At 38.6% G+C, this 144179-nt stretch overlaps 3 protein-coding genes across 7 annotated transcripts; all 3 read right to left on the reverse strand.

Moving 5' to 3' along the window:
- Positions 1 to 4167: 4167 nt before the first annotated feature.
- dpysl3 (dihydropyrimidinase like 3) lies at positions 4168 to 42554 on the reverse strand. 4 transcript variants are annotated; one of them, XM_088933247.1, is made up of 14 exons: positions 42170 to 42554; positions 26690 to 26778; positions 25865 to 26049; positions 23926 to 24090; positions 20861 to 20922; positions 20334 to 20414; positions 19925 to 19993; positions 19238 to 19358; positions 16937 to 17093; positions 14439 to 14580; positions 13919 to 14089; positions 10623 to 10802; positions 8146 to 8308; positions 4168 to 6490 (listed from the first exon to the last, which is right to left on the reverse strand). In XM_088933247.1, the coding sequence occupies exons 1-14, from the start codon at positions 42524 to 42526 to the stop codon at positions 6399 to 6401; spliced, it is 2034 nt and encodes a 677-aa protein (XP_088789373.1). In that variant the 5' UTR covers positions 42527 to 42554; the 3' UTR covers positions 4168 to 6398. The 4 variants fall into 4 exon arrangements, with proteins under 4 accessions (XP_088789373.1, XP_088789372.1, XP_088789375.1 ...); XM_088933246.1 differs by having other exon boundaries at positions 8128 to 8308; XM_088933249.1 differs by lacking the exon at positions 42170 to 42554 and adding an exon at positions 35562 to 35825.
- Positions 42555 to 52109: 9555 nt separating this feature from the next.
- Positions 52110 to 89836, reverse strand: jakmip2 (janus kinase and microtubule interacting protein 2). The gene is made up of 22 exons (XM_088931780.1): positions 89696 to 89836; positions 72036 to 72292; positions 70931 to 71428; positions 69272 to 69481; positions 67970 to 68068; positions 67366 to 67512; positions 66990 to 67130; positions 65475 to 65531; positions 64517 to 64639; positions 63784 to 63912; positions 61737 to 61820; positions 61050 to 61112; positions 60863 to 60961; positions 59826 to 59927; positions 58593 to 58646; positions 58044 to 58109; positions 57709 to 57777; positions 56955 to 57032; positions 56265 to 56468; positions 55199 to 55264; positions 54446 to 54520; positions 52110 to 53999 (listed from the first exon to the last, which is right to left on the reverse strand). The coding sequence occupies exons 2-21, from the start codon at positions 72162 to 72164 to the stop codon at positions 54470 to 54472; spliced, it is 2469 nt and encodes an 822-aa protein (XP_088787906.1). The 5' UTR covers positions 72165 to 72292; positions 89696 to 89836; the 3' UTR covers positions 52110 to 53999; positions 54446 to 54469.
- A 9911-nt stretch (positions 89837 to 99747) lies between these two features.
- sfxn1 (sideroflexin 1) lies at positions 99748 to 114042 on the reverse strand. 2 transcript variants are annotated; one of them, XM_088932267.1, is made up of 12 exons: positions 113941 to 114020; positions 110569 to 110684; positions 108735 to 108904; positions 108293 to 108463; positions 107551 to 107649; positions 107347 to 107422; positions 106314 to 106399; positions 105622 to 105749; positions 104732 to 104781; positions 104325 to 104374; positions 103440 to 103487; positions 99748 to 102621 (listed from the first exon to the last, which is right to left on the reverse strand). In XM_088932267.1, the coding sequence occupies exons 2-12, from the start codon at positions 110569 to 110571 to the stop codon at positions 102525 to 102527; spliced, it is 978 nt and encodes a 325-aa protein (XP_088788393.1). In that variant the 5' UTR covers positions 110572 to 110684; positions 113941 to 114020; the 3' UTR covers positions 99748 to 102524. The 2 variants fall into 2 exon arrangements, with proteins under 2 accessions (XP_088788393.1, XP_088788394.1); XM_088932268.1 differs by lacking the exon at positions 110569 to 110684 and having other exon boundaries at positions 113941 to 114042.
- Between the last annotated feature and the right edge of the window lie 30137 nt (positions 114043 to 144179).

Below are 144179 nucleotides of genomic sequence, written 5' to 3' on the forward strand. Positions count from 1 at the left end.
TCCATTTCCTCGGTTACAGTATCTCTCCTCTGGGTGTGGCAATGGACTCATCTAAGGTAGCAGCCATTAATGACTGGCCAGTCCCGCGCAATCTAAAGCAGATCCAGCGTTTTCTGGGTTTTGCTAACTTTTATAGGCGGTTCATTAGGAATTTTAGTTCAGTTGTTGCACCCATCTCTGCTCTAACTCGCAACCGACCTGGCCGAGGTAAGTGGAACCCAGAGGCGGACAAGGCATTTCTACGCTTAAAAAACCTCTTCAGCTCTGCTCCTCTTCTCCGTCACCCGGATCCCTCCCGGCCCTTTGTAGTGGAAGTGGATGCCTCTGCCTATGGGGTTGGGGCAGTCCTCTCCCAGCGTCAGGAAGAAGGACAGGTTCTACATCCATGTGCCTTCTTCTCCAAGAAGCTCTCTCCTGCCGAAGTGAATTATGACGTGGGTAATCGCGAGCTCCTTGCAATCAAGCTGGCCCTTGAGGAATGGAGGCACTGGCTGGAGGGGGCTCAGCATCCTTTCGTTATAATCACGGACCACAAGAACTTGGCCTACATTCAATCGGCTAAACGCCTCAATTCTTGTCAAGCTCGCTGGTCTTTGTTCTTCTCGCGCTTCAACTTCATGATCACCTATACCCCTGGATCTAAGAATGGTAGGGCGGATGCACTTTCCCGGCTTCACGACCCCCCGGATCTGGATTATGCACCCGAACCAATAATTTCAACTGACCGTGTCGTGGCAGCAGTTCGTTGCTCAATTGAGGATCAAGTCAGGCGGGCCCTGGACAAGACTACCATCCCTCTCCGTTGCCCCGTGGACAAATTATTTGTGGTGGATAATTTACGTTCGGCGGTTTTACAGTGGAGTCATGACTCACGGTTCGCAGGCCACCCTGGGGTCAAACGTACTTTGGATCTCCTGAGTAAGGACTTCTGGTGGCCTACCATGAGGGCGGATGTAGCAGAATATATTCGAGCATGTCCTACCTGTGCCAGAACCAAGACCCCGCGTGCCAGGAAGATGGGTCTCTTGCACCCCCTCCTGGTCCCCTACCGCCCTTGGTCTCACATAGGGGTGGATTTCATCACGGATCTCCCCAGCAGTCAAGGTAATACGGTTATCATGGTGGTCTCTGATCGATTTTCCAAATCAGCCCATTTTGTTCCGCTTCCAGCCTTACCCACAGCCCAGGAGATGGCAATGTTGTTCGTCCAGCACATATTTCGTCTACATGGTTTGCCCAAGGATGTGGTCTCAGACAGAGGTCCCCAGTTTGTCTCGGCCTTTTGGAAAGCTTTTTGTCAAGCCCTGGGCACTCATGTGTCCTTAACGTCGGGATATCACCCTGAAGCCAACGGGCAGGTGGAGAGAACTAATCAAACGCTCCTGGCTTTCCTTAGAGCCTTCACTTCATCTTCCCAAGATGATTGGTCATCTTTACTTCCTTGGGCAGAGTACGCTCATAACTCCCTTACGTCCTCCTCCACAGGGCTCTCTCCCTTCCTTTGCTCCTTAGGCTACCAACCTTCCCTCATCTCTGACGCCCCTCTGGTTACGACAATTCCTTCTCTGAGACAGTACTTCTCGAAGTTAAGGAGGCTCTGGAAGGTGGCTAGAACATCTCTTCTCAAGTCAACTCAGCGCCAGGCCGCTTTTGCCAACAGACGTCGTAGACCTGCCCCTCGGTTCAGGAAGGGTCAGTTCGTCTGGCTGGCCACCAAGAATTTACCCTTGCGCCTATCCTCCAAGAAGCTAGGTCCCAAGTATATAGGTCCTTTCCGGATCCTCTCTCGAATTACACCGGTCACCTACCGACTAGCGCTCCCCCCCACTTTCAGAATCCATTCTGCCTTCCACGTCTCTCTGTTGAAACCATTTCACCGTTCACCCCTGGTGGCCCCTCCTGCTCGTCCACCACCTCCTCGTACTATTCAGGGGCGTCCAGCGTATACAGTTAATAAGATCCTGGATTCAAGATGGCACCGTAATACCATGCAGTATCTTGTGGATTGGGAAGGGTATGGACCGGAGGACCGATCTTGGGTTCCGGAGGGGGATATTCTCGACCCAGCTCTCATCACCAACTTTCATCGCAATTTTCCCCAGCGACCATCTCGGGCGTTGGGAGCCGCCCGTGAAGGGGGGGGTACTGTCATGACCACTAACCGGCCCAGACCAACTCCGAAGAGGTCTAATCAGTCCCAGCAGCTGGGGGATTATTACAAACGCCGCCGCACGTGTTAATTCTCTTCAGACGTCTTACCGTGCGGCAGGCTGCATTATTTAAGCCGCCCTTACCCGCAATACACTGCTCGGTATTGAGTTCTCCACCTGTGGCTCTACCTAGCGTTACTTTCCCTTTGCTTTATCGGATTTTCTGACCTCTTCGTTTTGCCTTCGGACTTTGCTTCTCGTCTCGCCCCGTGGATTGTTTACTACCCGTAACTATTTTCTGGTATCGACCCTGTTGCTCTTGTTCCGACCTCGTACCTGTCTCTCGTTTTGGATTGTTCGCCACCAGTGCCTTTTACGGATCTCGACCTACCTTTCGCCTTCAGATAACGACCCAGCTCCTGGATAGCTCCGTCCGCCTACTCACCGCCCCAGGAATCCGGCATCTGCATCGGATCCTTTTTTCATCGCAACCTAGTCTCGTTACAATTACATTTTCAGAAAATCCATACTTCACCTACAGTATATGGGGCTTCAATAGCTGGCTTAGGCAGCAGCACTTTCCTTCACACAGAGCTAATTGGAAATGGCTCTGGTGTTAGAATAGATGCTTTATGCTGGAAACGGCAAGAATCAGTCAAACTAGAGCATCACATTAAAAGATTAACGGGCTATTTTAGTGAAACAAATATAGCTGCAACTATATTTTATTCTTATATTTTACTTTTACTTTTTTCCTTAGTGTCCTGAGTGGTTCTGTCCGAAACTGCATCATAGAAACTTGTACTGTAGGTTTCAGAGCACAAATATTTGCACTATTGAATTAACATGTCTCAGTTGCTGATCTTCCTCACAAATATCAATTAAAAATAAAATTGTCAAAAGCTAAGATAGGTTAGAACACACTGCAAATAATCCATCCATCCATTTTCTAACTTCTTTACCCAGTACAGGGTCACAGGGGAGCCAGAGTCTATCCCAGCATGCAACAAGAGCAAGGCAGGATACACCCCGGACAATAATATACTAATAATATCCTTACACTTAAATAGTGCTTTTCTGGACACTCAAAGTGCTTTACAGGCAGTGGGGACTCCAATCCATGATTGTGTAGCCCCATCTGGATGATGGGATGGACACCCTGGATAGGATGCAAATACTATACATAATATGCAGCACAATACAAACAATGGTATCCTTACTCTTATATAGTACTTTTGTGGATACTTCACTCAAAGACCTTTACAGGTAATGGGGATTCCCTTCCACCACCACCTGTGTAGCACTCACCTGGATGATGTGATGGCAGCCAAAGTGTAAGAATGCTCAGCACACAACAGCTATCAGCAGGGAGGAAAGCAGATTAATGAGGCCAGTTAAAAGATGGGGATTATCAGGATTGGTAAACGCCAGTGAGAAATTTGGACAGACATCAGGGTAACACCCCTATGTTTTTTTAGAAATGTCCCGGGATTTTAATGACCACAGAGAGTCAGGACCTTGGTTTTATGTCTCATGTGAAGGACAGCACATTTTTTACAGTGTCCCCATCACTATACTGGGACACTGGGACCATACAGACCGCAGAGTAAGTAGCACAAACACCTCTTCCAGCAGCAACCTTAGCTTTCCCAGGAGGTACCTATTCAAGTACTGGCCAAAGTCACACCTGCTTAGCTTCAGTGGGTTGCCAGTTGTGTGTTGCAGGGTGATATAGCTGCTGATACATATGTTACTCCAAAAGAAAAACTGCAAAGTTTGACACCAGAAGACTAGGTCACTTGGTACACTTGGATATTGACCAGGATAACTAACAATTATGGTTCACAAGAATGTACACCATTTTCTTTACCAATTCAGTTATGCACTGCACACTTTTACCACATAACCTACACCCCACACCTTATTTTCTGCATTGTCACACTGCCTAAATGCTTCTAACGTTCAGCCGTTTCACAAGTAACACCAGTACATTCCAGAAATAAAGAAGACTAACATACAGATTGCAACTGATGTTTATTCGGGAAAAATTCATACAACCACAGAACATTTCAGTGATTTAGTACCTGCTTGTTTTAGGAACTTGACACAAAAGAAAAAGAAAAATAATACCAAAATCAATGAAGTTGTGATGAACATAAATATAACAAACACGTTCATGGTCCATTGTCTTTTTTCATGTTACTCATTAAATTGACTTAACTTTTGTGGGCTTCCAATATGGGTAAGACAAATGCAATCCATGCCAATCTTTTAGCAGCCATTTTGTTTTCTTTCTATTGGCTGAACAATACTGAATACAAGATGTTTGCTAAGTTTTCTGCAACAGTTAATATAATTGATATCCTTTGTCACATAACTTATGAGTTCTGCAGTTAATTGTGTGCTTTGTTTAGTTTCTATGAAATGTTAGACCGTCAGTTCAGGTAACTCTTTCCCTGCTTCAGGACTCCTTGTCTTCTTGTCTTTAGTTTGTCACTTAAGCACATTTCAGTTGATTGTGTGCCATTAAAGGGTTCTAAGCTAAAGCAGGTGAAAAGCCGTGGTGTGATTCAAAGGCTCATACGAGATACTGTACTACCTACCCACATAAACTCAGTTTTTGCACTACACTCTTTTTAAAAATGTTTTTTTAAGCCTTAAGATAAACAAGGAAACAAGGAGAGATCAAATACAAAGGTGATGATCACAAACAATGATGAATTACCTGTAATTAAAAAGCAGGTTACCAATTTAATTTCTGTTGCATACTTAAAGTTCCTAAAAAGACTCATGCAGGAAACCATCTGACTTATGGTAAGTAAAGCAATATAATAGTTTTGAAATGATGATTTTCACTTTCTGGATTATCTGACAAGGCATTAAAGTGAATAGTGAGTAATAAGTAATTGCAGAAGACCAATGCCTAGAGTAAAGAACAACAAATTAGCAAGTAATAAGCATTTGAAAAAAGAAACCCCTTTTTAGAGATGCATTCTTGCATGTTTACAAAATTTTATACCACATACATTGTTTTATTTTTTAAATTTATTAAGCTATCAAATATTCCTGGTTCATTAACCCAAGGATATAGCAACCACAGGATTTACAAAGCTACATTACATCTATCAGACTCACAGTGCCACCTATCTAGTGTTGATGATAAAGCATGTTAAAAATGCTACAGTATAATCTATTGCAAACTAGGGAATTAAAAATGTGACATCGAAAGCTTAATATAGAAAAAAGGATACAAAGCAACATTCTTAAATATGCAGCATTCCTTTTAATAGAAAGCAACTGTTCAGACAACATGAAAACACTGCAGTTACTACTGAATGTTATTTGTTATTAGATTACCCTATCACAGTGAGTAGCAAATGACTATAATGAATCATTTTGCTTCAAAGCACCAGTGAAAATATCATCTAATCCTGGATTTCACTAGAGTTTTAAGCCAACAAACACAGGGGAAATACAGTTTTCCACAACTGGGCAATTTTGTATTCATTATGATGTAAAAGACAAAGCCAGCTCTTAAAAAGGACTAAAATAATTATAAATTTGGTTGCAATTTTGGGTCGATTTTTTTCCCTTTTTAAGGTATGCCCCACCCCTCTCTCTTTCCTTCTCTGTTCCTTTATATTAGTAAACATCCACCTATTTGCATGAAACTATTAAACAATAAATAAAGAATATGCAGGATAATGAGAAAATAATTCAGCAAATGAAAACTGAATTCAGGAAATGCAAGCACACTTGCATAAGGTAAAACTTTAAAGTCTAGTCTGTACCACAAAACACATTTGCACAACAGAAAATGTAAGGTTAAGGTGACCCATATTTTTGAGAAAGGGCAGTTGCAGTACATCTTCAAATCTGCCATCTACTGGTCTGATTTTGTAATAATTGCCTATGCCTCTTGTCATAACTTTTTCAATCCTAAATATGTCCTACCTACAGTACCCATATCATTGCAGTTGAATAATTTTCTTGCGAGACTTACAACAGATGATTTCCATAGTCAAAAAAGGCTACAACTTTAGCTTTAAATGCAATCATATGTGTCACTGTAAATGTTTACAGTTTCCACAAGTATTTCCATCATCAGGCTGGGCTTTCTAAAAAAAAGGAATACTGCACTCTTAAAGCTATAGCAGGTAGCATTCGTGATTGGTAAGGCATGAGGCTTCTGTGTCTTGTTCAACTTAAACCAATCATGTTTCCTTCCCAAACAGCTGTTTTAATGCTTTAGCTCAGAGATGTAATATTGGAGCGTCCGCCAGGTGGCACTACAATACGCCGGCCTGCAGGTCGGATTGGCGTTTCTTCTGCTGGGATACCTGTAGAAAAGGCACACTGGGTAAGAAAGACTGCTACAAAATAAAAACTGACCTTATGGTATAATGGAATTCATTGCTCTTTGCATGTACAGTACTGTACCAGTTCAGTAGATTTGTTTCAGCTCTTTTTAAAAGGCTTTTTCTGCCTTAAGTTCCATAAAACAAGGAAATAGAGCCAATACAAAGATGATCATCACAAACAATGATGGATACCTTAAAATGCAGGTTAGTAATTACATTTCTGTTGCATAAATTCTGTTCTGTTGCTGTTCAAATTAAATTATTTAGGGATCTAAAAGCTAAACAACTCAGACTAGAATGCAGCCTGAAACTTCACAAGTCAGAGATAGTCATCTTATATTTGCAAAACTTTCATGCATATTGTTACACTGGCAAATTGCTAACAGAACATTCATGGTGCTACCACACCACAAGAATGTTAAATGTAACAGGATTATTACATTTCAAATTATGTTTTATGTGGATACTCAGAAATGTTGGAACTATTTTATTTTCAAATAGGTCAGGTTGACTCATAATCCTACATATTGCATCAAAAAAGCAACGCTTTTTTTTAATAATGGAAATTTATAGGTTTTAACAGGGGTCCACCAAAACAACAAATAACTTATATATAAATTAGTGTATGTGAGATAAAGCACTCTTTATGTTTTTGCTTCAGGATAAATAAAGCAGTTTTATTCCAAAGACATTCTAGGTAATACTACTGTATTTTAAATGCAGTTGCCATACTTGCACACTATACTGCACTTAACAGCACTGTTTTAGCTACAGTAAGATACTGTATGCCCAATAGCTAAAAAAAGAGTATCTCTGCACTAATATAATACAGGATCTCAGACTTTAGATGAAGAGCACAATTGCTTTGCTATTCTTGTCTTCTTGTTCTGTAAAACCACTACAAACCCTACACCTACTGTAGCTACAGTATAATAATACCAATTACTTTAAAGCTCTGAAGATCAAAGGTTTGGCCTAACTACAAAACATTGTATTATTCTGCTGGTTTGGTCAAATTGATCTGGCAGAAGCATCTAGGTCTTGTGTTTTATACAGTACTTAAGAATATCGAGATGACAAAGATGACAAAACCGCTATACAATTCTACGTTGACAGCCTTGAATTATTAGAATTGTCTGTGGTCTGGCACAAACATTCACAGTATTAATACCATGTTCTTAGAATATCTGAGGTTCTCTGTAAAAAAAAAGAACCCTGATGATGTTTCAGGGCCATTGTGTACCAGACTTTTTTCACTTCAAACATCCAATACCTTAACAGACTGAAATAGAACTGCCTGTATAATGAATCAAAGCATTAAACAGGAAAAATTAATCATTGTAAAAAGCTGTCAGGGTGTTTCAGGACTAGATCCCATTGAAAAACACTGTCAGTTAACTATACTTTACTAGAAGTGAAAGGACAATTCTTACAACCTAAAACATTCTTACATAAAGCTAAAAATATTTTTAAAAGATACTCAGTTTAGATGAGGACTACATAGACGTCAAATAAACAAGTTTATTTATCAGACCTATTTTTAATGGGGAGTCATTGTGTCCTGAAAGTATTTCGATCAGTGGCTTCTTGCCAGAGCCAGGCTGAGGGAAGCTCACCCTGGGCTGCAGGGATACCTGCTAGACTGAATCCAGACTGATGGAGGTTCCTGATAGGGGGTGCTTGCTTGGTGGGGGAGGTCCTGGCAGATGCAGCCGGGGTGCCCCCTCGGGACATAGGGGAGAAGTCCGACACCGGCCCATCATACATGCCCCTGGGCACTGCCTTTAACACTGCCAGCTGCAAGACACAGGAAAAATACATCATTTTCTGGAACACTTGACGAGGTAACCCACACATCCTAGGCAGATTAATAAGATTCTGAAAGCCTGAAACAATAAAGAACTACTCCTCACACTCACATTTATTTTCTCATTTTTCTCATTTATCTCATTTATCTCCCTGCTGCAAAATATGCACGTCTGAGCATTTTCATCATCCAATAGTACACATTATATTTACAAAACATGTTTATTTTTCCCACTATGTTCTTAGGAAAGCATTTGGTAAGGTTTGCCTAAGGACATGCTGTGAGTGCCCCTTCAACACAGGGCTTAAAATCAACGTGTTACTACATTCTAGGGCCCTGCTTTTCTCCTTATCTGTGGTCATATGAAACAGGAATCTTTGTGAGCCTGATGAGTGTCAGCAAGACAGAACTCCAATTAAAATAAACACAGGAACATCATGGGCTATTTTTTCTCCAAAGAAAATACGCCTTAAGCTGATTTGCATTGTTTATTTCTCTGGTTTATTCTCCCTCTGAATCTGAGAGGCCTATCTAAACCTAATCCAGGCTTTGCCCTTTGAGCAGAAATACAGTATGACCAGTCTGAGGTGGATAACTGATTACTGATAACTGATAACTGATAACTCTTTGATTTTAATCCCCTTCAAACAAGTCAAGGTTGTCTACTCAAATAAACTTTTTGGCCTAAATTAGCTCCAGGATTAAAGTAAAAAATTGATAAAATAATCACAAGCTAAAAGCCCAAAACTTACTGTACTTAATAATAGCCTTTTTTTTCTTTATGAATTTTTGTTTCTACTCAAGTCGTCAACATCAAGTAATGGGACAGTTATTTGTAGTGGAAGGTGAGTTGAAGATTTATTTTAATCTGGGCATCAGCCTTACTATATACACTGTGTACCCTTACTATATACACTGTACACTCTAAGGGAAAGTCTTTCAATGACATTCCAAATAAATTCCACTCTACTAAAACAGAGCTAACCTTGAGTGTGTGTCATCTCCTATCAGATATTCATTAGACTGTCTTGAGATTACCAAGGATTAAACTAGGTGTTCATGATATCAGAGGGAGGAAAACTGTGGAGCAACGAATATACTGTGCATACAGTGCAATACTGCAGACAGATTTTGAGCAGTGATTCATTTCCCAGATGCAGAGGAGTGTCTAACAAAAGAGATTCACATCTGCACAACAGTGAAGAGAAATATTATCGTTCAAACTCTCGTGACATAAATCAGTTTTAGGAAGAGTTATTTTAAACCCAAGTAGATCTTTTGGCAATGTCTAAAGCTGTGTTAGTCGGTCACAGTGCTGTGTATAACTCTGGCTAGCCAAATTCAAAACGTCACAGAGTCAGCCACAGTTAAGTTAACTCCCTTTTCCTATGATTTTAAAAAATTCTAATAAAAAGATCTTCTATCAAACCAGATAAAAATTACCCACAAATTAACAAATGAATTAAAAACAGTCATATGTAATCAACATAATTTACCGTATAATCAGTGCAGGAAGTCCTGGATTTAATTATCCCACAGTATATCTTTGCTTAATGGCATGTTTGGCTTTGTGTAGGAACACAAATAAATTACTGTAGTTTATAGTGGTTTCCATCCAGGCTATTTGAGGTTGAGTCTATACCAAATGACACCAACATAAATCTGTTGTGCGGGGAGGGTACCATGGCTATACAAGCTCAATGCAATCCCGGCTTTTACTGCCTAACCACCATTAATTGCCTCCAAGAATGATGAGTTCCATCTGAATGTACCCTCACTGAACCAATCATGGACACTGTGCTCTAAAAAGCCTCTCCTTAACCATCAACAGACATTCATTTCTTCAGTGATGGTTTCTTTCCCAAGTTTAACTCTACAGATGAACTTGAGCATATTTGCCCTCAGCAAGCACCACTTCCAGTAACAGGTACCATGCTGTGAAAGCCATTATCAAAATTTTAAAAACAAGGTTGTTGTTATTTTCCCATTGTGTAGGCCTTCAATCCATTTTGGGAATTTCCTCAAATGAGCAGAGTACATATGTGCTCTACGGTATCAATTTTTCCTTCTTAAATATTTCAAGGGTCTTCTGGAAAAAGAAACAAAGGTAATTGTTTAAAATGAAATGGAACGGCTGTCACACTGTCTTCACACAACTATGTGAATCAAATGAATTCACCTCAAGAGAATGGGCCCAACGACTACAAAACCTTCATTGTATCAGAGGCTTTGCTGTGACCAAACTGCTCTGTGCAGTTGTAAGGACCCTGTTCCACCCAGACCTGTGGTCTTGTCCATTCTCACCTGTTTCCTGGCTTTCACTCGCTTGTAAGTGAAGTCGGGGAAGGGAGAGCAAGGAATAAAGTGCCCACTTCCTGCGGTGGCATGCAAATTCCCATCTTCCAGCACAATCTTCCCCTGGCAAATCACCACCAGCGGAGCTCCACGTAGCTCCATCCCCTCAAACACATTGTATTCGGCTGCCTGCGATGGAAACAGATAAGAGCAGCCTTACAGCACCAGATATACCAACACTATCACCCTGAATGATGTCTTAACAGTGTAGTCTCTATCAAACAGCAAGGGTAATCCTTTCAGGACACTGGCCGTATTAGTAAATAAGCGTGATGACTGAAAAAAGAAACAAAGAAACCATACGCTTCTTTGGATTTCTAACTTGTTCTGGTCAGCAGGATTTTAGCTGAAGTTCAACAGTTCTAAATCAAACAACTTTAGGGAAGGAGCACTTCAAGTACAAAAAAATACAGATGTTCTGTATTGGCTGCCAGTGCCCACAGCTGACATGAACCTAAAGCTGCATACAAAGAAACAAAGATTTATTTAAAATAAAATGGACTTCTGTCACATTGTCTTCACACAACTACAGTATGTGAATCACATGCAAGAATCTGAAAGGACTGGGCCCAACGACTACAAAGCCTTCACTGTATTGCTGTAAGTGAAGGCACGTCTGTCCAGCCATAAGGACCATTTTCCATCCTGACCTGTGGTCCTGTCAGTTCTCACCTGTTTTTTTTGCTTTCACAAAGTATCACAGATATACTGCATAGGAACAAGTGGAGACCAATTCCACTAGAAAGCAAAAACCAAGTGCCATCTTCAGGTGTGTTATTAATCTGCTCGTGTCTTTAGTTCCCCATTTAAGCCACTCACACCTGAAGAAGATACCACAACTAATATAATGTGTTTTTCTTTTCAGAAAGGAATTAACTCTACTTGTTCTTTTGCAGCTTCTCATTCAAACACCATGGCAGAGATATAGAGATGGTACATAACACAGATGGCAAAACCACAAACTTTTTTACCTTAAAAGTTTGGAATCACCAGTCATTTTTTCCCACAATCTGCAAAATCAGTCATCAATAAGCTCAATTCATTGAGAATATAATGCTTGTACCAGCTAGGGAGGGATGGAGATAACGTCCACAGCTTCCTCCAGAACATTGCTACAAACTCTGAAATGACCGGAGAACTGATGCAGCTCTCGCTGCTGAATGCTACAACCTCACGAGGGTTGCTGAACATTGCTGAAGCATGCTGAAGATATGACAACTAACTCAAACCCACTTGACTGGCTATGAACTGTGCATAGCTCCGACAATGGCTCAATGTACACCTCCAGAGCCCCCAGATGTGTTCCTTAAAACAACAGGGAGGGTGCTTTAGGAAAGACAAAATAAAGGTTTTATGTTGCTCAATTTGGTCATATGATAATGTCTGGATAGGGTAAAGCTGTTAACAATTATAATTTTTAAAATGATTTTGTGCAAAAAAAAATCCAAAATAACTGAATCATAATGATTATTACAATGGAATTTACTGCTTACAGTTTTCAGTTGATAATAATGTATGGATTAATTAAAATAATGGAAATCATCAGTCTTTAGAACCATGGGATTACATGGTGGAAAACAAGAGTAGGAGAACAAGAGGCAGCCTGTAGCTCGGGATAGCAGTTAAGGATTAAGACTGGAATGGAGGATCTGCTGTATTGCTTCAGTAAACGACTAACCGCTGTTCTGTATAATGGGTCTCCAGGTCATCGCTACAAATGAGAAGTTCTTCTCAACTGAATTACATGTTTAAATAAAGGAATAAAAAAGAAAGTGAGTGAAAAGATAAATGAACTCTGCACATTTTAAATGGATCTGTCCCCTCTGGCTTGGATTTCATGTTCATCTGTTTGGCAATTCAAAGACAAACAGCTGCAGTCTCACAGCTGGAGCACATCTCTAAGGAATATGCACACTTTTGAGATAGCCAACAGCAAGCAATTATATCCCACTACTGCTTTACTATCTAGGTCGTTGCAATAAATTACATTGCTCAAAACCAAGTCCAGAAAATATCATGAGACTTCTGCCAAACATGATACCACTGTCAAAGCACTTGGTTACAATGCATGTACATGCATGCATATGTGGTATATAAGGTAACATGCACTTTCACATTGGGAAACATTTGCTTTCTCTAAAAGCTTTTTTTAAAGCAGATTTCTGGAAGTGGAGGAATAATGCCTTGAATGGCCCTAATGATTGATCTTGACCCTAAAATACTGTACAATCACACAGCACATACACACAGTTGTTGTACTTTCTCTTGAAGACTGCAATGGCATCTGTAGGGGGTCAGACGTTTTAGTGAGAGGAAATGAAAAGGTGACATCATTAAGTAAAAGCCCTCACATTTTTAGATTTCCACATAAGGAAAAGCCATTGAAACCCTCCCTCCCTTCTTTAGAGATATTCAGGAAATACAGTGAGCCACACAAGCCTCGGTTTCCTGTGCTAATGTGTCCCAAGTTTTTCCCTGTGTACTCAGATCCCCCGTGTAAGTTATGAGTAGCTTCCTCTAAGTCAAACAGAATTGAAGCTAATTCCTCTCTGTGGCCACAGCACTGATTTTCAAATCTCAGTGTGCGTGCCTTTCCAAAACCACTTTAGAGGTACAGTTTAAAAGGCTGGCTAAGTGAATCTGGGGTAAAATTAGTCAATGTCAGTCACAAAGTAACAAATGCTTTTGTGCTTTTTTATAAAAATATATAATTGGACTTCTTATTGGATTTTAATGCATTTTTTATAGAAAACACTTATTGTTTGTAATTCGTTTACTTCAAAATAACACTGATATAGCTTACCATTTGCCAAGTTTTGAAATATGGATTTTATCAATCTACTCTCCAGAATTAAACAAGTTCAGATTTTAAGGCTGTATCAGACTGAATGTTCCTGAAATGTAGCCTCCTGGTTAAAAATAACACTGTAGAAAAAAGAATGTCCAATTGAATTGCATCCCGTTTGTGGTCACACAGAGTGAAGTCATTCCATTTTGCACCAAAAAAAAAAACATTGTGCTATTTAATGCAAATACCTAAAGGGAATTCATTCCACTTGAGAACGTAGAGTTCATTTGCTCATATCTGAGTTGTTCACTGTCACTATAGAAGTGCTCTGTGCTGCAAGCTGAAAGATTTGTTTAAGTGTGGGAATGGAACAATGGGAACTGTGGGATTTCAAAACACTCACAACATTATTATTGTGCCGCCACCTGCAGTGATTTCTCCAACCTCAGACTCTTACCGAGTTGTGTGTTTTCGCTGTAACGGTCCTTACAGCATCGGAATCCCAGATAACCAGGTCGCTGTCTGAGCCCACTGCTATTTTTCCTTTTCTAGGGTACAGGTTAAGGATCTTGGCAGCATTGGTGCTTGTTACAGCAACAAACATGTTTTCATCCATTTTGCCAGTGACCTGAGAAAGGAACAAGCACATTACTTTGACAAATGGGAATTTCATAATCTGACGTTTTTCTTTCATGTTGAATAGTGCACTGTGTCACAGAACATTTTAGTGTTTAAGTGTTCATGTATGAAGTCGCACATTGAAGTGTTTAGTCACATCCAAAGCACAGGCCATCATTACAAAAAAAAATACACGTAAATATTCCGATTTACAGTATTTTAGTTATGAATCAGTCCTTAACAGTCCTATATGCAAACTCTTTCTGTTATAATTTGATCAACAGAATCACTGGCTTTTCCTTTAGTCAGCTGAAATGGAAGGAAAAATAGAGGGTTCATTTTTGGAAGCTTTCACTTACCACAGCCTTATCCCAGATGATTGCCATTCTTTCCTCAACACCATTGACACCTTCAGGTATCTGCGTGAAATCGTCCTTTCCAATCGCCTTCTGAGCTGTGCTGAAGGTGCAGTGGGCACTTCCTGTCACGTTTAGGTCTCCACTGAATGAACAAAAAGGAGGGCTTTAGAAATGCCATGGCAACAATAAATGCTTTTGCGATTTGTTTCAGCAGAAATGAACCGTATACATATCTAAACTCAGATGAGGCACATTAAAAACCATGCAAGAATAGTTTCATAACTGGCAAGTCAGCAGCCAAACAAACATACTTCTTTTCAGCCTTTTCACACGTCAGTATGACCACTGGGTCTGGGCCTGGTAGGTTTATCGCCTGTTACATTTCCAGCCACAGTAGGTTTTATGCAGCATGTTCATCTTAATGTCTCCCTGTGCCTTTCAGACTTTAGGTCACAGTCTCTAAGACATCCACAAACACAATGTGCATGACTGGTAGAGGTTAGGAACATTGTCAGAGTAATCATTACTGGTTTTCCCTTATTTAGATAGTTAATTGCAGGATTATTTTGTGAAAGAAAACCGGAAGAACTATAGTAAAGCTACAACTACAAAGGGTTTTATAAACTAGATAAATGAGGGTGAACCAACTTCTAAGCTCTGCAAAATCTTTTGTCATTCAAGGTTTTCCATCTATTACCATCTTCATTTTTCTCCCTCCTCCAAAAAACCCCCACTGTGCACTGAAGAACTAAGCAGCCAAGTAAGTTTGCATCATTATTTATTCAGCATAAGAAAATCAATATGGTACAACAGACTGGACGTAAAAAAAAAACTAAAAGTAGGTTTAAAGATCAAATGTATCTGAATGTCTGAATGTGTCATGCTTGCCCTTGCTGATGAACGGATGGGCAAGCTAGAAATGACACAGCAGCTGATTACATCATCATCCAACCCGTCTCCCAGCGCCAGTTGCCATGAAAACTAATTGACAGGAAACCTAGACCAAGATTTATGACCATGCCTATTTCAGGTGGTTGAGAAAATAAAAACCTGTCTCTCAGCCCTTTGAGTCTTGTTGCAGTGCTTCTTCAGGTTTGATATAATCCTGACTTCTGCTTGTATTGTACCTCGTCTCTCAGATGAACACCTGCGCTGTGTTTTCTTGGCTTCAGGCCGTGCTTTTTATTACCACTACATCTTCTAGTTTTCCCCTTTGCTTTGAACTGCGTTTCATCGTGTTCTATGAATTTGATGATCACTTTGCTCTGACCATACCTCCATGGTTCCCTTTTTTGCTTTGGACTGTTTTGTTTCACTTTTACCAGCTTTGACTCGCAGTCTGCTTGACCTCGATATCAGACTGTGTTTACCCCCTAGTCTGCTTCTGCACCCCATCTGCCTGCATGCCCTGCACCAGCAATTTTCTGAGCTGGCTGGCTACAGCACAACGCTGCCTATGTGCTCTGCACAGGTGGTGTGCAGTTCCCCTCTGTGCGCACAACCTGCACAGGTTTTCCTTGTACACACAGCACTGTGCAGTTTTCCCTGACTGCACATTGTACACTACATTACAGTGAGATCACAGAACACATTAGGATTATATTATCATCAAGACCAGGGCTGATCAAATCCTATTCTTCAATGATAGAAACCAGCAGATCTCTTTCAACAGGATTCCTAATTAATCAAAAGTTAAGTTACAAAAAATGTCATAGTTTTGACCAAATAATAAAATTATATGATGTATTTAGTATCTTGTGGAATTCGTTTTCATCTGATTGCCAGCACAGTGTGGTTGTGGTGGTGAGTGCTACTGCTTCATAGCTCCAGGATTTCAGCCTCAGGCTTCTGTGCATATGGAGCTTCCGTATTCTTCTCCAGTTGTTGAGGTTTATTTTAGGGTTGTATAGCTGGCTTCCTTCACCCAGAGATACATTATCTGTTATCTAGGTTTAACTGGATATTCAAAATGGAAACTGGCCCATTCTCTTTTGACCAGTGATGGACCGATGTCCTTTACAGAGGAAGAACAAATGTGGTATAAGCTTTCAATTTCCACTTTGCACCCTATGCTTCTGAGGCAGATTCCAACTTGCCATAACCTTCACCAGGAATAGAGGGGTACAGAGATGACGAACAATTTATTTCTGAGTGGTTTTCAAGCACACATATACAACCGCACACCTAATAACTGTATGTAAAAAGAATTATGCAATAAAAACAATACAGGCTTAAAAAGAAAGAAATACCCTCACCAAAAGTGAGGCTAAACTACATATTTAACACCTAGATGCAGAGTCTCACAGATTTAGATAGTGAGTCCCACGGGTGGTGCTGCACATATACATTACCTTATACATGAGCAGGAGAACCTCAAATAAGTCTCAAATAATAAAAAAGATGGATGAATAGGAAGCTTAAAAGGCACTGTGAACTTTCAGAATTGATTATGCCCAGCTCTGATGCAAAGCACATGAGAAGAGAACAAAAGGCCTCACCTGGCCAGTAAGGAGTTCAGGTAGTCTGGGGTGGTGGGGTCTGGACTGAGAGGAGGCGATACTACAAAGGAAGCTGCCTTGGCCCAGTTTTTACTCCAGTAATGTGTCCCATCCGTGCCCAGACTCGCTGAGATGGGTTCCCCAAACACTACGTTACCTAGGCAGAAAAAAAAGGGTAAGAAACATTTAAAGGTTCCTTCAGCAATAATATTCTCTATCATGAAAACACATTGTCATGGAATAAGGAGGGTAGATCTAAATAATCAAAAGTTTAGTGTCCTTAGAAATTTCCAGCACACGCAAAACAACAGAACAATTTTCCCGATAATACAAGCATTTCATACCTTGATACTGTAAATGAACACTTGTCAATGTTTGCAATTGAAGCCCTGTTTAATTTGCTCTTATTTACAGTTAACATTCAAAAGGCTTTTGCCAGACTTCACTGACTAAATGTTAACAACAAGTTTATGCTATTGCTTCTCCTCTTCTCAAAATAGATGCACAAAACACTTCTTTCCTGCAGAGACAGGGCAGCAGGAGGTCTTCAGCAATCATTACATGATGAATGGAATGACAGGAAAAAGTACAGCAAAGGAAGATGAAGCCTAATGCTCTCATGAAGAACTGTCCTTGGAACTGTTCCATGTTTTCTTAAACATGCAATCAGTTCCTGTCCATTTTTTTTTGGTGAAAATGTGAGAAGGTTGATAACAAATCTAAACAGACTTTGAAGCAGCAGGGAGAATCATTATTTTAAGAATTTTACTCTTCTAAGGTTTCTTCTTTCACAGTGATTATTCTTCAGAGAAGTATATTTATGACTATCATGCTGTAATAATTTCTTAATTTGTTAAAACGCAAGTTCTATTTTAGGTAAGAAAGCCAGACTTGTGTACACTTTCTCACAATATATCCAGATGAGCTATGGGTTGCGGCTTTGCTTGTAAAGTACAGTGTAAAGCTATGAATTTTGATTTTTGAAAAGCTTGATTTTGTGGCATGGAAAGACAATAATCAATTTAAATCCGTTTTAGACGCCAACATCAGATTACTGTTATCTAACTGGTAAATACTGTACATGTATGCTCATTAGCCCTCTGTAATCCAATTTCCCCTCGGTGCACTTCATACAACTGATTCTTTTGTGAAGGCAGGTCAATGAGTAAATGCATATGCGAATTCTCTACCAAATGATCCATCACAGAAGCGAAAAGACTTCTCCAACACAGCCCCCTTGTACATCCATATACAGTACTGTACATCTGCCACACAACTTCACAGAGTTTTGGATGCCTTCATTATTACATGTTCATTGTTTATCGAGCTACTTGGTCTACTGGTTTTGCTGGGTGGGTGCCAATAATGCTCACTGATTAATATGGACGTCTGCAGATATGTCTTCTCCATCACTACGAAGCAAAATGTGATGTATTTTTATTACTTGTTTTCACCACAGATAAGACACTTATTCATTATTACTAACCTGAGGGTGAACAGACATCCACATGTCCATATGTCAGAAACCAGTCATGTCCAGGTGTCAGGAAAGCAATTGTGAAATACACACAGGGCTCTACAGGGGACTAAGCACCACTGCTGAAATTTTACAATGTGGCAATGTGTACAGTATCTACCATTATGGTACAGCATAGAGCACTGAGAAGCATGGGATTATCTCAATCCCCATTTCCCTCCAACCTAGTCTTGGATCATAGGATTTATGTCTCTTGGGTTTCATAAAGGAAGTTCTCCCAAACTTCTGTGATGTCAATAAGATCCAAGTGCAGGATTGCCTCAGGGACCAACCAACATAATTTGAATATGTAAGTATCCATAGCCTTTTGAAGCAGTAGGAAAATTGTGTTAACTTACAGGAAGACTGTGCCGAGTGACTGTCGTCCCATTTCGTTAAGTGGGTTTTGTGCATAATTCACAAAGTCCCTTGACATATTGACTTACCCTTACGCTTTGGCTTAGGTAATTAACTCACAGGGAATACAAGAATAACGGCCTTCAAAAACCACACTCTTTGCACTGCTCTTTCAATGACTTACACACACAAATAGAGTCATCAGGGACACCTCTCTGCTAGATTCCTCCTAAAAGGAGTTTATTTTCTTTTTAATACTTTGGCCAAAACTCTTCAGTCTTCAGGGTTGGCAAAAAATCTACAGTCCAAAAAGGCAAACACCTCAGTAACGTAAATGTGCATCTTACCACTACAAGTAGCACTGTGGGAGGCAATGCAGCTTCAGATATAGAGTGGACAGCACATTTCTACAAAAGCTTGGTACAAACCTTTTTTTCTGGCCTGTGAAATGATGTCAGCTGCACTTTTGCTCATGACTTTGGTCACATAAAGGGGACAGTTGGTTTGGCTCGCAATGGTGATGGCTCGGAACACAGCCTCTGCTTCAAGCTGTGAGGGCAGGCACACATTTAAATCACAAATCCATTCAAAACACAGTCTTGGTCAGTAGAAATGCAAACCCTTTATTGCGCATTTAAATTTCTGAAATTACTGTTTTCTTGGAATAGCTTATTTCTCAGTAAACTAAAGAGCTAATCTAGAGGATGACTCCCTACATCACATAGCATTCTGTTCTCTGCTCTTTGCTGAATATATTCCCCCTCATATGTTCCCATATTCTGGATAAAAAGTATTTCTGTATAAAACACACTTAATCCCAGCTACTCTGTCTTCTTTTCTGTATTCTTCTTACTCTGTATTGTTGTATAATGTGTAAAGTTGTTTCTTGGATTTTGCAAATTCAACAGTGCTACTTTTACTTTTACCAACAGACATACCCAGAATAATTCATATAGTAATGTATTTTGTCCTCCTTGTCTTTCTAAGCTTGGCGTTTTACCTCAATGACACACAAATATGCAGCCTTTTAGGTCTAGGAGCTGTTGTGAATGAAGCTCTGTTCAGACACGTCCTCAGCTGCCCACAGATTTAAAGTAAACAGAGATCATATTCACCTCCTCTGGTCTGCTAAGCACATGACCCTCTGGACCAGTGATTCCCATTTCCAGCATGCGAGCTTGTTCCTGGAAGACAAATTACAGTCTCTTTCACAGACCACATCACTGACTACAGGCAGCAGGGCAATAAAAGCTGAGAGTCACAATAATTTAGTTTCAGTAGTTGAAAGAAACTGAAACATAATGCAATTTCAACATCAAAACTGTTTGGCAATACCTATACTAACAGACCTTTATTTGTTGTCGATGTGTACATTTTTCAATGAAATAAGAAGCAAATAAAAATATCTCTCAGATAACTTCTTAACTTAGAAAACTAGAAAGACTTTTTTCATTTTTCAGATTTTTTCCAAAATTTCATTGCTACAGTGAATCTGTCTCACTGTAAAAGAAGAGCAGCCAGTACCTGTGCAATGATTTCTCCATTCTCAGCATGGACTTGCACAATGGCCCCAAGTTCTCCCAGGAAAGTGAAAATTTCATACAGCTGAAACATAAAGAGTTACTCATATTCACCACCAGAGAAGTAAGAAAACTGTTAAAAAGGCACCATTAAAATTAAATATTATGTCAACTAAATGCTGGTGACATTTCTTTAAAAAGTAAAAATTACTTATACGGTGCTAGTTAAAGGAACCCGTTGTCTGCACCTGAAATTAAAAGTCGTTCAGGATACAAGTGGAAATGGACAAAGCAGTCTTGCTTTTAATACTAGTAGAAAATCAACATGACAGTGATGACTTGTCATCAGCATTAAGAAGTGAGATCAGACTATATGTTTCCTCCCCAGACTGAGGGTTCATGAGGGCTTAACCAAATTAAAAAGGCTGCCAGAAAATTCTGTCCTTGCTCCTTGGAATATTTCAGTATCTAATACCGCTTGAGTGATCCCCCATCACAGTTGACATTTAGCAATAACAAATGTGTGCATACCTCACTGTTCGTCATCTGATATAAATCCTTATATGCCATGTACACCAGGAACGAGTTCACTCCTGCAGAAAGCACATAAGCACACATGAAGGACACAAGAATTAGAGCACTCCAAAGAGCATGTGATAATCACAACTGGTTAGGCCTGAAGTCGTACAGCTGCTAAAGTGGTGTCATAGCAATAACCTAGACTTGAATGTTAGTAAAACAAAAGAACTAATAGTGGATTTTCGGAGACACACTCACAGCCCACTCAGTATTGATGGAACAGAAGTGGAAACAGTCACCAGCTTTATGTTTTTTGGAATTCATATTTCTAATAAGACAAGATTACTTTATTAGCCATGTATAGTTTCTTGCATTAAGAATTCATCTTTTTGCATACCCCAGCTTGCTCTCCATGAGACACAGACACACAGACCCCTGGAGCAGTCGGGGTTAAGGGCCTTGCTCAGGGGCCCAACAGAGTAGGATTCCTCTGCCAGCCACAGGATTTGAACCAGCAACCTTCCAGCCACAGGCCCAGATCCTTAGCCACAGTGCCACCACTTCACCCCCCAAAAAATGACCTAAACTGGACTGTGAACACGGACATTATCTTGAAGAAGGCTCAGCAGCGCCTCTATTTCCTGAGGTGCTTCAAGCGATGGGTGATGCCAGTACCTGTGTTGGTGAACATCTACCACTGCACCATCAAGGGCTTCTTCACCAACGGGATCACTATGTGGTACGGCAACACCTCTTCTCGAGAGAGAAAGGCACTGCAGAGAATGGTGAATGTGGCGCAGGAGATCATCGGCTGTGGTCTCACAGAGATTAAACAGCTCTGTGTGGACCGCTGCCATGGTAGAATTCTGGCCATCACAGAGGACAGTCACCACCCTGGGCATGAGCTCTTCACCCCACTGCCCTCAGGCACGAGACATTAGAGCATATGGACACTTACCATCAGATTCTTCAATAGCTTCCACCCACAAGTAGTGAGACTGGAGAACACATTTGGCCATGCCTCTCGGACCACACCTATACCATCTACTGTACCTCATTAAAATTGTATTTATCAATTACTTCATCTGCAGTCATTATTTACATGTTTGGATTGTTTACATTCAAACTGTTTACTTGTACACTGTCTGTTTGTTTGTATATTGTCTTGATGCACTGTCTGCACTTTGTGTTTTACACTTTTTTTAACAATCGAGAGACTTTCTGTAAGTAAGAATTCCATCGTACCAGTATATGTACCAGTTACCTATGGCAATAAAGTTCAAGTTCAAGTTAATGGAATGAGCGTAGATGTTCCTGCAGACGTCTGTTTTCATTCAGGAGTCCATGACTGTGGAACCATACTTGTCGTAAGCTGAACTGAGCTGCATTGTAATTAGAGTGCCGCTGCTACTGGACATTTGTGGCTACACATGATGATCTTTTTTTACATTCTCCTTTTCTCCATAATTTTACAAATTGATCATAAATCCTCCAAACAGCCAAGGGCACCACACCCTCCTGCACATGTGTCATTGTGTTTTGGTTAATACCACAAATGGACCGCATGTCTAGTATTGTTGAACCATGTTCAATGCTTTTAACTAAAAAGCAGACAGTCTCAAATTACTTTTAATATCTTTAATAGTAACAACTTTCAGTTCAATGCTTTTGGACGTTAGCCAAACTTATATCTGTGCCATAAACACAAGACTTGAGACTGATTTACTGAGCTATGCTCTAAGACCAGAAACTGGTCTTATTTTTGAATTACAGATGAATCAGAACCTTCTGTTTTTTCAAAATTAGGTACAGGCAGCATTTTTGCATTTAGATCATTTACACTGGCCCTTTATTGTTGTTCTTTTATTGACAAAACTAGCCTGTGGGATTAGGATACAACTTTTATTCAAATGCCCCTGCTGTATCACAGGCTGTGTGATAACAATACACGCAATTCCATCTAGGTTAGAGTATTTTTTATTTTCAAATAATGATTTTTAGTCCTGGTAGCTACATATTTTGCACTCCTGGGTCTAACAATAACAGTATGCTATTCAGTTGGTTATGAAAGAAAAAGAAAATGCAGAAAAAATATGACACCAGCTGAAAAATCTACAAAAAAGTATATAAAACCCTCACAGAAGAGAAATTGGTGGTGTGGCATAGCAGTGACTGAAAGTCTTTGTTGTAAACAGCTGCTACTGGCAACACTAAGCCTCTTTCCTCACCGATGTTTGAAAGAAATAAGAGGGCTGCTCAGGTAAAACCTTTGCAAAGACGGAAGCCTGCCAGATTAGCAGTTCCTCCAGCAGGCCTTGAAGTCTGTGACAGTAATTCCCCCTGCAATGCATGACCTTTTCTTATTCCAAACACTTAGTCATGCTCTTTAAAGACTGCCCAGTACGTTTTTTTATTAGTGTGCAAATAACTATATCGCAAAAACTAAACAAAATTACAAAACGATCAAAACTCTTATTTATAGTGCTATGCTTCAGTTACAACCATAAAGGCTGTATGTTTATAAATGCATAATCCTCCATTTAGAGTAAAAATGGCAGCAGCACTATTTCCAAAAACAAATAACTTTAGTTAGTCCATTCATTTTCTAAACGCTTTATCCAAAACATACTGACAAGCAATGGGCACAAGATCTAACTAAAGTTATGGGATGCCAGTCCATTGCAGGACACACACACACACACCAGGGGCAATTTTCCCAGAAGCCCAGATGTATTTGGCTTGTGGGAGGAAACCCAAGAACCTGGAGGAAACTCACATGAACACAGGGAGAACATACAAACTCCATGCAGACAGCACCCCAGGAACTGAACACAGGGCCTCAGCACTGCGAGGCAGAAATGCTAACCACTGTGCCACCCTGCTGCCCGTAGTGTTAGTACTTTAAATGTTTGAATATGTTATACAGATATTAAACATTTTTAAACTTCGCTCTATCATATAAAATAGAACTGTTTTATGAATGATGGCCTCTCACAGCCATTTGGAAAATGGTAATCCTTGACCTCTTCTCACTGCTAACCAACAAGACCCTTTCAAGCTATGTGAGCAACCCCCACCTTTCTCCTTGATGAGAGTTTCCACCTCCTGCTTGACACTGTCGTTCCAGTGAGTGATGTCCACGTGTAGGGAGTAATCGCAGCACGCCTTGTCGTCGGCCCACTCCCTCCAGCGCTCGAAGGCCTCGATGAGGCTGGAGCCAGGCTCCGGGATGACATGGTCCACTGCAGGGAAGTCATGCAGTATGAACGCAGCAGTCGGGAACAAAGGGGAGAGGAATGCTTTCCGGGCCGCAGGCAAGTATGTTGGAGAACGATGAAAACTAAGGAAGTCCTTTTCACCGGAGAGTACGGAATGCTCCCACATCTTACAACTGAGGGAAAAGACTGAACTATTTATCTCACGATGCTGCTGTATCAGTGCAAAATAAAAATCATCATCATCACCAAGATAGGGTAGAACACACTGCAAATAATCCATCTATCCATTTTCTAACTTCTTTAACCACTAAAGGGTCACATGGGAGCCAGAGTCTATCCCAGCATGCAATGGGAGCAAGGCAGGATACACCCTGGACAATACTATAATAATAATATCCTTACACTTAAATAGTGCTTTTCTGGACACTCAAAGTGCTTTACAGGCAGTAGGGACTCCATTCCACCACGAGTGTGTAGCACCACCTGGATAATGTAACAGTACACTCACACTCAACATCAGCTGAGTAAAGCCAACTCATAAATGGGGATTATTAGGAGGCCATGATTCTTAAAGGCCATGGAGAAATTTGGCCAGGGCACCAGGGTAACTTCCCTATTGTATTTGAGATATTCCCAAGGATTTTTAATGACCACAGACAGTCAGGACCTTGGTTTAACGTCCCCGAACGTCTTTTTTACAATATAGTGTCCCCGTCACTCTACTGGGGCATTAGGACCCACTCAGACTGCAGATTGAGCACCCCCTACTGGTCCCACTCACACCTCATCCAGCAGCAGCCTTAGTTTTTCCCAGGTCTCCCACCCAGGTACTGGCTGGGCTCACACCTGCTGAGCCTCAGTGAGTTGCCGGGTGCAAGTTGCAGGTAATGCTACAGTATTGCTCTGTAAGCACTGGTTCAGCATATAGCTCCGTCACTCAACTAAATTCTCCCTCTTTTATCCTCAGAAAGTGTTAAGCCTTGGGGTTTCGATAGAGTTAATAGAAAGCCTGAGGTCTGGACAGACAATCTAGCTGGAACCTCTGCTGACATAAACCCTCGGTAATTTTCAAATGACCATTTTCCTGCTGGCACAGCATCCCTGTTTTAAATTTGTTCACACTTGAGATGAAAAATCATTCATTCCAGCTAAACCACAGGCCAACGGGAGCAGCTCAATCCACTGACCACTTGTCTTTTTTACATAAAAAAATCACATAAAAATGCTTGCCATGTTAAACTGATACAGTAATTAAGACATTTTTCATTTTATTATTGCTTTCACTGCATAATTGCCATGCTTACTTGTTGCTACTTAACATTCTGTGGAGATTAAATTCAGATGAGAAAGTTGCACAACCCTTGCAGTTGTATACTGCCGAAAACTTTAAAAGAGAAATGTGATCCTCTCTCCAGTTTTATTTTACTGTACAAAAATCTGCTCTACCTCGCTTTTCTTATCTCTGGCTTGTATTCCCTGTGGATCAATCCAGTTACTTTTCTAAGAGTTGCCCTTTCTTTTGGTGGATTTCTGGAGAAAGGTTCAAAGTCTAAAGCAGATTCCTCTCATTCTCAGCAACAATTGTGAACTGCGTATGCACACTCATTCACTAGTTTTAATTAGGTATTTTTATTACGACTCTCAGGGTCTCTCACTTTACTGAGCCTGCTGGGAAGGGGGTTAACATCAGTGCTATTGCTATCTTTATAGTGCATAAGGTTGTCTTCTTCTTTGGCACTTGTATGAGAAACTAAAGGGTCCTGTGGTCTGATGGCAGGACAGACTGACTGGTCCTCACCGATCATGGTGGTTCCTCCAGCCAGTGCAGCTTTGGTGCCCTGAGAGAAGTCATCCACTGTGGTGGTGCCCCTGTAGGGCATCTGGAAATGAGTGTGGATGTCGATGCCTCCTGGAATGACCATCTTCCCATTGGCTTCAATGACTTTCACTCCTCCCGGAACAATCAAGTTGTCTCCAATTTGCCTGACAATAGAGATTGTTATTGATATTCTCCATACAGGATGATAAATTGCTACAGTGGTCACATAAGTTCATATTATATATGTTGTTCTTCTGTTACTTGATTGCACATAAAGAAAAATCAGCTATCCCTGAAACAGCTTCCCTTGTCTATAAATGGTTTGTATTCTATTTTTACCAATAGGACATCACAATACAGTAAGAAGAAAGAAGACAACATGTTTTTTTACTTTTCTGCACAGAATTAACTTCCACTTGCTCCTTTGTAGCTTGTACACCAATACAGCTCCCTGCTCTAACCTCTTGCTATGTCTGATAGGGTCTAGACTTTTATCATGCGGAAGCTAATCGGTGGTCTGCTCTATAGTGAACTAAAAGGTCTCTAAAAGCTGGAGTGTAATTTTCCATAGCTATTATTTTTGATTGTCTGTCATGCACTTCCCTGTATACTAAGTGCTCAAAACAATGGAGATAATTGATGATTCTAGTGCAGCAAAACATAATACAGTGACATTCCGGGAACGGTCTGGAATTTCTGATATTATCTCATGCCTAGCACTCAGGCCAAGCACACACAAGCGCTGGTTGTCAGAATTATTCTGACTGACTGAGGAGCCAATAAAGGAGTGCACATAATACATACTTAATGAGCCCATCTTCCATGTAGATATCTGCATAAAATGACTGGTCATCATTCACAATTCTTCCTCCTTTGATCAATAGTCTGTCACTCTGAAAAAAACAACGAGCAAAAAGGCAATATTAAAAAATAAGCCGCACAACAGACTGTAAAACCTGCAGAATACATTTTGGACAGTTTTGTTTATAGGTTATGGTCCTGACAATGACTGAGAACAAGCAATGTAACACAGCAATGATTCATTCAATTTTTGTGAGTTCTATCTTAAACTAAAACATCATAAAATGAAATGTGTTACTGTAGGACACACTCTGTGAGTGTAGGTAGGAATGAAGGAGCTGAAACACCAATCACTAACTCCAGCAGTCAGAAAAATGAAAGTAGGCACAAATGTGGGCCCTCTTAATAGAATAGAATTGAAATCTCATGTATCCACACAGACAGTAATCAAGTTTGCACACACTCAAGTCCACTCCCTGTACATACTCTCAAAGGGCAGCTAGAAGTTTTCAGACTCGCGTCACGTATTTCTAGCAAAAACAACACCTCAAAGGCAATACAATGAGGAACACAAAAGCTATAAATGGAATTCTGGCGCAGCTCATAATGTGCACGCTAAGGGACACTGAGAGCTTGGCAAGATTTTCTAACAGTGTCACAATGCGTCTGCCCTTTGTCTTGCATCAAAAATAAAACGTGTCTTAGGATCGCGAAGCCTTTGCGGTGTGCACAGTGAGACGCTTCTAGAAAAAATGTTCAAATACCATGCTCTCTGAAGGTTCAGCTGCTCGGCCCCTATGGAAACCAACCGTTCAATATTTTCTCATCAGCAGATGCTTGTGTGATTTATTGTTTAGATTTGCTGCCAAGTTCAGCGTTTTGCTGTTTTTTTGCAGAACTAAGTCATATACTATATCCTGGACATGGCATATCCTATGGCCAGCATTTAGTCCGGAAACAAAAATGCAGACACATCCTGATGGGGGTCCAATGTCTGTTAAGAAATCAAGTCTTATTATAACTAACTATATAAGAGACCATTAAAGCAGATACAGTGCACAATTTAAAAAAGAAATGATAGTGAATGCATCCATTTAAAGACTCAATGATACTTTGGGTTAAAAAAACTATTTACTGTATAACTCTGTAACAAATGACAACACACACTTTATAACTAAATATTTTTGTCTAATTATCAGCACAACAACGCCTTAAAAGAAACTGTAACATTGTAGTTACATTAGGTTATACGATACAGAGTCCTATTTTAATTAAATTTCAAATCAGGATCTCATAGATAGTTTGCACCACTTCACAGGTAAAGCCCCAGCACTTGATGGACATTTGGGGGATTACAATGTCCACATATCATTGGAGTGCTAGTTGTCTGCGCCACTTTCATCTCCTGTCTTTAAAAATGCTTCTAACCTCGTCACCCATCCTAATTGAAGGCCCCTGCTCTCTTGCAATGTTAATAAGGATTTTTTTAATGGCCATGGATCTTTGACAAAGGCAATCCAGATACCACAGGAGAACCACTGCTCTCTGTTGATCCTTATTGTGAAAGCCTATTAGAACTGAAACAATTGAATACAGTTCTAAAGCTTTCTGCAGTGCCTCTTCTTATGCTAATTGCAAAGAACAACGGGATCTTCTCATTTAGCTGCTTTGAGCATTCTCAAGGAGAAGAATGCTGAGTTTAAAAGAAAAGTGAGGAACACTTTATTTACACACTATGCTTTCAGAGTGGTATGCAACAGCAGATGTTTAAAATATGAACCACGTTTAATAACTACAATGTAGCTTTCCTTTTCATATGCCATAAACAAAGTTATCTGGTTTGCCAGATCGTTACAAGGAATTCAATTCTTTACCCATTCCTCAGTGCAGGCAAACAATAAGCTGAAATGCTTTTCATACTCTTTGGTAAATGGTACAATGTTGTTACTTAACAATATGCCAATAGCTATAATTTCTGATAAAGAAAGAAGCCGAAGCATCTCTGCTGAGAGAGAATATAACAAAACAACTTCAAGATATGCATTAAGTACAGTAACATCAAAACGGCGCATGTTGGTATTAAGAGTATTTTAAACTGTGTTTTTACTGTGCCATAAGTAGTGATAATTAGCACAAATATTTCAATGGCCTGCTGTGGCCACCTGTATAAAGGCTCAAGGAATCTCCTGGAACCCTGAACTTCAATTCAAATTCAAGTTCAAAGTTTTTCAGCCAGTGAACACTGTCCCCAGTAACCAGACATCAAACATGTAGGCTGCAGAGACATGTTGTCATGTGTCATCCCATAAGAAACTACACAAGAGTTAAAGCATAAGAGGAAGAACAAGCAGAGGCAAAGCATATTCTGTCTATAGGTCATGACAAAAAGATGGAAAATGAGCACTCTAATGACTTTCTACATTCAAACTGCTATCGTTGCTATCAGAACAGCTTAAGACATTCATGAATTCTTGAAGGGTCAAAGGGCTGAAAGAGTTTTTAACCAAGGAGCTAGAATCCAACCTGCATACCTTCCCAGACATCAAAGGGAAATTATGGAGAAAATCAGAGTTTGAAAAAATGATTCAGTTTTTGAAACGGAATGATTGGATCTCATCATCATACATAATAAGGACAATAATAACTCCTTACATTTAAGCAGTGCTTTTCATTCTAAATCTCTTTACATATAGGAGGGCACCTATGTCACCCAGCTTTAATATGCAGCAGACATTAAAGTGCAGCAGACATAAAGCCCCATCCAGCCTTTATACTTTCAGAAGTCTTTCATGTGATCTAGTGGGATGACACTGAAAGGCTTGAAGTAGGACTGAGTGCCAATGGTACTACTCATATAGTCAATAGCATTGATGTACAATGGCAATGAAGTACAATGGAATGGACAAAAAGCAGAGGACAGCATTTTGTTGCATTTTGTCTCACCAGAAGACTTCTTTGAGGTAAATTACAGTAACTTTGAATTAGTCTCTGACTGACGTTTACTAGTTAAAAGAACCACAGGAAGTTTAAAACTTTGCAGCGTGTAGACTACTACATTTTGAATAACATTAAGCGGGTGACATCAGGACTGCAGCATGGCTTCTTGTTAAGTGTGTGGAAATTTTCAATTTGTTGATGTTTACCTTCAGGCTAGGAAAATGCAACGCACACCTGAGGTACAGCACCTGTGCTGTAGCAAGTAACCCCTCTATCTCTCTCTCCTCAAAGCAATGTGTGACAAATCAGGTAACAATGCAAGCACTGTCTGAAGTGCTCTGATCCCATTTGTACGTCAGACTTTGCACAAACATAGTGCCACTACTACTGTCTATCTGCAATATCCCTTCAGAATGGGTTCCTCATGTGTTCCCCAAAAATATTTTTTTTCTTAATGAAACCCTTCTAGGATGTCAGGATGATTCTATCATTGTTATTTTCTTTGTACTGGACCGATAATCCCTCAGATAAATTTGATTGAAATTCAGTAATTCCTCAGAGCCCAATCTTCTGAACAGCTGTTTACTCTCTGGTTACTAGTGTCCAATGCAATCCAAAAAAAACTGCAGGCCTTTTAAAAAAATAAAGGTAAAATTGGTCGAGTCCAGCAGCTCACAAGACAGAGCTCATCCTTCTCTCTGTAGCATGATGCAGACTACAGAGCACACAGCTCCTCTCCCAGATGGGACAATAGTCCATCAAAGGGATTACCTCCAGCAACACTGGTCCCCCACTTATACAGCTAGTTGGACTGGAGCTACTGGAGTAAAGTACCTCACTCAAGGCACTACAGCAGTATCGGCAGCAAGGACTTAAACCCACAGCCTGGCAGCTATGAATCCAAAGATTTACCCACTATACTACCACCTTTTAAAGCCAAACATATAAAGATAGTTGTGATGAAGAATGATTCCTAATCTTCTGTTGTGAAAATCCTGAAATCACAAATTCTACTTACAGAAATAAATTATTTCGCTGATGAAGATGATTGTATTTGTTTTTCTACAGGACCATATCATTTGTGATGCATTAATGACCTGATGTGTACAATATCTGATGTATGATCTGAATATGCAATATGGTGCTTTTTTTATCTACATTACGGCATGTAATTAGCTCATTTTGCCTATGCTGGTCAAAAAAAACCCCAGTAATGAATAGGATTCTAAAATGCACTGGTGTCCGATATGGTGTAGTCCTGCCATGTGCCCTGTGACAAGCAGAATAGGTACTGCCTCAACATGACCATAACGCTCAAAAGAATAAAACTTTCACTCGAAATGGGCAGCTAGAATAATGAAGTAGGTCCCCTCTTACATTTAAAGCACTTTGGTATCCTTCAGGATTCTAAATTCTATATTACTGGAAAGAATTATTACTTTTATTTGATAATAATGCATTTTCAGATAGTAATATTTCTGGTAAAAATTAAGACATACAAATAAAATGAGACGCAGGTTTGGAGAATTTGGAAACTTTAATTCTAAGCTTAAAAACAACACATAATATATATAATCAGAAAGCCTCTTATTCCTAGTAAAGGTCATGGCAATCTGGATTATATTCTGCTTTACAAGATAGAAGGGCCAGATGACCTTTTCTCATTTGCATTTGTAATCTTTCTGATGTGCACAGAGTACAAAGCTATGTCCCGAATGTGATGCCAATCCTGTACTTCTGCTAAGTGCTTGAACTGCATGCAGATGAAAAGGTGTGGCTTCCACACGAGTTGACCTATTTAGAATGAATGTCATGTCTTAGGCATGATGTAATGGACTAACATTGTTTTAATTTGGCATTCTTCTTCCCAGACACACAGGCCACCAGGCCTATATGAAAATGTCCTCAAGGGGTTTGCCAAAGTGATAGGCATGACCAGGAAAAAGAACAAGGGATACTTTTGAGAAAGCAGACCCTACTAATTCAGGCAGCCAAAATGTGCATGGTTCCTTTTAACATCCAACATATTAAAGCCATCAGGACCACAGTTCATGCTATTTAGTACACAAAAACAGATGGGAAACCAAAAAAGGATGAAAGTGCTGAAGAACAAATCCCCAGAACACTGTGCACAGCAGGGATGTAACATCTGTATTTTTTAAAATGATTTTTATAAAGTACTATATACAGTAGTTACTATAACGGTACTTTACCACCTATAAAAAGTACAATACTTTAGAACATGTAATTAAGTCAGTACATTATATAAAACTGCCTGTTACTTTTTTTAACACATATGAAATTTCTGTTGTGGTACCATGTAATGAATATATTATTTGCCAATAAACTTTTATTTCTTCCCCTAATTACAGAAGTACTTTTTATTGAACAGTATAAGTGAACACTAATAGTCTTCAGTGCACTGGACTGTATGCGATGTTTGTTTTAAGTAGGAGCCGCGCAATTCACTGCTTATTTTGGGTTTGAAGCCTGTGTGACCTTGCTCATGTTTCCAGTCAATTTCTTTATTTTATTACACTGTAATAGATATATAATATAATTAAAACATCATTGTGAAAAATAAGCAATGCACAAGTGAAGGCATTTTTAATTAAAATGCTTTTAAAAACAATGATTATGATTCAAATAAATATTTAATTGTTTCTGTTTAGACAACACACATATACTCTTACACTTTTGTATCAATAAATGTTACAAAAAGCATTCTAAATGTTTAAGATTTACGCTTGACTTCTTTAAAATTTTGCCTCAGAAGCTGAAGACCATGAAGCTGTCTCTTTTTTATTTTTTATTTTTTCAAGCAGTTATACTGTGCAACACCATGAGGAAAAATGTAGGCCATGGCGTTTTTTAATAAACCGTGAACGATGAAAACCCGTGCTTCACTGTGCAGTAATCATTTATGGCTTAATTTTTTTTCAGTAAGATCCAAAATAGGCAAAGCCCAATAGGCAACTGTGGTTTTATATGTGGTAACTTTTTACCCCTCACGTTTACATTTTCTTCCCCGGAGTCCTTTAAAATGAATATTGCTATCTTTGAGGAAAAGGGACCGATCATTAAATGCTGACTGATAAAGGGGAAATAAAATATTCAGAATACTGTGTGAATGGTCACATTCAAAGTGTTAGATAATTTACACAGCTGCTTTCTACAAAAACACAAAAGACTGTGCTGACAGAAAACTACCAATGAGAACAGTGGTCTATAATACTGGGAGAGCACTGAGATTCAGATTTTAAACTGTGGCTGTGCAGTATTGCATGTCTAGAATCTGATTTTCCTTTACTTCAGGGAGACCTCTGACCATTATCAAGGGGTTCTAAAGAGTGTGCATAAACTGGATGGACAGTACAATACAGCCCTTTAAGGCCTGCACTGTGGCACAAATGACTGCAGAGCTGTCATTCCTTGTTACAAACAGGGAATGTGAGACAGCCTAAAAAGCCCAGCCAAAAGGATATTACCAAAGAGAACATGGCAGCTCACGGCCTCTATGTGCATGCTGTCTGAAGAAAGATGTCAGTAATGAGAAAATAATTTGGCATGCAGGCCAGCAGTTTGGCTTTCGCCCTGTTGCTTAGCAACAAAAATATTTACTTTTTTTGTTCAAAAAGAACACAAGGCAGTGTTTTTCTGCAATACAGTCAAAACAATAAAAATGATCAATAATGCAGCTAATCACAGTTCAAAGAGGCTGATTAAAACACTGATAGGGAAAAGACCATGTTCCAGGTCTGCTACTGTCTTCATCTGGTTCTGATTCAGTTCTTAGATCAGAACCATTACACAACACTGCTGTCCCTGGTGTTTTAAGTGAAGAAAGGGGTGCATTGTGCTTTCATATTTGTATCTTCCTATTGTCACCAAGGTGAAAGGATGGCAAAAGCCAACTATACAACAGCAAGGAATATAAATTCTGCAACAGCACCCTGGCTTCTCTTTCTACTCTTGCTATTTCTCATACTCTTGTCAGTAATTCCCCGGGTGTACGAGATTATTAATGACATCTACTGCATAACACTGAGCTACTGTGAGGAGATGGAAAAAACGAAGCCACACCTAGAAATCTGTTGATATTCTTTTTGGTGGTGGTAGTGGAGGTGGGGCTGGGGTTTTTCAGTAAAGAAACAACTGTGGAACAGCACAGTCTTGATTATATAAATGGCTAATTTTTTCATATACTGTATTTTCAAGCTCAACATTACAAAAATATCATATGGTCAGTGTGTATTTTTCCTCTTTTCCATAGTTTTTTTAATAATGTTAAAGAATTAATTAAAAATTAGCTTACATTATTATTGTCTTCGTTGTTACTGTATCTGTGATGCATAAACTAGATTTAGACTTGTATCTTTAATGGTATCCTTACTGACGTTATAAACCATAGTAATATACAGTAGCTTCTAAATACTCCAAATTTTGTCAATAAAGACATTACTACTCACTTTCCCGGCATCAGAAATCCGAAATAAAGTGATATACACTACTGAACATCAAGCAACGAGGCGCATCTTAAGTGTACCCTAAGCAGGTGGCATCTTCAAAAGGCTCTAAAAACCTTTAAAAAGCCACCAATCCAACCAAGTAAAATACGTGTTATGTATAAGACGCATATATATTACACAATGTATAATAATTTAACGACTTTTTTTCCCCTTTGTGTGTTCTGCATGTCTGGTGAATGCTTTCTCTAAGCGCCCCCGTGCCTTTCGTCAATTCAGAGGAGACAAAGGGCGGCTCTGCCGGTCCCGAACAACACCCCCAACAAGAAACAATAAATCCACACGACAACTCTGCAGCAACCAGCTCCGGGCACAGCTCACTCGCCACTTTAACGTCGCCGGCTGCCTTCTATATTAAATCCCCGTGTGCACACGGTTTTCCTCCCACACTACGTTTTTGTAATGCAGAAATCAAAATGCCACATTCACTGTAAGAGCGGGCTGTCTACTATAAATGGCCAATGGGCGTGGGGATTTTTTTTTTCTGCAGCAGACTGTGCGGAGCTAGTATCCAAATTTCTGTTGTGTGTCAGGATGACTATTAAAAAATTAACGCCGTTCCGTTGTTTTTATGTAAGCGAATTGATATTAGAGAAATGCAGTAGTCTGTAAAATATTGTAATGTTAATCGCAAAATTCAAATCCTCTACTGTATTTTCGCTAATATCAGATTCGAAGAAAATGCGCATTAGAAAATTACGAATTTTAGACCTTTTCTTTTCAGGACTATTTTATATTCCTGTTCTTTTCTGATATAGGCCTGGAGAAATACCCCTTTATCTGCTCTGAATTAGCACAACAATAACAAGTAAAGTATTGATAAATTACTGTTAGACGCCCATCACCAACCTCTCTGTACTGCCAAACGTTTTGAGAACACATACTGTAAATTAAAAATAGTAGCGTCTCGTGTGTAATATATGCAAATGATTACATATAATCCAGTAAATTAGATTAATATAAAACTATTATAATCATGAAAAAGCTGTTTTTTTCTCTCCAAATACATCCACAGGGAAACTGTCCAAATAACATAGCCTGCACAGGTTTTTTTTGCAGAACACTATCTTGACCATCGCCCACAACAAAGAAGATGCAAGTCACCTTTGAAGAAAACGCCTTGTTCGACTTATGAAAACCATGCAGCATATCTCAATTAACCTAAAATAAGCCTTTACACAGCTCAGATACCATCTCTTTTGTTATAAAAGAATTTATCACAACAGCAAATTGATCCATATTGCACTGCGACAATTTAACCGAATTACGGTTCATGGCATTTTTGAGGAAAGCATCAATTCGAAATGAAGATTCATGCATGCTATTTCCTGTAAGGAATTGCCAGTATTTTACCAACAAATTGAAAACATGTTTTAGATGAAGAATGAAATAGTAAATTACATGAAACTTACAGTGATCCTTGGAATATTCTTTTTGCCTTGGTAAGACATGTTTGATGATGGGTGTTTAGGAAGACCTAGATACAAAGCTGTATATAATTTTCTTTCAGGATGATTTGTTTCTGCTGCTGGTGCGTGGATTGGAAACTAGGGAATGGTCGTCTTCCTTTGCTGTACAATAGTAAATCCCTCTTCGCTGCTGCTGGAGCAGTTCTCCTCAATAACAGCGCTCTGATCATCGGGCTCCTCCCTCACCAGGCTAGACTCAATCGATTCAGTGTCGGTAGCGATTGCAGCAAGTTTATTTTACCACAAGAGGGAGCTACAAGAGCATAAACCAGTCTGTCTTACCAGACAAAAGGCATGCAGCCTCCATTTTTTTTTAGTAGCCTAATGCGTAGTAGCGGGCGTCTTCGCTCCGCTTGCGTTTTGCTTAATTTCACAAAATAACAAAGCGCATAGTGGGAAAGTCATTGGATTTGAAAAGTTTTAGCATATTTTGTTAATGTAAGAATTAATTGAATTTCTAATCTACAATCCCGATCCAAAAATGAACTACATTTTGCTGTTTTATTTCACATTATTTTTTTTTCTGTTACATTTCATTCGATTTATGGCTGTGCCAGGTGCGGTCACATGGAACGTGGACATGGGTGAAAATCGGCTTGCACATTTTACAAAGTGTGGTTGCGCGAAAACCAGTCCAGCACATTTATAGTTTCCAAATCTGAGGAAACCAGATGTCAGGAAATCAACAGGATTTTCTCAGATTCTGTTTCGGGTTCACTTTTTTGATTCATGAAACATTTTGCCCTCCATAACAGTAGCTGTGTTAGAGGGATACACTCTAATTAGAAATCCTTTTAAATTATATGCTAGAGTATCCTAAGGAGAGCCATTAAAACACACCCTTTTCCCGTAGAATGACTGCAGTGAACTCCGTCTGTGGGTTACAGGAAGATAAACAGGTTTGTTGCATCCTGCATATCCTTCAGTAATCACTCCAGTCCTACTCAAGGTCACATAAGATCATTACTAAAGAATTCAGGCATGGTCATGCAATTAAATGATCAAACAAATCAAATCAGCACTAACTGGGAAACAGCAATACATATAAAACACAATAGATAATTTCTTTAAAACCTGTCAGCTGTAATGCATAAAAAATGCAGTCTTCAGATTTATACAGTATGAACAAGAAGAAAACACCTAAAAGCCGTGCATACCTATTACAAACTATAAGGTATCTTCCAAAACAAAGAATGGCAATCTGCTGAGTAACAGATGCTCCATCAGTAATGTTGAGTCCTACCATGTGTTTCTATTGTTTGAGAGGGAACCCTCCCATTTGAGACATCAATTCTTAATAAGACGTTTGGAATGGGGAGCAACAGAGCCCTACACCTTGAGCTATCCAGGGTTGTACTGGGAACTGGGATGCTCCTAGAATAAACGAGGAACACTTCCTGTATGTTATTCCAAAATAACAGGTCATGCTTACTGAGCATGTCAGCAGTAATGAAGACCATAAGCTCTTTATTAGAAATATGGACTGCTGCTGCTAATAAAAAAAAAAATTGTTGTCTTAGAAATAGCAAATAGACATTAATGAACTGGAAAAAAATGGAAAAACATACTTACGTGACCTCTTGAAAGATCTGCAAAAATGACTGCATACTTAAAATACAGTTAGCTAGTTTAATAATTGTGCAGGAATGGGTTTCAACATTTTTCAGTTTTAATCTTTGGGACTAGGATTCAAGAAGTGCAGAAATGTACAGTGCTTTCTATATTGAAAGGTGCATTTCTTCAATTTAATTGGTTTCTGCAGCATTTTTGATGGGAGAAAGAAGAAAGAGAGTTTACAAAAAAATGTGGACATTAGGCTTTTTCTCTTATAAAAGTAATAACGATTTAAAAGGATACCGGGCTCCAAGATTTACATCAACCTCCCATACTGTACAACCTAAACAGTAATTCCTAAAGAAACCCTTTTTTAAAGACACAACATTTGTTTCTTCCTGGCAATGAATTCCTCTGGTGGCTATGCAATAAAAATAAAATATTACTCACTTAATAATATGAGATACCGACTCGCTGCATGTTTATCACTGCAAACAGTAACCAGTTTCACTGCCTCTCCAAGACCGAGAAGAAACAGATGAGCTGAAAATTTCCATTACACAGAAATGTATCAACACTAGTTTAAAATAACTGAGAGAGCTCTAATGCCATGCCTGTGGCATATGCACACAGCAGCAATGTAAGCATGATTTTTTAATTAATTTTAGTTGTAGATTGAACACAATATGAATTTCAATAAAGAATTGTTACTTTAGGATATTTAACAATCTCACATACTGTACAGTAATGTTTTTTTTTTGCCAAATCTGCAGATGTCAGACATTATTTATATAATCCACTTGCAGGCTTGCAGTGTGATTATTTCCCCATTAACATGAGCACTGGACAATCAAATTACAGAGACAAAGGAGGTTATTATTTAGATTCTATCTGCCTGTTTGGGTTAACCCTTCCCTGCTTTTCTTACTGTTGTTATTGAAACTCCAGTAAATCAAGGTACTGTGTTTAAAACAGCAATATTATCATTTTTATTTTATAAGAGTCATAAAATTAAGTCACACAGAGAGAAAAAGAAAAGATTATAAAAGAGAGAGGGCCTCTTAACCCATCATGCTCATTTGGACACAGACAGAGAAAAGGAGAGGGAGACAAAGCTCCAGAAGGTACTGCACGATAGGCTGTGAATTTTCACAAAACACCTTTTTTCCCCCAAGTTGAAGAATGAATACAAAACAGGGGTTTGTTCTGTTAAGTCTCAGGAATTAGCAGGCCGGCTTGCCAGCCATCTTGAAGTTGTTGAAAGGTTGGAAAGTGTGGAGCCGTAACACAAAACGAAGCCTGCCAGCTGGGACTTAGCTTTTTGTCAGGAACGACAAAAACGGAGCTCCTCGAGGTTCCGCCCCCTGCAAAATTGGCCTGCAATGAAAAGCACTTATCTGTCTGCAGGGTGTGCAACTGCTGAATTAGCACTATAGAAAAGTGATGAGTTTCAAAGCTGACTGCATTAACCGTGTTCTCCATTGAGCACTGCAGTTTGTCGGATTAAAACTGTTTTACCAAGAAATTAAGTCACAATTGATACTGTATTTTTATAAAACCAATACTGAAAAGATGACATTTACAATATCGAAATAATCATCAATATAAAAAAATGCCCTGTTTACATTGAAGGTTTATCAACATTCATATCAGAAACCTGTAATCTGTCACTTGTGAAAAATCAATTTGCAGGTTATTTGTGAGAATTACATTATTCCAGAATCAATTGTATGTTTAATATTATTACCCAGAGTAGCATTGCTATTATACCTTTTACCACAGGGTGGCAGTACCTATGGAGTTAACTGGATCTCGCTGTGCTCAGCACTGCACTGAATGTCCTGAAAAGTGTGTGTTAAATTCTATTTACTGTAGCTTTTCTTTAAAAGGGGAAGTATTATTAAGTTCCCAATTTACTTGTGAAGACATTCAGGGAAAATATATTAATATAGGTCTGCATGATCCTACAAGCAGACCTAAACATAAATATATATTTTGATGACCTGCACATGTTGTCTGACACTTTCATCAGATGTTCACATCCTATTGTCATTGGGGCAGTATTTCTATCTATAGAAAGATGTGAGATTATACCTTACGATTCCGATGTATCCTTTGCCCAGAGCATTTCTCCTGATTTATTATAGTGTCTCATTTTACATACAGAAATCTTATACTGTATAATGCAGCTCCCAAAGGAGTACATTGAGGTATTACTAAACATTATAGAGCGGTACTAAACATTATAGAGCTGCTGACATCACCACATGCCATTTGGGAAGTGCAGGAGATTTGTCATATTCTGTACTTATTACATGAAGTACTACTTTAAGGCTTTAAGGAACTTTAACTGTTCTTAAATGACAGACAAATTCCTTGTGGTTGATGTTCCCAGTTTATTCACCCAAATGAGCACGATATGCAGAATACTGAAAGGCATTTGTGACCAGTTTTAAAAATTTTCAAAAACAAGCTAGTACAGTACATGCTAAATAAATTAAGTGACCTGCATTGATACTTAAAAAACGCAAAATCCATAATCAGACTGAAGATGACAGTTGTTTAAAATGATTTAAGTGTTGTTACAAATCGGGTGAAAAATGAAGAATATCAGCTGGGATGGGGTTAGAATGGTTCAGAGGGGACTTTACTGAGAGATAATATCTGGGAGGGCAAGCACATGCTATCACAGTAGTATTTTTTATCTTGGAAAAGTCACACAAAGTCTTCCTGTGAACTTCCAATCTAGCCCAATTAATCACCACACAACACACAACACCACGGGTCTTGCTCAATAATGCCAGTAAGGCAAATTAGCACTCTCAGGATCTGCAGTACAGCAATTGTGAAGGACTTCAGTATATTTTTTGGGTTTTTTTGTATGTTGCCATTTATTTCCTCATAATTTCTTCCTGATTTGTAATATCCAAACCCAGATTCTCAGGACCTTATGACGCTGCTAAGCCACTGCCTCTGTATAGTGTATAAACACACTTGGTAAATTTTATCAAAGTGTTCAAAACAGAAACAGTGGGCTCAGCTCAGCCAGGCTCAGCCTGTTAAAGTAAATGTTATACATGTACTTTAGTGACAATAATTCACACTAGCAGACTTACTCTTCTTTTGTCCACAACAATGTGACACCAGATATGGGTAACATAATCTTTGTACATCTTAATTTTTAAGTCATATTCTGTTCAATTACTGCTAATAAAGCCACAAACACTGGATCCAATTTAAAAATACATTAAGGGGGATATATTGTTTGCCTTTTATAAATGAATAATTTTGGTGTCAAGTGCTTTGAGAAATCTAGCCCAAAAAGTTTTTGAATAAGTGCATGTCTGTTTATACACTGACAGGAAAATAAAATAGAACTTAATGTTAAGATACACAGAATTCTTATTTGGCAGCAGTTCTAAACTTCAGTCAGACATTCCGTCTAAAGCAATTAACAAACAAAACCTAAAATACAAATCTTGTACTGTCATTAAACTCATTATCAAAGCATTGGAACATAGCACTGCTAAAACCATTGGAACAGGTTTGTTCCAAGCCTTCTGATTTTTGTCAAAGGTTCAATCTTCTTATCTTTGTGTCACAGAGGTATTAATGCAAATTAAAAAAAAGCAGACATACAAACATGCACAAACTCATGCACATGTATGTTCTATAATCATATACTGTACTTTAAAAATTGCAGTAACAGGAAAATAACTTGCAATTGTATTTTCCTTTAACTCAGACATTGAGGTTTAGGGCTTGTGCCAAAGAAAATTGCAGGCTAATCCAAACAGATATTATTTTTTAATAAAAGCAATGAATCCACATTCTCTTGTGCATCTCAAAGTATTATGTGAAACACATTTTGTAAATCCATCTACAGGCCTCTTTTTCTAAGTCCAGTACTCACATACATGGCAGAATTAAAGACGGGGCGTGGAGTGGGGGAGGGTATCAAGCATCAAATTAAATTCATTAGATTGTTATGTGCTTTTATTTTGGTCATCTGATAATCTTGCTTCGATCAATTCTCTCTCATTACTTGGGATTATTTCAATTTGTAATAATACAGTATATAACTAATAAATGACCAGAACACCAAAGGAATTAAACCCCTGAAATATCCTTTGATTGTTTCCTGACAAATTAAGACCCCCTAAGGTAACGAGTATTTAATCAATAATCGTGTAAGATATTGTTCCTTAAATTACAAAGGCCTTGTGGAGGATTTGTACTGTAAGTGTTGTTTAACAAAAAGCAGCTACTCGTCTCTTTTTCGTCAAAAATAAATCTGAGTCTATGAACTTTTTTCAAAGATCAGGCTGTACTACAGCTTTGTGCACATCAAATAACGGCATTCAGGAGGAGGGTTAGAGTGCTGTTTGTTTGAGCACTAAATATCAGTACTGCATCTGAACAAGCACGAATATTCAAGGCTCATAGTGTCTAATATTGTAGATCGGCTTTATTGAAGTAATTTGGAGATCACATGATAAAGCAGGTTTGGCAGATGTGTCCCCTGACTGTGACCTGTCCACTTACTTTCTTCAGAAATGAATATCCTGACAACCAGAACCAGACCTGCCACGCCCCTTACACACCCCGCAGCTTTTCAAACTAAATACCAATTACGAACTAATGTATGGTGTGGAACGTGCCTGCATATCTGTGTATGCTAACCGCACTTCTACCTCTTGCTGAAAACAGAACTTGTTTGAAAAGTCATTTATTTTTCTCACATCAAGCAGACTGTTTATTGTCCACTTTGTCTAAATGACCGTTATACATCAAGACATAAAAAGGCTCCTATCGTGTTATCGTGTATTTTTAGATTATTTAGAAGTACTCAGGATGAAATGAAACCTATGAGCACTGCAGCCTCATAACAATGACAACAGACCAAGATCACGAACTGCTTGCGGCATTCAACTTAAATATTCACTGCTACAGTAACAGCGCGGTGGGGAATAATAACGAGCAGGACCGAGCCTTACCTTCAATTCGTCCAGATTCTGCAGTATTTCCTTTCCCCCCGCAGTTTTAATTTCAATGCCCGAGTCCCCTTCTTCGTGTCCCCCGGACCCACTTTCCGTACAAATGCTGCTTTGCTCGCTGTCGGGGCTCTTCCCTTCCTGGGATGCTTCCCCTTTACTCCCACTCTTGGAGCTCCTGGAACTTCTTCTGCCGACGCTCAGGGCATCAAAATCAATGGTTTTGCTTTCGAAAGCTCCTTCCACACTGCAGAACATGCCACCGTATTTTTGCCTGGGAACCTGGTCCGTTGTCCCCGGCCTTGCCAGATAAACAGGCAGGTCGTCTTCCTTATCCCAGGTCCGCTTGCGTTCAGCCATGATTCCGAAACCAAAATGTGCTGGAAGGAGGCGAAAGAAGTCTTAAAAAATGTTCAGAGCTAAGTGTTCTGCCGTAGCACACAGAGCGGCCGCAGGAGAAGAAATTTTAAACCAGAGGTGGCACTAGCCTACTGCTTTGAGTCCCATGACAGGGAAGTGATAGCATCAATGCATTGCACACACACACACTATTTTTTCCCCCAGAGACAACTACTGCCACAAGATTTAATTCTTTTTTTCACACACATTATATAAAATAGAAATGGCACAGTATAAAAATGCATGTTACCAACGTGGTCTAAGTAAAATCCAAACTCAATCCTAATTTTACAAACCATCCCCCTTAAATTTATTAAGGAAACAGCTGATGCAAAATCTTGGTTTTCTTTAACAAACGCCCAAACGACAAAGACGGCAATACTAATGACACTCAGCAAAATTCTGCAAAGTTTGCTTATTGTAAAACGAATTATGTCACACGAACCGTGACATTTTCTTAAGTCAACTATGACTCTTTTACACACAGCACGTACTGACAATAATTTCTTTGTCGAAAATGTCAGGTTGATTTAACGATAATCACATCAGCAGGATCAAAAAAGGCCAGCAATTTAGATGTAACGGAACAATTGGGAGTAACTGGATGAGGGGACTATTAGCATTAATAATTAATTCATTTATAAATTAATTATATTTAAGGTCTTTGCTGCTTAGTTACCATATGGGATATGGAAAATAAAAAAATATGTTTAAATTCATTTAATCCGTACTTACAATTAGTATTTTATATAAAACTAAGTGGCTAAACAAATTTGATCCCCCCCACCACCACCAAAACGGATTACCCATTGAGAGCTGAGAGCACTGACTGTGTGATACATTAAGGGTGACGTCAAAAATATACTGCAAATCACTGGACTGTAGTTGTGTTACATCTCTGGGTTTCCTTGGCAAAAAACATATTCAGTCATCCTAGCTGGACTGTTTCAGATTAAAATTCTATAAGGGAAACGTCAGCACCTTTCATCAGTGAGTCAGTATGCCGTCTCGCCTACTGTCTAAAAAATCTTTTTTAGTGATTCACCAATGCTAATTCTTTTCGTCTGCTCGCACATCTACACTACCGTAGTGTGGCTTGAAAGCAATATTTCCAGAATCGGTGGTTCAATCTTACATCCGCTATTAAATCAAGATTAGTACAGTGAGAAATGTCAACTCCATACGGCTACGTGCAATTATGCCAACAATTGAGGTTTCAGGTCAAGTAAGCGGTACCTTTTCGGAGCATTTCAATCATTCTTCGCCTACTGCCCCACCCGACGCTGTCGCAGTAGCTGTCCTTTCAGCACCACGGGTGGCTCCTGATCTCTCACACCTGGTCTGGAACATTGTTATTAAAATATTGCCCGGAATATTGTGCAAGCGTTCAGCGCAAACTTTAGTGTTTCTTCCAGTTACATTGTTTCATGGCATTGCATAAATTACCTTTAAGCATGAACACTTTAAGCCCTTAGACAATATAGGCTTTATTTGTACAGTTATTCAGAAGGGTGGCATGTCTACTCTGCCCATCTTTTGTCTTTGTCTCGAGCTACCTTTTTTCAAGCTACTCTGATATTAACTTCTTAATTTTCCAATGTTTTTAGTTATTACCATTATCGGTGTCTAATTTTATTATTTTTAAGCATTTTGTGAATTTCAATCCTTCAAGTTCTGTATGACTTATGGGCTTAATTAAAGCTGTTGAAATGAATAATTATTTGCATTTGCTTTAACTAAGGTATTTCTAATACATAGGTAGTTGTTTGAGATAGTAATAACTGTGAAAAATAAAACTCTTTAACACGTTTTTAAAGAACAGCATTTCTTTTTTTTCACCTGGATATTTTTGTTTTATTGTTGTGGCATCAATTTCCCTTCGTGATCAATAAAGTCTCTATCTATCTGTGAATTATTTTTTAATGACAAATAATACAAGTTTGCACTTGGATCTTACCATGTTCAAGCCTGTATGGAAACTGAAACCTGTTGCATTAATCCCTGGTTTGGGGTGCAATCTGGTTGAATAGGACAAACTATCATATGCTGTTAGAATTCAACAGGTCTCAGGGTCTCCAACAGTGCTCAGGAACAAATGCACTTGGCAGAAGCTCAGTCAAATGCTGCTCAATGAACACTTTAGACAAGATAAACAAATGGAGGCAGATTAACTAATTCATCATCACATGTCATAAGTATGGCCATTATGCATAATTGTGTTTTATTCAAGTGCTGGATAAGGTCCCTTTTCAGGCCATAAAGGCCCATAGGGGAATGGAAGGCAAGAGCCACCATTTGTCTTGACCACCCAACACTGGAGGTGATGTGGTCAGCCTATTACCCCAAGTACTCTTTTAGAAAGCAGGCTGAGTGGACCTGGGAGCCATCTAGAAGGAATTAAAGCAAGCTATATCCCTACCTGGGATTGAACCTGAGACCTTCCAGTCAGGAGCTAGACACCCTTGCCATCTGAGCTACCAGGGCTTCTCAGTGTTGGATACTTTGTATAAATAGCCCATTTATGAAATATATTTCTATGTTTTAAGGTGGCTTTGATCTGGTGATGATTTGCCAGTAGTTGTGGATAATACTGTAGGTAAATTTACAAAGGTTTTAGGTGTCAAATGTGGTGTCCTCTCCACTTCTTATAGCCTGAGTTGTGTGCTATCATTTCTTGCCAGCACTGTACTTCAGATTCAAGCTGGAAATCAAAATGACAAGCTAAACACTTCGTTTTAACACCACAAAGTGCTTACTCTGTGCTACATCATTAAGGCTGTAATTGCACAGAGATGCAGCATTGGAGATGTGAGTCACTGCCACTGCAGACAAATAGGAGCTACTAAAAAGTTAGAGATGTGCCTTAGTGTTGTGTGCTTGATAGTTGCAGTCAAACGCATCTGACCTTACTAAGGTCAACAAGAGTTTATCTCAGTGGATTTTAAAGAAAGCCAGACGCTGACTTTTACAGACAAAGTCAGGATCAGTGCTGGTCTATAATCTGATATAAAGTAATCAGCTTTACATCATCTGTATTTATCTCTTTATTCAGAAAGACCTTCACAGTGAGGGCTCAATAGCAAGCAAAATGATTTCTCATGCAGAAACTCCTCAAATAACCTACACATAGATGTACAGCTTGTTATAATTGTCTGGTATACTGTTTTAAACATAACATGTGGTTTTAAATCACCACGTTCACTTAGTGTAGTGAAAACAACATTACATTTTCTTTGTTTTATGACTCTTCAGAAGCTGCATATACTGTACAATACTGTACTTCTGACTTACTTTTACAATGCAGTATACTGTATGTGTTTAAGTAGATTACAATTAATGTAATAATATTAGGTTGTACATTAAACACTGGTGACTTCAGCTTTCTTTACATGTTTGCAGCCATTTAGTTCTATACAATAACCATACATTAACATAAGATTCCTCTACAGAACCATGGATGGCTTTGGATTGTCAATTTTGACTTAAAAATTAAACAACAGAGCTGGATGGAAGTAGTGTATAAATGAGAAATATGTAATGGACACTTAAAAGCTCAGTTTAAGTATGATTATATGATTGAAGCCAACAATACTTGATACTGTTTCTGAGAACCTGTCTGATATATCATACTTTAAATCAGTCCATGGCTGCTATGTGATTTTCAATTAAGTGGTATACTGTAGAAAAGATAAGGTTTAGTGCAAAAAGGGAATGATTAATCATTTACAACACCATAAAGAAATAAAAGCAACTGAACAGAAAACCTTTATTTATAGAGAATAATGGATTTTTAAAAATAGAAATACAAATAGCTGAGTACTGTGTCATCCTTCAAACTTAAGATGAATGGTCTTTAAGATCATAATCAAAATTAAAATATTAAATGTTTATTACAAACTCCTCTTTTTGCCAGTATCTTTGGATGGAATAAGAGCAGGACCACAATCGACAACATGGGGAAAAACGGAACAACAACCACATGAAAATGATCAAAGGCTACTCTGACAGTCAGCTGGGAGAGATGCTCAGGGCATGTTCTTATCATAGTATCTACTATTGACACTGTTAGCACTTGGTTATATACGTGTCTGGGTTTGCACATTTAGTCTTTCACTGTGTCAGAGATACTACCTCAACCTGTCCTTCACATCAAATTGTTATACAATGAGATCATATTCAGGGGGAAGAGGTATTCATTTGGCATGAGGTCACAACAGTGGTTCCATGAGATTTTTGAGGAGCAGTGGCAGCACACCTAATAAAGAAGATGCCTGGCACCTCTAAGAAGATAAGTTATTATAGAATTCAGAAGTGAATTAAATTACACCAGCAAATGAAAAAAGTCTGTGATACAACAGTTCTTATAATGTAACCAGATATTTTGCTACTGCCTTGACACATCTAAATAATACTGTATATATTTTGGGATTTAATGATTTTGCATAGGTATTTTTGGTTTTACAGTTTTGTGACAAATATAATTCAATCTAATCTTCAAATGGAATTAGTTCAGTTTAATCAGAATGCTATGTTGTTGTCAGCAAGCATTACAAGACCATCAATGTAAAGTTCAGTATAGATCTATATAGATGAAACAAAAGCTAAAAATTCATTTCCTAACCAGAAGAATGTACAACTTGAAAAAAAAGGCTAAAAAAGTCTTTTTATAGAGCTCATGTGTTCTTAATGATTTTGTTGCTATAGGGACCAGACACATGGTAAACACAAAGCTCCAACTGCATTACAACGAGTTTGAAGGCCTCGCATTCCAGCAGTGATGTTTCACAGAAACCTGTCTGAAGCATTGCATGAACTAGGCTTTAACATCTCTACTAAGCTCACTGATGATAATCATGAATACACCAGTATAATCTATTTTCTGGACTTGGATGAGATGTACAATATTGGAAATAATTATTTTGGGGGGAAAGTGAATTTCTAATGCAAATTATTTCCACATTTAACTCAAACATTTGTATAATGTATAATTCATGCACAATATAATATTACAGAAAATATGCAAAGATGTTTCAATTGATTGAATTAGTAATGTTTATGGGAGCCATTTGCTTTATGCAGAGTTTGGCATCTTGCTTTTGTGCAGTTAATCATTTAAGCAGAATGGTGATCTTAAATGTAACCAAATTGTTTGGATACCATTTGCAACATCTACTGTATACAGTATACCCTCATGTGGCTGCTGATGTTCATGTCACTACTTTGTGGAGGCCAAACATTAGCTTTTCCTCTTTACAAACCAAATACTTTTTCACTACTGTACATTGCCTGTAGGATTGTTACTGCTGAAGGAGATGAAGGAGATTAATGAGGGAACAGCTGGCCTGTATCAGTCAGCTGTCTGGATAGCCCTGAGTTTGTGTAAAACTCCAAGACCCATAACAGAGATACAGCTCAAATGTACCGATGACACCAGTGATTCATTCTAGCTGGTGTACATCGCCTGGAGAGAGACGTAAAAGCCAATCATATAAAAAATATGCAAAAAATCTATCTTAATGTTCTAGAATTAACATTACACCTGTATTTGGAGACCAACTTAAATAGTTACTACAAGTTTCACACACCATCCTCAAATTTGTACATACTGTACAGCATGAGAACTAAGCATTAAGACTGCCATGTGCTAATAGGTGTAACCTTTATTACAGTATCTAACATTTTGACCTCTAGATGCTTGTCATGTGTTCACATATTTAGCACTTTGCAATGACCAGACAGATCAGATCTTGGGTCCTGTCACTAGATTACTGGGACTCTTATTCCATCAAACTATGGCACACAATTGGTTAGTCAGTGAGGACTCTCTCAGCTCACCGTGATATTGTGATCTCTGTGTTCTCCAGTTGCTTGCAGGTTTGCAGTGCTGTTGGCAAAGGAAGTAGTGTACCTTTCCGCCAATCAGCAACGAACATTCAGCATTGGGCTGCTTAGCCTGTAACATACTAAAAAGCTTGAAAGTGGGCAGGAGTCTGCTAACACTTCATCATGCTGTCCTGTATTTGATTGCAGGGTTCACGGCATGTTTATAGAATGGACTTCCTTGTTTGTTAACTTTTGGACACTGTTATTTTTTCAGTATATTTTTCAGCCCATGTGGTTTAATTTGAAAGCACGGTGGAACAGTGAATAAAAACATAATGAGAACGTGTCAATCGCACATTCCAACAAATAAAAGAATACAAATTTGTGTGGTTTTATCTGACATTCTCAAAGAAGGGTCTAACCTATCCTTCTTGTCCTTATAATACAATTGCTTGACCAAAGTACGAACCAGAATTCTTCCAGAAAAGCCTCCATCACACAACAAGCAATTCCGAGTTCCGTAGCTTGGCCAAACACTAGATAAGGTGGAGAAGAGACATGATTCAAATAAAGCATTTCACTCATTTAACTCACCTGACTGAGGAGAACAACCTGTCCATGAGTAGGGTGTTGTCAGTACTTCCTTCCTTTAATGAAGGTTGAGCCAACTTGTACTGTGTGTGAGTCAGCAAGAAGTGCAATATTAAAACATATGTAGATAGAAATGGGTGAAGTTAGGGTTTGACCTTCTCACAAGTTTGAGTGTTAGAATCCTTTAGAGTCCTTGTGTGTTAGAGTACTTTAAATGCAGAACATAAGATTGGTTACAAACAAGAGGAAGCCATTTGGCCCAACTATCTTGATTTACTGGTAACATACAGTAGATCTGAGGATTTCATCCAGAAATTTCTTGAAAGAAGCCAAAGTACTGTATAGAGCTTCAATTTCATGGCTAGGTAAATTGTTACTGACCTCTAAAATCCTGGTGTCATGTAGGTGTTACTAAAAATGTAAACCTAAAGCACTTCTACTAGACAGACTTAAACAAAATGTATAGGATGGTATTCATAAAAGGCCGCTTTGACTTTGTGTACAGTAAGTTGTATTTGTACAACTTTAAAAACTGATGAGTTCAGATCAGAAAAAAATAAACATGCTGTATAAAAGTTGCTGTTTACATGCCACTTGTACTGTACTTAAGAAATTACCAGTCAGCTGATTTAAAGGGTCCACTTAGTATTTCTGATAGCACTGCGTAATTTATAGCACTACAAAAACATTAGCAAAATACAAGCACCTCTTACGTTTGTTTTTAAATGGATGTTAACATTTAATGTGAAGTAGGATTCTTTTGTTAAATTCTATCGAGAGTGAAGAAAATCAGACACCCAAAGTCAACTCATACTGTACATACTCTAGTACTGTATTTTCTCAATGTTGTACTTTCATAAAATCTGTAATTATAAAATTTAATTTTCAGTGGTGTCTCAGAACATGGAGGAGTTGGTACCAAAACTTGAAAATAGTACAGTTTTATTTCATCATGCTCAGTTTTGCAGCAGCTGCTTTCACTTGTAATGTCGAACTCATTGCATTTTTTACAGAAATCATATTATTCACTTTAATTAAATTAAGCCCTTTTCACAGGCCTGTTCTGGAGAGCATGACATCAGGGCATGACTTATCAATTTGTGCTCAATTAGAGTTAAGACTGCTTTGCTTACTTGAGGAAGAACACTCTCTCCTCTAATGGGCTTCATTTTTACTGCTTAACCTCTGCTTTTATACGAGCCAACTCTACAGCCTATTGCCTGGCCAAACCCGCATACCAGAAGTTGCGATTATGTTTTTGGACAGTTAATGAGGTTTTTTTTTTTAAAATTGCAAAACAAATGTCTGCACATCCCTCTCAGAAAAGCTGTCCAAATTGGAAAAAAGAAGAAAAAAAACTCTGACATTAGTACTGTATGTATAGTTGAAAATTTGTTTAAAATTATATTATTTCATCTTTACAATTATTAAGGAATAAAAATCAACAAAAAGTAAACTCAGACAGACATTTCTGGTGAAGCAGATGCCCGTCTCTATGCTGGAGACACAGTCCTGGCTGTACCCCTGTGAGACCTCAGAGAAGGAAAGTAAACAGATACAGTATGTGAAAGGACAGTGACTATTTACTTATGGGGAAAACTGTTTGCCTTGCTCAGAGACCAAAGAACAGACAAGACTTAGGGCTCATGGGTGTATGGTGAAGACAAAAGGCACAGACTGTGAGGTTCTCATGTTGCACTAAGGGATAGTTTTCATTCTTCTATTAGCAGGAAAGCTTGGGCCCCTGACTTCACAGTAAAAGCATCCATGTGCCAGGAAAATGCGTTTCCTTTAAATTATAGGGCAGTACTGTCAGTCTGGTAAAAAAAAGGTCAGCTGAAACCCACAGTTATACAAATAGAATCCCTTTAAGATAAAATGCAGTTTTTTAATCACCTCATATTAAAACTGAGATCATTCAAAAAAAAGCTTCACTTTGAATGTCAGCACTACAGGAGTTAATGTTTGCTCTGTCTTCACACCTGCAGCTAAACAAGGCATTGAATAAATGGTCATATTGAATTTGGGATTAATTACCCTTGAACACATCCCACACCAGGAATTCAATTCCACTTTAAGGACACATGTGCTCTCATCTAAATATTTTCATATAGCTTCCAGTTAACAATTATATCATCTAGTTAAAGCAATTCCCAATTCTGGTACAAGGAGTTCTGATGCAGGACACACATCCCTCCATACCACATTCAGCTTCAGCAACCAGCAACCTTCACAATCATACAGTGTGCATGCGACACAATACCTTAAGGTTAATATTAAGCAACAAATATTTAGCTGAATGTGCATTTAATTATAAAAGGGCAGGTCTTCTTTTAAATGGTTTTTCAATAAAGGTCTTCTTTTAAGGAATGCTAATGCTGTTGAAATGTTTATATCTATTCTTTAAAATGTAAGGTCTCTCATCAGATGTGTTTTCAAAAACTGGTCCACAAGGTTTGAAAATGAAATCTGCTTCTAAACAATTGTCAGGCATTAGAATAATGGAAACAATTAGTGTATTCGCTTCCGGTATAGGATACAGGATGTTCCACAAAAAACAAATTCATAACGGAAGCCTATTAGAACAGAGAAATGATGTAACCCGCACTAACAATAAAAATAAGTATCAATTCCTACTGATAGTCTTCATGATTCTCTGATTCACCCTCATATCAACTGAAGAAAGCCGTGTGACAAAAATAAATATGTAAGCAATAATGAATAACTACTAAAACATGAAAATCAGATGTTTTCAATGTGCAGGGGGAGACAAGGTAATCAGAGAAGGGAAAGTAATTGCACAGAAAACAAAATGAGAAATTGCTAATGTATAAGAATTAAGCTGCACTATTGAAAATACAAGAGACTGAGGGAGAATTGTATAAATGTCCTTTAGTAAGGCCAGATTAAATAATATTGTCAGCTTCGTCAACAACTGGAGTTTTTCCAGCAAGAAATACAAATGATCTGGGCAGGAAAATATTACAATGTGAACCAGCACATACAAGTCCAAGCTGTGTACAGTACACATGCAAAGAGAGATAGACTGTCACACACACACAATGTAAAACACACCAAAAGCCCAACTATAGTTTCCTTCCAAGAAGTCTAGTAACAAAACAAATGCAGAAAACCAAAGGTCACTGAGTTTATTTTCTTTGATTTCCATGTTTTTCCCCTGTATGTATAACAAAGAACTGAGAGGAGCCATTTTAAATCAAGGTTCTGTTGGAAGACAAAAGGGTTAACAAAATCCAGGTGATTAGGGAAAGTGAATTACATCAGAAGAAGTCAGAAACCAGCACACATGAATGCCACATAAATAAAAAGAAAAAAGAGGGACAGAGCATTTAAGGCCATCATTGTTGTATGTAAATAAGGTTCGGCACAAAGCTAGGTTGGGTGGAATGGATCTTTCCCCTTTAACGCAAGCTAAGAACATGTGTGCAGCAAGAAATATATAGTTCATAGTCCTTTAAAAAAATTGAAAAGCAAGAGCAGCCAAGTGTTTCCAGAACAGGCACAACACTTTCTGTCTCACAGGGTTTTTAATATTGCAAAGCAAATACTGAGCCCAGGGGTAAAATAAGACAATGACATAATATCAATTACACTGACTTCTTCTTGTTTCAGATGGAAGAGATCATTGAATTATTCCAGATGATAATGCTTGCAGTAAACCAAACTCATCAAAATATTTCAGAGAAACATAGAAAAATGTAGCAAACACATTTTTTTACTATAGCAACACTTGCAGCAATTTTATCTATCCTGTTGAATAGACATAATTAACTAGATGTACTGTAGCAAGTCCAGAGTTCATTACGAGCGAAGTGCAGCTTTTAACTGGAGCAGACCTATTAGCAAAGTATAAACCCATTGGTATATTCCTGCTGGTATAGAATATTTACTGTTTACAGTAAAAAAAGAGAAAAAATCTTCCAATTTGATACTGACATTCGAAAAACATTAAGATCTTTTGCAGCTGTCACCACAATAATGGAGCAGTTTATATGTCAAACGCCAAGAAATTCTATTGTTCAAGCTGCAAAAATTCGAAAGTATTCACAAAAGTAAAGGAAAGCCATTACAATTAATAGACACAGTCATATACATATCAACAAAGGTATATTATACAGTAGGTTAGAGAGTGTCATTTCAGGAAAAAAATCTTGAGACACCGTAACAGACAGTAAGTGTTTAAAAAACACTAGACGTGAATGAGCTACTTCAGTTCTTTGAGATTTTAAAAAATAAAGATGTAGCAGGTTCAGGATATTTAATATTATTTTCTGTCTTACTAGTCAACAGGCTATTTAATCAGGTGGTTTGTATTCTGTGAACCTTGGTGGTACAGTGTTCATGCCTTACAGTGATTGTTCTGTGTTCTTGCTATATGTCACTAAGAGATCCATATAGAGTCACTTGCAGGATCTTTTTGTTTTTCCAGTGTTGTAAGTTAAGTTACAGTACAGTGAGTCTCCTTGATCACAGTTCCTGAGTGAGTTCACCTAGACCCTAACTGCTGAAGGGCCATTTTCTAATGCAGACTGTCTTGTTTACCACCTTTCATGTGGCGTGCGGAAGAGAATCCATAATATCCTTATGGGCTGATGGTTTGTATCATCTCCAAATCTTCACAATTCCTGCATTCATCTCCCAGTCAGGAGTTGAGTGAAGTCTTGCAGAATTCCCCTGCATGGCAGAGATAGGATCTTTCCAACTTTGGTTTGATGTCTGAGACTTGTTTTGTTGATGGGTAACAGGCGAGCACTTGTATCTTCTCTCAAGGTAAAAGTTTACTTGACTGGTTAACACAGGATCAGTTCAATGCAGCATATAACACAACCAGATTGGGTCTTCAGAAAATGTCAGGCAACCAATCCATTGAATGGCTTGTTAAAAATAGATATCAGTAGCCTTTGCTACGTAAATATGGTAAATATACAGTAAACAAGGCTTGGCATATTTTAAGAGAAAAAAAGTTGTTCTGTACAATTTTTCCGCACTGCCATCTAGTCTGCAAAAACAAAATCAAACAAAAGACATTGTTACACAGTGGATCAGTAAAAAATTTGAGAAATGCAATATTAATGAGGTGGGTGATAAGTGGTTTTAAAACAATGACATTGTATAATATAGGATTCCCAAGGCTAAACATTCACATAAAATTACTAAAGTAATACAGTACTGAAAAACAAGTTTTAATTAAATTAAAGTCAGATATGAAAAGGCCTATAAAGCTATAAAGGATATAAAGCTTCTGAAATGCATATATTTTAAATCCAATTCCAGCTGCAGTTTTTAAAAAAAGAGCACAGAAGGCAGATTCACTAAGCACCCCCCTCCCCCATTTTAGAAGTATTTAAAAAAAAACAAGACAGAGACACACTGTGTTGATTTTGTTTTCACTTTTCCAGAACAAATACTGTATGTGGCATTAACCCATCCAAGAGAACGACTCACCTTAGCTGGGAGATGTTGTGAGGATCAAGGCCAAAGGATAAAGGCAAGAGAAAAGAATAAGAAGAGAAACAAAAACTGCAGAGAGGAGAAAAAAAAGTGGGAAAGACAAACATCTGTTAGTGGGAGGCTGAAGCAGGAAAGAACAGCTGAAAATTGAATTTACAGAGAGAAACACCGAGCAAGGAGCATGGGACAGCACCTTTAAGAACATAAAAAACATGTAAAACTAAAGATCTTTTGGCCCATCTAGCCTTAATCCAAGGCTGTGATCCAGCCATTTTGTGAAAGAAACCAGGGTATCGGCTTCAACAAAATGTCTGGGAAGCTTGTTCCACACTCCCACAACGCTTTGTGTAAAGACCTGCTTCCTCTTCTTAGTTGTAAATACACTTTTGTGTACTTTCCAGCTAAGCTCTGGTTCGTGTTTCATTGTTCAATTGGAATAAATCCACCGGGGTTTCTTTGCACAGCCATCATCAACAGGCGGAAAGTAAAAAGTACTAGGTTATACAGTTCTATTTTTTCAATGACTATTCTTAATTCAGTAATAAATTTTCACTTTGATGTATGCATTCATTCGATTCAGAACTCCCAAATATGTTGTATTGCTAAAAAGCATATATCTCTTTTAACAGCAAAACACAGCTGGAAGATTTATACAAAATGAAAACCATTTCTGATGCCATCATAAAACTACTAGGCACGATGTACACTGTAAATACATTTTGTGTATTGCGCATGAAAATATCTCACCTTTTCTTCAAGGTCTTTAATTTGTCTCTTCTGGATATCCGTTTTATCCTCTAGATCTCGAATTCTCTGAAAATAGAAATTAATTTTGTTTTGTACAGTATGAATGTGCAAATGTAACATCTTTCAAGAATCAACTGCAATGACATTTTATTACTGGAGGACACTTACTGCAGTTTTTTACAAAAATATTTCTGTGAGACAGCATAAGGGCAAAATAAATATTATTAACTACTAAAAAAGTGAAGCGAGTGACTCTGTAAGGCATTAAGTTACCCCCCATATTTTGAGGATTTGTATTTTATTTATACACAACCCTGCCCTCTGGTGTGCACACTGAGAATAGCAATATCCAGCTACAACTTGCACAAGGCCTAAAACACCCGAAGAAGGGTCCACAGCCGAAACGTATTTTCTTTCTTCTCTTTTCAGCATTGAATAAACCTATTAAGTGTTCCTAAAATAAGCAGCTATTATCTGTAAAAAAAAAGTATTTTTCTTCCTTCATGCACATGTACAGTAGTTCCCACTTATGCCCTCTGGTCAGTGTTTCATTGTTCATTTGACAGAAATCCGCTGGGGTTTCTCTGCACAGAGCCCACACCAGATTTAATGAATTACGGTAAATGAAAAGTTGCCTGGCCTGTATGGAAATTTCAGACTTCTTCAAGGTCTAATATGTATACAACAACATACCCATTTAGAAAAAAAAATAAGAATGTATTTGCTTATCTCTAAGGTATTTTATAATCCACCCATTTTCTAAGTGCTTCGTCCTGTTCAGGGTTATGGGGAAGCTGGAGACCATCCCAGCACGCAATGAGAGCAAGGTAGGATACACCCTGGACAGGACATCAGCCCATCTCAGGGGACACTCACACAAGCACACATTCACACCAGGGCAAATTTTCCCAGAAGCCAATTAACCTAACACTATGCAAGGAAACTGGAGCATCAGGAAAAACCCACATGAACACAGGGAGAACTAAACACAGATAGTAGCTCAGGTCTAGGTAGTGTACAATAACCCAGTTAAAGTAAGGCAGCGAGGGTGCTTTCAGGAGAATACCTGGTGTGCCTGGTGAAGCAGCTCCATCCTCTCCTGCAAGATCTGGCAGTCGTACTCCCGACTTTTCCTCAACATCTGCCGCCGGAGTTTCTCCACAGCAGTGCGCAGCTCGTCCTTCTGCCTCTCTGTCAGAGATTCCCCGTACTTTATCACCGTGTCCTGCTGTAAGGCATTGTACAGGGTGGCTTCCAGCTCCTGGATTTGCTGCAAAACAATTTGGAGCAAGTTTTTCTTTTTTTACTCTTGAGAATGCCAAACACACCCATTGTCACCCTAGGAATGCCACCTAATTCTTTTACTAGTGCTTGCCAATGATCTGGTATGCTTCATGCACACTACATACAGGTAAATCTCCATTCTCATCATCAATAGCTGAAATTGCAGGACTTCCTTCTCAAACAATAAAGCAAATATAACACAAGGAAGGTCACAAACAAGAAGGGGCCACCATCTGCTGTAGCTTGTTTGGTTGCAAACAGCTAATTGCTTCAGGAATCTCATCCAGGAGTTTCCAGCTGAAAAGCAGAAGAAGAGGGCTCTTGATACATGTATAATTCTGAAAGACAACGTCAACCTATTGCATAGGGATAACCATTGTTTCAGTGTGCAGAAAATGACTGCAGACTTCCCACCACGGATCTGAACTCATACCAATTATTATGAAAATCAATAAAATGAGATTGTATTTACCATGTAGGCCTGGTCCAAGGCTTGCTTCCTATAATCAAGCTCCTCCTCCAAGTAGCCTTTCTGCTTACAAAACATCTCCTGCAAAGCAATCAGAAAAATATTCCAAACTGCAGCATAAATGAAAGTGTACAGAAGTCATGGTTTTCACATCTTGAAACCTGTGCTAGAATAGAAAATTAGTATGGTGTGGATTATGTATGAATAACACATTATTCAACCTATCTGCACCAAGGTTGAAACATATTGGTTGTCCATATAAAATAAAGATGTCATGCTACTGCCTCAATACCCCTGATATCTCTTGCTTTCTAATGCAATGATAGCATGTCTCAGCGCATTATTTTTAAATGGTATGGGTGGCTTTAGTCATCATTATACGGTACCGGCAGGGGTACCAGTTTTAAAAACTCCAGGACAGTGGAGTTAATACCCTCTGCTCTTGCAAAATCTGTTACAGTATGTCTACAGTGTGGATGAGATCTCAGACTAGCTTGCCACATTGAAGACAGGACCGATGTTATTACTGCATCCCTATAACTGTACTAGGATGTTGGTGTGGAGTAGTAGTTAGGGTGCTGGACTCACAAGTGGAAGATAGTAGGTTCATATCCCATGCAATCTTATGTGTGGGTTCAAATGCCAGTTATTTGCATAAAAGCATGTGCCCAAAAATATTTGGCATCAAGGGGACAGGCGGAGTTTCTGAGGAACAGGACTTTAATATATAACTGTGATGGTCATCTCACACACTCACCATTTCAAGCTCCAGATCCAACATTTTCTGATGAAGAGCAGCTTCGGTGCCTTCAATCTGCTGTATCCACTATTGGACAGAGCAAGACAAGACAGGGAAAGTCCAAACAGCAAACAAATGCAGCGCAACTTCATAGACATTAAAATCAGACATTGCATTGGTAACCCTATCATTGTTGCAATTCTTTCAGCCAACAAACTGAATGAAAATTAAATAAATATCATACTAGAAACTAGAAGGAATTTCAGTTGAGAAAACATTTGCAGTTTTACTGATGGAGCATTTCTGATGTTTTATGGTTTAAAGGTATAGAGGATTCACTGACACTGAAGTACCTTTTCAGCGAGTGATAACACAGTGCTTGCTTGTATGATGGCCACTTGCTCTTCATTCCTTAAATTCTGTATGAAAGATATGTAAAGAGAAATATAAAATTAACTGTAATTCTGCCCACAAAAGCGAGTTTATTCTGAAGGATAGTGCCTGAAAAAAACCTTCACAACTGATGAATCACTACTCTGTTCTTAAAGCTCAAGCTTTTGTCTTTAAACCTTTGAGTGCTTTTCTTTCTTTTTTTTGCACATTTCACCAGATCAGGCAAATTTCAAGTAGCTCTGTGTAATGAAACAATCAATATACTTAAGGAGCAACTTATTTTATATTGAAAGGCTAACAATCCATATTACTCTGTGGTATCTTAATACTATATTGTTAAGACTTGTGATTTTCTTTTCCACTTCCATTCTTCATCATGCTTTTTTCTCAAACAACTGGACCATGCAGTTTGTCTTTATAAAAAAGTAATGCACGCATTCAAGCAATAGTGCCGCTATAGTACAGAGTATAGTATAGTATGTGTGTAGCACATGCAAAACAGTACTTACCCCATTGTCTCCAAGTATATCCAAGAGCTTTATAAGATCAGGAATACAAACATCCTAAAAAGGAAAACAAATGTGTAAGAGCTGTGTTATTTATAATAAATATTTCAGTTTGGGAAAAGAACCTTTCCTTTTTGGCTAGGGTAATAATGACAAATATTCAGATGAGAGACCTTAGCATAAAACTGTTTTTTGCAGGTCTTGCACCTTACATAAAGGCATTTTCAAGAACACAACCAATGAACCATTAAAAGACGCCAACCAATCTCAGTAATAAACAGAATAAGATTTTATTTCTTCAAAAACTAGAAACATTTGACACATTTTAAGTCTTTAAGACAATGGCTGCCATTAGCACATTTATACGTCTAGAACTAAATCAAATGGAATATCATCTGTAGTGTTAAGAGCCAAGAATAAAATATTTTAATAAGGCTTTTTGATAAAGTCCCCCATAAAAGATTCATTCTCAAATTACATGTGGTCACTATTTAGAGAAATGTAAGTGCTTGTTTCCATTGAGAATGTGTTAATAATTATAAAATATAGACCACAGATATTGTTGGGGTGATGTAATTAGTGGAGCACCACATGGACAACTGTACAGTACATCCAAATTCATATCAGTGGTTGAGATTCTGTTATAGTTAGTAAACTAGTCAGGTTTGCAGATGATACCAAACTAGAAGGACTAGCAAGCATTGCAGAAGCAGCAAAGGAAATTCAAAAATATTTAGATAAAATTCAAAACTAAGCAAATACTGAACTGATGATGTTTAAGGTGGATAAGTACATGGTATTGCATGCATGAATTATAAATACCATAAATTCTAACCAAATATTCATTTAAAAAACATAAATTATAAATACAGATTAGGAAATGCAGAGATAGAAAAGGGTCCTTTTGAAAAAGACAGAGGTGTTAAAGTTGACACGTTATTTGCATTTTCTAGACAATGTGATGAATTTAAAACAAAAAACAGGAGGCACTAATTTACTCAAAGGATTGTGGGAGTATGGAACAAGTTACCCAGCCAAGTTGTTGAAGCTGTGACTCTGGCTTTTTTTCAAGAAATGGCTGGATGAGATTCTTGGATCAATTAGCTATAAAATGGTCTACATGTTCCAATGGCCTCCTCTCAATGACAACATATTGATATGTTCTTATAGTCATTTATTCATGACTGATTTTTTCATGATCTACTGTGTTGTGAGGCCCTGTGGCCTCAGCCATACCTTCACTCCTTCCTTTATGCAGTAGATCTGCAGAGCACTCACTCCATCTGAGAATGGCTGGTGGATCTGCAGATTGAAGGGTGGAGATCTCCTCTCGCGCTCCTGTAGAGAAAGAAAAATCGACACACAGATCTAACTTTGAACTCTGAGAGCCTGCTGTACTGTAAATGCTGTTCTATTATAAGAGTTTCATACAAAAAAAACTTCTATTTTCATTTAATCATTTTGCATGAGCCATTGTAGTTATAAAAACTGTCCCCACACCTTCGGTTAGTTCTATAACATGAAAATACACATATTGTACAGCAGGTGGAGATATAGGTTATATGAGCAAGTCCCCCTTTCAAATCAACATAACATTTCATTCTGGGTATGCCAGACAGCCCATTTCTGAACAGGCAATGTAACCGAGTGGTCAATTAGTGATGCTGCTGGAGCAGTGAACTGTGTGGAGCTGGTGTCTGAATTTCAATTCGTTCCACAGACTAGGCCTACAGGCAGAGAAGAGGAGGGGGGATAGCATCGGGGTGTTATAATAAAGCTGAACAATAAAGCTGAATAGTCTTTGCTTTATTGTTTAAGAATCCAATAGTTCCCCAAAACAACAAAAAATGCTTAAAAGTTCTTTCATTACCACACTCAGCTCAACAGTTCTTATCATGCCATGATCTTTATTTCCATTCCTAATTCGGAATGTAGTTATTGAGATTTTTTTTGAGACATAGGCAATATTCTTTAAGATCCTACATTGGCACATTAAGGATTCATGAACATGGAGATTTTCAATGCAATTCCTAAAGCAATCTTTTTTTTCCCCACCTTATGTGACTCTTATGCAGTATACAGCGGCAGTGAAGATTCAATGCTCAGCTACACTGAAATCGTGAAAAACTAATACAGGCTTGAAAAAGTAGTCATATTTTATACTGACCGATATTAAATACAATAAAAAGATGAACATTAGGAGCAATGGTATTTGTTGCCTTTTTAACATCTCTCACGTCTCTCACGCAGTATAAAGAGGAAAACTGGCACACCTCCAACTCTAAAATCCGAAACTCGAGCAGCTCATTCTGGTCCTTGGAATCTTGTAGCTCTTGTTGAAGTCTATTTATATCTGCTTCCAGTTTTTCCACCTGCAAAAAAAAAAATACAATAACACAATGATTTATTCATTTCAAATTAATGTTTCGAAGGAACATTCAAACCTCAGCAGCTACCTACCTTATCAAGGAGGTCTTGATTTCTTCGGAGGAACAATTGCTTTTCTTCTACCCATTTGGAATCCTAGAGGGAAAATGTCAGGAGGATTATGAAAGAAAAAAAGATAAATGGATTGATAATATTAATTCAAAAGTAAAACAGTAACTAATTAATCTGCCTTGAGCCCCAAATGATAAACGCATTTGATTGATTACCCTTTGCCATCAACAGGGTAATACATGAGGACAGCCCAGTGCATGGTTTTTAATCCTGAACTTTTCACAGTCAGATTTAAAACCTGCTTTATTCCTATTGGCTATAATTGGCCTATAATTACAATGTCAGACTTTATATTAGAGGACAACTACTCTTCTATTTACAGTACTATTTACTATTCTAATTACTATTACTATTTAATTACTAATTACTATTATACTATTTACTCTTCTATTTGCAGTACAGTACTATTTACAGTACAAATATACAGTATGTATATTTTATTAAACAAACTACTCATAGTTTGTGTTCAAGCACTTCGTGATACACAGAGTATTACTGCTTTGTGTTAGGGAAGTTTGTTCCCTGCATGTCTATGTATTATATACACATCCTTCCCAAATAATTCTATAAAGACATTTTCATTACCCTGTGCTTATTTTTTTTATTTTTTAAAGGAATGACTTAAAAGAATAAAATACATTTCTTTACCTGTCCCTTTTGAGAGATTTCTTTTTCAAGGTCTTCAATTTTAGCTTTATACCTGAGAACTTCAGCTTGAAGCTGTTCATGAGCCTGTATAAGAGAACACTGTGGTCAGTACTCCTTTATATCACATGCTGGCTGAAGAAGAGTTTGCAGTTATAGCAACCTGCCACTAGAGACCGATAGACCGGCTGTAATTTGTGTAAATAGCAACACAGTGGGTGTTAATTATTTAACTGATTAGAATAGTAGTAAAGGTTGTTCCTGCACATTCTCACAATGTTTTTCAAACAAAAAATCCATATGTCACATGTCACGTGTTTTTGTGATGTATGACTTGAGACAATAGAGCCTTTGGACTGTAGTTTATGGCCACCTTGTGTTTTTGATGCATACAGACCATTATGTCTGTAAGGCCTATATAAGGGTAGGATCTGTCAGAGCTACTTTCATTGTAAATCACACATTGCTCACAAGACTGAGTTTCTAGACATCTGACTGAATAGTATGATACACACAGTATGTGGTGTAGACAAATGTTTCATAGTGTGATTCTCTTTCATATTCGATATCTTAGCAGCACAGGAAAAGCAGTAAAAACAGGGAAATTTGATTTATCTATAGACTTGTACCTTACATACTAAAACAAACATACTGTATATAGAGATGTTCAAGTGGGTAGCTATGTCAGTGTGTGTAGGCTGCAAAGGAACAAGTAAAGGTTTATTCCTTGTTGAAAAGTGAAGAAAAGAAACACAATGTTTCAGCTGCGGAGCCTTCTTTAGGTGTGGTTAGACCAGTGTTTCCTGGGTGTGGAAATGGTTTTAGGAGCTTGATTGTTGCATTGATTAATGAAGTACTCTACTGACAGAAAACAGCCGGAGAGGGGAGTCCAACAGCTCTGTTGAGGATTAATATTGTTAATGGCATTGATAACCGGGTTGCTGATGAAGAGGAGTCATCAGCAAAATGTGCTCTGAACCGAATCCTGCAGAAAAAGCAGTTTAGATCAACTTGGGTTTGGGGATATCCAGCATCTTGGGGACTGGTACAAAACTGCTGAGAAAAGTCTGAGGGTATGGTTCCCACAAGATTAGAATAAGTGGAGGTAGTGGGAGTGTTTACATTTTTTATCTATAAAAGATGATTGAGTTTTTTATCCTGATCTGCAGTGAGGAAGTTTGGAGTTGAGGGATCTGCTGAGGTTAGTTATAAAGGGAAGATGATGTGGACCTATTAGTCATACAAAAATCCTTAGCTTCTTTGATGTTGTTGTCAGAAAGGGTAAGCTGTTGTTTAAGGAAGAAAATGGCAGAAAGCATTAGTTTCCTTGAAAATTGTTGAAGAAGTGTCCAAGTCAAAGGAAGAGGTGTTAAATTTCAGATGAAATCCTTTAGGAATGGAATGATAACGACAGCATCTGTAAAGGAATAGGAGGTGGTTGGAAAGTCTGGTCTTGGAACATATCGCTGTGAAGAGACGGAATGTTGGTTTGGTGAGAGAAGGTGGCATTTAGCCCAGGGAGGAGGAGAAGGAATGACGAAGAGATCTAGAGAAAGATTTCACAGAAGGCATAGTGGGTTGCAGTAGAAGTAGTTTGAAGAAGTTCAAGTGGGTAGCTGCATCAGCATGTGTAGGCTGCAAAGGAACAAGTAAAGGTTTACTCCATGCTGAAAAGAGAAGAAAAGATACACAACATTTCGGCCTTTGAGCCTTCTTCAGGTGTCAAGAGCCTGAAGAAGGCTCCACGGCTGAAAGTTGTGTTTCTTTTCTTTTCAGCATGGAATGAACCTTTACTTGTTCCATATATAAAGCTGGTCATACTGAATATAGTATAATTAAATATAAATTTTGATAAAAATTTCCAACATAACATAAACATCTTACAGCAGATTTCATCGTGGCTAATGGTATTATGAAGACAGGAATAGAACTAAACTGCTGCCACTGTTGGTGATTTATAAGTGTTCTAGGGGTTAAATGGGCAAAGTCACAGGTCATTTATATGCCTCCTTCTACAAAGGATTTCCTGCCAATGAGTTGAAATTGGTACCTTGGCTTCCTTCTCTGCATCTAGAATGCCCCCTTTCTGCTCCTGTAGGAGGGCATATGCTCGCTGGAGAGCTTGGTATTCCCTGGTCAGCTGACGGAACCGCAGCTCTGACTCCTCTGCCGCCAAGCTCTACAATCATAATATGTTGGAGGTCATTCCACAAAGTAAACCAAGGAATTGTTCAAACAAAACTGGACCCAGCTGGGAGAAGACCCCACACATGCACTCCAAGTCAGGACTGTCACTTGATAACCACTGTTGCTATTGTGGAGTGTCACCCTGCAGCATTTGGACTGTTTACTATTGATATCCATCCATTTTCTAACCACTCTTTCCTGTAGAAAGTTGCAGGGAGCTTATCCCAGCATGCAACAGGAGCAAGGCAGGGTACACCCTGAAAGGGATACCAGTCCATCGCAGAGCAGGCACACAGACACATCACAACAAGGCCTGCTTTCCAAGAAGCCAAATAACCTGCCAGTAGGTCTTTAAACTGTGGGAGGAACTGAACCTAGGGCCCCAGTCCTGCGAGGTAACAATGCTAATAACTGCACTACTGTGCTGCCTATTCTGTTGACATTAACACTGTAATTTCCCCAAACATCAGAAAATGGGAATTTACAGGGTAAATCACGAATCATAATTTATTTACATTTGTTTCTTCTAACAAATGGTAAGCCCCATAGGCTAATTAGAATGTTAGTGACTTTTGTTTGGGCTCTGAAGACCTTACTTCATCCAGGTCTTCGTCAGGAGTTGCCGGTGTCCTGTCAGTTCGGAAAGAGGCCACTGAAGAAGTTTCGGAGTCCATTGATTCCTCGTCATACCCAAAGAAGGTATCCACTACTATATGTCTCTGCATTGAAATATGATAACTATGAGATACAAAGCTTAAATTTACGCAGTTATAGACCCGAAAAAGGGGCGGTGCGGTGGCTCTGTGGCTAAGGATCTGCGCCTGTGGCTGGAAGGTTGCTGGTTCATATCCCGCGGTCGGCAGAGGAATCCTACTCCGTTGGGCCCCTAAGCAAGGCCCTTAACCTCAACTGCTCCAGGGGTGCCGTATAAATGGCTGACCCTGCACTCTGACCCCAAGCTTCTCTCCCTGTCTTGTATCTCATGGAGGGCAAGTTGGGGTATGTGAAAAGACAAATTCCTAATACAAGAAATTGCATATGGCCACTACAGTGATCTTTTCTTATCTAAAAGTAGGCACCAAAAACATTTCAATTCATTTCATTCGGGAGACCATTAAAAAGAGAGCCATGTGATCCTTTGCTACTACAAATGTTTCTAGTCACCCTAATTCTAAACATTTAAAATCCGCACATTTAAACACCATTAACTGTCAAGCATTCTGCATAGCTGGACATAACAGGCATGCCAAAAATGAATCCTGACCTCTAAAGAAAATTCTGTGGTCTCACAAACCTCTCATTCATTGCTCATTAAATTCTTGTGCTGACATACGGACAGCCAGGCCTGAATTAGAATTCCCTCTGGGAGCTTTGCGGCTCCCACTCTTCCATTCTGTTCTGATTTGTTGATAAATCCCACTCTTTCGATTGATGCCTCACCCATTGTCACCCCTCAAACCCACTAAACAATTTAAACAATTAATGAATTTGTGGGATCTAGAGAACTAAAGTGGACACAAGAGTGCATGTGACAGAGCGTCAGAGATTTCTCACCTTTATGGGCTTTGAACTCCGTTTATGTTTCTTTCTTCGTAGAAGTTTTTCTCTGTCCTTAAAAAGAATTACATTACAGAATTTACATTAAAAATAATCTTTGAGAAGATAGATATAGAAAACCTAGCAACTATAATACAAGCAATAAATATACTGTACATACAGTAGATAAAAATGCTTTGATAAATACTCAAATATTAAGCACCTGGTACATGAATGTAATCATTCTTTTTGAGATAGAATGAGGTTATAAGGCCAGCAGCATATCACCCTGTAGCTCAAAGCTAGCAACCCACCAAAGCTAAGCAGGTGAGCTTGGCCAGTACCTGGATGGGAGACCTCCTGGGAAAGCTAAGGTTGCTGCTGGAAAAGGTGTTAGTGGGACCATTTAAGGAGTGCTCACCCTCCTGTGTGGGTCCTAATGCCCCAGTATAGTGTTGGGGACACTATATTGTAAAAAAAAAAAGAAGCTGTCTAATGGAAGAGATCTAAAAGTGAGGTTCTGACTCTCTGTGGTCATTAAATTCCCAGGGAATTTCTCGAAAACAGTAGGGGTGTTATCCCGGTGTCCTGGCCAAAGTTCCCTATTATTATTATAATGAAAAGTTATACAAAAACGCTTCACCCAGGGATACTGTATCTAGACTCTATCTCTGGACTTGAAGATCAGAAAACTGTTCACCCAAGGACTCCAGAGAAAAAGAGCCAGTAAAGTGATATGAATAGAGATCCAAGGAGGAGTTTCTGTTTGTTTCTCCTCTCCATGTGATATGCAGTTTTCTCTGTACTGCCCACTCTGGTGCACACATTCCCATACCCACGTACTTCTCTCAGCTTATCAGCATGTGATACTGCTTTCCAAAGCTTTTGCAGTGTATCAGGGACATCTGGTACTGTTTCATTCTTGACAAGAAGGGACGGCATGAAGGACACATCCTAGGTTAGAGATTTTCCTTGTCCTGAATCACTGAGCAGGATGTCATCAATTGAGTTGATGTCATTATATGCAACAAGCATCACAGTGTACAATCAGACTGTAACGGTAATGTCTCTGCTCAGGACTTCCTGCTGTGCACAAGCCACACTGGCATCAGCATCTCTGGGTTCCACAGGCAGGAAACCAGGAAAATTCGAAGTAACTAGAGCGCCTGGGGGAAAACCACTCAAACACAGGGAGAACCTACAAACTCCATGCTATTAGCAACCCATGTCCAGAAATGAACCCAGGACCCCAGAGCTGTGAGACAACAATAATAACTATTGTGCTATCTTTCTGTCCATGATTTACTAATATTTAAATAACAACAGTCTCTAAAAACCTCATATTTTGTTCTGATTGCCCTGCAACTGTCACAGAAGACAAAAACTATGTGTAAGTTCCCATTTATTACACAGTTATCATGTTCCCTTCATCTTATCTAAGCCTTTTGGTCCCATACAAACTTGTACAATAAGTTATCTCTTGTCTACCTAAGAGAGGCACACAAATGTTGCAGACTACGGAAGAAGGCTTACCCTGGTTAGATCATCAATCATATTCTGTTGTTCTAGAACTTGAAGTTTTAAAAATTCTATTTCCTGTTCTTCATGAGCTTGATCCAGATCATTCAAAGATTTTAGCTTCTTGAGAGGATGGTGAGAGCTCATCTTATCTTTCTGTAGAAAAACAAAAATCAAACCATGAAGATTTATAATCAATGTAAAGAAAACACTATTACAAAACCACGGATCAGACCTTTTGTATGTTCAGGATGTGAGCTTTCAAAGCACACCTTTTGGTACAGTAATTGGAAAATCCATTTGTCTGTAAGAGCCTCAGGAGCACAGTGGCGCATTTCACATCTGTCTCAGTTTTCAAGTGAAGCTCTCTTCCTCCACCTGGTACACTCACCATTTCCAGGTTTTCTTTCGTCAGCACCTTGAGCTTCTCCTCCAGGCGCTGCAGCGACTGGGTGAGCTCATCGTTTCTCTTGGTGAGCAGCTTATTTTTTTCCAGGAGTGGTTTGCACTGTTTCTCAGTTTCTCGTACCCGTTTCAGCTGTTGGAAAAAGCAGACAGGATACTTGCAGTTTCGGCTCTTTCACTGTAATGTTTTGCACAGCCACATTTCTCTTCTTTTTGACTTCAGTAATCCATCACTTTAATTTCAAAGGAGCAAACAAAGACAAGCTTGCTATGGATTAGTTCCAAAACACTGAAACTCATTCTAGAAATGAATGTAAAAGCTGCTTTTATGCAAAATTAAGTATTGCATTTGGAGAGGCAGATTACGGGTAATTTAACCTGTAAACATCATATTTTGTTACATGGAAATGATTCAACAAAAATTCAATCTGTTACCCCTAAAACTGGTGCAAAAAAGCAACAGGACAGAAACCTTCCCAATACAATACCACCTTTAGTGTTACAGTTTCTCAACTACAGGCCTCATTTTTACAGGTTTTGAAATTGTGTATTTTTTAACTTCTAGAACAAAAATACCAATGGGTTCATACCAGTGCATTCCTTTCATCAACCAACAGTGTGTTTCTGTCCTCAAGCTTCCGGATGGTCGAATTCAACTCTGCCATTTTTCTCTGGTTCCTCCGCATGTCCTGCATTAGAAACACAGGACCAATATTCAACTGATTTGAGTTCACATGCAACATATGGATACAGACCTACTGTACAGTATATTAGCTCTTATTTCATCTGCATCCATTTAATTAAATTCAGAAAAAAGCATTCATTCTTTCCATGCTGAGACGAAAACAACATAAAACAGAAATGCAAAAGAGACAAAATCCTTTAAAACAGTTAAGATACAGGGATGTGTGGTCTCAAAAAACTTAATTAAACAAATAAATTCTAAATTAATGGACTCACTGACTAGTGAGACTATTCTACATCTCGATGGCCTATAAACAACTTAATTCAAAGCAATCCGATCTCTGCCTTCTGAGAAAAAATGTAACCTCATCTTACAATGTTTAATTACTATGTTTATTTATTCATTATCACATATTTTATGTCTGTGAAAGGATGGCATGATATATATAGTATAAAAGATTTAAATTGCATAATTTATGCTGAAGTAGTCCGAGTGCTTAAACGCACTACAGCAGCAATGACTCTCATTAGTTCCATGGTATGCAATGGTTGGTGAGCATTTCAGTTTAATGCCATTACAAGCAGTCCAGTTCAGTTCAATTAAGATACATTTCTAAACACTTGAACCTACTAATTTATCTTTGTGCATCACAGATTATTAATTATATCGCTCAGCTTCTTCACATGCACAAGTAGCAAAGTGAGCTAAGAATAACACATTTAAACTTGAAGATGATGAAGTGATTCCCCCCCTAAAAATTACTAAAAGAACCTACTGTATCAGCATCTTAACAAGGGTGCCTTGCCTATTACATTACTGCATGCAACTGAGGCAAATTCCAACAACCTGATAAGGTTACCTTTTTTAAAGGGATTATAGCATGTGGGATCCTTTTTAATACAATTAGAAAACATGGGATTTTTCCCCCAGAAGAAGAGCAAAAACCTACAAGACTGAGACCACATAAAACCCCCACTAGAGAGTGCGTGAGGAACTGGAATCTTTACTGACATTGTTCATTCCTGCCTAGTTTCAGTCTTTCAAGTTTCAATCTGCCAGTGTACCTCTCTAACACTTTGGGACACCAAAAACACCTTTGTCCTCCTTTGTCTGTTTTGCCAGACTGATTTGTTTACCTGATGCACACGCCGGGCTGATTCTCAAAATCTGCCGGCGATCCTGTACCCCTGGAACTGACGTGACCTACCGGGCTGCCACAGTGCTCTGCCCCATCTCCTGCCCTCCCTGGAATCTCGCGCTTGGGGCTGCCCAGGTTGCACTCTGCCTCCTTCACCAGAAAGAGCTGCTCATCTAGGGCATCCTTCTGCAGCTGCAGTTTCTGCAGGAACCCTGTCTGAGTCTCCAGTTCCTTCTCCAGTGCGAAAATGGTCCTGTCTTTAGCTTTGATCTCGTCCACCTACGGCAGGAGGCAATCGAGATGTCATTGGCGAAGAAATATGGCACTCTGTGAGAAATTCAAGTTCAAACTCAGCCCACAGGTCACAAGAATGACTTTGTGGAAGTACTATACTCCTGGGTTATTTGTCATGATATACTAGTCCCGAACTGTCACAATTAGAGAAACAAGATGATAGCGTTGACAAAAAGGAGGCTTGTCATTCCTCAAAACGACTGTGTTTAACCTTTCATGCACTGCATAGTTTGTGAGCAGCACTAGAGTCTTTTTATTGCCTGCTCTTATCCTATACTAATCTTCATATGGGTTTATAGACATTCTATGTGAATAATTGTGCTCCTTCCCATATGATAAATCCTAATGCATGTGTTAGAATATTTATTGTGTCAGACCAAAAAATAAGCAATTAATCAAGATGATAAAATGACAATCATTTATCCATCCATTTTTTAAACTGCTTAATCCAACACAATGTTGCAGGGGAGCCGGAACTTACCCCACTTAACAACAGGTGCACAGACTGAAACCAGGGCCAATTTTCCCAGAAGCCAATTAACCTACCGGTATGTTTTTGGACTGTGGGACAAAACCTGAGACATGGGTCGAAACTCCAGCGTTCACAGGGAAAGCATACAAACTCCACTACAGTAGAAAACTCCACTACACACTATAGGAATTGAACCCAGGGCACCGGCACAGTGAGGGGATTATTTCTGAGAGAAATTCCGCTACAGAGCTTGTCACACCTTTCTCTCGAAAAGCAGCTTCCTTTAGGTTGCACTGACAGTTGCAATAAATCCCCAATTCCCAAACCTCCCCCTCTCTTTTTCTCTCTTTCACACTCACCTCAAAATCTCACAACAGTTGAAACTGCGACAAAGCTTATAGTGCAGTAGACAACACAATCTACAGTCACAGGAACTATGCAGTTAGAATTTATTTAGATTTAAAACAATCTACATTGTGTTAAAATCACTAAAATTACAAAGGCCAACTGTAACGTAACAAATTAAAGGGTTACTGAGCACTGTATCACAAGGCATCTAATATGATGCTAATCACTTAATTTCCTGCTTCTGTTCTGTAATTCTGTTTATCTGTTTTATTGCATTTTGAAAGATAGGAGTACATGGATCAGTCCCCTGGCATCCCAGTTGCTCTACAGTATCTCCAGCTTTCTGCCCTTTTCAGTTTTTAATAAAAATATTAATTAACGCAATTTAGTAGTTGGTATTAATGGTAAGAAATAACAGTCCTTTAATGTAAACAATCATAACTTAATGTATCACGTGTCCTAAACTAGCACATATCTTTGAGGGAAGTGAATTGAACTGGACCATGGCTTATGACACAAAAATACATACTAAAACTGCTTTAACGTCTGCATATACAGTAGAAAAAAACAAAATAATAATGACCGACATCTGATTAAAGAAATTAAATACTCACAAGCCTACGGATATCCCTCTCACAGTCCCACTTAATCTTGGAGATCTGCTCCTGGTGTAACTGATGCTCACTTCTCAGGTCTCCGGCTTTAATCTTGTCGGCCTGGATCATCTTACTCAGGGCCTCGTCCGTTTGCTTCTTGGTTGCTTTGAGCTCTGCGATTTCCTGCAGCAGCTTCAGGCGCTCAGAGTCAAAGAACTTCCTGGCCTCCTCCTTGGCCTCCAGAGTCAAAGCTGTCCTTACTTTATCGCTGCTGCCGTCCCGCAGGCCGTTCAGCGCCGTCTTGAGCCTCTGGTTCTCGGCGTCCTTGATCTTGATGGTGCGTGCCAGCTCCTGCTCGTGCTGCTTGAGCAGGTTCTCCCGCACGGCCTGCAGCTCCTTCATCTTGTCCTCGTGCATCTTGGCTTTCAGCTCCGTCAGCGTCACCGTGTGCTTGTGTTGCTCCTGCTCACGGATCTTCTTCCCTTCCTGGACCTTCTCTCGCTCCAGTTTGCTCACCTGTCCAGGGAAAGGTTGGGAGAAATCACAAGCCAAGCCACACAGCAAGGGGAAGCAGCAGGAACTAACCTCTCTTTCATCAAAATCAGACAGCATTGTTTTTCCACACAGGCTTTTACAGTATTATATCTTTGATAGTAAGCATATACGGTAAAAATACAAACATATACAGTATACACAGCAGTGGATACATTCACACACACAGAGGCACCTCAAGTGACTCATCCAGGCACCCATTCCCATTGAGACCCCCATCTAAATTGAGTAGCTCATTACACATCCCTTCCCACTGAGACCCCCACCTAATCCGAGGAACTCATTACACATCCATTCCAATTGAGACCCCCACCTCCTGTAACCAGGAACATACCAAATACCTATCCCCACTAAGACACCCACCTACACCTAGGAACTCATCCACATATCCATTCCCATTGAGTCACCCACCTACACATCACATCCATACCCTGACACTAATCCACTTACCTCAGGAACCTACCAACACAGGAAGCCATACCCCCACATTCAAGGACATACTCACAGTCAGGGACACACCAACACGCCAACACCCAGGGACACATGCACATCCTCCACCTGGACGCCTCACCTTGCACTTCTCCTGGTGCAGTTCTATTTGAATGTCAGTCAGTTTAGACCTGAGATCTTCATTGGCTGCCTGTAAGGCAGCAATAAGAGCTTCGGGCTTCTCGCCCTTAGAACGGCTCTTCTTTGCCATTTCCACAAGTACTACAGTGGCCTTAAATACGCTCAGTTGGGAAAGTCCATCGCCTCAAAGAAATTCTCTAAGGTCCTCCAATGTTTCCTTTCTCTCCTCTTCCCCATTCTCTCTAGGAATTGGAAGACCTGTTACAAACAAACATGGACACATATAGAATCAAAGAATGCTTTCCAAGTCCACTATAGCAATACACTGATTTATTTTCTGTCATATCAGTCTTATAGCCACCTTAATTAAGAGTTTGACTGTTACAGAAGCATGGCAATCTGATAGCATTTTCCCAAGAAAAATTGCTTGGGAAAGGAAATTATTACCTTAAATTTAAACGTACTTGTCACATTAAGAACTCTAATGTCCACAACAATAACAACATCATCTCTGTTTAATCAAAGAGATAGCCTTCATAAAAAACATTTTCAAGTAAAATATTCTGAATTTCAGTCATTAGAAAATGTTAAAAAAGTCAAGGGAATTTCTTCCTCCCTTCTTTTTTTTATATATGCTTATGTTACATTGAATATGAAAGTTTACTATAAAATATATTACTATAAAACTAAGGTTGCTGCTGGAAAAGGTGTTAGTGAGGCCAGCAGGGGGAGCTCACCCCCCTGCAGGTGGGTTCATTGTAGGTCCAGGTGGGTCCTAATGCCCCAGTATAGTGACGGGGACACTATACTGTAAATAATATAAGGTCCTTCATTTGAGATGTAAAACCGATGTCCTGAATCTCTGTGGTCATTAAAAATCCCAGGATGTTTCTCGAAAAGAGTAGGGGTGTAACCCCGGCGTCCTGGCCAAATTTTCCATGCCTCCTAATAATCCCCTCTATGAATTGGCTATATTACTTTGTTCTACTTCCCCCCCCCCCCCAACTCCGACGGCAGGCGGAGCGACGCGCTGGTTGGAGTATTCTCGGTCGCAGTAAATGGCAACGTCAGCTCAAAGATTTGGTTCAAACCACCAAATGGAGACTGGTGTGCTGACAAGCGGACCCTGCTGATGCAGGATTAACGCTAGGGAAGGGACTATAAAATATATTTCTTAATATGAAATAATATAAAATACAAAAATATATTAAGTATAATTATTCAGCAGTGACCACCCCCGGTATAACGGCACAGCAGCCTTACTAGCAACACCTTTGTGTCATGGTTTTAAAAGGCACTTTGCCAGGGAAAGTATAGTAGCAGAGCTAGGCCACAGTTGCTAGGCCAAAACCAGTGTACGGTATGAGGAGATGTGACACTGGAGGACTGGTTGCCTTGATTGGCGAATATGAAGACAGTGCAAGCTGGACGATGCTCTCATGGTAGGCAGCCCACCCACTGTCCAAATGTATTAAGAGGCATCTCCTCCCCTGTCCATATGAGGCACAGTAAGGAAATCACAGCCTTCTCCACAATAATAGCCCAGAAGACAGACAGGCCTGAGTCAGCTATATGATGATATTATTTACTACCAACACCATGACTTGGCCATCTTCTTGAGTAATCTGTGTAGAGGGGAACAGAGGCTGTATACTGATCAGAAAACATTCCATGGCAGAATTCCAGGCACAGCAGATTATACTATATACTGTACACTATGCTGTTCTGCAACAGCAAAATGACCTGGTCTAGTTCATCTTTGCTGTTTGATACTGCTTGCTAATCACCCTCCCAATTATGGCAACACTACACCGACACAAGAGCCAGCGACTGGTTAGACCTCATTTCATTCTTGTTAAACACAATTGTATTGATTCTAAAACTGTTCATTGTAACAGATGTATACAGTATGATATACTATACAAAAATCAGATAGATATCACCAGATACACATGTTTTTCACATGATGTCATTTTACAGACAGAATTAATATTCTAAACATGCTCTCAAATTACCAGTATATTTTATTTTAGAAAGTGAAATTACCAAATTATTTTAACACTGTATAAGCTTTATTTAGCACAATTAGAATTTATGTTTTAACTCCGATCACACATTAGTGATCTACCAATACAAATATCTACTTTCAAGAATATACAGTAATGAAGGTTTGCGATACATCCTCACACATTTGTGAATTATAGAGCATATGTATCATATCATTGTCCTAATGTTTGAAATTAAAAGAAACAATTTCCATGGAAATATGGTATATTCATTTACAGTAATACTATTTTACACATGCTAAGACAGCATCAATTGATTCATATTCTTGTCTCTCTAAATATGAAGTAACACTTAGACTCTGCAGTTTGGACTGCATTTTATAATGAACATTTAAAGTACTGATCTGGGGTGATCACACGGTTACATAAATCGTAACCGTCTCATGATTTCAGACCCTTGCAGGTTCCTACTTCTCAAAATTAAATGAAAGCACAAAACCCCCTAATCTTGCATGAAATGATGATTAGAAGAGCCAAGGAAAGATACGATCTTAATTAATACTATATAATATAACGCGATCAAGAAACCCGCATGTGAAAATGGTTTAGTTAAAGGCACTGCTCGGGGAACAGAAAAGTAATTAAAGCAGAATTTGAAACTCATGTGAAATTAACAGCAAAGACAATACACCTAGCAATTAGTCTCATTTGTTAAAAGTAAGATAAGGGAAATTGGAGTAAGTTGACAATGACACTTATTTGCAACATGGTATGTAAATTAATCTTTGAAAACAGATATCTAGATGGAAATGTAATGCATCCTCTCTCTAAAACCCAAAGCTTGAGCTGTGTTTGGCTGTGATTCTTTGATTAATATGATTTACATTCATTATACAGTATCCTGTGGTGAAGATGGGGTGGGGGTTTCAGGAAAGTATACAGATGTACAAAGATGTTAGCACAATCTTTCCATATTTTAATGATAAGACCAAAATAAGATGTTTTTTCTTGAAACAGCCTAGCGATTCACTATGATACTGATGAAGATTCAAGATTTATAGGCAGTTCATTTTAAGAGTAGTAACAAATCCTGTTGAATGACAAATCATAACACAAATACATAAACCTGGACTGAAAGATAAATATTTTTTTAAAATAGTGATAATATATTATTCTGAAAATGTAAGACCATGGTGATTTCATAATGTTTTGCATTATATCAAATCACACCACATTACAGTATTCCAGTGCATCATTTTAAACCCCAGAAGACAAAAGCAAGACTGCACATTTGAATTAATAAAACTGTGAAAGTAAAAGAAAAAGAAAAAACAAAAATGGGTAGCATACAAAATATTAGCCCCTAGATGATCAACAGAAATGTGATGCATTCCTGCAGATACAGTACAATCTTGCTTGACTGACCTCTTTCTTTCTGATATTTGAGACAGGCCACTTCAGTTCTGACACTTCTTCATGCTTGACTAGGGCTGCCACATTCCCCCTTGGGCTTTTAATTGTGATGTAAAAAACAGCCCTGCAGCCACTGGTTGTTACAAACAGTAAGATGAAGACCAGTCCTTTACTCTAACTGTGATGAATGGAACAAATGAGCAGAAATCAGCAAAGCAAGGCATGACTGATTTTTGATAAACAGAGTAAAAGATTAATCGGATCGTGCGGACAACATAAAAGTGAATGGAAATAAAGTGTTTAATGTACTGAAGCACACATGGATTTTAGATTTATCCAAGGATCAACACAAAACTATGTTTTTGATGAGGAGATTTATATAGAATCTGAAACTGACACCTTGGCTTTATGCTTACAATTGATATATTTTAATTGCTTTAGTTACAATAACTAGTACTAGTACTGAGGATTCCACTGAAACTGCCTTTTGAAAATCAAAAGGAGTCCTGATTAAACACAAGATGTACCATACCATTGTAATTATCGTGATGAGTAATCTGCCAGCTTGTAACCTTTATTTCCCCAGATACTGTATATTGATGCCTTTCTCCTGACAAAGCCAGAGCTCCACTGCAGTGGACCTTGAAAGCAAGGTTGACAATACACCAGCACATCTGAAGGTCAATTGAAAATGATTTATTTTTGGATTGAACCCGAATTGGTTCCAGCTCCCCTAGTTGAAATCCACATGTCCAGGCAGCCAGGCTGCAAGGCCAGACTGTTAGGTTGAAATGCTCCCTGCCTCTCTTTGTCTCAGTGTAATTGCTGAGACAGCAAAAGGTTCATTATTAATAGAGTGGCTCACGTTTCGTGACTCCAGTCTGAATGGGTGGGAAAACGAATGCAGGCAGTGGCGGAGATGATCCCTTCTTAACTAAACAACACACCCAATTTCACACACAAGCAGAGCCAAAATACACATGAACAAGTAATAGGTTTATTCCATGCTGAAAAAAAGAAGAAAGAGAACACAACGTTTCGGCCGTGGAGCCTTCTTCAGGTGTGAGAACCTGAAGAAGGCTCCACGGCCGAAACGTTGTGTTCTCTTTCTTCTTTTTTTCAGCATGGAATAAACCTATTACTTGTTCCTTTGCAGCCTACGCATGCTGACGCAGCTACCCACCAAAATACACATGATTCTGCTACAGGCAGCCAAGGTCTTTTTGATGATGCTTAAAAAGCAGCAAAGGTGGAAAAGAAGAACTATTTGCAAAGAAAGACTTTGCAACTTTGTAGAATTTGAAACTCATGTGAAATTAACAGCAAAAAACTTAATTAAATGCAAGCTCCAAGAAGATTACAAAGACAATACACCTAGCAATTAGTCTCATTTGTTAAAAGTAAGATAAGGGAAATTGGAGTAAGTTGACAATGACACTTATTTGCAACATGGTATGTAAATTAATCTTTGAAAACAGATATCTAGATGGAAATGTAATGCATCCTCTCTCTAAAACCCAAAGTTTGGCTGTGTTTGGCTCTGATTCTCTCAGCTACATTTTATGTTAATAGATAGGTTCTTAGATCACTTAGATTACTTTGTCTTACTTCAGTCAATTAGCTGATTGGTTTTGCACTTTCTAAACCCAGAGATACAAAGAGACAAGGGCATCAAACCGCAGCATTGTCATTCACTGTGCAGCTTGAATTTTGTTTAGGTCCGTTTAACATCTGGTCTGAACAATCCATCCAGCACACTCTTTCACTAATGAAACCAATGATATTTTACTTCATCTGACAATTCGCCTTCCATCTGACTTTCTTCATGACACAAATAACGGTAATTACATTCTAAGATGGGGGGTGTAAATCTGTTAGGACAATGCAATGTGAAACGCCTGATATCTTTGCGGAAAAATCAAGAGTTCTTTTAGCCTTAACACTGGTGTTAACTTGAGTAAGCATGTGCAGTGAGGATAAAGAATTATACTGCCAAAATTCACTGTCATTGTTCCAAAGCACCAGTGTGTCAGAACAGTTTTAAATGGGAAACAATATATTGCACTGACTCATATTAGCCTTTTGATAAACATGCCAAAAACTAGAGCTGTCCTGCAGTATGACTATGTAACTGTAAGGTTTCTGTCTAATGACTAGCTCTTCCTTCCTGGCTTTGGAAGACAATACACTGGCATGCAAATCTGAAACTGCACACAGTCCTACTCAGTTCTCCTACTGATTTAACCTAGTTGTATTTAAAACCATAGAGATTAATTAGACAAAGATACATCAGCTGAGATGCAATGTTTAAATACACCCAAGACATTTATGGCTTAAACTCACAATGCTGGGCTTGTACAATTATTGACAGATCCACAACAACATTTCTTAGCATCTTATTCTATATCACTGGCTCAGTTTAAATATGATAAATCACAAGTTAATTAATGAAGCATTAATTACAGGATCCTTGGAGGTCTGAGGCATTGAACACACCATTTAATTCTGCTGCATGAACCAAAGTTAAATTATCTTTTTAGAACAATTTTAAAACAAAAGGGTGAGAAGCAACGTTCCATAGGAGAAGATGGAAAAAATACAGTACTTTTTTAATGTTTGGTATTTCCCAGCTTAGGGATCCTAGACCTTATGTGAATAAATGACGCCTGGAGATGGTATTATCCATAAAATGATAACAGTAATACAATTACAGAATTTTGCATAATTAATAAAGAATGAATGGAGATTGCACCCTTAAGGGAAGTGTGTATTTAACAATGACATATACTGTACTTGCCCTTGTACTTTCTGTTTGACATCTAGACTATTGTTCACCCATTTCTCACGGTGTCCCTGCTGTCTGTCACATCACTGCTCTGGCAGCAGTTCCTGAGCTTTTTGAACCTAGTGGGAAAGCTCCGATAGCCTTTTTCCTATGGCCAAGCGCTAGATCTTTACCTCAAACTGCCCATCTACTCAAATAATCAATAATCAATCCTTCTCTATTTCTCCCCATTGGAAGTACCTACTGTACCTCCAAGTGACCCTATCAAAGGAAAGGAAATCACATAACTATGGGCGATATACAGTGCATCACATCAGCCAGGAGCCGAACTCCAAGCCTGCACTGTCCCCTGCACAGCACCAAAAATCTGAGCAACAGAAAGTTCCAACAAAATGTTGTCAAGAAAGTCTGGGTTCCAGCAATGCAACAGAAGACAACGCAGAGTCGCTCAGTAAAGTACCAACATCTTTTTAGCTGCAGTGAGGTCAGCCAGACAGATCTATTTCTGCTGCTGTGAAAGATCACTGTTGAAGTCACCATTTACCGAGAGTGCCAGATGAGAGCGACGAATATTCCAGTTTAGAATATCGGACAAACACGAGACTCTCGAAATACATGTTAAAAAGCTGAAAAAAATGTAAGTGAACCATTCAGTGATTTTCAATTACAATACAGCTGCACAAAGCTCAAAAACAGACAATTGGGTACAGTAAAATTAACCTGGCTTGCTTCTGCAGTTAATGGGTTTTTGTAAGAATAAGACTTTAGAAGAATAAAAACAAAATACATTTTTTTAGATAAAATTAATCTCCTTCCCTGTAGCTGATTTTCTGATCCTTGTATAAAGATAAGTCAGGGAAGGTTCCTTGAAACTAGCCTGCATGCATTTCTCCCTGCCTGTTTCAAAGGACAAGTCTTTTCAGCCTACACAGCCAAGTGAAAAAAGTCAATCTCACACAGCCTACTAACTGTATTAAATTAAAAAGAATGTCATTTCATGCACCAATTCTTAGGTGCATCTCATTTTCTAACACAGCTGGAGGTTCTAATTTTGTCATAAAGTTAATCAGATATTCAGGTTAATTTTCACTTATTTTTAGATAATACATAGTCCTTCACAAGCATTTTAACAACAATGTTATTGTATAAACCGCGTGTCTATTTACTATTTTTAAAAACAGAATCAATTATATATTTTGTTATTAGAATACATTTTGGGAAGGTTTCTCAATTTTCACTTTGAAATAATTGACAACCATGAAATTCTATGTACAGATGTAGCTCAATGGATATTATCTGTGAATTCCTTGGAAATATTTTCAAGATTTTATTGTGAGTACTCTAGGTGTTAAGCCTTAAGATGAGTAATGTCTTTCAGATAAAGCAAGGTGTTGGATAGGCTGAAGAGTTAATAATTAGATAATTACTACTCTTGGGGGTGTTCAGAATCTTTCTCTCTCAGACTCCTCAACTATTTATTTTTGTTTTGCAGATTTACAGATGAATTTGATGGAATAAAGTAATCAAATCTCTTAATGGGATACAAACGTTCACAATTCACTATCGCGACACTGTATTCTACTACCGTATATAGGTAATTGGGAGTGTCACATATTCTATCAAAGCTCTGAAAAAAAATAAATCTGTTCATTATACTGTATAATGCAGAATATGTCCATGAATATCTGAATCACTTTATTAGATTCATTATCATCATCATCACTATCATTAATATTGATGAAACTGTTTTGTTTCTGGAGCAAATTGCTTTAAACCAGTGAATCAGTCTTTTCTGCAAATCTGTACATGTACAAAATATTTTCTGAAACTATTTTCAAAGTAGCAGAAAAACACATCAAGACCCTCCTCCTTAAAAATGTTATTGAAAGTGTGGCGACCTCAAAAGACAGTAAAAAGTGAGAAATCCCTCACACTAAGGCCATATAAAACAACAGAGAAATGTTCACTTGCTTCCAGCATGGTTACCTAATTCTTCATCTTCAGTTTATGCTTTGACTATCTTATGCTGAGATCATGACCTACATTTGTCTCCTGACATGACTTCAGTCTTTATGTTTCTTACAGTGTACACTTTCTGAATGTTTCATTTCTTTTCAACAATCAGAAAAATGATTTGGGAAGGACAGGATTTGCACCTATTGTATTTGTTTTGCAGACACAAAACCAGTTTCTATCGACTTTGCACTAGCAAAACAAACAGGTACAGGTTTAGAGCAGCATTCCTAATAGATTATTGCTTAGTATTGTTAAGTCTCAGTATTCTCAGATGATTCCGTTTTAGACCAACATAGCTCTCTATAATTTTATATAATACAGTACCTGTATCTATAGGAAGCTATAAACCCAGTTAAATCAAGATTTGGCTGTTGCGTAGATTTGGTTTTAAGAAATTCAGTGCAATACTGTATATTTATCCTTTTGACAGTGGTCAAACAACTTGAAAATATTTTGCATCTAGTTACTTGCCATGCAAGAAGACACATTCAGATGCACACCACTTTCCCTGATAAGCTACTATACTGTACTGTACATGCTTTTCTTTACATAGGCTGCACCTACACTATTACACCTTTTATTTATTACCACTGAAGCGTACCGCTATCAGAATGTTTCAGCACAGCAAAATTACTTATTTTATCCTGTTTAATAATTATGACAACAAACACTTTAAACCTTTTAGTTCATTTACACTTTCAAATAATTATAAAAGAAAACAAAACAGTGCGAAAATCTTGTCAGGAAAAACACAAAGCTTTCAAAAGAAGACTGATAATTCTCTGGGGGCAGCGTACAGTAGCACATTGGGTGAGCCTTTGGATTTGTGACTGACAGGTTGTGAGTCCAAGTCCCTGCTGTAGACATGCTGTTGTACCCCTAATCGAGGTGCTTTACCCAATTTCCCCAGTTCAACCAGCATTGCTTGGAGAATAAGCCCTGCGACAGACCTGTGTCCTATCCAGTAGTGGACTCATGTGCTTTGTAGTCTGCTTAACACTACAGAAAACAGGATAATCTCTGGTCTGAGGAACCACTGTGGTTCTGGTATAGACTATACCTTTTTCAGTACCCTGCAATGTTTTACAATCCTGCATAATAGTATGGAACAGCCTTCAAGGACATGAACTCCCTAGGGCAAACCAGCCAGCCATCAACATCTGCCTGTCGCTAATCTCTGAACAGACTCCTATTTAAACCCCTCAGCACTGCCCTAAATTTATCAGGATTATGTTATTACAGGATGGAGGCTGGAAACCCACAGATTTTATAGTAATATAGGAACAGGCAAAGGTTAATTCCACGCAAAATCATTCACAAAAAGCATAAAGAAAAAACAAACTCTGGATATTGAGAAAGGTGCCATTAGAAAGCTACTCATTCCTGACAAGTGTCATGACAAAAATGACAGCACGGTACGCATAAACTCAAACACAAAGAAACAATTCAGAGACACAAATTAACTGAGCATGTCTTTGGAAGAGGACACCACAGCACCTGGAAAAAACTGACAAGACCACAGGGGGAATATGCAAACTCCATAAAGAAAGCATCCCAGTCCACAGTCAGTCCCAGGACCCTGTCAAGCTTTGAAGGAGCAGTGATGCTATACACCATGTCACTTTGTACTCTGTGATTTAATATTTTAGTTTTTTTTATGTTGAACTACCTAACATAGAGGCAGCTTGCCAGTCAGAGTAGCTGCCTCGCATCCCATAAGCCCCTGGATTTGAATCCAGGCCAGGAAGCTTTTCTCTGTGAGGTTTTAAGATCTCCTTTTGTTTATGTGTGTTTTTTCACTGGGCACTCAAATGCAAATTGGCTAATTTAAATTGTCCACTCCAACAGAAAGTTAAGAGTAGCTGTGCTACAAAACAGATACATTTTAAAATCTGCTGGTTTAAAAAAATGAAAAAATGCTGATTTGAGAAATACTTTACAGGTAAATTACACAAATTAAAGAAACCACTTGAATTGGATATCTGCTGTAATAGATTTGAAATAGCATTAAAAACCTACTGGGTATTCAAAGTTAGGGATGAAATAAGTAGTAGTATGTTGTTTTTCTATGCACATTATTTGTGCTTACATTGAATTAACAAGATGGGGCAACTATGAAAAAACTCTTTGGGTAGACTTTGGATTCTTTGGGTAGACTGATTACCACCAGTATTCTCTAGAGACAACCACTAAAGGAAAATTCTCAAGAAACATTGTTTTAGGATGAATATACAGTACATAATGATTCTTGGAATTCTAAATATTTTTAAAGAATGTACATTCTTTACCAAATTAAGACGAAATTCTTGCATGTGCTATGAGGCCCTTACATGTGCTGTGAATCCAACTTTAATTAGCCTCTCTACTGTCAATTCTAATTGACAAAAAAACACAGACCTAAGCTAGCAGTGCAGGTCTTCGGGGAGTTCGATCTCCCAGTGGTTACAATCTCCATAGCTACAATTAATGGTTCTGTAGAGAGACTGATGGGAAGTGAAAAAGTGAAAGACCTTTAGCCTGGGGGTCTAAACAGTGCTGGGTACAGGATACAATCCAATCTGAACCCCGCGGCTTCATAACCACTGAAGATAAAGATTCAGAAATGCCAAGGAGTAATTAAATCAGTTTTCCCGTTGTGATTAATTACAATTACAATTACAATTAATTACAGATTAATTTTTCATGTGATGCAAGCAAATTGCATGGCATCAACTGCGGTAGAGCACATGGAGTTAAAACACAGTCTGTAGCTACGTATAGTTAGAACAGCTACCATGTCCCCTCATCGATGGCACCAATGCCTGCAAGCACTTTTGGGGCTGCAGGGGTCACTGTGCTGTGGAAAACTGTAAGATCCCTGGCTGACTAACCCCAGCCTGCCCTTGGCAGTGCTCAGCCAATTGAGCAGCACCACGAGGGGAATCCCAGCCACAGTTGGCTGCTGGCATAACGCAGACTCAAACCGAGATCTCCACCAGTGCTTGGTTGAGCCACTCAAGAGGTCCTTCTGCAGATTTAACTTAATCTGGCTCTATATACAAAAGATTATGGCCTACACTTCATCCAACACACCGATCATACAAACTCAGACCTCAATTCCAAATGTTTGTAGTTTCCTGCTTAAACCTAATGGGATCCTACCAGTGAAGCGTGTGTTGAAGCACACTTTTATTCCAGCCTATGGTGTTGGTCAAGAACAGACAGAAACAGAAACAGCAACAAAGATAGCACAACATCTTGTCCCCACAGTCAGAACGATAAACATAAGCATTCCAAGCTATATACTGTAAAAATGCAAGAGATTTTAAAGCTTTTGTGGATTCAATAAAAGTTTGACAAAAAATCTTTTAAGATTTGGCAACAATCAGTCACAAATCAACAAGAATTTCACTTTGCACCGCAATAATCTGCACGGTGCTGCACAGTGGTGGAGTGGTCAGCATTGCTGCCTCACAGCGCTGGGGCCCTGGGTTCAATTCTTGGGGTGTATCTGTGTGCAATTTGTATGTTCTCCCTGTGTTCACATGGGATTCTTCCGGGTGCTCCAGTTTCCGTCAACAGCCCAGAAATATCTATTGGTTTCTGGGAAACTGGCCCTGGGGTGAATATGCTCTTGTCCGAGTGTCCCCTGAGATGGACTGGCGTCTTGTCCAGGGTGTATCCTACCTTGCGCCCGTTGCTTGACGGGATAGGCACTGGCTTCCCCATAACCCTGAACTGGAAGAAGCATTTAGAAGATGGGCAAATTATAAACAACCTTAGAGATACAGTGGTGTGAAAACGTAAGTACACCCCATGAAAAGGTTTGTCTTTTTTTACGTTTGGACAAAAGGATATTTGATCGTCATTTCAACAATACCGATAGATAATTTTAATCTAATTTTAAAAAATAACATTGGAAATGCACATTTTGCACTCATTTGTACTATTTAAATCAACAGAAATGCAATTTCCTTGTGTGGAAAAAGTTAGTACACCCCTACCTTTATCATTGCATCAAATGCCTGAATTAGAATCAGATGCACCAAAACAGGTGCAAATGATTGGAACATCAATAAAGAGTAGCTTGGAGGGCACTGCCCTCTTTAAACATCACAAACCTGTGGTCTGGTTTGGTCTTAGCAATTGAGGTGTGTGGCTACATCATTCCAAGATCAAACGAGCTCTCTCGGGCCCTCAGAAGAAAGATTGTTGATGCCTATGACTCTGGGAAGGCTTTTAAAGCCATTTCCAAGCAATTTGTAGTCAATTACTCCACTGTCCGAAAGATTATCTACAAATGAAGAAAATTTCAAACCACTGGCAATCTATCCAGACCAGGTTGTCCCACCAAATTCAGCCCAAGAGCTGACCGAAAGATGCTGCAGTAAGTCTCCAAGAACCCCAGAATTACATCAAGGGATTTACAGGCAAATCTTGCCTCAGTCAATGTCAAAGTGCATGAGTCAACCATACGAAAGAGACTGCACAACTTTGCCCTACATGCGAGGTCAGGAAGGAAGAAGCCTCTTCTCTCAAAAAAGAATATAGATGATTGAGTGAAGTTTGCCAGACCAGACAACACCTAGGTGAAGATCAGGACAATTGGAACAATGTGCTCTGGACGGATGAGACAAAGGTAGAGCAGTTTGGCCACAATGCCAATTGTCACGTTTGGCGAAAACCAAAAACTACAGTACCTTAGACCAAAAGAACCTAATACCAACTGTAAAGCATGGTGGTGGAAGCATTATGGTTTGGGGCTGCTTTTCTGCCTCAGGGTCTGGCCATTTTGCCATCATAGAGTCAACCATGAATTCCACATTGCACCAGAGAGTACTTGAGGAGAATGTGAGGCCATCTCTCTATCATGGATGTTGGAAGGCACGAACTGTGGAATGGCAGGAGAGAGGAAAAAGATCCTATGCGCAGCAGCGAGATGGGGGTTAGCCCGGGCTCAGCTGTTAAGGAAATGCCGTATAGAAACCTATGCCCTCAGGACATGGACTGGAGCAACCTGGTGCTAGGCGGGTCTCAGGACATCCGAACCTCAACGCTGAGTGAGGAGCAGAGCAGAAACAGGAAGTAAATAGGCTACACAACAAAACACACCAGAAACACATGAATAATCACAGGGTACTAGGAACAGGACAGAAGTAGAGCGCCCTCTAGGTGTACTGGGCGTGACACTGTCAAAGGGCTGAAGCTGAACCTTAAGTGGACCTTGCAATAAGACAATGACCCAAAACACTCAAGCAAATCCACAAAGGAATGGCTCAAAAAGAAGAAAGGGAGGGTTATGGAATGGCCAGGTCAAAGCCCAGATCTTAACCCCATAGAAATGCTGTAGGGGGACTTGAAGCGCACAGTACATGCAAGAAAGCCCTCAAACATCACACAGTTAAAGGAGTTCTATAAGGAGGAGTGGGCAAAAATTTCTGATAGACTGATAGACAATTACCTACAAGAAATACCTACAAGAAGTGATTTCTGCCAAAGGGGCCAACACCAGCTATCGAAGCTAGGGGGTGTACTTATTTTTTCCCACAGCAGACAACTGCATTTCTGACTTCTTTTGTTGAATAAATGATTGAAAATAATAATTTTCATTGTTATTTGTTAAATTAGATCACCTTTATCTATCAATATTGTTGAAATGAAGATCAAATATCCATACATGCAAATATGTTGAAAAACACACACATTACTTACTCTTTTACAGCACTGTAACCTCTAGGGGCTCTGGTTTCCTCCCACAGCCCAACAACATACAGTTACTGTATGTTAATTGGTTTCTGGGAAAAATTTGGCCCTAGGTGTGAGTGTGTCCATATCTGTGTTTGTGTCTGTGTGTGCCCCGCAACGGACAGGCGCCCCATCCAGGGTGTATCTTGCATTGCATCCGTTGCTTGCCAGGATAGGCTCTAGCTCCCCCATAACCCTGAATTGGAAGAAGCGGTTAGAAAATGGATGGATAACATTAGAACACAAGCGATTTCAGAAAACTTTAAAGTAAAACTTAAGCATATCCTTAAAAAGAGCGCTGGAAGGGACTGTGGGCCCTGTACAGGGACTAAGGAGGAAATCCCTGCTCATTGAGCTCCTGCGGAGGACTGGACAACCGCAGTTTCAGAGCAGGACAAGGGAATAACAAGGACAACTGCAAGTGGTAGGGCTTGGAGGGCCTCTTTCACTGTGCAAATCCAGCCCTAGCATCCACTTGCTGTGATTGATAAAGGACAATCACCCTTTTTAAGAACTTTTGTATTTTATTAGAATTTGCCTGATTTGTTAGAGTGTGTACTTATTGTGAGATGTTTATTGTGCAATAAAGTTTATTTTGATATACTGTAAACAAATCCTTAAAAAAGAAATAAATGTTTCACTTTTGAACATGAATTTAAACTAAAAGACTCTTCTTTCACACAATGACTAGAAGATATACTGTACCAGTACTTCAGGAAACATCTGGCCAGGTACTATTAAAGTAGGCAGCTATAAATCCTACACATAGGGTAAGACAGAGGCTAAACTATACATGCGTATGAAAGTGCTTTATTGATAGATTTACTCCTGTCATTACTAAAATTTGGCTCCATCATTTTAAACTAAAACCATGATGCGTTGAGCAATATGAATTCTGTAATTCTCATTACGCTCCTTAACATGTTACTGTGACTGCTGCCAGATGATTAATATTCGGCTTTAGAGTGAGGGGGTGGTTTTATATGGCACTGTGTCTCCTAGGCTGGATAAGATCAGAGTGTGGTCTTTGCTAGGTAATGCGGTACCTAATTTATTTAATATTCTTTTGTCATGAGTAGCTTTGAGTGCTTCAACTATTACTACTAGATTTATGTACTGGTAACACATTCACAGCCATATATACAGTAGATTCATTAGACTATGACTATGAAGCTTATTCTATCTGTTTACTCAATGCACAGTAAATGAAACACACATACAATAAAACTAAAAGGCAAATGAATAAGTAGTTTCAACAAATTTTTCATTTATGGCTGTTAATATTTCTTTACTCTAAAAAATAATATTGACACCATTTTGCCATCTACTATGCCTACAAATTATTCATTCTAATACACCTTTTGGCCAAAGTATTAGAATCTTCCACCACAATACAATATATTGTACTGCAAGAGCAATAGCATCAGAATGAGACATATATCCCTCTTGGTTTACAGATATTGGCAGTCCAATCCCATGCCACTTGTCCAACATCACAACCTCAGCTGATGGTGATCATTCTGTGTGGGACTGAAATTTATTTTCTCCCTCATCTAATAACATAAGAACTTAAAAACAAACATTAGATTCTCATGTGTGCTTGAGAGGAGGCGGCCATTCGCCCCATCTAACTCATTTGGCATTTCGGATCTCCTCCAGTTATTCCTTAAAACAAGCCAGGAATACTGGCTTTGACAGCATGGCTGGGTAGATTTTTCCACACTCCTAAAACCCTTTGGGTATAAAAGTTCTGTTTGCAGTTTTACGTATACTTCCATGTGATTTCCAGTTGTGTTGTCTCTTCAGTTACAAGTAGATTAAGAGCCAGGGATTGTTCTTATCGGGGAATGTGAGGGCATTTTGTCTCGTGCTCCTAAAACTTACCATGCATTACCTTCGGCTGAAAGAGTGTACTCATCTGACTGAGGGTTCCTAACACTGTGGCCAGAGTGAAGCATGTCACTTAAGGTTCTCCTTCATATCCAAATGGAGTAGCAAAAGAAATGAGTTTCACTCCCTCAGCTTGGCTCTCCACTATAGCTGCTGAGGGATGGGTGAACCTAATCTTGGGAGGCCAGTAAGTTTTAAAGTCTGCATTTCAGATCATAACCTACTGTAAATCAGCTCATTGTTGGCTTAATAGGAACAATTTAACAGTTTCTGTCAGCTCTTCATGTACTGGTGTTTTGAAGAAACCTATAAAGCTTGCTGACACACTGGCCCTCCAGCACCAGGCATGCCCAAGCCTGGTCATCTAACACACAGCGTGGATTCTAAAAAGGAACAAACAGCTGTGTGAAGCTGGACTGGCTTCTCAAAGGTAAGGAATATAGGGCAATATTAACAAGAATATAAAAGAAACTAAAGCACATACAGTAAAGTACATGACAGCAAATGTGACAGCAGGATTTCAAGATGGTCTCACAGAGCCACTGTGGCTGACCACAGGTGAACTGACATCTGAAACTCACTTTTTTTTTATTATTGGTTAAAGACAAACTTCCACCTTTATATTTCTAACACTGGCATCCATATGATGTGTATTTGCATGGTATACTACTATTGAATGTAAAATGAACAAATAGCAAAGTTAAAGTTATTACTTAGCTAAGAAAGAAGCAACTGCTTTTGGAGAATTCAACACAAAGTGTGTCAGGGAAAAAGATCATGAATCTGCACCAAAGTAAATAAAAATGGTGCGACTTTAATGGCCTGTTCTAAAATTACACTAGAAATACCATAACACTAAACACAAGCACTTCATAGTTTCTACTATGTCTTATATTACAATACCATTTGCTAGAATGTCTTCTATTTCCATTTGCTTTCATATATCAGATTTTAGAATGATCCTAACAATAGTATCTAACAAATAGATTGCAAAAGTCAAAATTGACATAAATCTGGACTGGAGAAGAAAGTAAAGCATCCAAATAAACTGCACACTGCCATTGTAGAATAGATGACATTTACTGAAACCTTTTTTCTCCAGTCTACTGAATTGTTACTGACAATGTGCCTAAATAAATGAGCCTTATCACAATTCTTAGTGAAATATATATGGTTGCATAAATTGGCACAATTAAGAGAAGCCCCATATAGTCGCTTCATCTGCCTCTATTACAGTACCTTTGCACAACTGGGAGGAAAGCCTCAAACATAAACAATGGAATACCGGTACTGGACAATTCAAATTAAATTAGGTAGCTGCCTACCCTAAGAACATGTGGAACTCACTATTTAATAATAAATACTGTGCCCGCTTTTAAATGGCCTGTGTAGTTCACTATTTCATTTTGAAACCAGCATCAGAAATGACCACCAAAGATGCACTTGTCGTTACCCAAAGGCTGATCTCAGCCTACTGCACAGGCCAAGCCTAGCCACATGAACACTTAAACCAAACACAGGTCTGTGTCATGACGATCGAATACTGTATTCTTTCTTAGAGCATGACACGAAAAACAAAGCACCGGTGCCCGGAATTAAGAAAAACAAAACAAAAGATCCGTTTCTCGCTAATACATGACAACACAAATGAATTTGGGGGAAAAAAAATCCTCTAGCCTATTATGACACGACGCCGGCTGTAAATACCTCTCCATTTCCACTGTACAGAGCATCACATCCCTGTTTTAATTCTGAGCTGATGTAACGCTGATTCAAACCGTAAGATGCGGGTGTAAACAAATAACTAGAAAACGATACAATTCTTACCGTTTTATTAACCTCCAGAATGAATTAAGGCCTAGAATCCTTAAAGCTCTACCCATGGCTTTGATTTTTCTCCTTTCCCCCTACACATCATCAGCAGCAGCTGTACCACAGCGCGATGAGGACGATGATGCTGTAAAAAAACTCCGCCCTCCTCCTGTCTGTCAGAATGAGCTCATTGAATTTGCCAAGAAAACTGCAGTCTCCTTTTTTATCCCTCTTCTTGTTTTTTTTATCCGTTTTACTTTCTCCACTCTTTCACTTTCCCCTCTCGTGGAGTGCACACCACTGTCACAGACCGCACAACGGGAAACGAGCAGACGCTCACAGAAGGTACGATCGGAAATAATACTAAGCCGCACGACTTGGTAGCTCATACTAGTACTGTACAATATACAGTATGTAGAGGAGAATCCGTTTTACAGCTCCTGGTTAAACGTTTCCGTCACAGCACTGTCGCCACTTAAGTATTTATTTCGCCGTTTTCTTTTTAATAAATGAACATATTAAGAAATTTTTTAAAACTAGCCTTGTTAACATTGAAGCATTGTGAAGCAAAACGGTAAAGCACAGTGAGGTGGACACAGAGCGCCAACGGGGGTGGAGAAGGTTGAGCAGCGACTGGGAGTGGGAGTACCGCACATACAGTGGTGTGAAAAAGTGTTTGCCCCCTTCCTGATTTCTTATTTTTTTGCATGTTTGCCACACTGAAATGTTTCAGATCATCAAACAAATTGAAATATTAGACAAAGATAACACAAGTAAACACAAAATGCAGTTTTTAAATGAAGGTTTTTATGAAGGGAAAAAAAAAATCCAAACCTACATGGCCCTGTGTGAAAAAGTGATTGCCCCCCCTGTTAAAACATAAATGAAATGTGGTTTATCACATCTTTGGAAAGCTGAGTTCAATTTCTCTAGCCACACCCAGGCCTGATTACTGCCACACCTGTTCTCAATCAAGAAATCACTTAAATAGGATCTGCCTGACAAAGTGAAGTAGACCAAAAGATCCTCAAAAGCTAGACATCATGCTGCGATCCAAACAAACTCAGGAACAAATGAGAAACAGAGTAATTGAGATTTATCAGTCTGGAAAAGGTTATAAAGCCATTTCTAAAGCTTTAGGACTCCAGCGAACCACAGTGAGAGCCATTATCCACGAATGGCGAAAACATGGAACAGTGGTGAACCTTCCCAGGAGTGGCCGGCCGACCAAAATTACCCCAAGAGCGCAGCGACAACTCATCCAAGAGGTCACAAAAAAACCCCACAACAACATCCAAAGAACTGCAGGCTTCACTTGCCTCAGTTAAGGTCAGTGTTCATGACTCCACCATAAGAAAGAGACTGGGCAAAAATGGCCTGCATGGCAGAGTTCCAAGACGAAAACCACTGCTGACCAAAAAGAACATAAAGGCTCGTCTCGGTTTTGCCAGATAACATCTTGATGATCCCCAAGACTTTTGGGAAAATACTCTGTGGACTGACGAGACAAAAGTTGAACTTTTTGGAAGGTGTGTGTCCCATTACATGTGGTGTAAAAGTAACACAGCATTTCAGAAAAGGAACATCAAACCAACAGTAAAATATGGTGGTGGTAGTGTGATGGTCTGGGGCTGTTTTGGTGCTTCAGGACCTGGAAGACTTGCTGTGGTAAATGGAACCATGAATTCTGCTGTCTACCAAAAAATCCTGAAGGAGAATGTCCGGCCATCTGTTTGTGACCACAAGCTGAAGCACACTTGGGTTCTGCAGTAGGACAATGATCCAAAACACACCAGCAAGTCCACCTCTGAATGGCTTAAGAAATACAAAATGAAGACTTTGGAGTGGCCTAGTCAAAGTCCTGACCTGAATCCGATTTGAGATGTTGTGGCATGACCTTAAAAAAGCCGTTAAGGCTCGAAAACTCTCCAATGTGGCTGAATTACAACAATTGTGCAAAGATGAGTGGGCCAAAATTCCTCCACAGCGCTGTAAAAGACTAATTGCCAGTTATCGCAAACGCTTGATTGCAGTTGTTGCTGCTAAGGGTGGCCCAACCAGTTATTAGGTTTAGGGGAGAATCACTTTTTCACACAGGGTAGGTTTGGATTTTTTTTTTCCCCTTAATAATAAAAACCTTCATTTAAAAACTGCATTTTGTGTTTACTTGTGTTATCTTTGTCTAATATTTCAATTTGTTTGATGATCTGAAACATTTCAGTGTGACAAACATGCAAAAAAATAAGAAATCAGGAAGGGGGCAAACACTTTTTCACACCACTGTAAAACACAAGTCAGGGCACTAGCAACTGAGGAACTGGCTCCTTCTCTCCTGCGGTGCACTGTTCCTTTCTAACATCTCCACAAAGAAGGTTTCTATAGTAATCGGAGTGGTTTATCGGTCTCTCTTTGGACTGTTTTGAGTTTAAGATCACCAGTATTTAGCTGGTGACAGTGCCATGTTTTGTACAAGCAAAAATCAAATCGTAAATATTGTATTTGTAAAATAGTGTAACGCTTACGGCCGACAGGTACTGTGTAAGAGCCGGCGTACCAGAGCAGGTGACGTCACCGCCCTTCCCTGTGAGAGCAGGACTACAGCTACTGGGCTGTGGAGAGATCTCTCTTTAGCTCACGGGGCTAGGTCGCTGCAGAGAGACGCGGAAGTCCCGGGTTCGAGCCCCGGACAGTGTGGGGCCGACCTGATGCGGCAAGGGCGCCCGCCTGAGCCCCCGTTGCGTTACAATAGTGTAGGGGTCAGTCAGTCAGACAGGGAGAATCTGAGGTGGTGTCACGCCCTCTGCGGCCAGAGGGCGCTCTTACTCTATCCAGTCCCTAATTTCCTGTGCTTTGCTGTCCTTCCGGTCTCTCTCTCTCTGGGGCTATATATTTCCGGGTCACTCACTCACCTTCGCTCAGCATTGACGTTCGGATGTTCTGAGACCTGCCTAGCATCTAGGTCGCCCCATGTCCGCTGTCTGAGGTCATTGGTTTCTATACGACTCCTGAACTGTTGAGCCCGGGCTAATCCCCCTTTCCGCTGCTACGCATATGGGTCTTTTTCCGCTCTCCTGCCTCTCCACGGTTCGTCCCTTCCAACATCCGTGACAGAATGCTAAGCCTCCTACTGACCCCGCGAGCGGTGCTTTTTGTTTTTCAGCAGATTTTTTTCTCTTGCCTTTTTTTCCTCTCAGCTCTCCTATTCTAATCATGGGATGCTTTTTCCGACTCCTGTGCCTGTGAGCGGGCTGCGGCCTGGCTTTCCTCGGGTTGTCTTTCCGGCATCCGTGATGGAATGTTGAGCTGGCCCTCCTATCCTCATTGCTGGATATCACTCCGGTCATCTGTGCCTGTGAGTGGGCTGTGTGCCTGGCTTTCCTCGGGTTGTCCACTCAGATATCAGCGATAGGGTGGTGAGACTTTTTTCCTCTTCCATTCTAATTGCTGGATATCACCTTCCTGACATCCGTGCCTGTGAGCGGGCTGTGGCCTGGCTTTCCTCGGGTTGTCTTCTGCCGATATCAGCGTTAGTCTGGTGAGCCTTTTTTGCCATTCCTCTATTCTTATTGGTGGATATCACTCCAGTCATCCTTGCCTGTTAGCGGGCCGTGTGCCTGGCTTTCTTCAGGTTGTCCACTCCAAAATCAGTGATAGAATGGGAACGTGCCTATTGCCCAGTCTGTGGTATTTTTCCCGGGTTTTTGTGTTTTTATTCTTGTTTTTTGCTTGGTATTTTGATTTTTTACTTCCTGGTTTCCCCTTCTCTCTGGTCCCCCTGTCCTGTGTGTCTTGGAACTTTAGGTTCCTATCTGTTTTTTGTGGTTTGTTTCCCTGGTCTCCCAGGTTTAACTTTGTTGTGGTTTGTGCTTGTGTACTTGTCTTTTTTGTTTTAAGTCTCCGGAGCTCTACCTGACCCCCCCCTCCTCTACCCAATAAAGGTTTATACCCTGGAGGAGGGGGCAGCTCTCAGCCGTGGACTCCCGGAGGTTTCCTTTCAGTTAAATTAGGTTTTTTCTCCCCCCAGTGCTGTGCAGCTCACTTATTTGTATGGGCATCAGGAGCCACCCATGAAGGGGGGGGGGGTACTGTCAGAGGGCACTCCTACTCTATCCCGTCCCTAGTTTCCTTTGCTTTGCTGTCCTTCTGGTGTCTCTCTCTCTCTGGGGCTATATATTTCCGGGTCACTCATTCACCTTCGTTCAGCATTGACATTCGGATGTCCTGAGACCCGCCTAGCATCCAGGTGGCCCCACGTTCGCTGCCTGAGGGCATTGGTTTCAATTCGACTCCTGAACTGCTGAGCCCGGGCTAATCCCCCGTTCCGCCGCTACACATATGGGTCTTTTTCCGCTCTCCTGCCTCTCCACAGTTCATCCCTTCCGACATCCGTGACAGGTGGGTACTTCCTTGAAATGGATCAGTTGTACCCCAGACCCCTGCGGGCAAACCCAGAAAGGAGATTGGCAGTAATTTAATCTCTGCTGCTGACAACCTCCGTGATTACAATTTATGGCTTTTAAAATAATAAGGTTTAATAGGTGTCTGTTCACTGTCTTAACTTTAGACCTCTGGTCAGGTTTAATGCTCCAGCATTCCCTTTTTTGAAGTTAGGACTAGTTCTTTTCTTACTTTAACTTACCTTCTATTCCATTTGGACTGCATTTCTATTGCAGCTGCTGTCGAACTCTTGAGAACGATTAGTTTGTCAAGGTGACGTCAGATTAAGGTGACCTAATTGCAGCCCACAGCTGAAAGAAGCCAAATATTGGGGAAATGGTCAGATGGTCAGGAGAGAGCGAGGGCACCAGGCCTGGGGCTTTTAGACTGCAGATGCTCCTGAGCCACTGGTAGACAGATACACCAACCTGGAGGCCCTGGGAGAAGCACAGGGAACAGGTAGGGTGGCTCGAGTTTGAACAGCTGCTTCTTCAGGGTTGCCTGCTGGGAAAGCAGGGTGACCTTTTAGGCAGATTGCAGCTCCAGTTGTGGAAGGTGCAGAAAGCAGAGACTTAACATTGCCAGGGCTCAGGTGCAGCAGACAGAGTCCCTGCTGCTGCTGTTAGCAGTGTGGAGGACCCTGACTGTCCCCAAATCCAGCAGAGGCCTGTTCTGACCATTACCCAAGGTTTGACTCCCTGCGAGGACATAGCGCAGACTGTGCCTTTGTTAGGGTGAAGGTTGATCCTAATGGACTTGAGTGACCTGACATGGTGTCACAAATTCTGGCTGCCCCCCATCAGGGATCCCTGCAGTAACTGTAGTATGTGGGAGGTACAGCTGGACCTGAAAAATGGCAAGCTGCAGCTGGGAGAGTTAGCCTGCCCTTGCCTTGCACAGACAAATCACAGACACAAGATAGCAGATGCTCAGATGCACATGTTGGGGGTTGGAGATAGGGTTCAGTGCCTCTACAAGAAGATTGATTAAAAATGTGAAGAATCAGACATTTCCACATGAATCCTTACTCCAAATGTTATGTGCAGAGAAAGCGCAAGGCCTTCTTAAACTATGTGTTTTGTCCTGAGAATTTAACTTGCTGCATTTTAACATGTATCAACAAACATTAGAATACTGCATCAACAAACCCTGAAAGAGAGGAATCTTTGTACCTTTTGTATTCTTTGTTCTCCTTAGGAAACACCCTGGAATAAAGCAGGATATTGGAATAAAAAGACTTGTAGGGATTCACAGAATGTTTTTCAGGCAACAAAAGCTGGAACTGACAAGCTCTAGACATAGCGAATGGACTCACCGACAGGCTTTCCTGTCTCCTTCCTCTCTTCCATTACTGACCAGCCTGGGCTGATTAAGCCCCGACAGACAGTAATCAATTATTCTAGCATCAGTTCACCTCCTTTCCCTTTTCACTCTACCTCTGTCCTAGAGCGCTCATGGCCCAGTCAGTTGGGTCCCTTCTGGTGTTCCGCCACTCTCCGGTTTCATGCACTTGGGTTCTGACAAGTCATAACCCACGCGGCTGTATCAGGCACCATCGTTACAAAGGCTTGCCAAAGTTAAAACAGTATTGAGCAGGAAGTAAAATACTCCACCAGTTTCTTTGATCAAGTGGGCAATGGCAGGGAATGGTCATACAGTACCTGTCCCTCTTCTTACAATAATTAAAGTCGTGTCTTCACATACACAAATATGTAGGCAACACATTCTGGTAATTTTAACTCAACTCAGGTACCTGTACTGTCATGTGCCTCAGGCTGTGCCTCAGTGTTTTCAAATTTCAAGGAACAATATTAACCTACAAACCTACAGTATGTGCTATTTAAAATGTCAATAACTTTTCAATGCTCAGTTAGCAATTGATATAAAAATAATGCAGTTTCATTGTCTATAAGTATATACAAGTAGGATTTTATGCATTTTTTTCTTTAAATTGTCTTCTGTTTCCTCACATTTACCTCTGTAAATGTTTTCAGGGCAACATCGTAATGTTTGTGTTGTGCATTGTTCAAACTGTGTTGCTCTTTATCAAAGGAAAGCAATAACAAAAAATAAATTAGTGGAGTATAAATGAGTATAAATGATCTTTTATTGCTGAACTTAGAGATGATTGCATTCTTTGAAAAATAATGAAATACACTTATCTAATCTTATCCTTGGCACAAAATTTAAGCATGCAAGAACACAGCTCCAGTCAACTCTTTCTAACAGGTTCCTAAAGAATTCATGTTTATGAAATATGTGCAGAAGAGCAGGATAGATTCTTCCAAATATGTGTATTGCATCCATAATAAATTCATGTTAGATATATATTTGTATTTATGAATGTAAAATTGGATTAGGATTATATGCAGATAATCAAATTAGTGGGGTATAAATGATCAGCTATTATTAACCTTAGAGATAATTAAATTAGAGGGATCTTACTGTTGTTGTAAGTTCAGTAAGTAGATTAGATACAATGCAAGAATGAATACGCCATTTGAAGTGCTGCGTATACTTTCAGATATAGAAAAACTGCTTTTTAACCTTACTAAATTACCCAGGAGAAAACTTTTGAGGAAAAAACACCTTTACTCTGTAATACATTATAAGCAAATGTGATATTGTTTGAGAACAAATTCTTCAGAAATAAATAAAAATGTGAGAATGGTTGTGTGCCTAGGCCTGAGAATTCTGGCGGACATTTGGGTCTGGGTGGGTTGAATGGGAGCTAACAAGTGCACAAGTCAAATACAGGCTTGGTCTCAGGTGTTGGGAGTCTTGACATTCAAAAAGCATCCCCCCAACCCCTAATCGTCTATCACCGCCCCCATGAAGAAATCCATCAATACGGGTGCACCTGTACAGACAGGTTGTTGAAATAGGAGTACGCCCAAGGTGACCTTCATCACTGTTCATTTCTGTTTGATCACCTGTTGTACATACATCAGGCTCTTTAATTTTAACTCTCTTAAGGAAAAGAGAGTGGGCTTCAGCTGTGGCAGTGGAATGTGGCAAGGGAAAAAGAAAAGGTTAAAAAGAATTTCTTGAGGTGCCTCAAGCGATGGGGGATGCCAATACATGTGTTGGTGAACTTCTACCGCTGCACCATCGAGAGCGTCCTCACCAACGGGATCAACGTGTGGTATGGCAACACCTCTTCGTGAGAAAGAAAGGCACTGCAGAGAATGGTCAATATGGCCCAGAAGATCATCGGCTGCAGTCTCACCGAGATTAAACAGCTCTATGAGGACCACTGCCGTGGTAGAATTCTGGCCATCACAGAGGACAGTCACCACTCCGGGCATGAGCTCTTCACCCCACTGCCCTCAGGCAAGAGATATAAGAGCATACGGACACTTACCACTAGATTCTTCAATAGCTTCTATCCACAAGCAGTGAGATTGGCGAACACATTTAGCCATCCCCCTCGGACCACTGGGAATTGACTGATGGATTGAATAAATACTAATCAAGATGGATCACACGAAGGAGATCAGGTGAGATCAGCAAGCCGCAGAAAACCGTGAGCCCTCGTGAAAATGTGATAGTTTCCCAAGACAACTGCAAGCTGAAGGACGCTGCAGGACAGTGGTCATGACAGCCTACTTGTCAGGGGGAATGGAAGTATGATGATGTGGAGAGAAATCCCCTTTAACACTAGATTGTCCATCCATCCATTTTCTAACCATTTTATACAATTTTATACAATACGTGGGGGATCCAGAGCCTATCCCGGCAAGCAATGGGCACAAGGCAGAATACACCTTGGGCGGAATACCAGTCCATTGTAGGGCACATACAAACTGCATGCAGATAGAACCCTGGTGTTAAACCCAAGATCCCAGTGCAGCAAAGCAGCAATGCTAACTACTTCTCAGCACTTATACTGATGAAACTTTTGAATCAACCGTTTTTCTGTTCCCACAATGTCAAGGTTTTGCCTCCATTAATATTTTAACGTGTTTTGTTTTCATTTTTGGTTGCTTGTCATTTTTTGTGTTTGAAAAGAAATAGCTAACGAATGCCGTCTCTATTCTTTAGACAGACGGATAGCTCCCTCTGGTGGCCAGACAGAAGTTTTGTCTTTTTCTCTGAAGACGGTACTCTATTCAAGAACCATCTGAGTCATGTTGTCCTGATCTTCATCATTAAGGTACACAGTTAACACTTCTCAAATAAGTGATAAACTTGTCTGTCTTAAGATTAAACCTAAACTGTAGGTTGATATGTTTGAAGGAAGCTTGACTTTTTTTCATTTCTGTGTACAGGCATTTCTAAAGGGGCATAAAACAACAAAAGCTTCTAATATTTGTTTTTTACATGCCCTGTTTTTTTTTAGAAAATTAATTTCAGTATCTACAAGAACTGTAATTAGAGGAATGTGCACATATACTGTACCTCCATCTCCTCTGTGGTTTTCATTACTGCACACACAATACACATTTATCTTATATCAGGAGTACTTGTACTTCATGTGGGCCATACATGCCATAAATTATTAAAATACTACTTACAACCATTACATTGTATGACACACTTGCAATTTTCTGTGTTTATTTTATGACACTGCAATTAGCAGTCACTGTGTCTTTACTAGTTAACAATTTAGCCAAATATACCACTCTCTGAGTATGGAAATGTTTTAAGCATTATTAGCTTTAATGTTTTAAAATATAATGTATGTATATTTTCACTGTTATTTTAATAATGTTGTTGTTGTTCAATAACCGGTGAATATACTGTATGATAACCTGTGTGTTTTTCTCCTTGTTTTTTGCTACAACAAAGGCTTTTTTACTTGGTAGCCTTCCCTTTTACCTTGATTTCTTGATTTTCATTGTGGAAATTTTTATTATTATTAAGCAGCGTCACATTTTGTTTTTCACTGACTTCATGCAATGTGCCCCTGTCAGACGATATCGGTGACATCATCAAATAGGGACACCATGAACTGACAGAGAGAGAACCACAGGGAGAGTTGTGCATGCAAGACACTAGCATCACCAAAGGCTTTCGTGTGGCTGTTCTGGCTTAGACAAGGTGCAAACTGAGTCCCTGCCGACAGTTCATGGACCAGTTCAGACCTAGCCTGTGGGCCATATGACAACCCTGTTTCATACTTACCAGAGCAGTATTTTTGTAACTCATAATCTTTAAAGCATAGTGCAACCAGAGCCTAACCCAGCAAGCAATGGATACAAAGCAGGGTACACCCTGGGTGGGATGCCAGTCCTATCACAGGGCAGACAGACAAAGACACACACATACTCAAATACCTAGGGCCAATTATCCAGAAACCAATAAACTTACCAGTGTATTTTGAACACTAATAACCCTAATTTTAATGTACATACTGTATAAATACAGTGTATATTTAGAAATCTGTAGTAAATTACTCTCCCTAAACTGCAAAGTAACACGCTAGGCAAAGCAAAGCTAAGAAAAACACACTCCACCACATGGTAAGGACGAAGCATTACATTAGGACAAACTAAAAGGTCTGACTGTCATCTCGTCTAGCAAAGTCTAGTAACAACCTACATATTCATGCTTGAGACTAACATCAATATTAGGTGAGTATGTACAGAACACATTTACTTAAAATAAAACAAACAGCAAACAATCTAGGTCGGGAATTTATCATTTATTTCATCCAGGTAATCTACACAACACAACACCTCCATTTATTCTGAAACACAATCAAGACATTCCATTATAGACAAACTTTTTATTTCAATTAAAATGTTTAAATTACTGTAAACCATATTTTCATAACACAATTCATTTTAAAAAGATTGGTATCTGTTATTGCACACCTTGGTAAGAAAAAAGCAGTTTCTTGTTGTGCCATTTGCTAGACCCCTGTATTACACTAACAATTTGATCATGAGAACAGTGTAGTTCTATGTAGTTAAGACCATCAGCCTATCAGAGTTGTTCAATACAGAAGGTTAGAAACCTAGAACATATGAAAGGTCTGCATTTAAACCAAACCGTTGTGCTTCAGCTAGTACCTTTGTCTCTTGCCACATATTAACCTTGTATTATCCGAGTGCTGCCAAGAGACCCAGGGTGTTCTTACTCCAGATGCGATGATTTAAGTCAATTTTAATTAAAGCTTTGTGCTTGAACAAATAATAGGACAGGGAGCTTGCTGTTTAGTGTGTTTAGGTGTGGTGTTATTCTGCCACAACTTAAAAAAAACACAGTTTTTTCTTTCTGCAATTGTATCCTTGCAATACGTTCCAGTAACCACACAAGACAACACTGACTTCAGCAGTGGTGGCATCACACCTGTGCAAAGCATTTCCAAATTGGGTTCAATTATAGGAACTGTCAAAATGGGGCTGGTGTTAAGATGGCAATGGTGATAATTTCTCACATTCTGAAAAAAAAAAACAGCCTAAGATCATTAGCATTGCAAAAAAGCCTCATCAGTGTGCAAGCTCTGTAGCTTTGCCACAACCTCTTTGTCAGCCAGATCTGTCAGAGGAAACTTAAAACAATTTTAACTGTTTGAACACCTATCTTTCGAAACACCTAATCATACTTTCTATCTATATACTATACAATCACCATTAAAACTTATATGCTTTTATATTTTAACACGGTCACAGAATCTTAAAAAATGTAGACAAAGATGTCAATGAGAACTCAACGAAATGTGCACAACTACAAAATTATACTCTTATGTAGGATTTATTTTTTTTAGTTATTATCAGTATAGAAGTTGGTTGTGATGCTTTACATAAAACTACTGCATCTCCTTCTGCCCAAATGTAAGAAATTAAAGTTATATTCTTAAAACAGTATCAGTGTTCCTGGTACATTTTTTTAAAGGGTTCATCTTTAATTCTGTCAATATGCAGTAACTGAGTGAGGCAGATACTGTACATTCCTCTACAACTACTGTACATTAGCCAAGATGAAATCTAAGGGGGTTTGTTCTGCGGTGGTAGTTCTCTTCTTTGTCATCTTTCCAGTGTCCTCACATGATTTGAATTGTTTATTCAATCCAGTCTAAGCTGTCAGACTCAATTATTGTGTCTGAACTTTGCCAGCTGATCACAAATGAGTATAGCTCCACATGTATAGGGGCTCACATTGTGGCTAAAGTACATAAGATACTTGTATGGGGGTTCACATTGTGGCTAAAGTACAGTACATATACATATACTGTCGATATAATCATAATCTAAAAATCGAGGTTTACAATGTAACATTGTATCATCTCTAGATGGGAATTCATAAAGGTATATTTATTCCTAATTTAAAATTACAATTAGCATATGCTTGAGCTTTACTTATTCCTGCTGTTCTTCAGTCTCTCTTCAGTCTCGTATCAACAATGCACTATACTGTACTTCTGCTCAAGAGAAAAAAGCAAAATGATGCTTTGCTGGACATATGCTGGCACATGACACTTAAGTTCACTTAGAGCTGTTCATATTGCGGTCGTTCTCCCCTATAGAACACTTTTTGCTTTTACTAACTGACTGAGACCACAAGAAGTGTTTTAATCAACTCTTCTGGTTTGTACTCACACACATGTGGTTATGACATTATGCAAGTCATTCCTGTAGAAAAGCTTTTATTGCTGAATGTGACTAAAATTCCAAACCACCATAATTTTTTTCAGGTTTCATCTCTGCATTCTGCACTTTTTTTTGCTGGTCAGCAGTTCAAATCAAAACTGTAAATTCAACACTAAATAAGACACTGTAGCAAGCATTGGGGTATTAAGGTTGTTATGCTCAGTATGCACAATATTATATAGTTTTAAGTATTTAACAAAGGTAAAACTTGCTTGGCTAAATTCATCATAAAATCATAAAAAGATTTCATGTGAAATAGAGTTTACCACTATCATTAAGTTTCGGCAAAAACAGATGTATCCTTGTAGGTTCTTGTAAAGTATATTTTACCACCAAATTCACCTACAAATATAAAACTGTCAAATTACTAAACAAAACTTCACATTTCTGGCAGCTTCTAATTTTGGAGAAGTGTTCAATAATGGAGATGCATTATGATCTGAAACTGCAACTGTATTTAAAACAACAAAGCAGGCCCCTTTTTACACCCTGATAGGGACTCCATAATTCATCACACACATTTTGGTAAAACACAAATTAAGAACAAAAACTGATACAACATTAAAATACTGTAGGTGGATAAAAATAAAGAAAAATAACTAAAATAAGCACCTTCTTGACCTGGATGTGGTTGAAAACCAGGACAAGAGTGATATGTAAGAGGATCTTAGGAAAACAAGTTAAAATGTCTGTTGTAAGACTTGGGAAAAACACTGATGGGGAAACATAAAACTTTGGCACACAAAATGAGGATTCACACCGAACTGCATTCTTGTGCAGTGCACTGAGATGAGTTGTTATCTTTGTTATTACAGTCCTTTGTTGAAGTAAACTCTCTCCACCTCTAAGCCTCTTTCTCTGATTTTTTCCTGTAGTTCAGGTTCCAGCCGGCTCGCAGACATGGAGCTAAACAGAGCCAAAGAACACAGATTAACACTTTGCATGGCCTCTATCTTGTATCCAGTTATTTTACAGCTACGAGCAGTTAAACTTGCGTTGATTGGCCTGTTAAGCCATTGTCACACTACAGGACTCGACACGACTTCTAGTCGGACACCCTGTCAAACTTAACAACTGCAGTTACTGAATCTCACTGCCTTTTCTGCACTAGAGGGTGTCAAATTATACGACTAGGAATCGCAGGGGGTGACCAATTACATGATTCCAGCAAGGCTTTTCATCACGGTTTCAAATCTCGCATTGCGCCGCAAAAGTACTGTGAGGTCGCCTCATTTTGGCAACCAATCAACGTGGAGCACAAGAGGAGCACCGCATTAAGGTAAATAAACAACAAACACAAAACATCGAACAGACATCTGTGCTGGCTCCAGAGTTCGACAAGCCTCTTCCCCATTTGCAGTCCAAAACACTCGCTTTCCTTCTTTCCTTGCAGCCGCGTTGTGTGCATCATACTTCCGGTTGAGCGTTTGTTGGCTGTGACTGTCACAGATGCAAGAGCCCCCCCCTAAGACTTGAGATTTGTAGTGCGTCGCAGAGAGTCGTAGGGGCTGATAAGAGAGCTATGACTAAGTCGCTGGGGGTGTCACTCTACACAACGGACGGTAACGGGTGTACGCTGTGACTCTACAACTCGCTGTGATTTTCTTACGATTATGTAAATAAAGGCTACGACTGAAAATCCTAGGAAAACTCGTGTAGTGTGACGCCGGCTTTACATCGATTCTGTCATCTAACACAATCAGCTATGAAGCACAGTTACCAACCTCTTTTGCGGGAACAGTGCGCAGCACAAGGGAGTGGCGAATACCAGACTGAAAACAAAATAAACAGCATTTAAACAAAAGACAGCAGATATTCCTGGTGAAATCCAAACACTGTACCTCAATGAAATTAACTGTCATGGCATGTTCCTTCATTCTAAGGGAGAAAGCAGTTGGACAGTGTGGTCCACACAGATTCTAAAATGATTGGCTGTGACTTACTGTATCACCTGCTGCTTCAACATATGCAATACTTTTTATTCGGAAAATTTTAAAGATAATAGCGAATATTCTTTTCCCACTCAGCTTTTCCCTTGATTGAGCTCCTTCCCCTGGGAAGAAGATGCATTACTGATATACACTTTTATACTGGTATAGTATGTACTGACAAATTTGCCTAAGAATATCATGATATTCCACAGAGTTGGGAGTAGTATTTTAGTCTAAAATGAATGGATCATTATCTTTACTGTAATGTAGCATTGTATGGGATTTTCATATGATATGTGTATGTTATTTATGCTCTCTTTTTTGTATCTTGTTCTTCTGTATCTCTGTTAATTAATTTTATGATTGCATTAATTTTGCATTAATTAATTTTATGATTGCATCACAGAACATTCTTAACAACACAAAGGTTTGGTTTGGCAATAAAGCTGACTAATATTAAAAGTTATAGAATAATACAGATCCATTCAACCACTGAAAAAAACTAGTCAACTTGTAGTCAAGTAGTCAACTTGTACTGTTGTCAGATATACTTCTCAGGCCAGTATAAAATGAGCATTTTCATTTAAATTCTTTCTAGAATTAGCTAGAAGCAATTTCCTTCATCTCTACCTCTCTACATATCTGATACTGGAAGATGTTTATCGCTCTTCTGCTTACCAGAATCCTACCAGCCCAACCTGGATGGGAGCACTCATCCATGGAAATCTCTGTGGAGGTTGAAAATGAAGTGAATGTGTAGCACTGAGATCTGAGCTCTGTGGAGTCTGATATAGCCCATTACTGTAATGAATAAAACCTTATATAAATCCACATCCACAATTTTGATTAACTTCTGATTTGCTTAATTTGCAGGCTTAGTGTATATATATCCCTGGTTCTAATTTAATGTTGAAAATTAAAAAGAAATAAGAAAAATACATTTCAAGGCTGTTAACCCTTCTACAGGTATAGTAATACAATACTACTTATTACAAATACAAAGCTTTTAAACCACAGACAAGTGTGTATTGGTTTACATTAATTTTACTATTGTTACTAGTTATTATTATAAAATAAAACTTTACCTTTAAGAATGCTTTCTTTTCCAAAGTATTCATAATAAAAGGGGGGATAGCTGTAAAAAGCACAAAGCATAATAAATGTCAGTTATGAAAAACACAAACTCAAGGAAGTGCATTCAGTTTCATATTATTCAGATTTCTAACTAGTACGTGAAAGCGCAGTAGCTTGACTGAAGAAGTTTACACTCAATATTGAAATTTACAAATTGAATAATCCAAACATTCAATCTGAACATGATCCAAAAGGATGTTCTAGGTCTGACCACTCACACTAGGCCATGATGACATGAAAAGGTTTGGCTAAGTCTTGTGGAAAAGTCAAAGGAGATCACTTTCAGATTTTACTTTTATCATTGGCACACTAAAAGCAAAACTTACTTTCTTTTCATTGGATACAAAATGAACGCATACACCATATTTTTTTAACAAAAAAAACATCAAATTTATACATTAAAATTGCAGGATCTATTAATTTAACAGAATTGTTCATGTTTTATTAATTATTTAGATTTAAATAGAGTGTTTGACCCCAGGTAGCCACAAAGCACAGCTGAACACTACTATATGAAAAAATGTAATATGATTTATCATTATTTCTCCTTACAAATCAACAATGTTACTGTGTTTATTGTAATAGATAATACCAGCATGAAAGAAGCTGCTATCCGCATCAGGTTTGGATGATAGGTCCTCTATCATTGCAATGCATTAATTCACTTACACTTGTTGCCTACAGAGTGAGGAATACAATTGCATAAAATAAAACAGAAAAATATTCTGTGCCAGATTAAATGATAGCACGGGCCAAGCCATTGCAGGGTCTGTTGAAAGAAGTTTCAAAATCTCCCTAGTACAAAGAGAGTATACCCAAAGGCTCATGAAATAGTACTGACCCATTCCTGGAGCTGCCATGAGGATTCGAGACACAACCACCTGTGTGATGGCCTGCTGTGCAGCTTTAGGTGATTCTCCTAACCTGTTATCATTCTCATCTGTGACTGGAATGCCATACTTCAGCTCCCTGTCACAGCAGGAAAAGGAACACATACGGTATCAACCTCAAGTTTCCACATAGTTGTGAATATAGGGGTTCACATACATTTTCCAATTTTTTCCAATGACCTCGATTGTTTAAACCATTTGTTCAATAAAGATATGGCAATGTAAAATGGTGTGTGTGTTGTTTGTTAAATAAGACTGTCTTTATTTATTATGATGACTTAGATTAAGATTAGATCACATTTTAGGAGTCATTCATGCAGAAATCCAGATAATTCACAAATTTTTCTCACCACTGTAAATAACAATAGCTTGTGCCACAATAAGAGACCTTTTATTATTATTATAAGACAGCATTCACCATACATTTAACATTTGAGGCCATATATGTGGGGTGTTATTCAATTTCAGGCTGGTCTGTTGCTATTATATACATTATATGACATCAGAGCAGCCATGGTGAAAGACGGGCTCAGTTTAAATCGTTCTCAGAAAATTCCCACCGCAATGTCACGCAGCAGAAATCTAGTAAACAAAAGTGACTAGAAACGTAGAGGAGCGTGGTTTGTGCTATTGCACGCTTTACCTTTGCCTCATGAGTGGAATATTGATACAATTCGCAGCAGCTACAGCAGCAAAGGGAACAAACCGCCCTATAAGTGGTGAAACATGCTGTGTAAGAAAAGAAAGTTATTTGCTTAAAATACACACACCACGCTGACACAAAAACAAGAGAGGGGGAAACTGTGAGAAAAAAACAGATCTGAATATGCAAGGACTAATATTCGGATCTAAATGACCTGATAATACATACTTATAACTGATTAGGATGCCTGAGCATGCCTTTGAATTGTTAATCGAATACCTCTCATTTCTATGCAGTAGACCACTTCAAATTCGATATCTGAAGCCTTTGTATAAAAAGGTCTGATGAAACACAATTATACCTCTGTCGTTATGTGGTCACAAATATGTGCAATTTGTTATTGCAATAGAAAGGTTTTCAAAATGTTGCATCTTCACTGTTTAAAGTAAATCACAGGAAATCAAAATAACTAAGTAACTAATGACTAAACACCTTTAGAGGGTAGATTTCAGAATCCCCAAAACCAATTACAAAGAGAGTTAAAACCATTAGCCAAATACCTTTTAAGCTGGGGGGATTAGTGTCCTGACTTGCCTACAGTAGTTATACCATAAGGTGCAGACTTCAAGTAGAACGAAATATAAACTATGTGCCAAGTTCCTCATCAGCAAGGATAAATAAATTATCATCATCTTAATATTTTAATTGGGATGTATACTGTGTAACATACCACACCTGTTGGAAATGAGCCAGTGTGGAAAAAATACATTTTATACCCAACCAAAACTATAATTCCAAATCAGTGACTAATCAGAACAGCTTTTGTTAAAAAAAAAGGTCTGATGAAACACAATTATACCTCTGTCGTTATGTGGTCACATCTAACTGACTGTGCTTTCTCGCTCTGAAAAGGTCTTGTTGAAAAAAGCAAGATGTACAGTAGTCAGTTTTTTTTTTAATACAGTATCTTTACCAGCCCTGTGGTGGCCAGTGACCTCAACAAATGGTGTGCTGTGGTTACATGGATGAGTACCTTTGTTAGTGCATTAAGTCCTAAAGCTGTTGCAACTGCCCCCGTAGTGGCTGATACATAGGCCGCACCAAGCTGACTGAAAATGAAAGATTAAAAATGGATTAATTTGTTGACGTACACACACCATAACATGGATTCTAGGGTTACAAGTTATAGCTACAGAGATGGGTTGCAGAAAATAAGAGGCAGGCCAGTCTGCAGTACCTCACAGTGATGGGGGCGTCCCCGCTTCTGTTGGTGTAATTCACTATTGCGTTAAAGGACTGGTTAATCCACTGCCAGAACACCACCGCTGGAGTGGTCCTAGAGCAAGGGAAAAAATGGGAAAAAAAATCAAATTTAAAGGTTACCGTGACCGTCTTCCTTTTAGATAGATTCCAAATTGTACTGAACGATGGAGAAATTAAGTTTCTCTCATTAAGTTTGCTTTAAGTTTGCTGTATACATATTACTCCATCTTTTGAAATCAGGCAGACTCGTGACCCCTGTAGCAGTGCTTAGCGATGGGAGATAGGAATGGGCTGTGTGCATTCTCTGAAACATGCAGACTCATCCACTGTTATTCACAATATGAGCCTCAGGATAATTAGCATTGAATAGAGGACTGCAGCAGTTTTTACTGATAGCACTTTCTACAACAGGTATCCAAAAAAACTTCAAGGGCTGCTATGGTACAGCAAGAAGCAAAATGTCAGATCCACGTGAACCTACTGTATGCAACCTAGGGAATCCTGGACACATTCAGCTAGTGAGATGGTCCTCACTCAAGCTAAAGAAATAAAAAATACTCAATAATTTAAATTTGAATAAACACTTTTACTGGATGAGCCAATTAAGAGCCTAAACTACCTTACTCAGCACAAAAACCATCTCATTTAGAATGATAGACCTCTGTCAGCCCAGTGTATTTTATTTATTTGATTTTATTTGATTCCTGAATGCTCACTTATAGAACGTCATCATACATCCTGTGATGGTCATGTTCATCGGCACCTGGGCAGACATTCGACCAATCAGGATCATCTTTTCCCCAGTATCTGGGTGGAACGCAGAGTCGTAGATGTACTTTGCTCTCCAGAGCTCATCTTCGGTTAGGCCTGGAGACACTATTCCTCGCCTTAAAAAAGAAAATGAAAGGAAATGAAAGAAACAAGTCTTTAAAGGCATCCTTATCTGTAGGATAAACGGTATAGCTAATGATTTTAACTATATAAGCAAAGACTACAAAAAGCTTCAAGGCTATTAATGTCAAGTGCCTTATTATTTACAGCAGGGAACATATTTCATATTATTGCGTAATGAAGCACAACGTCTGAAACATGCACCTGTTTAAGATTCTGAGGATCACCGAGTTCCATGTGAGTGTTCAAAAGACAGACATGTGTTACCTGTAATCATGTATTATTTTCCTGGCACTTTCCAGCTGTTCATTGGATAAAAGGATGTTTCGGGGGTCGGTGACAGTAAAGAAGTGTTTAGCTCTGCCTAAAAACGTTCCCTGATCCCAACGGGGCTCCTTGATATTGATGTTTGTAGGCAGCTCAGTTGTCATGTTGGCCTAAGCAAAAAGGAAAATAAAAAAAAACCAGGAATATGTGCAATTTGTTATTGCAATAGAAAGGTTTTCAAAATGTTGCATCTTCACTGTTTAAAGTAAATCACAGGAAATCAAAATAACTAAGTAACTAATGACTAAACACCTTTAGAGGGTAGATTTCAGAATCCCCAAAACCAATTACAAAGAGAGTTAAAACCATTAGCCAAATACCTTTTAAGCTGGGGGGATTAGTGTCCTGACTTGCCTACAGTAGTTATACCATAAGGTGCAGACTTCAAGTAGAAGGAAATATAAACTATGTGCCAAGTTCCTCATCAGCAAGGATAAATAAATTATCATCATCTTAATATTTTAATTGGGATGTATACTGTGTAACATACCACACCTGTTGGAAATGAGCCAGTGTGGAAAAAATACATTTTATACCCAACCAAAACTATAATTCCAAATCAGTGACTAATCAGAACAGCTTTTGTTACAGAGTATCAAGGAGTGTTAACTCCTGATCCTGTGATTTCTGTTAATAAGGCAGAGACAAAACCATAAAATAAAATATTTATCTATTTATCATATTACTCTACTTCAGCTAAAAATCCTGAAGTTGATGAATATTTGTTTTTTTTATTTTAAAATGGAATGTCCTGTGTATCATGAAACAAGAAAAAAACTGTAAGAAATGTATTGTCTTAACTCCTCAAAGTACTTAATTACTATTGTTGATACCAAGATCCTACCATGAACACTAATCTATTATGGTTAAAAGTAGAAAAGGAAAAAAGGTCTAAAAATGGGGTTATATAGAAGCTTGTTTCTACAAGCTACAAAATATCTGTTGGGTCTTTTAGCACTGTACCGTATATAGCAGTATATTAGTATACAAAGAATATGAGGTATCCAAACAATGATTTATTTGTGCTTTTTATATTTAATTATTTTTTTTATAAATGGTTAATTCAACAGATCACGTATTTTAGGTCAAGTGAGAGACCATTTAGCTTTTTTTAGTCAGTAATCACTTAATGAAATCCCACAATTTGAAGTTCCTTCCCTCCCATGCTACAATTTTGGAACATTTATAGAGCATAACATTATACCAGCTGACTCAGACAATAGAGAGCTGTCCAAGCAGTGCAATACAGTGAAGATAATTTGGGAAAACAGATGCAAATTAGTGGCAAAGAGGCTTTTGTTTGTTACGATAAGTACATTTAAGTGCTTAACCATTAAGCGGAAATGGATCTGCGTTTTGCATTGGTGAAAGTGAACTACCAGTTCTGAGCTTTTCCAGCACAGCTTGCATTTCACTGAATTGCATGCAGGATAATTTACTGGCACTTTGTCTTTCACGTTGATTTTCAATGGTTTAATAAGCCTCCTTTAAAGAAAAATAAATGACAAGGAAGGGCACAATAAAATAATACAGTAAAATGTGCAAGAGGACAAGAAGAATGAATCTCTCTTGGTTACAGTTACTCGTATTTCCTGTAGCTTTTAAGAGACAATAAGAGTTAATAACAAAGTATAGGACTTTACAAAACACATAGTATAGAACTGCAGACACAAACAGCGAAGGGGCTGACATTATCCCAACTAGAGTTTTATCTGTCTGTAAAAAAAAAAAGAACAAAGAAGCCAAATATCCCAAAGACCTTTGGGGTTCCTACCATTGCTGAGTCAGAAAACTGTTGCCAAGGGAACAGCGGAGCTACCAGAGGCCTTTAATATCCCTCTGTCTTCCGTACCACAGCCCAGGAACACCTCCTCCACTGCTGATGCTATTCTGAGCAGACACACCACCACCTAATTACTCTTCTTCCTTCTCAATGCTCTATTTTAGCATGAAATTACCATAATAATTCATTATAGCAGGATCCTGGTTTCTGATGATACACTGAGCTGTCTTCTAACCTTCCAAAGGGATTATGGGAGATTTACAAAAACATCAAAACTTTTACACTCTTTATTACTTGGCAGGTACAGAATGCTGACGAAAAAGAACAACATCCTGATCAAGAAGAAAACATCTCTATGCTGTGCTAAGAGCAGTAAAATATGAACACAAACAAATAATCTTGATTTGGGAGGGAAATGTTCGTTGTGTGAATGAAGCAGTTTGGAGGAAAATATTATGCTTGAGAATTAAATGATGATATTCTTACTATTATTCAAAAATACAGTTTTTAAGTATTCTAAGTACAAGGGGAAACAATCAGACAATAATAAACCTAAAGGCCAAATATTAACTGCAGACTTTACCATGCATCACACTTCCACATTGTATGCAAATAACAGCTATGGCTATGGTAGAGTTGGCATTGTGATGCAGTGGTTTGTATTGCTGCCTTGCAGTGCTGGGGCTCTGGGTTCAGTTCCTTCCTCCATAGAGTTTATACTGTATGTTCCCCCCATGTTTGCGTGGGTTTCCTCCGGTTGCTCAAATTTCCTCCCACAGTCCAAAGACATACAGTAATTGTAGGTTAACTGGCTTCTGGGAAAACTGGCCCTGGTGTTAGTGTCTGTGTCTGCCCTGTGATGGACTGTCATCACATCCAGGTTGTAGCCTGCCTTTGCTTGCTGGGATAGCCTCTGGCTCTCCAGTGACCCTGAACCGAATGAAGTGGTAAGAAAATAGATTAAACATACATTTACAGCCTTATTGATCAGATCCATTGTCTGGTCACACAACTTCAACAAATCAGAACATTTGTATATGCGAGAATTAATATGCAATCAATCAGGCTCCCCTGCAACAATGTACCGGATAAAATTTTTAGAAAATATATGGATGAAGAACTGTGGTAGTAATGTTTGATTCACAGTACATTCTAGGATATACTGTAACACTAGATGGCTTACGATGTAATTTTGTTAATACGACCAGTTGTTTCCTGCTCAGCTTCTCATCACTTATAGGTCATAAGATTTAAAAAATCTAGACATAAAATAAAGAATTTTTCCCAGAATGTACAGTACTCTAAATGTATTGTTATTATCAAAGAAACCTGCATAGTCGCTATCCATGCCTGAGACATGATTATGGTCAATTAATATGGCCAATGTGTAATATAGACTGGTACAGATCGTCCCTGATCAGTTAGTTTAGAACTCAACAATGAGACTTTCATGCATGAGACTGATGCAGGAATGTTTTGAAATCCCTAAAAAAGCATGGTTAGCTGCAGCACTACATGCTTATGCGCATGTGCATATAAACTGGTATTTTGTCAGTGTGTGTATGAAGAGGACTAAGTCATGCAAAGACCATTTGCATGCATTTGCATTTTTTAATAGATGACATCAAGGTGTCATATTCACTGTTTCCACTCATCGACAGTACCCACCATAGCTTGGCTTCTAAACAGCATTAATTCCTGTGAGAATATGTGCTAAACATACAGTAGATTCTCTAGATATATATTTATTTAGTTTTTTTATATATTTCTCCTCCTAACCCTAACAATGTTCACGTATTGATGTAAATTGCGTGTTTTTTTTTTTACGGGAAGGGAATGAAAACATCGTAAATCAATAACATTGGATAATTTCTTGCAAAACAATGATTTTGTTAGAAGAAATACTCCCCCCCAACAATTCCTTGAAATCAGTAGAGTTTCATTCTTTCTCTTCAGCTAACATTAAGTCAAAGTTAAGCAAGCTCTAAGAATAAAAGAAAACCAAATAATCCATACGGCTAAGCATAAGTGTCACCTCAGAACACAAAAAACCTTATTTCCTAATTGTGTGTTTTTTTTTGCCATTTTTACGTCTGACGGCCCACGAAGCCCAATTCAATCTGTTAAGTGTAACAATCTACAGCTACTATTTCACACATCAAACGGATTCTTTGCACTGGTAGTTCCTGCAGCCATCTTTGCTGTAATTTCCACAGAGATTTCATCATGCTTCACGCCGTGTTACAGATTAATGCGTAAAAACAAAAACGTGCACGCACGGAATGGAAACCGAGTTTTTTTTTTTCAAAGGACGAAGTACCCTTCTCTTTGTAAATGTTTTGCACAGTCAGCAAAACGACATTATCTACAAAGATAAAATGTAGCTGGTCGGATCCCTGAACTCTGATCTGCTTGTGCAGTGTTCCGAAACACTCAAAACACTTCTGTATCTTCCTGTATCAGCGAACCATTCACCCTCATCAACATTGTATACAAAATGAATTATGCCGGTCGAATATCATTAATTCGGTACCATGCTTGTCGGATTGGTTGAAACTGAATTTGCCATTACATAAAACTGCCATTGACTAAAGAGAAAAACACTACGCTAGTTAAGCGATACAATAAGGACAAGGATTTTAGACAGAAATATAAATCATTAATGTAAGTAATGGACTTTGAACACATTAAAACCTATGTTTTTTTTTGTCTTATTACTACCAGTTCCCCAGTCTGTCCAATCAATTGGTAACGATGATATTAACCTTGAAATGTATTGTGACAATGCGGTTACTCTACCTGAGAGCTGCACGCACTGTAGCAGGACTGCGTTACATTTTACTGTTATATAACGCGAAACCTAAACAGACAAGGACCGAGCAGCCTAAATATCACAAATATGCTTGGCGCCACTGTAATTACTAACGTAAAGCTTTAGCGTTACAATCCAATTCCCCCTTTTCCTGTTCAGTGAGATCATACCATGCACAGTGAAAATGCGAATACCAATAAAGCCAATCAACACATACTGTACCTCAATAAAATAATAACCAATAAAAAATGCCAAAGAATCTAATATTTAATTAAGTGAATTTCGAATTTTATAAACTCATTTAAACATATATTCTGAATGTCACCTGTACTGAAAGATCAAGATGCATACTGTATGTCCAGATGTTAAAGCTAGCTCTATATTACAACAAGTAATGCCACATCCTCACACTTGACTTCCCAGTGTTACACCGCTCTGTAGCTGCAGTCTGTGTTCTGCACTTGTACTAGAGATAATGGATTTTCTTTCCTTATCAACAAAAACAGAAATCAAACAAGCGGGACTAACGACTTGTGTTAAAAGATACTCACGGTGCTAATCTTCTTCGTCTTTTTTTTTTCCTCCCTAAATCTCAGCAGTCCGCCAGAGGTGCTGCGAGAATGGAGCTTCTCTGCTCAGTTTCAACCGGAAGTGATCTTGCACGAGGGGCTGGTTAAGCGAAGCGTGCTCGTTAAAGATCTATTCTATCTGTGAGCGCGCATCTCGGGACTGAGGGGCGTTGAATTGATACAAAATCAACAAGTAACACGTTCTGGGCGTGAAAGGAGAAAACGTAAATTTTTACTTGCACAAACAAGTTAATAAGTATCGAGTCGTCCGGAGCTGTTGCAACTCAATTTGCTGAATTGTTGCTGATGCAAGTAACAATCTGGACTTGTTTTCCCCAATTATTCCATTGATTTTGCAACTCCCAAAAAGCGATGCATCATAACGTACAGTAAATACTATAGATCCCCACAGCGCGGTCGTGGTATAACGTATAAATGCAGTGCTTTGTATTTTTCTTCTTTCTCATTTAAGAAAGCCTGAAGAAATGCAAATCATAAACCGAAGGATCCCGAATGCAGTAAAACATAGTGTAAGACAAAATGTCTAGAAAGACATGTCTACAGCACCTGTAATTGCTATACGGTGGGACAGTAATTATTAGCATAAAAGGGGGTATTCATTGGACGTCCATTAAAACTTTTATTATTCTCAGTATTCCTGCGGGAATTACAGTATTTATGATTTAATTCCCTCCAACTCATGTATAATTCTGTCATTTCATCTTTCTGTCTCTGAAAGATCACTTAGATACTGTATCTATAATTCTTGCTGTTGCGTTATGCTTTTTCTTGCAAGTATTGCTTCAAACCTAACCCTGTACCATGTAATTAGTTACGTGGCCTGCCTTTAAAATCTGTGACAAATCCGAAGAAAGGCTACCTTTAAAATTTTAAGAAAGATTTCCTTATAAACCAGGCATGATTCAGGGTTTTATTTTTACAGCAAGACCTACTACAAAATATTAAATAAAACAGCACAAATCCACGAGCGTTTAAAAAGAAACCATGAATAACTATTAGATAGCACTGACTATTTTAATGGTATTATCTACAGGTACCCAAGATCAAGATTTTTTCTCTGCTTCTCTAATTTTCTGTTATGGACGTTGAGCAGAATTTGTAAAGGTTGTTTTACAGAAGGCATTTACTGTTGTAATTTTTAAAGTATACTGTATTTAGCAGTTTCAAAAGGTTACATTTTGTCATAAAGTATGTACCGTATAAAGTTATTTCGTGTACAAACAGAAGGTACAGTATATGTGATTCTCAGACAATTTTTAAGAATACATTTCTGAGAATGCACCTGTGGCATCCCAGATAATAAAAACAGCCTTGCCGTATGTTATGATTGCATAAAACGATTTAATAAAAATAAATTAAATATGAACACGATTTTAAGATGCTTTGCAACTGTTTAGCCAGTGAACTGAAGCTGTACAAGAGTGGTTTTGGTGCACCATGTTCCACCATTTTCCATAATTTCTGATGGCTCACTATTAGTGTAGTAAGTGGGCATATTGAAACAAAAGTGTATTACAAAAATAAGTGCTCCAGAGCAATAGTATTTTGTGCAACTGCAAATACGACCACAAAGACCATTTGTACGTATGCCAGCAGCACTGCCCACCAGAGGGCGCTGACTTCCCTCGCGGATAAATACAAAATATCATGGATGCAAACGCTGAGCAATCCGGTACATTTTTGTATTGACGTAATACATGTTCTCAGTGGTCCCATTTGTATGTTTAGCAGATTTCACCTTTTTCTGGAAGTAGGGTGCTATCTGTGTGGAGTGTGCATGTTTTAGCCGTGTTTGCTTGGGTTTCCCACAGGTGCTCTGGTTTCCTCCCACAATCCAAAGACATACTGGCAGACATCTGTGTTTGTGTCTGTGTGTGCCCAGTGATGGATTGGCGTCCTGCCCAGGGTGTACCCTGCCTTGCACCTGTTGCTTGCCATGACCCTGTGTTGGATAGAGCAGTTAGTTAAAAGGATAGATGTGTGGACGTTCAAAAGGTTGTGACCAACAATCAGAAACTGCTTAATCTTTCATCCTACTGTGTATTTCAACTAATATAACCAAGAGCAGTTGTTTGATTTACTGTAGATTCACTAATAATATTAGATAATGAACATGTCATCCTTCAATTACACTGATCAGAGCAGCAGAACAGTGATTGTGAATCATTGAGGAACACTGGAAATCTCAGACAGGGACTTCTGGCTCAATTAGATTAGATGTCACACATTCTTGAATTCTAAAAAATGACACCGCAAGTAATAACTGATTAGCAATAACAATCTGAGGCCTGAATGTTTAATAATGTCAATACAAACTTGGAGAATGCACATTTAGTTCAATTCAAAGAATCACGTTAAACTAATACAGTGCCTTTTGGCATGCATTAGTTGTTTATTTGGCTGAGAATCTGATCCAAAGAGACCTATTTATAAAACTGATTATATCCCTACAGCATTCTGAGTGAAACACCTTGCTAAAAGCTAAAACAGGTACCAGGCATTTAAAAGCCATTTAAAATACCAATAGCCCTTCTGGTTGAGTCCAGATTCCCTAATCTACACACTGGAGCCTGTGTATTGTTGTTCTGCCTGTGATCATATTGCATGTGGTCTTATTTTGCACTGTATGTGCACAGAAGTTCATTGCTCCTTATTATACGGTATATAGTGAATGCACCTGCTAACTCTGGAACCAACCTTAGTCTGCCCTACACTAGAAGAACCTATCTCCTGTGTAAAGACAATCAGTGAGTCATTCAAGTGTTAGTGGGATAAATTGAGGGCAGTTTCTACAAGCAAACTCAATTTTTCTGTTTTCTGTCTACAACAGCAGAGGCGCACTGTTAGTTTAAGTCGTTCATAAATTTAAAATCTGGGGATTAGTCTTTTGTTTGATACTTTATCTAAAGCTACCTGAAAGTCTAAGTACTGTATATATTGTTATAAGGCCATACATATAACATCTTTCACTAGGAATAAAAAAAAAACAAATTAAGAAGTAAATCTATTTAAGGTTTTTGAATGTTTTTGTCACAGTAAATGAGGCTTCACTCACTTAGATGAGGGCTAACCTCCTGATCAGTGGTTGAGGAGAGTGGGACCACCAATCAGAGTGAGGAATGACCAATGGGCAGCTGCTGAGGTGGAGATGAGGTGTAGGAGGGATACAAAAGATGTATGCAAGGAAGAGAAGGGGACAAGGTATAATATTTATACTTGTTTATAAATTATATAAAGCCAGCAGCCATATCACTCTGCAACTCACAACTGGCAACCCACTAAAGCTAAGCAGGTGTGAGCCTGGTCAGTACCTGTATAGGAGACCTCCTGGGAAAAACTAAGGTTGCTGCTGGAAGAGGTGTTAGTGGGGCCAGCAGGGGGCACTCACCCTGTGGTCCATGTGGGTCCTAATGCCCCAGTATAGTGACGGGGACATTATACTGTAAACAGGCGCCGTCCTTCGGATGAAACGTAAAACTGAGGTTCTGACTCTCTGTGGTCATTAAAAATCCCAGGGTGTTTCTTGAAAAAAGTAGGGGTGTAACCCCGGTGTCCTGGCCAAATTTCCCATTGGCCCTTACCAATCATGGCCTCCTAATAATCCCCATCTATGAATTCATCACTCTGCTCTCCTCCCCACTGATAGCTGATGTGTGGTGAGCGTTCTGGCGCACTATGGCTGCCGTCGCATCATCCAGGTGGATGCTGCACATTGGTGGTGGTGGAGGGGAGTCCCCATTACCTGTAAAGCGCTTTGAGTGGAGTGTCCAGAAAAGCACTATATAAGTGTAATCAATTATTATTATTATTAATTATAATTGTTTAATGTGAGTGAAGAAATGACATCAGGAATGATTAGAAATTACTGACAGCGGAGCTTGATTGAAGTTGACAGTTATGATTCCTCCTGAACTTTCATTATAAACTCCACATTGTAGCAGTTAATTGATCATAGAAGTCTACATTATCTCTTTTAAATCTATGCAGGCTATGTCTTAGAATGCTGTTATCACTCTTTGTTACTAGAACTTTAGATTTCCCAGCCTCTGTTTTGTCCCTTTTTAAAGAATTGGCGATACATCTGCTCCCCCCCCAATTAATAGGTACGGTACACTTTCAGCCTGAAGAGTCATTTATGTAGCTTTTATGCCGTTTATTAATAACTTCCCTCATTCCTTTGAGGAATCCACAAATGGATAATGTCTGTTTAGGACAAGTTATTTGTTTGAAGTCATTTGTCCTTTTGATACTTCATTCTTCAATAAAATGAAAGTGTTTAGAACCGAGTGTGATCATCTTTTAAACTCTGGCATGTTATTTTTTTTCTCTTTTGCAAACATTGGCTGCATTCCCTGCTGGTCTTCTATAATAGGCCTATTTTTATCCCTAAGACACTTAACTATTATAGCAACTGATCTTTTTTCCTATTGTTAGATTGAAAGAATCCATTAGCATTGGTTTAATCTTCCATAGCTATTCTTACTTCTAACTATTTCTTGACTTTTATGATGTGTTCCATGTTGTGTGTGTAACTTAGTGAATGTTTTATCATGGTTGATTTTGCATTGTTTATGAAGGGCTTGATAGATGGATGCACCAGTTGACAAATTCATATTTGGTTGCACTAGAAATCCAGTCTCTCTCATTGATAATGCACAGATCATGAGCAATTGTTGCATGAATTTCTTTGTCTTTTCATTTAATTGAAAGCAGTGATGTTGTGGGGCTGGCTTGTATTAGCTGCCTCTTGTCAGGGAACCGGCAGGTAGTTTTCCGAGGATCCTGTGCGTAGCTGTGAATTCTGCGGGATGCAGGGGCAAACAATCCAAAACCGTAATCCAGAAGCAAGGTCGATAGGAGAAGCTTGAGATCAGATAACCAGAGAGAGCCGAGACAAACCGAGAAGACAACCCAAAGGGCGAAAATCCAAGAGATGAGACCAAGAAGGGAAAAGTTAAGTTTAAAAACCTGGAAATCCAACGAGACAAAAACCGCGCACTAGAGAACTCTAAAGAAGGCGTCTCAATCGTTAGCGTGGTTTAGTGCGTGAGGGAACTTTAAAAACTGAAGGGAGGGGGACGTGGTTGGATAATTGGTGCAGAAGTGAGAATCCGTGGACTCTGGTGCCTGTGAGAATGTGATGGGTTCAGTTAGGAATGAGATCGTGAAACAGTGGGTTTGGTAATGTAATGGCGTTTGCGAGGAGAGTGCGGGCCGTAACACCCCTGATGCCGAGCCCCACTGTGAACACCGCCACTGTGACCACAATTACCCCTTCTACCGCATCACCTTGTCTGCTGCTTACTGCGTGCTTCATTCTCCACAACAATTTTGAATAGAAGCAGCCCTGGATGACCTTATGATTAAGATGTGATGGAGGATTGAAGAATCGTGAAATTTTAATCTTCATGGGATGGATTGTTACTTAAATTGAATTGGAATTGATTGCTCAGAATTCAAAACGGATATGCGTATTTGGAAAGTGAGACCCTCGTATGTGAATCACGTACATTTTGCGTCAAGGAGATGACATTCATTGATACGAGTATCTGCGAAAATATTATGCATAAAGTAATGAAATATGTCCTTAGATTTACAAATGAGGAAAGGGTTTTGTTTGGCCGCTGCTATAAATAAGACAAAAAAGACCAAACCATGCATTTTTCTAAACACTCTGATTATGCAGTTCCTAAAAACAGATCCATTAATCTTTTTTATTAATCCATTAATATCTTCATGAAAGATCGGAGTGGTGGCTCTGTGGCTAAGGATCTGCACCTGTGGTTGGAAGGTTGCTGGTTCAAATCCTGCAGCTGGCAAAGGAATCCTACTCTGTTGGTCCCCTGAGCAAGGCCCTTAACCCCAACTGCTCCAGGGGCGCTGTACAATGGCTGACCCTGCGCTCTGACCCCAGGCTCTCTCCCTGTCTGTGTGTCTCGTGGAGAGCAAGCTGGAGTATGCGAAAAGATAATTCCTAAAGCAAGAAATTGTAAAGGGTTAATAAAGTGATATTATAATAAGAGCACACTGATGATAACAAAATGGCAAGAGATTATTCTACAAGAAGCAACTCCAAAAATCTATTTTAAAACAGAAATGAGCAAATAAATGTATTTTCAATTGGCATTATTCGCATTGTTAAAATGCTGTTATTGGCATTTTGTTTAAAGTTCGCAATCCCGGACTTGCGCGGAGTTTATTTTTAGTTTGCTCGTCCTACATATATTATCCTCTAGATGGCGCTCTATAGCTGTTTTCAGACCATAGCAGGGCACTTCATGTGCATCGTTTCAACTTTACGTCACAGAACCTCTTAATGAAGTTAATAGTCTGTTTTTAAAGAACAAAATCAATCCGCATTATAGCATGACAGACCTGCTTTAGACAGAATGCATACATTTGAAATAAAGATGTAAAATGTTCCATGTAATTTTTGGTCGATATTAGTACAACAGGACACAAATGTGGCTATAATAAAGTAAAATGTGTAAATGTCTTAATATTTTTTTAAAAAAATTAAATCTTCTTTTTGCATATCCAAATTAAAAATTTTCAGAGCTTTTAAAACAATTAAAAGCATATTGTGGGCAGACCCTTAAGAGAACAGTATGTACTGTAGGCCTGGTTAGGATGTGGGCAGCTTTTGTGATATGCCTGACGAAGGTGCTTTTTTTTCAGTATAACTGAATAGTAAGACAAAGTGTACAATTGATTGCTTATTGATAAGAAAATAAATGTATTCAGAAGTTGTGGGAAATAAATGGAAAAAAATGTCATAAAAGTATAAAAAGCATTTAACCCTTGTTACATTTTAATACAAAGAATTAAGTTTATTAATTTGTATTAATTTAAAAATGTTCCATGCTGTAAACCGTACTGTTGATTATGGTCTACAAAAACATGGTCTTATAATTCCAAAGGTCTGGCTGATTCCCAACATTATGATTCATTCTGTGTGGATTTTGTACTTCACTCTCAATTTATATACAAAGTCACGCTTGAACAAAATAAAAGCAGTTTATGGTGCTGCAAAGTAAAATCATATCACAAGGAGGTTAATCTAAAATATAAGAACATAAAATCTCAGGGTTAGCCTAAAGCTGCAGTTGTTTCCACAACAAAGCACATTTTTATTAGGTGTGCAGTTGCTTGCTGTTACGTTAAAACAGGGGAAGAATGCATTTCAATCAATTTCTGTTGCACTGAGCCAACGTGCAACAAAACCATACTAATATAAACTGACAGGAAGAGAAATGGAAATGGCTGAATTCTTCAGTTTCATTTAAGTTAAACACACATAAAACCTGGGTTACTGGTAATTCTTTTGCCTTGCATAGATGTGTAATAAATGTTCATTATATTACACTGTTACAGTGCAGTGTTTTTCAAGTAGCTTTTGAAATATAATCACAACAGTGAAAGAGGTTATTTACATAAACTATCGGGTGCAAAATGTTTTTTTTTCTGACATTTCCTTGGTTTTGTGCAGTCAGAGCCTGTGATTGCACCACCATTGGAAGATTAATTGAAATATTGTTTCCAGTGTCTGGGTGCAGTCATAGAAAAGTGTTACAGGTGGCCCTGAAGAACAGTTGTACAGGTTGTCTCAGACCTGTTATCTTTACTCATTACCTCAAACAATGCAAATTACTTGTGCAATCAGTTTTCCCTTAGTTTGCTCAGTTTGTTCTTACAATTATTCCTTGGTGGCACAGGTTTGATTACTTAGTCCCTTCATATGCGTTCCAGTTTTCTGTTTTGAGTCACCTTTTTCTCATTCATTTACTGTCCGAATAAGAGACAAGTGATAAGATAATGTTATCACTTTACTGGCCATATGTAATTTCTTGTAATAGGAATTTGTCTTTTTCACATACTCCAACTTGCTCTCCATGAGACACACACACAAGGAGAGAAGCCTGGGGTCAGAGCGCAGGGTCAGCCATTTATATGGCGCCCCCGGAGCAGTTGGGGTTAAGGGCCTTGCTCAGGGCCCAACGGAGTAGGATTCGTCTGCCGGCTGCGGGATACAAACCGGCAACATCCTTAGCCACAGAGCCACCACTACTTGGGTTTGTCATGAACAACAGTGGTTTGCAAGTCAGTTATACAGTTTAATTTCAGAACCCTGGATCTTTCATTTGCAATTCTGTGCACTATATCCACTCCGAACCTGTAGCAAGTGGCAGAATATCCAATTGATTATTGTAAAGAAACAATAGCTGTAGGATACACTATGAAGCTAGGCAGAATCATAATTCTAATTTACTGTAGTCCCACTAACTGCGCATTACATGTGAATTTAGTCCTAAAAAACACATATTTAACCCTTTTAAATTTTAAAAACAGCATTTTATAAAGGATGCTGTCAATGTCATTAACTGCAAAAAATATGTAAACCCATTATATTAAACGTTAAGAAACAATAAGGGGTGAATATTGTAAAAAATAAACATGATCAAAATTAGTGTATTATTTTAGTTAAGCATATGAAAGGCACATTGGTTTTCCATTATTTCCCTGAAGCCAGAACCGATTATATAAAAAAACTGTCAAACATGATTAATGACTTAGAAAGATATTAAGTGTTAGGCAGGTGATAGAACAGCAGAGTGCCATATGTCTGAGGACAAGGTAAATTTTTTATAGAGAAGCTACACAGTAAGTTATTGAACTGTGGAAATACTGAGTGGGAATGCAATACAGCTGTCAAAACATGATCAACAGCTTTGCTACCATTGAGTGACAGAGTGACACAAATGTACAGTATATTCAGCATTAACAGATGAAGTCTACTGGAGATTTGTGGACAGGTGTATGGTCTATGATTTTAAGCTGTGTGCAACAGAGGAGAATTACTGCATAAATGACAATGTATGTGTAACACAATGTGATAGTATTACCAAAGAAAATAAGAATTAATGCACTAATTGCTAAGTGTTACATTTAAGATACTGGAGCAAACTGTGGGGTACAGTAGGTGTGTTGGGTCATGTCTTGATGATCAGAATTTTTTTCCATTATTCTTTTAAGGCCATTATTCTAATATGGGATGTGTTTATTCTCAAAGTGTTCAAAAGACAAGGTGCCAAAGAAAACAAGCAGCACAGAATCGGCTGTCACTATTTTATTCCAAAGTCAGTAACACGAGGTCATGGGAAAAAACATTGCACAAAGGTGTTATTTCGTCTGACCCTAAAGAAATTAAGACATGAACTGTGAACTGTTTTAATGGCTTGTTGCCTGCTGATTTGTGGATTTTCCTAATTTATGAATAAACAGCTAGAATAATACAAAAGAACATTTTTTGTATAATATTCTGTCAAGACGTTGGGATGCTTCTCAAGTAGTGGCTCTAAAGATGAGTCTCCTCTCACTTTGGGCTGGGAGTTCATTAGTTTGGGATGTTCAGATGTGTTGTTTGATACTGTACATTAGAATTTACTCGAATATTAAACTGAAAATTAGGACAATAATAGGGCCTGCATATTACAAGAAACCAATGACAAATGAGGTTTCCTTTACAGCCTGTTTGCAAGTATTATGTTTGGATATTTGGTAATATTATAATATTACTTATTTTGTGCATCAAAAAAACAACCTAGGTTTACTTTTTTTTATTACTCACCAGGGTTTTTTCTTTTAGAAAAAATGCAACACTGTTGACAAAGCAGCAATGACAGACCTTAATGACTACATTAATAGAACATTCATTATTTTAAGCACCAGAAATATTTCTTATAGAGCAGCCTGTGTTTGGCGATACCGTACATGATGTAAATGCTGATCCATTATTCCAGTGAGTGACAGTTTATTTGTCTTTTGTGTCAATGCATTCAATGCATAATTTTACAGAAATTCTAACACATTTGATATGGAAAACTGTGTAGGTTCCTATGAGCTGGGCTTTTCCAAAGGAGTGTCCCTCACCTGGAACACCTTCCTTAATATTAGAATTTACTAGAATATTAAACTGAAAATTAGGACAATAATAGGGCCTGCATATTACAAGAAACCAATGACAAATGAGGTTTCCTTTACAGCCTGTTTGCAAGTATTATTATGTTTGGATATTTGGTGCAGTGCTGTCTTACATTAAGTGCCTCTGTATATATGTCAACAATCACACACTTCAATCCACATCCTGTTCTGTCAGGTAAGGATGAAACTGCAGATGGAGAATTTCATACAAGATCAATGAATTAAACTTATAATTTGTCTTTAAAGTGAAAAAAGTGAGTATTGGACAAAATATACTAGAATAAAGGAAAGTAAAAGGTTTTTCAATTGCCTCTTTTTAGAAAAAATATAAATGACCTGGAGGTTTCAACAGAAATGTATAAATTGGGACTCTTCTATTAAAAACAAACTCTTAGGTTATTTTTATGAGGGGTATAGCCTGTCTGTACAGGTTTTCACGTGCACACTACTCTTAACATTAAACATCTGTTCATATCTATATTTATTTTTGGTGGTAAACTTAGAGAAAGTGGAAGATATCAATATGAGTTATGATACATGCTAGAACATAGGTAGAAGGAGAACAAATGGTGAAAATAAAGAACAAAGCTGCCTTCAAAGTTCAAAAGACAATATAAATAAAAGTCCAATGCATTATTCACATGCCTCATGTGCCTTTATTTTTCTTATCTGCGGACTTGCTGCCAGGTGAATATATAAAGAAGGTCCAAAATAGGAGGCTGGAGATAGAAAACAAGTGAATTTTAAATAATAATGAATGAACCGGCTGTATGAAGAAGTAAATGCTGAAACAATTCTGAGGAAGGGTTAGAGGGGCAGTGGAGCTAAATGCAAAGCTCGGGGGAATTTACAGCATCCTGATGAACCAAATAAAGGAGAGTCTGCTTTCTGGGTGATGGTGCAGTAAAAGGAACAAATCATCTCATTTCTTGTTCTCAGCGAGGAAGATTAAGTGCTGCCAGCTGGGAATGTGCATACAGAGAACATGTACTGTAGCTGAAGATAAACGTGTGAAGGATGAAACACTGCTCACAGCATGCGATGGGGATTTAAACCCTCTGCTGTTGAACAACCCTGTGGGGGAGCTGGAACCTATCACGTTAATTCTGATACTGTCTTTATCCAATTGGATGTGGAAGTACCCTCAAACAACCTGAGATTTTGTTTTAATTAAAAGAACAAACAGACATTTCTAAACTGCGGACTTTATTGTTTCACCCCTGCAGGGTTTTCCTATGTTTTTCCATCTATGTCTGACAGCGTCTGGCCTTTTTCCATGCTTGATTAAAAATACCCTTATGTAGAATGTAGGTAATGGTGTAAAAATTGGCATTCTTTATTTTCTTTCGATTTTGTTTTATTGTTTTAGTGTCAAGAGTCAATGGAGACTTAAAAAGAGTGTCTTAGAAGAAATAAGACATTATGCAGCCCCATGCCCTAGTGTGAAAAGCACTCTTTATTGTTTTTTGGAATATGTTCATAACAAATGTTCTAATATCTCAAGTGGAATATGTGAGTGAGCAGGTATCATCACAGCATGAAAGCTATTAAAATGAAAATGAAAAATAATAACCATTTTAGAATGAAATGGCTTTAGTCAGCCACTCGATGCTTTGGTGTTGTCATTTTATATTATCAGTAAACACTTTCAGTTGTAATAGGTACTGTGGGTGGTACAGTGGTTAGCATTGTTGCCTCATGGTGCTGAGACTGTGGCTTCAAATCCAGCCCTGGGGTGCTACCTGTGTGGTGTTTGTATGTTTGTACCTGTGTGGTGTTTGTATGTTCTCCCTGAGTTTCTTCTGGATGCTTTAGTTTCCTCCCACAGTCCAAAAAAATACTGGTACAGTAGGTTAATTGACTTGTGAGAAAATTTGTCCTACAGTAGGTGTGTTGGTCTGTGTCTGTGTCTGCCCTGAGATGGACTGGCCTTGAGCTTGTTGCTTGTCGTGATAGGTTCCAGCTCCCCCACAACCCAGAATTTTAGAAATTGGATGGATGTATAGCTACTGCAATTTGTACTATGAAAAAAATCATCCAGATGAAACAGAGGTACCTTCCAAAACACTTGTAAAATTGCATCTTGCTGGGGGAATGTGAAATGTGAAAAATAATGTATAATAATGTTTTTTACAAACAGCCAACTCATTGTGGCATGAAACAGGGCTGTGTATTTGATTCTGCGGTATTTTGACAAGAGTTCTAGTGAAGTGACTTTTTAAGAACTTAAATGCAGCTCAGCATGTTGAATGTCTTGATCTTTCACGTGATGACAATGCTTTTATTTTCAGGGCTGATGGGACATTGTTTGACACTTTAAAGCCAGCACACAATAAGACAACAATAAAAAGGGAGATGGGGGGTGTTTTCTTTCTTCTTCTGATGTAAATATTTCCAAGGGTTATCTCAAGGAGGATGAACTGATGAGTTTAGTACTTTCAAGACCTCGAAAACCGTATGGTGGAGGGCCTTGAACTGAAACAAGCTTCTTTTCCAAAAAATGTCATTTGAAACCTCAAAGTCTGATAACAGATCCATATTGTGACAACAGTATAGCTTGCAGCATATCATTGAAGGAGAATGGGAATATCTTTGGGCTGGGAAAAAGACAAAAGACAAGTCCATTTTCTGGCTCCAGCGTCATTGTCAAATAGCAATCAGCTCTCAGATCTTATACCAAATAAGCAGCAGTCCCTATAACGAGGCAGTATTAGTGGCACAATACAGGCACTGTTTTGTGACTGAAATGAATGGTATTTGTTAAATCAGTCTTGCAAAAGCCTTTTTGCAATATTTGGCAATTCTGTTCTGCAAACACACAGGTATTAAAAATATTTTTTAGGAATGTGGTACATCATTTTATTTACAGTACCCAGTTACTGTTGTGATGTACTGTATCTATCATGACATTAAACTGATATCACTTATCACTGATAGAAATAAATAATCTTTCCACTTAGAATCTTTTACCTTAAACTTGCTTCGCTAATTTCAGTAAGTTTACTAAACAGTTGAGAGCTTTAAAAAGGAACTTAATTGTAATCAATTATTTTGAAAACTAAAGTTTGGTGAAATCCTGTTATAATATCAAACTGCAAAACATTACACATTAAATACAGTAAGTGTGGTAAGGTGGTGTAATCATAGCCGGCCCAGGGACGCCAAACATGTAACGTTGCCATAGCCAAAATGTAAATGTAGTGGCTCTCTGAAGGCACCAGTTCTGTAGGGTTTGGGCATTTACTGTGACAATTATTAATTGTAGCAGTAAATCACAAAATTGATTCTTTTGATGGCATTAGAATCCAACCATGCGACATAACTCAAACAACGCACACACACAGGTACTAATACACGAGGATACATTTATTAATACATAGAATATGCATGTAAACCTAACAGATCTTATCGAGAGGGTTATCAGAATACAAAAGATATATATTCAATCAGTTACGAAGTGTTACACATATCAAGAGGACATACGTTCAGTATATCATTCATTTAGACCATTTCGTAATTGAACTTGGTTACAACTTCTACATTAGATACTCAAAACAAGTACATAACTCTTAGGAATTAAATTGATATCAACTGGTTGGGATAACAATTGAATTCTCGAGCTGTAATGCATTGAAGTTGAATACTCATACAATCTCTGGGGATTCATATCTCCTGCAGGCACAAACAATCAGCTGCAGGCTTGTTGCTGTCCAATCCGCGCTCTCTGGCTCCGTGCCAGGCTGTGCTGTGCGGCTTGCGACGGTGCGCTGCAGATGCTCACTGACCGGCTAGTTAGTGTTGGCTTTAACTAGCAAAGTTTGTGCACAGGAGAAAAGATGACTGTGGGTCCCAGCAAGTCAGGAAGAGGACCGGTTCGTTTCTGATGAAGAGCCAGTTCTGAATAGTGATTCAGCTGTCCACAGTTCCGACCTGTTCACGAGGCCTGCTGCTGGTTACTCTCTGGCAACCTCCACTCTAGACTCTTAGAACAAAGGAAAGTTCTGGCACTCGGACACACTGGCCGTTCCGTGGTTGTCCGGGCTGAGTCTCAGGATGGACAGGAGGCGCGCTGCGAGAATGTCCTGCCCTTGGGAGCCTTCTGCTCCTGGGCCGTCCTGCCCTGGAATTCTCCTTTGAATTCCCTTTAGAACAGTCCACAGAATTCTCCACAGAATCTTTTGAATCACTCAGGCTCTCTGTGTTGCCTGTTTTTACCTGGAGGAACTTCAGCTCGTTCATTGGTTACTCGGCCCTACCAGTCCCTGATTGGTTGATCAAGGTGAGATATGAGTCACTTACTCCTGACACCTAGGAATGCAGTCCAGATGTCCATCTGGCACTCCCTAGACAGATAGGCGCCAATGGATGACCATTGATCATGATAGCCAGGCTTAGCTAAGTGCATCCCCCTTTGGGAGCTGTCCTAGGAAACCTTATCAAAAGAAACCTTAAATCAGCCTGCATGAATAGTTTCTCTGTGGCTGCACCATAGAGATGAACAGAGAGATGAGGCCTAATTTGGGAAAGTTCAGAAACACTTAATTCTTTCTTATTAATAAGCCTCGCCGCTACAGTGGCAAGAGGATTATGGATATTAAGTCCAGTTTTAAAATATTGACCAAACATTATTTAATTTACCAAAAAGTTATTTTTACTTGGATTGTCTATGATTATAATTTTTAGAGAGAAGTTTACAATGCAAAATAGTGGCCCTTTCACTTTATGCAAGTATAATTTAAGAAAAAGAAGTGTATGGATTTTAGATATTGATTATTTTGAAAGTTGAATGTTTGTGGTTTCATTTAAACTAATTGATCATTCATGACTAGGATATGCTTGATTGACTTTGTGACATAGACTCAATCACATCATCAGTGTGAGAGGTGACTGGGCACAGGTGGTAATTTAATCTGTTGCTCATGAGGTATAACCAGTTATAGCTATAGTGAGCTATAGTGGCCTAAACTGCCTAACCTGCAAAGTGAGCAGTGACCAAGGGGTAAGTGCACAAGTGAGCAAGGGCTGCAGGAGGGATGCATGAGGTGAAATGTGAAGAGGAAGAGGATTGGTGGGAGGATTGCAAGATGGGAATTTTATTATACTGTGGACTTGTCTTTGTCACACATTTTCCTATCTGATCTCACACATCTTCTGTAGCTGCACTTGTGTAGATAATGCTTTGAGTTTTATTGCTATATTTGTACAACAATTATGTCATAAAAAAATGTAAGATTTATACCTGTGAGAATAGGAAGAGAATCCCGCAGGGCGGCATCTGCTTAGTGCAAAGGATTGCAGATGTATGGCTTGTATTGTATTGCTCCCAGTGGTTGGCCACACACATCATTTAAATATGACTTTCACAGCCCTTGTGAATGCATCAGCTCTGTTACTGACAAATGGTAATGAGCATAATACATTTACCTATGTCATGTAAGTTCAATAAAAAAAGTATTTTCTAATTTTCCTGATAAGGCATCTGTGAAGTTGTTGTTGTAAGTAATATTTTTTCTTTAAATCCTCAGTATATTGAGGCTTGTAGTTGTAAGTGTTTTATACATGGACTTCCTTTGCAGGGTTCACTTTTCCCAGGAAAGGAAAACAAATCCTTTGCCTTCTTCCGGAGACATGCATAGTTCCACTGAACGCATTCCAGAATTCTTTTCCAGTTTATTCGTTTACAATCTCCATCTGTCTGATGAAGGATTAAATTAGGTCAAATGCATTTTGTGCTTATTCTGTGACTGCAAGGAAGAGATTTGGTCACCTTAGTGATAATTACAAGTGGGCTCTGTGGGATCCTTTTAAAGGAGAAATTGTGTGAAAGTCCAGTTAATAAGTACTGTTGAAAAGCGATACCTTGGCATCTGGTATTTTAATTTCAAGCACAGAAGAAATTTTAAATGGTGGGTCAAAGGGCATTACGGGAGTTCTAAAATATCAAATAGTGTTGCTTAGATCCTTTGCTTTATATTACTTTTTTACCTCTAATTTATGCTAATTGTAATGAGCCTTATACAGTATAATGAAGACTTTTTAGAGCACCCAGCCTAAAATCTGGCAATGCACACTCATTCCCAAAGAAGCATTTGAAAACCCTCATTGAGTGGGGAATGATTGCCATTTGTATTATAAACTTTTTTCAGCCTGACTAAATCACATTTATCCACATGGCCTGTGGGGTCTAATGGCTCATAATATTAAACAAGATGGAGAAGATGAGGTGTAAATAACACCCATTTCAACTCAAGCTGCAAATCATTCACAAACAATCACCTTACATTCATTATTAATCATGCCCTTATCAACTGCATCCTGGCACTTGCAAATTTAATTAAATTCTTTTATGCAAATTATATACACACAAAGAGAGACGTAGCATTAGAAAGAAGACCTTTAATTATTCCATCATTGAGTACATCTACGTTTTTCTGTTTTCTCAAATTGTTTGTGACATTTTCTTTCCACCTAATTATGAAACAGATTAGTGATAATTAAATCAATTTGTGAAAAAAAGTGCTTACAGATTCTCAAGGTCACTTAACAGACAAAAGTAATAGGATCTTTCCTTCTTAAACACTCTTATTATGTTATTATTCTTTTGAGTTGCAGATTTCAGTTTTTCTTCTTTTACAGACCTCATGTAGTAGTAGTGAACTTGTACCATAACTTTGCTTTGTGTGTCAAAAGAAAAATGCAAAAGATATTTTATTCAGGATATAAGGTTAATTAAATTTTTATTGAAAATATTTTAAAATGGGTTTTAATGCCAAAAACCCTGAGACTGAGAGAGTTCTTATACATTTCTGGGAAATGAAAACAAGATGAAAAAGTAGAAGTATTATATTCAAGCTATGGAATTCTCTTTCAGACTTTGTCTGCAATCATTGTTTATTTTTTGTCTTCAGCAAGAAATACAGTGATTCCCACGCTGTCAACCAAGCTATAGATGTGCTGTTCCCTTTTCTTTTTCATTTTTTTAAACCATATTGTTAGTGTAGTGGCCTTAACCTCAATACATTAATTAAAAAATATTGGAAAGATGGGAATGTTGTCCTCATTTTGTATTTCGGGATTTGATAATTAAAGACTTTGGATCATAGTATAGCTATCCGCACTGTGTATTAGCTTAATACAACTAACAGCAATACATTTCTGATTTGACACAATATCACAATAAGTAATTAAAGTATTGTAAATGAGTCTTAATGTTCTGTACATTTTGAGAAGAACACTTTTGAAATTGTATAAAGGAAATATTCTCATCTTAACCACAGAAGGGTTTGTGCTCATGCTGGACTTTAAAGCATTACTTTTGTTACTCGAGAAGAACTTTTAGTACAGGCATGGGTCACTTGAGGGGATAAGAGAAAGAGATCCGAGAAACTTTTGTCCACTGTTTAGCTTTAATTTCAGATGACAATGATGTGTCATTACAGAATGTGCCAGTTGAACATAACAGAAGTGTGATATGTTGTTCATTGCTCATAGATTAACCTGAAGTTTATTGACATATGTAACCGGTACATGTACTGGTACAATGGAATTCTTACTTACAGAAAGTCGCTCGATTGTTAAAACAAGTGTAAAAACACAAAGTGCAGACAGTGCATCAAGACAATATACAAACAAACAGTAGACAATGTACAAGTAAACAAGTAAACAGTTTCAATGTAAACAATGCAGACATGTAAACAATGACTGGAGATGTGCAATAAATAAGAAATCATAATGAGGTAGATGGTATAGGTGCAGTCCGAGGGGCATGGCTAAATGTGTTCGCCAGTCGCACTGCTTGTGGATAGAAGCTATTGAGGAATCTGGTGGTAAGTGTCCGTATGCTTTTGTATCTCTTGCCTGAGGGCAGTGGGGTGAAGAGCTCATGCCCGGGGTGGTGATGGAAAAATATGGAACGCTTCATGAATTTGCGTAGAATTAAGTTGTCAAGCTCTGTTGACCCTAATAACTAAACATGCTCCCCAATTTTTGCGAGTTTTCAACACTTTGACAGAAATTCATTTTTCTCTGCAGTGTCATGTCAGTTTTCTCATTTCCTCCAGAACACAAAATATACAATTTCAGACACATCTGTCCTGTACTTCATATTCTATTATAAAAATACCTGGCAGACAAGAGTGGATTGTTTTCCTGATCGCAATCTGAACATGACTTACAATATATTTAATTCATGAATTTATGATGATGCTGAACCAGACGTTTTGAACCCATCTGTAAAATTTGTATTCTGCTATGAACCTTATAGATAAGATATTCTGTAAATAATTTTAATTAGAAATGAGTGCTTTCAGGGTACTAGGTGGCTCAGATTGTTTAAGTGTACTGCTTGTATTACCAGGGTCTAGGGTTTGATTCCACTGATGAGGAATGCAGTTCCCCTACCTCCATGCTCTGCTCTGAAGGGAGTGGCTCTGGTGCCCAGTGCATCCTGCTATCCATAGTTTAATTGCATCCAACAGAAAACCATAATCAAGTGCTTATGCTAGAAACAACAGCTACAGAGTGTGAAAGAATATTTTGGGTTATCTTTCATAATTGGATTAAGATATCTCATAAATAGTCTTAAAGATAATTCCTGAATACATTACTGTATTATAAAACACAATTAAACTTTCATGGACTTCATGGTCAGGGTTACAGTGAAAACTGTACATTGTGTACTGTAAATCTTTCCTCTCATCTTATGCTGTCACTGATCTATCACTGCTGTTCATGAAGTGTTTGTCCTATAGCTATACAGTTTACTCTGACCTTTGTAGATGTACAGTGCCAGTATAAATTAGTTGTGTCTGTCACTTGAAAAAGGCCAGTGGCCTCTCTAGGTATACTGTACATTATAAGATATTTTGTGTATCATGCTATGTTTCATGTGAGATGTAATGTATGCTTGACTAGATTTATATATTTTTCACTGTATGGAAAACTCAAAAAAGGGCACAATTTGAAATGCACTCATTTGTTTGTGCTGGACATGTCTTCATAACACATAACACTTCATAACACATAAGGAACAAGCAATAGGTTTATAACATGCTGAAAAGAGAAGAAAGAAAACACAACATTTTGGCTGTGGAGCCTTCTTCAGGTGTTTCACACCTTCACCTGAAGAAGGCTCCACGGCTGAAACGTTGTGTTGTTTCTTTTCAGCATGGAATAAACCTATTACTTGTTCCTTTGCAGCCTACGCATGCTGAAGCAGCTACCCACCTGAACTACTTTATAACACATACAGTATATTATTACTTATGTTCTTCTTTCAATGGTTTTAGAATTTCCTACTGGAATCAAAAACCTGATTAAACCACAAAGAAATCTTTAATGTTCATCTCTTAAGTGAAGGAGAATGTTGACCTAAACGTTGCTTGTTTTAAAAATAATAAAAACCACAGTATTTTTACATCCTTCTAGTGAGCCTATTTATAAAGTGTGACTACTCATTCGGCCTTATCTACACATTAGATTATTCTATTCTCTAATAGAGGCCCATGTCTTTGAAGCTCTTATAAAGTACAACTATTAATCATCTTGGACAGAAAATGGTAATGTGCCCTCAGTGGTTTATTGGGCAGGATCCCAATGTCTGTCATTAATAAACTGTTCCTGAATGATGATTGTTTTGCTAGAGCAAAGATTCCCATGTCAATAGGCACTGTTTTTTCCTGGGACCTTTTTTACACTGTGTCTGGTTAATAAAGCAAATTCAGAAGCTAAAACATAACATGATGCTCATGAAGCCAATGTAAAAGGTGACAGAACTGAAGTGGAAATTAGTGTATGTGTGCTTTAGTAAAAAAGAAATAATTGACAAAAGCACTCATTGAAAATTGTGGAATCACTGGGGATCACCCTCTTCTGCTGCAGTAGGGGTGCTTAGGCTTTAAGGTATCAGATCACAAAGTTTATTATCACTTGGAATTTAAAGCACATAAGAACACGAGACAGGTTACAAACGTCAAGAGACTTTGACTCACCTAGCCTGTTTAGTACTTAGTTTTTAATTGATCAATAGATCGTAACTTGAAAGACTCCAAGTTCAACAACATGGCTGTTGTTCAACAACATGGCGGGGTAGTTTGTTCTGTACTCCAACAATCATTTGCATACAGGGTTCTTAAGGGTTCCTAAATTCAAAGATGCTGAGAAAATGGGATGTGTTTTCGGCAGTAATCACACAACAACCACTTTATGTTTAATCTCTACATGGACACAACTACCTTGGACTCCAACATGTGATCCTTTGTTTGTGGTGATTGTTATTCTTAGTCATGGCGCACACAGGGCTAATCGTTGTTTTTATCTCCATAGATTTTCATTTTAAACAGAGAATAGTAAGAGTCACATGTCACATTCTTTTAGCTGGATCGAATACTTTCACTTTCTGAATCACTGATTCACAGTTCATTCGTTTGTCAAATGAAACTGCATTTATTGAATTAAGTATATGAAGTGTGTTTTGTTATTATTCTCATTTACATGATGCCCTTGAAATATGTTACAAAAAATTATTGCAGCTTCATATAAATCTTTAGTAAGTTCAATAAAACTACAAACATCGTTATATAAGAAAAGTAATTGTTTTAAACAAGACCAAAATTGGCTTTGGAAAAGATTACAGTATATGATATTATTCTTTCATGCATTACATTTCTAGAGGGACAGAAAGAAAAAAAATTACTCACTTAAAAACAGTGATAGTGGTGTCAGTTTTTCAGGCTGGCTGGCTACAGTATATCTAGTTTTAAACTGTATCTTTGGGCTTCCTTGCCTGTTCCATGGCGAGTGATTGAGAAGATGCAAGTACAGTCTGATCGATTAGATCAGGTGCTGCCATCCCTCATCCCGAAAAGCTACAATTCAGCAGGTCTTGTAGGTCACCCTTAAATAATCGATGTGTAGACATGTGGAACACCTTTTTTAAATCAAGTTTAGCAAGTTAATGAGTTCAGTTAAGGCATCTTTGAAAGCTTCAAGGTGTTGGTTTCTTAATTTAAAATGACCTCTAAACTATGTATTTATCAAATCACCTGCTTGAGTGTAAAAGAAAGATAGTTTCAAGTCTGTAGAAACTGATGATTTAAGGGTAACCCATAAAAACTGCTGGATTGTGTCTCTCCAGGATCATTATAGTTTACATCTGGATTGGAAGATATTTTGTTAATGGGTCTCTGACACGGCTTAGTCCTATTATAGCCAATTCAATTGTGACGTGATTGACTGCAGAAAACCATGTAGGTATCAAGCAAAAATGGCATAATCATTCATATTGTAATGCTTCCTTCTCTATGAGAACTAACCATTTAATGTTCCCGCCGTGATAAAAAAAGCAGCTATTAATTTGGAGGCTTGGTCAGTGTGAATGACTTACTCCTGTCTGTTATCAATTTACCAGGCTTCCCTTTCTTCTTCTGTCTTATATTGTGATCTGTTTTACACATGTAAGGACTGCCAAAGGAGACAGTACAAGAAGGTGCTATTCAGAGAAAACACAATATTGAAACCAGGACCAATTGGACACACACTATATACTCTAAAATATGTTTATTAATTAAAAAGAAATAATAACATACAATTTTTATGGCAAAACATTGACCATTGATTTTTAAATAATAAACATATTTTGAAGTATAAAGTGTGTGTGTGTCCATTTGATCCTGTTTTTGAACATTTCTATTTAAACTTCAGATGAAAAATTGTCTCTCTGATAATACTTTCTCAAAAGGCTTGATATCTGCAATTTATGATTAGGTCTTACTCTAGGCAATTACATGCATAGGGATGTTTCTTCTTTCAGGTAGCAAATACTGTAGCTACCAAAGTGCTCAGCAGTGAACCTCCTCTGCTACATCTTTACAACCATGACTCTACAATTCAACTGTCTTCTTCTCAAAGAAGAATAGGACAGAGTGGGCACTCTGGAGAGCACATTTTGAACCACTGTAATCCATGTCTTAAACCTTCAGTCCTGGTTTAACAACTGTACTTGGTATGAAACATGCTGAAACTATTATGCCATTTTTCATCTAGGTGGATGCTGCACATTGGTGGTGGTGGAGGGGAGTCCCCATTACCTGTAAAGCGCTGTGAGTGAAGTGTCCAGAAAACTGTTATATAAGTGTAAGCTATTATTATAAGGCACCCATCCACCACCACCAATGTGCAGCATCCACCTGAATGATGCGACGGCAGCCGTAGTGCACCAGAACACCCACCACACATCCGCTATCAGTGGGGAGGAGAACAGATTAATGAAGCCAATTCATACATGGGGATTATTAGGAGGCCATGATTGGTAAGGACCAATGGGAAATTTGGCCAGGATGCTGGGGTTACACCCCAGCTCTTTTTGAGAAACACCCTGGGATTATTAATGATGACAGAAAGTCAGGACCTTGGTTTTACATCTCATCCGAAGGATGGCAGCTTTTTACAATATAGTGTCCCCCTCACTATACTGGGGCATTAGGACCCACATAGACTGCAGGGTGAGCGCCCCCTGCTGGCCCCACGAACACCTCTTCCAGCAACAACCTTAGTTTTTCCCAGGAGGTCTCCCATCCAGGTACTGACCAGGCTTACACCTGCTTAGCTTCAGTGGGCTGCCAGTTGTGAGTTGCAGGATGATATGACTGCCTTATGTGCCAAAATAGCAACAAAATTTAAAAAAATTCAGACACATTAAAACCTTTAAAAATAAGTAAATAAATTAAAAGTTATTTAAGTTAATAAGTTAACAAATTAGTGGCAATGTGTGTACTAGGATACGACACAGTTTCCCTCAATAATGCTTTATTATTTTATTATTTTACTAAAACAAACCCAATGAAAAATGGGCTTTAAAAAGCATGCTTTTGCAAGCCTATTTTGTGTCTTAGGCAGATATTGAGTATGATATTTGATGCATAACAATGCTTTCTTAATGTTTGGACTAAGACGCTTGAACTTCAGACCCTCATATAGAATACATTCAGAATAAATTGAATAGAAGACAAAATCAGATATGCATGATAGATCATTCCACTTAGCCAGCAATTGCAGATCAGATGAAGTGTCTCCCATTCCAGTTCTTACTTTACCGCACTCAGACCAAGGCAAAAAAATAATACAATTTGATTAATTAGATTTCTCTGCGGAAGCATTGTTGCAAATCAGAGCTTCTGCAAAATTCTGTTTATTATACTGTATCTTCATCAGAACCTTTTCTACTGCAGAAAGCAAGCACATTATCCTCATTTTGATTCTTCAATGATCTCTTCAGGATGCTTTAGGTTAATATTGCGTAATATTGCATAACCGTGGTTTACCTTCATCTCACTCAGTTTATTTGATTTGAAATACAGATTCTGTACGAATAGGACTTTGTATGCATGTAAATGTACATTAGCTTGACTTCCTTGACACAATACAACCCTTTCCAAAAAATAAGTTTGAAACTAAAATAAGGCATATGCCGTTTAATGCAATAGCTGTTGTGAAGAATGCTGAAGCATCTTTTTTTCTAGTAGTCTAATAGCATTTCTTAAATGGTATTGAAATGAACCAAGGGATATTTCAACACTTTACCACCATTCAGTATAGCAGAAGCATTTCAGAATTCTGTGCAGCAACTGTAGTACAGGATGCTGCATTGGCTTTTACATGCATATTGATATTTGATATACAGGATTTGTATAACAGGATTGAATTATGTCCCTAACAACATCTTTCTCCATCAGCTTGACAAGAGCTTTTCCACTTTCCACGTATAGCGAACACTAGTTGAACAACAGGATTTACATGAATTGAATAGCTTTTCAAATAAGTGAAGCAGTTTGAACAGCAACTATCAAGTCTGTTTAAAAAGTAAAAGTCAAATAGCCTTTGCACCATAGTGTCAAATCTCAAACAAAGCTATTATATTTTAACAATAAACCTCACAAACATTAGGTAGCAAATCATGCAAGATATGCAGTGGTTTAAGTTATGTATGACATTATGTACACACTGTCTGAAATTATATAAAGAGCGAAACATTAAAAAGAATCCTTTGATTAAGCCAATACGTATTGGCTTAATTACATAAATATAATGGAGTCTCTTTATACAGGACTTGTGATAACATGTAGTTCAAGATACAATATAAATTGTATATACCTATACATATTTTAAATTATTTTTATGAATAATAAAGTCTTGCATTTCTAAATCAAATTTGAAAAAGATATCCGAATTATACAACCATCTTAATCTGATTAAGCACAATAAGCACAAGGTTCAGTGGATTTTTTCTCCAGAACTCAATTTCCTCTCAAGGTTTCTGAATGTAACAGTAAATGCTGAATGTTACAAATATAGCAAGAGAGTAAAAGGCTTTAAGAGACATTCCATGTACATACTGCACAGTGCATAAGGTCCAAAGAGGCTCCCAGCTTTTAAATTATTAATGTAAGAACTATTAGTATTTGTACATTTCCTAATCATATTTTGTATTCGACATACACTTTTCAAATTGAAAAGCATGCAGCGATTCTGACCTGAGAATGCAAGCATTTGAGTTTTAGAGGTCAATAATCCCTCCATTAGCATCTTTTTCAGGAGCACAGATCTGCAGGCTTTGCTCCAATGCATTGTGTATAAAGCTATCTGAAAGGCACACAAGGGAAATCTGTATTTTTAGACAAAAGAGGTTTAATGTTTTTTTTGGAAGTGAGTGCATCTAGCACAATCAACCTACAGTAAAATCAGTAAATAGAACAAAGCCATCAGTTTGATCCAAGTTTTTGGATCTCAAAAGCATGATGTTTAGGGGAAGAATAAAAAATCCATGTAAGAAATTAACTTTTCATTTAATACTGTATGTGTATGAGCTGCTAAGGTTCAACACTGTTATTACTTGCTCCAGTGTACATAGTGCAGAATTAGCTGAATCCTATAAGCAAAGAAAACAACAGCAAATAAAATACTGTACCTTGCTGTAAATACTGTACCAGAATGGGTTTCCTATTAAAATCATTTGTATTTATAAAACTATGCATTGTCTGTTGAACCACAAGAACCTTATTTTTAAATAAAGAAAAAAATTAAAGGTGATAAAAAAGGGAGATTTGGTTGTGTAAAGTGAAAAGACCTCAACATTCCAAGACTACATTTTGTCCCTTAGCTGTCATCTAAAGCAATAAAACAGAGCTTTTAGTTTATTGTACTAACAAATAGTCTGTAGTACAATCTGTATTAAAAGGTAAATTCCTGCCATGAACTACTTATGATTAATACGTAGACAATTTTAAGCACTAAAGAGCCAAATAAATAGAGATATTATTAATAAAGTTTATGGAAACATTCATTAAGTGTTTTTTCACTTTTTGAATCTAAAAGCCTGTTGTATTCTGTAATTAAACAGTATCAATGCTAACAATGACTGATGTATTTTCAAACTTTGTATCTTGTATCTTTATAATTCATAATATAAGTGGGTAAGTATCTCACAGAACCAACAGCTTAACCAAATGACACCGTTTTAAAATTTTTGTAAACAAATTTACAGAAGGCTATGTTTTATATTCCTATCCTACATTCTTCTCTGCTTTCTCTTGCAGGGAACCAGACAGGGCTGTTAAAAGGAAGTTGGTAAGGGAAAGGAAAACAAGCCTAGACAAGACTCTAATCCACTTTCTCTTCACACATGGACAATGAATGTGGCGACACTCAAATGACAAAGGGGAAGATCAAGTTCAAGTTCAAGTTCAGTTTTATTTTTTTAATTCCAGCCATATACAGTACAAGTATACAGTGGATAAAATATCGTTCCTCCTGGTCCATGGTGCAAATACATAGACATTGTAGACAGGATACAAATAGAGCAAAGTGCAAATAGTGCAAATTACTAAGACAAATACATAATACAATATACACAAAAACACTGGGGGAACCCTGTTTCTGGAATTGGAGTGGGTGCAAGTAGATTCCAGGGTGTTAAAGAGCCTGACAGCCTGCAGGAAAAAGCTGTTACAGAGTCTGGTGGAGCTAGCCTGTATACTGCGACCTGGAACAACTTTTAGCACCGTTTTTTCCAGACCAGGATCAGCTGCTTCGTCCGTATGCACTGCCATTTGGTTACCAAGATGCCATCTTTAAGATGCCTTCTCAAAAGAGTCAGTTCTTCCCTAGTAGTTCCTACCATTTTCTAGTAAAAAACCAGTGAAGATAGCAATCAGGAAATGACTGGTACCTGGTCTTAAACCTTTCTTTCAGAAGGTTCTGCTGTGATAGAGTGCTTTTTTGTATGTACAGTATGTGACTGATGTGTTTTCAGATGTAAGTGGCAGCACTGTTCTGATGAGCCCCAGGAAGGTCATCAACAATTCTCAGATTACTGTCTCTCAGTCACCTTTTACAAGTGAATTTAACTGCAGCCCCCCAAAAAATCCAATCTGCAGGGCTGGTTTGCCGCTGAGATTGATCATAAGTTGTCGGATTCATTTTTAAAAGATGGTGCTTATAGAAAGACACAGCTAGCCATCATCATGATAGTGCAGAAGCTGTCTGGACAGATGCATGTTTTCTTTAATTTTCAAGCTGGTCTTGTAAGGTTTGAGTCAGAGAAGCAGGCTAATGTAAGGAGCATTGGAAACTCCTGTGGGATTCCAGAAACAGGACCAGAGGCTGCCAGCAAAAAAGTTCCTTCCAGCAACTGAACAGTCCTTAACCTTCCCAGTGCCTGGAATGGATCAAATATTAGAATGCTGGCTCACAGACTAATGGAAAGATTCACTAGATGGAGAATTGTTGTTTGCCACAGGCGAAAGTTATTTGTAAGTGTTGGATTTGGAGAGCCTATAAGCTGGTTCAAAGTTTGATGTAATCCAGGTCAACCCTCCTCACCCACATGCACACACACTTTCGCTTTGAAAGACAGCAATGTGTTAATGCCATTAACACATTGAAGATGCTGTTAAAGATGCCATATTGACATCTTTAAGAAAACACTGCGTGGGTGAGTAAATGCTATCCTGATATGTAAATAAGCATACATTTCTTGATATTTTTGGAAAGGATTTAATCTCAGAAATTTAATTGCTTAAATTTAATCACATTATGATTTTTATTTCACTTACTGAAACATAAATCTGTGGAGCAACAACTCTTTTTTGCTAGATTTTACCTTACTTGACATATTTGAAGACTCCCAAAGTTAAGACTGCAAAACTCAATGGATTTCTGTATGCTGATGGATTGTGGTTAAAAATATATTGAATGTTGAAGGTAAATCTTTCTGAACATGGACACATTAAAAGGAGGTATTATGTAATTAGTAAGTGTAGGTTCAAGGTGAATAAAAATGTACATACTCATTTCAATAGAAACTAATCACTCTATACATAGTTTCAGAAAAATTAAAATGCATGGGTTTTTGATAGTGATTAAATGTTTTTAGCATCCTTCTGATTAATTGGTCAGTCATGAAATATGATTGACTGTGATACACCTGGGTGACTTTGATTATTGCATACACACTACAGTAAATCACCTCATTAGTGAGTAAAAGGATTGGGCATGGGTAATGACATAACGTTTTGAATGTATGGCCTTGTGAAATTCAAGAAAGAAAAACAAAAAAAGGAAACAATACACCACACTTTCTCAAAGAATGAAGCCTTTTCTCATCTGAGTGCTGGAGCCTGGAATACTGTATGTCAGTACACTGTAACTTGGTGTCTGGGGTGTTCTCAGCCAGTACAGAATGTCAATGATAGGCTGTGATCTGGGAGACTCCGGGTTACAACAAAGATCAATGGGGAGGTCCACTTTTGATGATCTTGGCAGGAGTAACATAACATAACATCACTTTATTAGCCCCTATACAATTTCTTGCATTAGGAATTTGTCTTTTTGCATACCCAGCTTGCTCTCCATGAGACACACAGACAGGGAGAGAAGCTTGGAGTCAGAGCACAGTCAGCCATTGTATAGCACCCCTGGAGCAGTTGGGGTTAAGGGCCTTGCTCAGGGGCCCAACAGAGTAGGATTCCTCTGCCAGCTGCAGGATTTGAACCAGCAACCTTCCAGCTACAGGCACAGATCCTAAGCCACAGAGCCACTGCTCCACCCAGTGCCTAGTCAGTACAGAACTGTACTTCTTGTGATTGATGGAAACCTGACTGCGTGGCTCTAGGTTTATCTAGTCCTGGAACTTCACCTGCTACCCTTCCCCTGGGCTCATCCTCACACTGTAACACTATTACATCCTCCAAGGTAACACCAGAAACATGAGGATGTGCTTATGCTGGTGTCATCATGGTGAATGTAACAGACAGGCTGTGATAAGATAAGATAACATCACTTTATTGGCCATATACAATTTCTTGTATTAGGAATTTGTCTTTTTCGCATACCCCAACTTGCTCTCAAAGAGAGACACAGACAGGGAGAGAGAAGCTTGGGGTCAGAGCAGGGTCAGCCATTTATATGGTGCTCCTGGAGCAGTTGGGGTTAAGGGCCTTGCTCAGGGCCCAACGGAGCAGGATTCCTCTGCCGGCCGCGGGATACGAACCGGCAACCTTCTAGCCAACCTTCCTTGTGGGATGATCTGCGATGACATGTGTCATCTAGGGTTCAGAAACCAGTGAAAATCTACGATACGATAGCATCGGCAGTAAAATCATGCACCACAGATATGCAGCTTGCTTTTCTTCTAATGGTGGGCAGACATGCTTACTTTAACTTTTACAGTTACTGTTACTTTTACAGTATGCCTTCTGCAAATGAACACTATTCTGCTGATGAACTGTTAATTAGCATGATGACTCTACCCATGTCATATCTGTTTAATAAAATGCTGTGTGCCTGCTAAAAAAGATTTTGACATTTTCCTAGTAATAACTTTAGGAATGTGTTGAAGGTCCAAGTGGTAAATGACTTTGCTTAATATGCATATAGATAGCTTTTATTAGTCCAGATTTAAAAAAGTTTTCAGACACAGATCCTATTTTAAGAATTGTTAATGATCATTTTTGTTACACAGATTAGTCACTTACTGCATAATATATAATATATATATAATATTATGCCAGCTTTGCCTGGAGATGGCAAGCCGCCAATAATAATAATCCCACCATTTTAAGTGACAAAGTATCAGAGGACACAAATGCAGTAAGAAGCTTAAACATGTAAGTGTAGATAAGCAACTGATTCTGTCAGATAAGAGCAAGAAAAAATCCTGACAAGAGATCAGCAAGCTTGTACTGCTGCTGGGGCCCAGCAGGAGTTTACAGTGTGCCAAAAAAGAGAGAGGAGTGGGAGTAGAGAGGTGCTGGGAGGTGCTGTCAGAGAAGAAGAGCTGCCAAAGTCCCTGTGGGGGGTTAATAGCCTACTATATAGTTACACAATATAGGCTTCCCCACTTGAGTTTCATCCAACTAATACAGTTCACCAGATTTCACTGAAGTTTATGGTGATGCCAACCTCTATGGTTTAACTGTACTGAGTTATGTTACCACTGCACAGAAACTGTACTTTCTTAGCTTATTTCATATAAAGTTAGGATCTCCAAACATCGCCCTGGGGAGCCTTAAACCTGCACGTTTTATGGGTCAGGTCAGCTCTTTCTGGACATTGGGAACTCCTGTAAGTTACATTGGTGAAATACTGTAATTCACGATTAACTAGACAACGAGGGTTGTTTCAAACCTTGGTCCTGGACAGCCACAGTCCAACAGGTGTTAAAAGTCATCATTACATCACCAATTCTTTAATACAAGGAAGGATGGTAAACACAATGCAGGTGGCTCAACTTTGGAGTTCTCCAGGACCAGGAGGTAAATAAAAAGGCAATTGATGGAAAACAACTGGCAGAGCTTTGACTGAGGTTTCCAAACTGTCAGGTTAAATTTCAGTACAGTACATTCAATCTTTTCTGTAGAGGCTTGCGCCTTGAATTGATCTTGATGCTATTATCAGTTAACAAGAAATCAATATACAAGTAATTCTAAGATAATTGTTAAATGAGTTGGGTTCAAATTTTATTAATTGTGGAATTTGTTTAATTAAAAACATATTGTGGTAGTGCATACACTGTATTTTGTAGGTAGTCGTATGTAATGTAATTTTAACTTGTTGTTTTGCTCTGCTGTAGTATTGTGCAGATTCTAACATCAGTCGGCTACTTGTAATTTTTTATGTCTCACGACTGTATTGTCTATATAATAGTTCAGGTGGGTAGCTGCGTC

This window comes from Atractosteus spatula, chromosome 14 (genome assembly GCF_055471065.1).
Source record: "Atractosteus spatula isolate fAtrSpa1 chromosome 14, fAtrSpa1.hap1, whole genome shotgun sequence".
Classification (NCBI taxonomy): domain Eukaryota; kingdom Metazoa; phylum Chordata; class Actinopteri; order Semionotiformes; family Lepisosteidae; genus Atractosteus; species Atractosteus spatula.

Bases quoted from the DNA above. Each gene is read 5' to 3' on its own strand.
- dpysl3 (XM_088933246.1), bottom strand. From the start codon at position 42,526: ATGGCTGAACGCAAGCGGACCTGGGATAAGGAAGACGACCTGCCTGTT. The intron at 19,359-19,924 runs GTGAATATGATC...CTGCCCTCACAG, and splicing joins TGCTTAGCAGACCAGAGGAG to CTTGAAGCAGAGGCTGTGTT. The intron at 17,094-19,237 runs GTTTGTACCAAG...TTTTCTGCCTAG, and splicing joins TTCACAGGCCAGAAAAAAAG to GTAACGTAGTGTTTGGGGAA.
- jakmip2 (XM_088931780.1), bottom strand. From the start codon at position 72,164: ATGGCAAAGAAGAGCCGTTCTAAGGGCGAGAAGCCCGAAGCTCTTATT. The intron at 58,647-59,825 runs GTATGGCTGAGG...TTTCCTTTTTAG, and splicing joins GCATAAAGGAAGGAGTGAAG to GATGTTTGTATTCCTGATCT. The intron at 57,778-58,043 runs GTACTTCAGTGT...TCTGTCCAATAG, and splicing joins TGTTATCACTCGCTGAAAAG to TGGATACAGCAGATTGAAGG.
- sfxn1 (XM_088932267.1), bottom strand. The intron at 106,400-107,346 runs GTACTCATCCAT...TTTCTTACACAG, and splicing joins GACTTAATGCACTAACAAAG to CATGTTTCACCACTTATAGG. The intron at 102,622-103,439 runs GTTGGTAACTGT...GGCTCTGTTTAG, and splicing joins GCACTGTTCCCGCAAAAGAG to CTCCATGTCTGCGAGCCGGC.